General features: G+C 45.4%; 4 protein-coding genes across 6 annotated transcripts in view; all 4 read right to left on the bottom strand.

Moving 5' to 3' along the window:
• Positions 1 to 2642, bottom strand: part of LOC112958308 (sodium- and chloride-dependent GABA transporter 1-like) — a 25134-nt gene extending 22492 nt beyond the window's left edge. Inside the window, exon 1 of the mRNA XM_026052127.1 lies at positions 2405 to 2642. Within this exon, the coding sequence (XP_025907912.1) occupies positions 2405 to 2642 (238 nt within the window). The remainder of the gene's footprint in view (positions 1 to 2404) is intronic.
• Positions 2643 to 27543: 24901 nt separating this feature from the next.
• Positions 27544 to 67285, bottom strand: SLC6A12 (solute carrier family 6 member 12). 2 transcript variants are annotated; one of them, XM_026052125.1, is made up of 15 exons: positions 67232 to 67285; positions 58110 to 58294; positions 54670 to 54804; positions 51359 to 51499; positions 49494 to 49581; positions 48104 to 48236; positions 45523 to 45657; positions 43191 to 43294; positions 41725 to 41849; positions 41238 to 41350; positions 40495 to 40632; positions 39136 to 39238; positions 33355 to 33455; positions 32067 to 32237; positions 27544 to 27945 (listed from the first exon to the last, which is right to left on the bottom strand). In XM_026052125.1, the coding sequence occupies exons 2-15, from the start codon at positions 58288 to 58290 to the stop codon at positions 27781 to 27783; spliced, it is 1833 nt and encodes a 610-aa protein (XP_025907910.1). In that variant the 5' UTR covers positions 58291 to 58294; positions 67232 to 67285; the 3' UTR covers positions 27544 to 27780. The 2 variants fall into 2 exon arrangements, with proteins under 2 accessions (XP_025907910.1, XP_025907911.1); XM_026052126.1 differs by lacking the exon at positions 67232 to 67285 and adding an exon at positions 58889 to 58917.
• Positions 67286 to 76129: 8844 nt separating this feature from the next.
• Positions 76130 to 107144, bottom strand: LOC112958349 (sodium- and chloride-dependent GABA transporter 2). The gene is made up of 14 exons (XM_026052174.1): positions 106909 to 107144; positions 102396 to 102530; positions 100757 to 100897; positions 100049 to 100133; positions 96624 to 96756; positions 92019 to 92153; positions 85030 to 85133; positions 81912 to 82036; positions 81249 to 81361; positions 80469 to 80606; positions 78995 to 79097; positions 78416 to 78516; positions 77801 to 77971; positions 76130 to 76597 (listed from the first exon to the last, which is right to left on the bottom strand). Exons 1-14 carry the CDS (start codon positions 107138 to 107140, stop codon positions 76478 to 76480), a joined length of 1836 nt encoding a protein of 611 aa, XP_025907959.1. The 5' UTR covers positions 107141 to 107144; the 3' UTR covers positions 76130 to 76477.
• A 15981-nt stretch (positions 107145 to 123125) lies between these two features.
• KDM5A (lysine demethylase 5A) overlaps positions 123126 to 138046 on the bottom strand; it is a 46217-nt gene continuing 31296 nt past the window's right edge. The window contains exons 18-27 of one of the 2 annotated variants that reach the window (XM_026052135.1): positions 136800 to 137155; positions 136153 to 136291; positions 135044 to 135223; positions 133283 to 133444; positions 131487 to 132038; positions 130520 to 130663; positions 127593 to 127752; positions 127049 to 127269; positions 124710 to 125120; positions 123126 to 123771 (exon numbers count right to left, since the gene is read on the bottom strand). In XM_026052135.1, the coding sequence (XP_025907920.1) occupies positions 123559 to 123771; positions 124710 to 125120; positions 127049 to 127269; positions 127593 to 127752; positions 130520 to 130663; positions 131487 to 132038; positions 133283 to 133444; positions 135044 to 135223; positions 136153 to 136291; positions 136800 to 137155 (2538 nt within the window). In that variant the 3' untranslated portion in view covers positions 123126 to 123558. The remainder of the gene's footprint in view (positions 123772 to 124709; positions 125121 to 127048; positions 127270 to 127592; positions 127753 to 130519; positions 130664 to 131486; positions 132039 to 133282; positions 133445 to 135043; positions 135224 to 136152; positions 136292 to 136799; positions 137156 to 138046) is intronic. The other variant, XM_026052136.1, reaches the window with a different exon arrangement.

The following is a 138046-nucleotide window of genomic DNA, read 5'->3' as shown; positions in this document are numbered from 1 at the left end:
GCCGCAGTGCCGGGGTGCGCGGGGGCGAGGGCCGCACGCGATGCGGCCCGCTGCGCCACGCGCACGGCCGGGCCAAAGCGCCTCGCTCCAGCCGCCCCGCGTGCTCGCCGAGAGCCGCCAGCCCCCGCGGCGCCCGCTGTGCTGCGCGGCTAGTGCTAATAATAGCCCGGCGCTCTGCTGTGGCGCATCCATCTTAGGATCGCGGCTGGCTTTGCAAATGGGGTTTATTTTAGCCTCAAAACAGCCTTCATGTAATTATAGGTATTGTCGCCCCCCACCTCGGGGTGTGAAGAGACTGAGCTGTCTCTTCCAGCTCTAGCTGTCAAGGTTTGCTTGAGATCGCACAGAAATCACTATGCAAAGTCTACGCCCAAAAAAACAAGCCTCTTGCACCCGTGCTGTGAGATAGCCGTGGGGCTAGTTTCATATGGAGTGCCACAGAGAGGGGCTACAGTGAGGCATGATTAAACTGGCAAACCAGCATTGGCCGCAGCCAACCCAGCATTGCCCCGGGTCCCCTGCAAGACTTGGGCTGATTGCTCCAAACCTCGCCTGGCTTAGCTGCACGCTCACACCTCTGTGCGAAGTGACCCACCAAAATAGTAACTGCCTTGTCAAAACGCATAAGTCGTTAGCCTACATACTGTCCTGCCTCCAGCTGGAACTAGCTCTGAGTGCTTTGGAGAAAGGGGCAAAATCTCCTTAAATGCCATGGAGTTACATGGACAGATGGTTGTATAGGAACTAGACCTGTGTCCTCCTTTCCAAGGGGGAACAAGAAGAGTGAACCTACTCAGTCTACAACAGGGACTGCAAACAGTGGGCTGTGCATAGGGGAAGTTATGAGAGCAAGCAATGAAGGGGATCTGAGGGAGAATTGAAAGAAAGAGAGAGAGAAAAAGTGTCGAGTAGATGAGTGAACAGAAACCCTGTGAGCAGCATGAATGAATGTGACATGGGACATGAACTCTGAGACCTATTAACAAGAGCTAAGAGGGAAGCAAAGAGCAACATGCTACTAAGTTTATATATGCAGCCTTAAAGGTGAGGAGGACAAGTCTGGACTAAGAATGAAAATTTTGAGAAATGGTTCAAGGAGGTAATCAGATTTCATGCAGAGAGAGAAGATCGTGTTAGCAACAGAGGCAAAAATCAATGGAAAAGGTGGGAATGGAGGATAAGAGCGGGCTCTTTAGCTTACTGACATCAAAGCAGGCACATGCTCCCCTTCACGAAAGCACCTCCCTGCTGGGGAAGAAGAAATAGCCTATTTTACAGAGAGTAGCTGAACTACCAAGGGTATATTTTTTGACCCGATCCAAGTCAGGCAGACAGTCTGTAGTTGAGCAGGGAACTGATCTCCCAAATCTCTTGATTTCTAGCTCAACACTGTTGAGATGCATTTCAAACTGCCTTTCTTTATCCCTGCAAGAAACTGGCAAGGTGTTAGCTGGGGACTGGCAAGGAAGAGATGTCGCAGGGCAAAAAAAGGGTCAGAGATGCCGCTACTAATAATCCACAAGCAAGGGCACTGTTACCAACTGCATCATACAGAGACCAAAATCCCTCATAAAGGGCCTCCTTTTCTTATAGCCTCAGTTTTCCAGTCTTTGCAAAAGAGATTATTACTGGGATCCTTTTCTCAGCACTGTAATAAGGCAAAGTTAATTTCCATCCATGTGACTCCCTGAAAACCCTCCTACTGTGAAACTGCTGCTTCCCGGAAACACAGAACATTGCAACTATTTCTTCCTAACCTCATCTGGGAACCACCTCACACTAGCTGTGTATCTGATAACAGAATATAGATACACAGGAAGCAGAGGCCAACCTCTATTACAACAGTGGCAAAAGTTAGCCACAGCTCTGCACAAAGACTGTAAATACAGATGATGTGTGTGTGCACTCTTGATGCATTTATTTCTACATGGCCCTGCTATGATCAATGTGAATCTTCTGATTTGATATCCTCAGAAATACAAACCAAATTCAAAGGTAAAAATAGTTATCCTTTAAAAATATCCTAGACTGAAGAGAAACCTACCTTCAGCAGACAGAACTGGTTTTCCTTGGGAACTTACAAACATGCACCTATTTGCATATGTACCTATGTATACTCTCCTTGAAAATGTGAGGACCATAGATACAGTTTGTTGTAGCCCTGCAAATTTGGATGACAAAAGCTTTATAAAATTCAAATTTCTTTTTACATGTCTTTGTGCTGTTCTTTTCCAACCTGCACTTTTCAGTAAAGYCACAGAGAATGGGAACTACTGTCCGCATAACTCACGTTATGAGAGACCTCTCAGCCAGAAAACTGGCTACTTAGACTCACAGCAAACCAAAACCCATTCAAGCGATAAGGCTGCTCAGGGAAGCATGAGCACAGTCGTGGCACTCTCACCTCCTCCATTCTTGCCACAGAGATACGGGAAGCGCCAAACATTGCCCAAACCAATGGCATAGCCTACACAGGACAGCAAGAAGTCAAATTTCCCCTTCCAGGAACCTCTGTCTGGGATYTCCTTCTTCTTCTTGGTGCTCACAGCCTCTGGGGTGATGGGCTCCGGCTCCTCCAGGGCTGCTTGCTTCACCTCAGAGGGAGAGTTCATCTCCACAGACGTGTTGTCCATCTTGCCCATGATGGCTCTTGTGCACAGTTGCTCTTGCTTAGAGACTGAAGGAGCAGAGGGGGCAGCGTCAGCTCCAGCCAAGCTCAGACAAAATGGAGAGGCGTGGGCAAAGCTCCTGACAAAAAAAGTAAAGAGAGAAATTATCCTCCATTAGTGTACAGGGCTTAGGGAAAGAGCCACACTGGAGCTGACAGCTAGTCTTGTGCACATCAGGACAGCCTCTCTGATCCCCACTGCTTTGTCCAGGGATGAAAAGAGGRTGATTTTGCTCCCTTTGAGCAGAGTCTTGTTCACACTAAGTGCTTACAATAGCTTCAAGCCGCATTATCACCTCTGTATATCAAACCCTTCACCTCTTATCTGCCCTTATCCCAACGCTTACTCCGTAAGAAAAGTTTGTAGGTCAAGTACGCATGCAAGGAAGTCATGGTAGTGACTTAGAGTGTCACTTCCCTTAGTTCCAGGAYACAAAACACATATCAGAGATCTGCCAGAGAACATGCATGGCACAAAGAGGTCTATGCTGGCCCAGGGTAGTGTAACTTTGCGATGTCACCTCTGAGGACAGCAGAGCTCAGTCCACTGGGGCCACGATGTGCTCTCCAAGAGGTGGGCATAGCACAGTGTAGGGACTGCCCCTTTGTCATGAAGAAGCCTCTCATGTACTCCATGCCTTCTTGCACACCAGGCCATATATGATACTATAATCAACAGATGATGTTCATGTAGTAATCGTAATTGCATAGAGACAGCCTGTGGACCACCAAAATCCCACTAAATCAGGATCAAAGTCTTGAGGATTAAGCAGAAAAAAATCTGATCAAAAATGCAAGGATTTTTCCATTGGCTTGAGGACCTAAGAAGTATGTAACCAGTGCAGCAAAACAATTCAGAAAGAAAGAGATAACAGACGGCATTCCCATATCGGTGCATTAAACCATATTGCACTCACATCTCAAAAACCTGGTCAAGGTGTTGATCATCTGTATGATGAATGACTAAAACTCAGATTCATTGTCTTGTAGAAGAGATGACTGACAGAGGTCTATAAATGTATCAGTGTCATAGAGAATGTGTTCACTGTTTCTAACATGAGAACTACAGGGAATTCAATCAAGGTAGCAGATGGCAGATACAAAAAGAGAAAAAGGTGATGTTCCACATAATGCACAGCTATATAGCCAAGCTCCACATTCTTGAGCTCTGTGKATTCTGAGAGTTTATATGGCTTTAAAAGGAATCTAATCAGAATAAAAATAATTAAAAGAATCCTTCAGAGGCTACCATTAGGAGGTATCCTTACCTAAGGAAATCTCTTGGAGGTAGAGAGTATAATCTAGAGAAGTCTYCATCCATGTATTTGCTGGTTTTATTCTGTTACCTCATTTCCTGCCTTTCACCAGTGCTGAAGACAGGATTTGGAAGTAGAATGGCCTTTGATCTCACCTAGTTCTTAGCTTACTTTACACAAGGATGAAATGAAGTCCCCTTCAAAAGCTATAATGCTGACCAGAATACAATTTTCTGGAAAAGTCTGTTGATGAAAGCATTTCCATATGGATGCATATCAAGTAGATATCAGGCAAGAAAACAACGCCATGAGGAGGTAATATACCCAAGCAGTTAAAGATGAATTTACTCCAGTTATTTATTCTTGTCAGTCTCCTCTCATAAGCAACAGGTACCTATTTGTCCCATGAGAAGCTTCAGCTATTCATTACCTAGCTTTCCTGAAGTGCTCTGAACAGAGCTGGATCTCCTAAGTTAAGCCTGAATAAGTTGATTCTTACTACAACCRACACTCCATAATTTACAACAGATGGGTTTTCATTTTCAGCAGAATTGTCGCTGAGATTAAAGAAATTGTATCAATTGTAAAGAGAATGGCTGAACCAGAAAATAGCTATAATTTATTCTGATATGCAATTGGAGAAGCCACAAAACTTCTTGTGGCAGGATAAAAGCCGTAACCAAAGCCTCTACATCTACAAAGGCAGCCCTGAGATAAACTACTCCATTATAGCTGAAGGATGGTTACAGGTAAACCCAGAAAYGACAGCACACAAAAGCCTTCTGGCGAGAAGAGCCTGTTCCAAATGGCTCACCACACATCTGCCAGGAAGAGAGCATTTCTGGACACTCAAAACAGGCATTTACTAATGGATACTCTTTCTGACCTGCACTCTCTGACAGCGCTGTCTCACCAATTCCTGCCTCTTCGGTAAGGCACATAGCAAAGAGATTGTACTGAACATGTAGGAGGAAAGTAAAATAAAGACAATTTATAAATCAAAACAGAAGAAATAGCACTAAAACCCCTGGGAAGAATTCAGAGCTGGGCTAAGTCAGGATAATTAGCTATGCCTGGAGACATATTATGCTCAGCAGAAACCATTTTGACTCATTTTTTTTTTTCTTCTGAGACAAAAAACAGTAGGTAAGTTGCTATCTTCAAAAGAAAAAAAAAAATCCTGCTCATCTTCTGTTCTTTCTTTCTTGCCTTCACAGTACTCAAGAAATGTTGTAATGAAGGGATCCTAGTCCATATTTTAGGCACTTGGGGTTCAGAGGACACAGGCAAACCATGCCAGCAGTTTCATCTAACTGAAGAAGCAGGTCTTTCCTTCATCTCCAGCTATTGAAAAATATACTCTATTCTAGTGCCAAACACTAATGAGGTTTACAGAAATTTCTCTACAGCCAAGAGATATAATTTAAAAACAGTGAAATGGATCCACTGGAGATCCATCCTGCCTAGTCCTGTCCATAACAGTGTCAGAGTTAGGCAATGAATACAGTAATGCAACAAGTACTGGGTCGAGTTTCTCTTAGCATACTCTTAGCTAGAGAGTGCACCTGCTTTTTTGGGTTTAGTACCATTAGGTGGACTTTTTCTCTATGACCAAGGACTGAGAGACAGTCTCACATTCTGTGAAAATTCCACARAGCAGGGTGATGCTCAATAAGGGGCAGGAAATGTGACCCACTTTGAAAAAGAGCTGGAAAGCAGCCAGGCTGTGGAAGACCACCAGCTCGCCATTTCTTAGGTATCTTCTTCCAGGTGTCTCAATTGCTCAAGCACCCAAAAGCAGACAACTTGAAATCTGGCCACAAATACCAATYGGACGGGGATTTTCACAGGGAACGGCCTTCCAGGGTGTCCTACAGGGCTTGGCATCCCCGAGAGCTGCCAAACAGCTACAGCAGCAGAGCTCACATGTATCTGCAGCCAGGCTGGGGCCCTGCCCATCCCCTGGATACAAAGCAAAAAAACGCCAGGAAAAATAACAGACTGACAGCCTAGAGAAAGCAGAGTTTAACAGCTGTCTGTTATGTCACATTATTTGTTTTGAAAAGCACGCAACACTTAGGGCACAGCAAAAGCCCAAAGCATTGAAAATGATAACAAGAGCAGAGTTACAAGCTGGAGGTGGGCTGTGCTTTGCAAGGTCCTCAAAACAAGGCCAAAGACCTTAAACATGACACTGCAAGAGGTTTCTGATTGCACCTTCTCTAAATACATCATAAACTGAGGCTAAGACTTTGAAAGTAATTGCCGAAAGCTAGGAACATAAATCCATGTCACTACAACAGTGACTCGAGTTTCAAGGACTCATGTAGAAGGCCTGATCTTCTTCCATTTAGCTCCATAAAAACAATTGCATGGTCTCCAGTGGATGCTGAACTGAGCTGAAACAACTGGGGAAAAAAAATTTCCTTTGCCTCCTTTCTTGAGGAACTTCACTTAAAATAAGAAAATAGCCATTAAAATGTATTGCCTCCACTTGAGATGCTGCAGACTGAAACTGCTAACAACAGTGACCTTTTAGCTTTCCCCTGCTTTAGTGTGAAATATTAACAGTCTCCTCAAATTTGACACAACCTGAAACTTCAAGGGTGTAAAATTGCCTGAAACGAAACAGCAAAATTATATGTGGAAATGTGTGTAAAATTACTTTCATACCTTCGCACCTTTTATTTCTCAGTGCTCTAACAACCACACAAATCACTTCTGACCCATGCAGGTAGAGCCACAATTAGTTTAATTACATGGCGCAGGCTGTTGTTCAGTCAATTAGACTTTTCCTTYCATCCACACCATTTTAATGACAGCCGAGTAGCCTCCAGGCTCGTGCTGCTTGTTTAGAGCTGTGACCAGCTGATGCGGCCACAACAGACTCGATGCTGATTTTCTGCTCGTGGCACAAGCAGCATATGTTTGAGYTTCCTGCCTCTGTGAAACCCTTGACATTGTGGAGCCTTTCTCGGGACAAGCAAAGCCTTCGAAAGGCAGCACTGTGCATCGTAGATCAGATATGGGTCACCTGAGTGTTTGGCTGTGTCACATGTGAGGGAAAGAAGATGAAGCCCAACACTGGCCTGTGGCTGAATAATTTCAAAGCACAGCGAAGATGCAGCTAGCTGTGGGCAAATACTTTCACCAGGATGCTGATGTTTTTGAACAAATGTCYTTTGTAATGAAAATATTTGCTTTCTTTAGAACAGGAAAAAAAAAAAAAAGAAAAAAAAAGTACTGAATTTGAGGGGAATGAGAGGGGCAGGGTAGTGTAAAACTGAAAAGCCTTGATCATCCATTTTTAGTTAATTCTTTTGAACCTGTTGGTTCCTCCACCATCCATCACTCAGCAGGAAAGAGAAGGGGGAACTCTGGGATCACGATTCAGGGGACACTCRGAAACTTCTCCAAAATGCTTGGGAAAAAGACCCTTTTCAGACCCTGATATGTCCCTGACTATGCCTTGGATAGGCAATCTGACTGTGATCCTCAAAATATCCCCCTCTGCCCAAGTATCCCATCTCCTCGCTTGGGCAATGCCTGACACTTCTGAGGAAGAATAAAAACACACCTGGAAGCCAGACTAAGTTACAGGGAAAACACTCCCCTCGTCTCACAAGTTGCTGGCCAAAGATTTTCTGCAAGAGGAAGCACTTTCAGCATACCTGGATGCCTCTTGTAGAAGGTCCCCAAAAAGGACCACAACAGCTCCTCAACCCATGCATGCTCCTCACCTTCCTCCCAATGACAGCAGTGGCAGCAAGGGAGTCTCCTTCAGCTGGAGAGCCCTCCAAGAGCACCATGGGCTGCCATCCTCAGCAGGGTCTCCATGCCCTGCTGAGTCAGACAGACATATCTTGCATTTTGCAAAGCATTTTACACACTGAGGGAGAGGTTGAGACCCACAGCTGCCTTATTTTTAATCTGTCCTCCTCATGAAGTGTTTTGACTGCTTGCTTGCGGGAGAAATTAGTAGTAATAAAGCATGAGAAGAAAATAAGCAGCATYAGATGCAACTGGTAGGTTGCCTGCCTTCATCCTCCTTTTCCACCTTCCTTCATGGCACTTGTGTTGCTGAGGTCCATGTCTGACTCTTGCCTTTGCCCAGTGTCCCTCCTCTTCCAGCAGCCCTTGCAACTCAAATTTCCCCAGCTGATAGTGCTGCAGGTTAGCTCAGGCCAACATTGCACCAAAACACTCTCCATCTCAGGAGAGAGGGGCACAGTATGGAGAAGGACAGTGTTTTATACCTACTTAGCCAAGCAGGATGTTGAGGTGAGGCCACAATACATCTAGAGCCCCTGAAAACCCCCCAGCTGTGAGGCTTATTGGTGCTGCAGTCCTCAGTCAGGAACATCTCCTTGCAGCACCTGGGAGGGCTGCCCATGCTCCTCATGGGTCAGGGAAAACAGAGGAGAAAACCTCTAAGAAACCTTTTGTTTCTGGCTCCAGCCTACTATTGCCTGATGACTTTGTCAAGCAACACCTTAATTCTTGCCTTATGTAAACAGAAAGAACCGGGTCAGCTACTGTGGCCTCCTCAGCAGCTTTGAAGGCCCATTTAAATCTCCTCTAGCTCTTCCTCCTGCAGGGGAAAATCCTGCTCTCCCTCGCAGCAGGAGGAAGGTAGCTGTCTTTGAAACTTGGAAAATGCACCTGGGAGCAGCTACAATGCAGGTCAGGCCCTGCTCTTTCAGGCGCGAGCAGAACTAATGGCTCTCTGCAACTCAAGAGAGCAGTTTGGGAACTAAACTACCATGTCTGGAAGTGAGGTAAAACACTGAAGAAGACTTTGTCTCACCAGCCGCTGCTGCTCTCACCTCAGGTGGCTGGTTCCATCTCCAAGGAAAGCAGTGGTTTTGGTGTGTGCTTTTTTTTTTTTTTTTCCAATCTGCAGCTGAGTAACACAAATARTGTAGCTGCTGTGCTTTTCTATAGAAACTTTAAACTGTTTTAATGCCCTTTTTAAAGATCATCTTACATCTCTGAATGCCTAAGTTGACCAGCATGCATCTGCCAAAGACCTTGGTCTTGCTGAAGCTCTAATCTCCAACAGTCTTGTACAGAAAAGGCCTGGAGCAGCTCTGGGTGGGCACAGGAAGGATTTTCCAGAGGGCAGAGAGTGGGCAGAGCCCTTCCTTGGCTCTTGCAGAGCACCCAACCCTGCCCAGGCAGCCACACCAGTGCATAGCCCAGCACCAGGCCACAGCTCCCACCAGYCTCCAAGAAAACCGTAAGCAGCTGCTTGATCCCCTCCTGGCTTCAAGATTGGGAAAGACAGACAAGTGGAACTCCCCAGTGGAACTACCACATTAAAAAGATTAAAGGCTTGTTTCTGCCCACTTACAATGTGCTGATTAAATTAAGAAGCATTTCCCTTTTCATGTATAGAGCAGGCTGGCACACTGGGGTGCCAGCTTCAGCGTAGCACAGTTTTATACATTTAAACTACGTTATTCTCTTGCCTCACCTGAAGCAATGYAGCCATTCTTAGTCCACTTTGCTTATCTAAAATCTCTATCCATCTGCCTATTCCCGGCCTCAGAAACTCCTTGAGCTCATTGGCTCACTCCAACCCTATTTGGGAAACAAACACAGGACTTAAAGATATGACACATCTTGAGAATGACAGGCTGGAAAGAGAGATTCAGGTGAGGGCTGCTACCCAGAAAAGGCCGTGAGATGAGCCCAGCAACCCCCTTTGTGCACTGTATTCCAGCCAGCAAGTTGGCACCAAGCTAGCTAGAAAGGCAGCTCCCGAGAAGAAAACTTAAGAGACAGGAGGGACAGGAGGGAAGGGTGAGGTGGTTGAAGGGGTTTAAGGTGAATGAGAGAAGAAGAAAATACTGTCCTAAGGGATAGGTAATCAGAGATGGAGTGACAAATGAAATTATGAAGAGAAAAAAAAAAAGATAGTGTTAGTTCTCCGACTTGCTRTTCCTCCTCTAGGACAGAAACTATTTTGCTAATATTTCTTCCATGTTTCTTCTGCACAACTGAGGAATAATGTTTATTGGCCTYCTCTGCCTTTCTTATTTCTTGGTAAGGGACAATCTTTCTCCAAGGAGGGTAATGGGGAAAAAAAAAAAAAAAAAAGCCTGTGTCTTCAGTGAAAACAGCACCAGGACAAGAGTGTCTAAAAATGAACACCAAGTGCAATCTCAGCTGAGCTGTGACACTCTGTTTTTGTCCTTGCCTTATATCTCCTGTTCTGTGCTTATTGCAGCCAAGCATCCCATTCACTTCCATCACCATCTGGGCCAACAGCCTCTCTGATCCCCAGTGATTCCTCAGCTCTCTGCAGAGAAGCTTCAGGGTGGCAACTCAGCCATATATGCTGCAGTGTGATTTACAGCTCTCGTGGCCTTTACCTTAGCCAATACAGGTCCCTGTGAGATTTTTATCTCAAACACCGGGCTTCAGCAGTAGCCCTGGCGAATGCTGGCATTTGCACAGGTAAGCTTCCCTGTTTTTTGGGGAGTCAGAAGCACGATGGATAAGGCATGTCTGTGCTATGATAGTGGATATATATGTGGAGCTGGATTTGATGCATCTCCACAGACATTTCTGGTTGTTTGTTGGCTTTTTTTTTTTTTTTTTTTTGAATCAGGTCACAGAAAAAAGATCTAGACAAAGTTGGTCTTGCAAAGGAAATCAATGTCCTTTGCCTGAGAAGATCACTTTAGGCTTTTTGCCATGAGTTAATAATGAAAAAGTGAATAAAGGTAAAAAAATGCAAGGAACAAAAACTGAAACAACTACAAAAAACAGTGTGAGAATGATCCAGAAACTGCAATTTCCCACATGCCAGGGGAGTGACCTCTCCTCACCTCTCTTAGCAGGGCCCTGGGCACAGTGTATGATGTGTCAGGAGCGTAGATGCCTTTGCCCACACCACGTAGAGGAAGACGCTGAGCACCTGCCAGGGCAGGGTCTGTCTGCAAAGCACTGGAGAGTCGGGACTGCTCTGGTGAGAGGAGCAGGTGAAATTCCTGCTCTGACTCAATGATCTCTGTTCCTGTGGTCAGCTGAAATCACAGAAGGAGCAAACAGGTGAGAGAGGCAAAAAAACATCCTCATGGTAGCCTCATGGTCATGGTAGCAACCAAACGCATTAAGAGCCGGAGAGTCTTCCGCCATGCCAGTCTAGACCAGGAGCTCATCCAAAACTTGGCACCTCCAAAGCTGGCTGTCGTCACTCAAGCACTCATATCCAGCTCTGAGGAAGACTGGAGACTTGTGGTGAAGAGGACAGCAGTGTTTTCCTGCTGCTGCAGCACAGGCAAGGCAGCAAGGAATGTGTCCCACTTTTAGTTGCCAAATTCTTTGTTCTCCTTCTCCATGAAAATGGAGACATAATGACACCCCGGGGCCCTGATGGTGCCATGAAGCTCTGCTTATTCACGTGGCTTTTTTGGGGGGTGGAAAATGCAATATGCCTGAGGCAGCTCCTCTGCAGGAACCATGCACACGCATTGCTAGCTGGCAGCCCCTTGGCTGAGATGTCTGGAAATGCTCCAGGAAGTGTGCTTATTACTTAGTAAGGACAACTTCCCCTGCTGTCTAGGATCAGCCTGCAGCTAACTGGGTATTATCTTTTCTACTGCTTTAGCACCTTGAGCTTTCTCCTCCTCCCCGTCCCGACACTGCAGTAAGTGCTATACAGCAGTAGTGAAGAACTAGCAGTTCCCCCAGGGCTTATGATATCAGTAGGCAAGGCAGGAGACAGAAACGCTGCTGTCTGCATGTCTCAGGTGCATAACTGAGCCAAAGAGAGCTGATATGGAGCTGCCCGAGCTCACATAGAGGGGCTGTAACAGGGGTTACCAAAGCCTGTCACCTTTCCTCCTAAGAGAGCATCACTGGGCTCCACAGAGGAAGACCACAGTGTCCTATTTGTGGGCCCTATGGCTGTCACCTGCAGCATGGGATGCCATTTACCCATCGAGCAGGACCCAGCACCATGTAGAGGTCTGCCCTAAGTACAAGAATATCAACCATTTGTTGTCCTTTTGAAGTCTGATGCTTGATGCAGCTAAACATCCTTGGTCTGATCTTGTTCCCCCTGATGCCCACTATCCCCTGGTACACCATGCATAGCGTTCCTGGAGTATGTCCTTTGGACTTGAAGCAACCCAGAGCCCCTCTGACACAGCAAACACAGCGATGGGTGCTGAGCACATTAGGGGCCTTCTGACAGACCAGGAGGTGACAAAGACCTTACTAGGACTACTGCTGCTAAAAACCGAGTTGAGGAAAGGCCTGCACCACTCAAAAAGAAATTCAGGCTTCTCTGTAACTCCCTGTATGCTTTTGCCTGTTGGTCCATGCCCATTCCTGCTGTCCAAGCTCTTCCCTTACATCTTCACCACATGTTTAGCAGTGGTGTAGATTCCTCACCAACCTAGGATCCTGCTCAGTATGAGAGGCACTTTGAAGCCGGGGTAGATGGTTGCAGCATCCCATTTTACACCCAGGGACATGAAGCTTACTCTGCATGGCAGTATCAGCCAGGATAGATGCTCCCTTCCCAGGTGACTCGCATCTTTATTGTTGGCAGATAGAAGAAGAAATTTAGATATAGTGGTGCAGTTGAGGGTAAACACAGGCAGAACTTGCTCCTACACAGGGCAGCATGCCTACTTCATGTCGCCCAAACTGAGCATGGGGCCAATGAGTCTGCCTATTTGGTTGTTCCCTTCTACTGTGAAGTACTCAGCACCCACTGAGAAGCAAAAATTCCGTCCTCCTTTCTTCCTTGTCCTCTGAGGCACCGAGCTCAAAGATGGAGGAGGGCACAGTTAGCAGTGGTCCCCTCCTTGGTCTACCCAAGACCTCCTCATGGGGTCAGGCAGCTCTCCCCACTCCCCTGTTAAAGTGCCCCCTTTTCCAGCCACTATCCCAGCACTCAGGTCTCCATGGCAGACCACCACTGCCGCCAGGACCCATTCACTCCCGCCGGATGCACCTACCTACAGTGCTCGTCGAGGTCCTCCTGGTGCGTGGAGCTGCTCAAGAAGTCGCCAGCCCAAGGAGGCATAAACTGAAAGGCTCCTGCGCCCAGGGGAGGTATGAGCCCCTCCTGCCTTGCTCCCTGTTCCTCACCCCATGCAGCTCCTCATTGCCCATATCGATGAGGACTTAATGAGCTTTGAGCTCATGTCCAGTCAAATTAACCCTCTGCATGTTGAGGGGGATGCATGTGTGTTGGGAGGGGGCAGGTTTCCACAGCCACTGGAAAAAACATGCTGCCCATACAGGTCACTGGAAGGGAAAAAAAAAAAAAGAAAAAGGCTTCAAGGGCATGAAGGGAGCTCTCCATACCCAGAGCTGGCTGTAGGCCCACAGAGAACGCAGATACCCCAGATACTGTGGGGCAGGACAGGGCTCTGTCCATACATCTTTGCAGCTCTCAGATGTCAGCACTTTTGCATGTAACAATTGCACAGGCCCAGGCTTGAGAAAGCTCAGCCCTGCTAAGGGCAAACAGGCTCCAGAGGACTCATCCTGAAGGACGCTGTGGCACCCCAGTTGGATGCATTATTGGCTGTGGTTCAGGTTTTTGAGGTGAGAGGGTGAAGGCAGAGGCAGAGCTATATATATTGTTGGAAGTGACAGGTTTTGGCCGCTAGCCAAAGGAAGGAGGCAATTGTGAGGGGAAAAAAAAAAAAGACATCTAATGTGTAAATCCTATTTTTRACTCTGAAAGGGATTGCCTAGAATTTTTATTTTCCTTTTCCTTTCTTTGCAGGGCTAAAGATAATCTGCATCCACTGGGAGCACTGAGAAGTCTCTCTCAAAGCAAGTGCAAGGGAACTGAATGCTCTGTGAACACCTCCTCATTAGTGGCAGTATTTTCAGAGGCACGGGGGAAGGAGCACAAGTGAATTAAAGTGTAATTCTGCTGAGAGATCACCTGCTAAAATGACACCTTCTCACTTAACAGCTCCTCTCTTCGTGTGAATGCAGAGCTAGGTATGCCTGTATTAGTGACAGAAATACATTTAGCAGCTTTCAACACTGCAGAAACAACACAACCAGCGACCTGGATTTTGTCCATCCCCTTGCCCCCATTAGAGAAGTGTTAGCTTCATCCCAAGAGCTGACACTTTCACCAGCTCTCTGGGTGCCCAGGAAGGCTGGAGGGCACTCCCACACGTGTTATTACATGTGATGGAAATGACCTGGGTGGCAGGGAACCCAGCTCCACAGCAAGCAACCTTGTCATGCTTGTTAGCCTGAGAAGGAGCACGTGTTGTGGGTGAGATACAGTACGTGCCACTAGGCCRTTGTGGGGAAAAGTGCAGAAGTGGTGTGTACAGGCACACAAATGAATGCAATCAAGCTCAGCAAGACAGAGTCCCTTGTAAGAGCGGTGCCAGCTATCTGTGTTGCTAGTCTTTCAGCTATGATTTGCACCTCAGAATCACAGAATGGTTGAGGTTGGAAGGGACGTCTAGAGTCCAACCCCCCTGCTCCATCAGGAACACCCAGAGCACGGGGCACAGGGCGGCATCCAGGTRGGTTTGGAAGATCTCCAGAGAAGGAGACTCCACAACCTCCCTAGCCAGCCTGTGCCAGGGCTCTGTCACCCTCACAGGAAAGTTCTTCCTTACATAGAGATGGAACTTTCTGTGTTTCAACTTATACCCATTGTCCCTTGTCCTATCACTGRCCACCACCAAGAAGAGTTTGGTCCCTTCCTCCCTCCTCTCACCCTTCTCTTCTCCAGGCTAAACAGGCCCAACTCACTCAGTCTTTCCTCATACAATAGATGCTCCAGTCCCTTAATCATCTTTGTTGCTTTCCGCTGGACCCTCTCTAGGAGCTCTACATACCTCTTGTCCTGGGGAACCCAGAAGTGCCCCCAATACTCCAGGTGCAGCTTCACCAGAGCTGAGGAGAGGGTCAGGATCCCATCCCTCGATCTGCTGGCAACACTCCTCCTGATGCAGCCAGGATCCCATTGGCCTTCTTGGCCACAAGGACACACTGCTGGCTCATAGTTAACTTGGTGTCAACCAGGACTCCAAGGTCCCTCTCTRTGGAGCTGCTCTCCAGCAGGTCAACCCCTAATCAGTACTGGTGCCTGGGGTTATCCTTCCCAGGTGCAGGACCCTGCACTTGTCCTTATTGAACCTCATGAGGTTCCTCTCTGCCCAGCTCTGMAGGCAAACTGCTAAGGCAGAGCCTAAAACCATGTCTGGCCTGTCCTCATTGCCATGGGTGGCCACCACTGAAGCTGTCACCCAGTGGGGTGGGCTGCATGTCCTTCAACCACAGCACACAGACCCAAGGGAATTAGGAAAATGCACCTTCCTTTAATGGATCCCGTGTACCCGCTCAGAGCAGAGAATCACACATCATAACTCATTGTAGCTAAACCTACCACAGCTCATCTGTAGAAGCCCTTAAACCATCTGAATGGGAAGGAAAATATGCTAGCATAAATCCTTGCGGAGTCCTATTTGGGCTGCTGTGCAAAGTCCCATTTATCCTTGTGCGAATAACTTCCCAGTGAACTATATTTAAGAATCATGTTCCAGGCTAAGCAGGCAATAGAGGAGTAGAGAAGAGTAAGAGGAGGTGGGAAGCAGTAAGACCCCCCCCCACTAAGATACTTTGGCCCTCAGAMAAAGGAAAAAGGATGTTGCTGCCAGAAGGACAAACAAGGCTGGAGAGAGGATGGAGAGAAAAAAACCTTTCTGCTGGTTAAACACAGGAGGGTTGCAGTGCTGAAAGGAAGGACCACAGACAGGCTGCAAGCATCCTGATTAAAAGGCATCGTTTCTGAGTGGAAGCAAATGCTATAGGCGAGAATTCCATTTGAGAATGAGCTGTGGAGACTGACGGAGACTCCTGGTCCTCTACCAGAGAACCCCAAATCCCTTTTACTTGGCATTTAATAAAGTTAAAAGAGAGTTAAACTGCATTTTTCTCATAAATCTTTCCTTTAGATCCATCTCGGATAGCAAACAGCAAGTAGTAAATAGCCAGTGAAGATGCTGTGCTGCCCCTGCTCCCTGTAAAAATCCATCGTGCGTTTAAGTGAGTGCAGCCAGCRCTGGACAGGCCCGCGAGCACATGGAGGAGGTGGTGCAGAACAGGAAAACAATTACCGCCCACCACGGCGATAGATCTCTGCTGGAATTGCTCCCAGTTGAGTCTCGCAGACATGAGATGAAGTCTTTGCTCTGTGATTCAAGACTTGCAGCATTTCAAAGAGCTTCTAGACAAATCTTGAGGAAAGCAAGGCTCGCAGTGGTGTGGTTGTCTCATTTCCTGGGGTACACAAGGGCACGGCACTGAAATGTGCTAGACTGTTTAAGAGGCTTAGCTTTCTCTGTGCTGGCAGGCTTGCTTAGCAGCAGCCATGTAGGCCCCAGGCTGGAAWAGGCTGCCTTGAATTTAGCACAGTGTTACCGGGTCAGATTTATTTCATCTGGCCGAACTAAATTAGAATAGCTATTTGCAAATGTTAGTTTTGGTAGGGAGATATAGCAAAGCATCTGGCTTCCATTTGTCAAAAGGAACGAAAATCCAGCTATGGATGTTTCACAACTTAYAGCTTCATGACCACTCCACACCTGGTTCTTGTTCATCAGTGTCCCTGTTGGTCTTGAGGTTTCTCTTCAAGTACCACCACTGATGTAACACCAACTTAAAAAAAAACAAATAGGTAAGAGACTGCAGCAGTTTGCTTGCAGAGCTGGTGAAGAGATGCCAGGTACAGCTCTTAGTCGTTCAGGCCTCATTGGTGCAGATGTGCTCATGTGTACATGAACCAAGTGCAGCTGCTGGGATGTGTCAGTCTTTCTCATTCTGGGTTAGCCAGAAACCAGTCTTTAGGACCATGACTACTTGCAGTAGTTCAAATGAAAACACCCAGGCTTAGTAGGCAAAGTCATTTGGTCTTTCTTTGGAAAAACCTTTTCTTTGGAAAAATTTGGTTCTTTTTTTTTTTTTTTTCCTTTGGAAAAAAAAAATCAGGTTTAACAAGGGCAAGTGCATGGTCCTGTACCTGGGAAGGAAAAACCCCAGACACTAGTACAGATTAGAGGCTGAYCTGATCCGTGGAGAGGGATTTGGGAGTTGACAATTAACTATGAGCCAGTAATGTGTCCTCATGGCCAAGAAGGCCGATGGGAGCCTAGCCTGCGTCAGGAGGAGTGTGGCCAGCAGGTCAAGAGAAGGGATCCTGCCCCTCTGCTCAGCTTTGGGGAGGCCGCACCTGGAGTATTGGGGCAGTTCTGGGTTCCCCAGCGCAAGAGGGATGTGGAGCTTCTAGAGAGGGTCCAGCTAAGGGCAACAAAGATGATCAAGGGACTGGAACATCTCTCGTATGAGGAGAGACTAAGTGAGCTGGGCCTGTTTAGCCTAGAGAAGAGAAGGCTGAGAGGGTATCTGATCGATATGTATAAGTACCTGAGGGAAGAATGTAGGGAGGATGGGGCCAAATTCTTCTTGGTGGTGGCCTAGGCACAATCATCACAAGTTGAAACACAGGAAGTTACATCTGCATGTGAGGAAGAGCTTCTTCACTGTGAGGGTGACAGAGCCCTGGCACAGGCTGCCCAGGCAGATTGTGGAGCCTTTTTCTCTGGAGATCTTCCAAACCCGCCTGGATGCTGCCCTGTGCCCCGTGCTCTGGGTGTCCCTGATGGAGCAGGGAGGTTGGACTAGATGATCTCTAGAGGTCCCTTCCAACCTTAACCATTCTGTGATTCTGTGAAATCAGTTTTTCCTCATCTGATACATTACTGATCTATACAGAGAACAGGCCTCAAGGCAGCAATTTCCACTGAAGGAGTGTAAACATGAATTGGAAAGCTACAGATATTTTTTGTAAGACATTAGTTGTATGAGGGAGAAACACAGCTATACAGTGGGTATTTAAGGCACAGCGAAGAAAGAATTTCTCTCAGCATCACTCTGACACAAGCAACCCCTCTCTTCTCCAAAAGCGGGAACCAAGAAAAGAATCAAAAAAATAAGAGAGGATAAGGATGTTTCATTGTTGGCTAGAACTAGACATGGACCAGTAAACCCAAATGTATTTGGGAATGTGCCTTAGAAGAGAAGCAGAATTTGAAAGGTTTAGATTTGGAACTGTTCTGTTGGTTGTTGTCCATAAACATTCATGAGACTGAATTTTGATTCACTAGAGTGTTCACAGAAAATGGGAGCTTGGCAGATACACAGACAAATACACATTGGTTTGCRGATTTGCATTTGAAGCATTTATGCTGCCACCTCCAAAGCTTTTGGTGACTTGGGAAGTCTCCAGCAAAAGAGCCCAACCCCATCATATAATCTGGGTGAGTAAACACAAGTGCAAAGAGTGTTTTCTGAATAACAGATATTGGATGTGATGACAGCAGTAAAAGCAGCCAGATAATCAGGCTAGCCATCTCTTGGTTTAAAATTCATTTGCAAAAATCATTAGCACAATCATTGTAAAATAAGCAGAGGTATAATCACTTGAGGATAATTTGCAAAGARTAAGAGGGCTGCACTCGCTGAAAAGAGCTGCTGCCATCTCTTAGGCTGCATGGCTATGACTGAGATTGCCACCAGCTCCAAAGGGAAGATAAGCTGGCACTGTAGGTCTAGCAGGCATTGATTTCTTYAGGCCTCTCTAAAACATGTCCTTCCCCTAGGCAACTATAGCAATCCTGACAACGTGCACTGTGGGGCAAGCTCACTTACCTTCATGTTCCCTCATCAGCTGGTCCCAGGTTTTAKCCTGGTCTGAGAAGCAAAGTCAAGCTGCCCAAGACACCTTCACTCAAGCAGTGATCAGTAGGGTAAATTCAGAGAAAACCTGTAAGACSAGGGTAGGTAAAGCATGATCTTTGTTGTGCTAAATCCCCTAACTTCGACCAAAAGTCATGTACAGAATTGTCAAACTATAAGGCATGTTTTAACTCTCTTGGAGGACTTTGCTCTATGGTTGCTATGTCAGTAGCAGTCAGGCTGCTAATGTTCAGCAAGATAACCATCTCCCAGTCCCCTTCTCTCTGTGAAAGATGCCAAAGCCAAGACTCCTTCCAATCTTGACAATGGCCACTCTCTCAAATCCATCCCAGTCAAGCTGCCACCAATCTGGCATACAGAGAGCTCTCACCACACACATTTGTAATTCTTCATGGACAATCAGCCCCACTCCCAGGGCACTGAATTTCAAAATCCTTCTCCTGAAAATCTGTCCAGTAAGTTTCACCACCAGCACATTTATTTACAGTTGCTTTCACCCATTGCTTTTAAAACTACATTTATGCCACTTGCCCCTGCAGCTGCTAGGAGCCCTTGGGAACAATTTCATTTGGGCTTTACTTGTTTCAAAGACTGGGTGTTTTAAAATCAGTTCACTTCCAGTAACAAAAACAAAGCAGAACATGATGGAGGAGTTAAAAACACAAAGAAATATAGCAAGAACAAAACTGAAAATAAAAACAAGAAAAGAAATCTCTACCTGATAGAGATTAAAGGTGACCTGCAAAGGAAAAAYAAATCTGGTTGGAATACTTTTATTTAGGACTTGCCTATTCAACTTTTYGCATGGAATACCCTAGAGACCTGGAAAATGAATAAGATAATGTCACTGGAGATATGGCAAGTAKGGCTTTATCAGTTGAAAAAACATTTAAGAAGCTCACCCTTTTTTTCTTTTTTTTTTCTGTTTCTCCTGCATACATCAGCTTAACTCATGTTAAGCTTAAGAGAAAAGTTGTCTCTGCTTTTTGTTATCAGCATGCTCTTGGTTAGCAAGTAGGACCTTATACAATTCACACTGGAAGGACCAAACATTACAGCACAAAATAAAGATTAATCTGACAAGTCTTGAGATACAATATAGGAAAATGGGGGATATAAGGGACTAGGGAAAAAAAAAAGTCTACTAAATGAAAATGTATTTATTCAAATGAGATCACAGTAGCATTTTTCCTCTCCTTTCTGAAATGAAGAGCCTTCACCTCTGGTTTGTTTCAAAGGGGCAATTATAGATATGTGATCAACTTTTGCATTCATTAGAAATAAATGGGAAATAAATGGGTTTCTGAGAGGAGAAAAACATACTGCTTTGCCCAGAGTAGCATGCCTATGGCTTTTGTTTTGAAATCTCAGACTGCTATACAGAATCACACAGAATCACAGAATGGTTGAGGTTGGAAGGACACTCTAGAAATCATCTAGTCCAACCCCCCTGCTCCAACAGGGTCACCTAGAGCACGGGGCACAGGATCACAGCCTGAAATGTTTGGAATTTGGGATATTTCGAATATTTGGAATATCTCCAAAAAAGGACACTCCACAACCTCTCTGGGCAGCCTGTTCCATCCTCACAGTAATTTCTTCCTCATATAGAAATGGAACTTCCTATATTTTAATTTATACCCATTGCCCCTTGTTCTGTCAGTGGACACTACCAAGAAGAGTCCATCATAAAGTTTCTTCCCCAACTGCAGTAAAGCTGGCAGTGACATACAAGGATAATCTGCACATGGGTCACCCAGCCTATTAGTTTGATCATGGTGATAGCTAAGAAGGGAGGAACCAGAAGCGAGAGGTATCACAGACAGCAGCCTCAGGCTTTTGCAGGGTGAAAGGTCTTCTAAGAGGTGCTGATAGAACCCACTGATAGAAAGTGCAGAGAGCTCTCTTAGGGCTGTCTCGTCCTCACCTAAGCAATCCATGTTGTCCACCTATATAAAAACTAGTTTAGAGTAAATCAGAACAATCCACTTTGTAAGCGTGTTTGTTGCAGKATCAAGTCCACTTAAAGTAATAGGTGGCCACAATCATTGATAAAAGTACACTTGTGGTTACAGGTTATGTCACTAAGTATAGTTTAAAAACTAGAAAATCTTTCTATCAGTGAAATTGCTTCCACAAGGGACTGATGATTAAGCTGTTTTTCTTCTAATCCATCCAAAAGCAGTGTGAAAAGCAACACTGTGTTCAACATAGCTTAAGCTTGATCATGATAGAYGTAATATAAATTGAAATGAGTGTAAAAGGAACATAAATAGAAGTGTCCACACATACTTTGGAAGCTATAAGAAATCACATTCTAAGTAAACCATCCAGACTTCAAATGTAAATGTGCCCTTCGGTCTAACTGCATCATTAGCAAAACTCTGCCAGGAAAGAATATGACATTTTTCCCTCTTTACTAAGAGGATTATGCTATTGAAAGCATGACAGTAGAGCTTTAAATCAGCTGAAGTTCAGTTATAGTGGTATAGCTTAAGTCATTTCCCAGTATAACCGTATGCCAACACCTTCCCACAGGGAGAAGAAGCCTGTGGCTTCCTTCCTTCATGTGGCCTTGAACCATGTCAAGGAGTGGAGGATGAATGTGGGCATCATGGGAGCCTGTAGATCATCACTGCTACGCTCCCATGCTAACAGTTACAAATTAGTTAGTCATCCAGCAAAAAACAGCACTTGAAAAGAAGGATGAAGGAAAGGGGAAATTCTTGTTTCAGGACTACAGGGTGGGACCTTCCAGGATGTGTTCTTTGAGCAAATTGTGAGTGAATGAGCAAGGAAGAAAAGGTCAGAAGTATCCCAAACCAAAGCAAAGACTTGAACCCTCTGCAAAGCCCCATGTGGTCAGAATTTAATTTATATCAGTGGAGTACCTAGAAAGAGACTGACCATGYGCCTCTGTGCATGGGTATGGCTGCATGTGCACCAATGGAAGAGGAAGAGGCCCAATGGGACATGGGTGAGAGAAAACGTCTCCAGCCTGGAGCCTTGCTCCTATGTGCTCATGTGATGCATAGGCACAAAATGAGCTCTTGTTTTCAGTAATCAGATTTCATCCCCCAGGGAAGACATGTTTCCATCAATAGAATTGAACAGTTGGAAATTGCTTTGCCATCGCTCAATGGGCTCTACGTCAGCCTTGGTGGGACTTGGGCCAGAACAACGCAAAGGAGCTGCTGATGCCCCAGCCCAGGGAAAATAAGATGCCTGTCCATTTCTTCCAGGGWAGGAAGACATTTCAGAAAGGTTTACCAAGATTATGAACTAACTCTGTTTATAGTTGGGATCTACGGGTACATACCATGGCAAGCTAGCTTACACTTGGGTCCTGAATTTAAAAGAGTTTGGGTGACTTGGTAGGTGAATGGGAGAATGGAGGGGTTTGGAGTAKTCGCTCTCATTATTAGTAAAGCACAGCTCTAACTGCCTGGAGGCCAGGGAAGCTGGAAAGTGGTCCTGAGCTCTCCCACCCCAAACACAAGGGAAATGACACCCCTGTRTTGCACTACAGAAGAGGACAGGATTTCATACAGAAAATTATGTAAAACTTTAGAAAATGTAGACATCAAATAACTTTAAAAAGCTCTTTTTTTTTTTTTTCTAGCCATTGAGAAGACTGGTAGCTCATCAAAAAAATGGAACAAAGAAACAAACAAATTAATTTAATCAGCCATTTCTTTCTTGACAATACAAAATCAAAAATCAACATGCTCTTAAAGGCCTGAATATCTTCTGTTCACAGGCTCTGAAAGGAAATTAAGTAGGTCTGACCTGTACAGCTCTCCAAAGACAGAAACACACTCCCATTCTTAGGCTCCTGGAAGGGAAGGCTTATGAGATGAGACTACTAATACTGTCCATGAGCTCCAGTTTTACTTAGCCAGTAGTATACTCTTTAGTTAAGTATCAGGTTTAAAACTGAGCTCTACAATAGAGCCAGGAACTGGGAAGCCCAGTGCTGGCAATRGGACATATACCTGTGCCTGGTACTCATTGCTTAGATACAATTAGTGGTTCAGGATTGCACAAAGGGCTAGGAAGGGAGGGCACCATGCTTGYTCCCTATTTTGTGACCAATGTACTCTGGCAATGAGAGCTGTGGTTCCCTTGGACCCTGTGAAGGAGATCTCATACCCTAGAAAATAGAAATGCCTGGACACTTTTCCCTTAAGGTATGGTAGTAAATTCCATCACTGGGCCACTTCCAGTTGACAGTGCCTACTGCAGTCCTGAACTCACACCAGAGAGTTTAACCTGCAGTTCTCAATTTAAGGCACTTTACACTGCCACTGAGTGGGATTTGTGTCCAGCGTTTTTGGACGTTTGTGTCCAGTGCAAATGCACCACAAGTGTGTCCAGCAGCTTTGGGGGCTCACATGTGAGGAGTTGCTTGCAGTGTCCCAGCTCACAGCACTCCAGCTCTCTGGGAAACTTGCCAAGAAAAACAAGTGTCSTCAGTGTAATTAGCTAGTAATTAGCTAGTCCCCATTCAAACTATAGAGGAATCTGTGCACAGCAGTGTGATGCTCACTTAGGGAAACATGGTGCTGGTTGCTCTTCAGGATGTAGGAAAGTGAGAAATTGTGGGGTTTTTATTACTTTTTTTGTTTTTGAAGGATGAGGGTGAGTTTATTTTCCTGTGAGAAAAAGAACTACTGATGAAATACGAGCTTGCAAAGGCCACCAGATTGCCTCAGCAGTCAGCCCTTTCCAAGAGACCATTATCTATTACACAGCACAACACAAACCTCACACTTAATAAAGTGTATTTTGGAAAAATCTAGTGGCCACTGGAAGAGAAAGAACAAGAGTGATCACTCCTCTGATTCAGAACCATTCTAACCTACTAACGAGATGAAGTTCCCAGCCCTAGCTATAGACCAGAGTGAGCTGGATAATATTACACAGCCCGTAGAAATTAAAAATAAATAAATAAATAAAATAAAAGAGAGGGAGACTGCATTTCACAGCATTGTCTCAACACATCACCAAAAAAAAAAAAAAAAAGAAAGAAAGAAAGAAAACAAGACAGGACCAAGTTGCCCATGGTTGTCTTTCCATAGCCATTGAAAACAATTCCTCCTGGGAATCCCTGTCCTTCCTATGTGACTTTGCAAGCCCAGGCTTGACAAACCAGAATAGACAGCTCTGAAAATATATGTCCTCCATTGCAGAGATAGGTCATAGGTCAGAGATTCAAAACAGATCCAGAATCATGTTCCAAGAACATTCAGTGGGTCAACCTGTTTCAAGTTTTAAAAAAAAAATCACAAAGAAAACCAAAGAAAAAGAAAGAATTGTCACAAGTTTCTTCTGTTTCCTCTACCCCAGCAAGAGATTCTGTAATAAGATCCTTGATACTTCATCCCCTTTCTGCAGCCCATGGAGGGAACTGAAAGATGGTGTATGCACATCTCTCTAGTTTCTCAGCTCTCAAACCCTAATTTCCATATTCCTGTCTAGCTGTCTGCATTTAGCCTCCAGAACTCCCCTCTAACCTTTCCCTCCACTCTTGGTATTAATGTGGAGTGCAACCACCAGGTCGTCCCTCTTTCCCACAAGCAACCTACTGAGGTATCTTACAAGCCCAGCTGTCCAGTTCTGACTTGATGCCCAGCAGGCAGGTCATCACAGAGTCCCTTTAGACAACACAAACTATACACACAGTTATCTGTGTGAATCAAACACCGTCTTCCTGCTCTTGGAGCAGGAATCCTCCTTCCAGGCAGGACCCCTTGTCTAGGGGTCCTCAGTGGGACTTGGGCAGTCAGAATGGGGACTCTTGCCCCCCTCAGTCAAGGCAAAGCTTCAGCAGCAGCAGARGACAAGAGCATGCTGAGTAGAGCATGCCCATCCAGACCTGAGAATCCCCAACTCCTCCTCTGGTCCAGGCTCTGCTAAAACACTAGTGCTGCTAATAAGGACCAACAAATAACAAACCAGCCTCTAGTTTGGCTTGTTTGTCATYGGTTTAGTATTTCTTTCTTCAAAGTTGTTGGTTTTTTTCAGTAAAATTTTGCAGCTGTTAGTTTCTTCTCCTCATTTTTCCATTTACCACTGTAAAAGGAGGAAGGGAGAGCTGTGAGGAAGGGAGAAGTTAAAATGGTATGGAAAGAAACAAACAAAATGAGGGAAGGGCAAGGGTAAAGAACATTCAAGACTTTTTGGATTCTTTTATTTCTTAACAAAAGGTTTTGCTGTTTTCCTTTCTGGCCAGAGGGGGACAGGATCTTTTAGTTAAAAAATAAAACAATAACAAAAACAACAACAACAACAAAGCAAAAACAAAAGCATCTCCCTGATAATTAGGTGCTTGAAGGATGTGTGTACTTTCTACTGTAGACAGAAACTTTTGTCTCACTACTAGGAACAGCAGAGAACAGCTACCTCRATACTTCTACTTCAGCTTTAAATGCATTACTTTTTGGCTAGCATCAATAATTAGAGAGAAAAAAATCTCTCTTCTCTCAATACTACCCATTTTAACTGTGTTTGCAAGCTGGTGGTGTGTAGAAAGGGAGCACTTTTCCTTCAGATAGATTCAGAGGTCTCCAGCAATGCCTATGGAGATGTCTGTGCAAGTTTAAACTATGCCTACAAGCTGGGKTTTTTTTTCCCATCTTTTCAAAGATCTTCTTAAATAGCCCATAATTCTATCGATAYTAACCAAAGTGACTGGATAAATTTCTAGATCCTGGGAAATTTGTAATTGCTTTCAATGRGGACAACAGTGCCCCTTCTAACTGGGTAGGACACTACTATCAGGTTATACATGAGCAAAAGAGGAACCAGTTCATATAGCAGTAACTTTCAATAGCACCACTTCAAGTTTGAAATTGTTTACTTTTATCTATGATACTGGACGGCAAGTCTTAATCCCACTTCTTCTTCTCTTTATAGAATATAAACTATAGAATATAAACTATATAGAATATACACTATAGAATAGAACTTCTCTTTCTATTGCTTGAAGAATAGAAGAMTTTTTCCTTCTCAAAAACAATATCCTGCCTGGCCCTGGCTGTGGCAGCTGCTGGCTTTTCTTCTAGCTGTATGAGGAGTCACCAAATCATGAGCAACATCTGATGGGCTAAGGCCACTGGAGGGAGAGGGGAAACAAACAAAATACTTACCATGAGGCCTGACTGCAAGCACAAAGATTTTGAGCTCTTCTCTCAACTTTTGCTGAAAAATGACATTTAGTGCTTTAAAAAAATAAAATAAATAGTGTCTTATGTGATGCTGCAGTCCTTTGAAGGGAACCAAGAATGAGGTTTGCCAGCTATCTCTGTGTTCATTGTAAATCATCTCCAATCRATTTACAATATCCCAGAGAGGTATGAATACTTGCCTTTTAGTGCTCATTTCACCAGCAATTTTTAATTTTAATTTTTAAGGAAAGGAAATTAAAAGGGAAAAATTGCCCTATGCTAATTCACCAGTTAAATGCACAGAAAATTGCAAAAGATAAGGTTCCCATAGCAATTGGAAAGGTACTGCATCGCACAGATGAGGCCTGAATTTCCCGCTTACATTCAGTGCTGGTGGTTTATCTACGCGTAGCACAGAGACAAGTAATTACTTGGAACAAGGAACAAGGTGGAGGAGAAGTGGGACAGGAGCCTATGGCATCTGTGATTCTTTTTAATGGCAATTCCCCTGCATGTTTTCATAGGCCATTTCTGCAACATAGCCTTCCAGTGGCATGTGTTCCACAGACCACATTAAAGCTCCTGAAGAAATCCTATCATCATCTTTTCCTGTGATTTTAACCATGCAATTCCAATATGTGCTCAAGTAGGCTTTGGCACTGCATTTTACAGCAGCACTGTGTAAAGTCCCAGTCTCTGCAGGACGATGTTGTGTAAAACTGTATCAAATGCTCTATTCAAGTGAAAGACCTCCCAGGCATTGCGTCACAGTCGTGACTACCCTAGCAGCTAGAGACCTTTAATTTGACACCATCTGTTTCCAATGAACCCGTTTTACCTATTTATTATCCCTTTACCTTTCATGAGTTTATGATCATTGTGCCCAATTATCTGTCTTCCTTATCCCTTGAGCCATCCACTACAGCACAGCCGAGGGAGAAAAACCCTTCTCTCACCCTTGACTTAAAGCTACTCTAAGGTAGGAATCAGGCCCATGAACTCCTTTATTAATTCCTCTATAAAATGCCCCCGCAGTGCAGTTAAATTTGTGAGTGTGCAGTCCCTGGGGTTTCATTTCTCCCTTCTGTGCCGCAGTTCATTTTTAACCGACTGGTCTGGGACATTCCCTGCACTCCATGATTTTTCTGAAAGAACAGTCAAAGGTTCAGCTATTTCATTCTTGAATGCCTTTTCACTGGACCATATAGATTTGAATTAAGCAAGTCACCTAGACAGCTATTCCTCATCMTTTTCCATTCTGAGGCTACCTTGAGATCCTTCATCAATAACTATGATTACATTAAGCACCCTGTCACTCTCTTCCTTTTTACTGACAACCAAAGCTGTAACTACTAATGCTGCAGTCTCCTTTTATCATTGCTTATGATATGTTGCTGGCTCCCTCTCCCTTCTACACAGGTGACCTAGCAGTGCACTTTCCTTTGTCATCCTCCAGCTTCTTATGTACTTCTGAACTAACTCACTTATTTCCTGTGCTAATGCTCCATGGTTTTGTGCCACTGCATCTCTGACTTTTCTCCTGCACACCTTTATTTATCTGCTCTCTCTTACCACTACGGTTTCCTTTCCTCTCCCCCAGCATGACCACATCTCTTTTTCTTTTTGGTTGATACAAGGCTTTTTGGCTTTTCTTTTTTTTTTTCCCTGGTGTCAGCACTGGAGGACACCTCTGAAAAAATCATTTTGCTCTCTGTCCAGGTACTTGACAGGGAGATCCATTCCCAAGTGCCAAAAGAAATCCTGGCCCAGTCCACATCACCAGCCAGCCAGAAGGAAAGGGTGTCCTGRATACTTCTGTCTCAGATGTGAAGGAGAGAAGGGAAGAGCCCAAGAGAGAAATGAAACTGCTTCAGAAAGGAGAGAAGGGATCAATCCAGAATATGAAGGAGACATCCCCAGTGCTTTACAAGTGGGTTTCTCTCTCTACGAAGCCGAGCAGTTCCTTGGCAGGAGGGGACAGTCTTTTGTGCTCTGGTTGAGAGCCGTCCCAGGGCTCCAACACTCCAGCCACATGCTGCTTCTTTGGTTGGGGCAGGTCCTCCGCCGGGCAAACAAGCTGCTTTAGCCGCTGCAGAGAGGCAGGCAGACAGAAGAAATCTCTATTAATTAAGCTGATAAGCAAAGTAACACCCAATAGCAATCCACAACAATAGCTGAGGGCAAAGGCATCTGGAGGGCTAATGCTACCAAATTCCTGCTCCTTTCCCACTGTATAGCTGTACAAGAGAGCAGGCTCATTTTCCTATCTTGAAGGGGTCTCAGTGATAATTGTTCCACCTCTGGGCTCAAAGCCACACCACGGCATGATGATGTAAAAGGGCCGAGGGCTCCTCACAGACATATTTCTGGGAGGAAGGGTGCCAGTGGTTTAGCTAGCATGGCCTCTAGTCTCCTGCTTTCACCATAGACATTTTTTTTTTTGTGGTCATGGCAAAAACTGTGTAAACCTCTATTTGTTTTCTTATGCCAAGCAGCAGTACTTCCCATTGACTTTAGTGGAGCACACTTCTGTGTGGAAGCAACAGAAAAGCCAAGATCTTAAAGGACTGCCTCTTTCACTTCAGCTCCCATGAGGTAGATGGTATGGTGATACCCACCCCAGCAGTCCTCCCCTGGTGCAGCATCACCTTCCCAGCGTTGAGGAGCTCCTGCCCCACGGCACCAGCTCCACTCCCCTCTCGCAGCCCCATGAACCATGGCAGGCAGGCAGGACTTGAAGGCAAGGGACCAGCACAGCACTCATCCCATCACCATTTCTCCCCAGGAAGAACAAGGCTCACAGACATTACTCTGGTGCTCTACCTACCTGTCTGGCCCCACACCARCTGGCACTGTGCCTCCTGGGCACAGCTACATTGGTCAAGGTATGCAGGGTTGTCCTTGTCCTCTACTAGGCAGCTGTTGAGGCAGGGGCGGGTGCCCTGCAGATATCCTCAATGCTGCAATGCTGTCCCAATTTACTGGCTTTTGGGGCAGTTTATCATTAAAAAAAAAAAAAGAAAGAACTTGGAAACGTGGAGTTGTTTGGGTGAAATGTGCTACATTACCTTTCTCAGCCTGCAAAGATAGCACCTGTGACTTTCTGATCTTTGATCTTTCTCATTTTGTTTTGGTACCACAAACCTTCCTGAGACCCTGAGAGCCTTGTTGCAACCTGTTAACCTGCTGTGTCCAGCTTCGTGCAGCAGCATATCATTTCCCTGATGAATACAACTTCCATAGTTACTAACRTTTCCCTTCACAGACTGTTTAGGCCAATGTACATTGCTCATTACAGAGCATATCACAAGCTGGAGCAGGCAATTCATCCATGACTCATCTGATTAATTTCAAATACTCCCACTCATGGTGAAACACCTACTAGAATTCAGGATTCCTCTAATTTATTCAAAAGTATTTGCCCTATAATTTCTGATATCAGCCATGGCCTAAAGCTTCTATGTGAGCAGTTCCCTGCACATTTTCAGTGTTTGGAACTCAAGTTGTCTTAATCAGACACATTAAGAAACAACATCTGTGTTTCTTGGTCAGCCAAGTGTAACAAGAGGAATYGGTTTGTTGCAGTGACTGATTATAATTACCAATTACAAATTTGCTTTTGGTGAATGGTTTGCGATATTCAATTGAAATGGACTGTACCTCAAAGCATTTGTGTCAGCAAAATAAGTTATTACATTATTACATTATTTGTGGGGCATGACTGGAATAAAAGGAACAGGTAGAATTGGGAAAAAAAATCAAAACTGGAGAAAATATTCCAAAATATATTGCACTATCTGCTTTTATTCTCCCCTGTATCAGTGTAAGCTGCTTTCCTAAACCATGTCCTTGAAAGTTTCTTCATAATAATAGAGAATAAATGTAAAGTCCCTGGAAATTATATCTAATATCACCTAAGGCAGGGAAAATGGAAAAACCCTCAATCTGAAATTGGTAAATCAGTCCCTTGAATGTGCCATAAAATAAGCATTCATAGCAGTGTTTCAGTCCAAGGACTCAAAGGGGTTTGCTACAGGTGAAAAAATATTGCCAATTTAACAGGTGGGACATTTAGACCATCATTTCAATGACAGCTCTGAGTCCTCATATAGACATATGAAACATCTGAGTTGTGGAGAGTCCCATGTTATCAGTTGCATGGTCAAGCTCTTCAAACTGGCTGTGGGAATGGGAAGATGTATTACACTGAATGGCCTGGAGCGCAGGAGAAGGCTATAAGAGACAAGACTCAAGACCTAAGCTTGGAGCAAGTCATATTGCAGAAACTTGGCAAAAAAGTCACTTGGTCTTTCTCATATTAGGAGGTTACATTACCAAATGCGAGAGTAATGGAAGTGGGAGTGCTTGAGCGCCTTTCTTTAAAGCAGTGTTCAATTGCCAAGGGATTTTTTTTTCAGAGTACCACTACATTAGCCTTACACTAAGCCCTTTTCTAAAAGGATTCTATGGGCAACACCTCTGCATGCCCCTGACTAGAGACCCTTTTTGGCTAACACAGCTTTGTGCATGTTTATATACCAGTGCTACTCTTCCAGGGTCTTTTTAAACCCCGCTTGACTTGATTTGAGTTGAAATGAGTTGGTTCAAAAGGTACAGCAGGCTGTAGGGTCCTCTCTGGCAGCATTACACTAATCCAGGTACTAGGGTACACCCCCATCCACATCCCCATGGGTGACAAGCAAGTCCAAGCAGATAGCCAAGGAGGCCAGGAGTCACTGGGACAGAGGCCGGGGCAGAGCTCTGGCCCYTCCAAGGTGCTCCCAGCAGAGGTGGCTGCATCACTCCTGGAGTGCATGGCTCTGGGCTCCCCACAAACCCCTCATCTCATCTCAGCAGTAGCCAGGAGGCTGAATGGTCAAAGGAGCCTCTTTCTTTGTAAGACCATTCTCCTGCATGTCCCTGCCTGCAGTGCTCATKCCTCTGTATTTCTCTGAAGGCTTTTCCCCCTCCTCCGCCTCTGTCTATGCATTGCATCTTAACTGCTTCTGAACATGAAGTGGACACTAGCCTGCTCTTTCACAGAGCCTGTCACCCCTTGTTAAGTCACAGTTCGCAGACAGGAACCCAGAAAGAAGCCCTCGTGGGCACAGATTCACCTTCCCTGAGGAGGCAGAACCAAAGAGGACATCCCACATCCAGCCCAGTCACAGCTGCTTTAGCAGGTCGTCCTCTCCACACATCTCCCATGTCACTGGCATGCCTTTGCCATGTACACAGAGACATTCCTTATCCCTGCTCACCTACCAGCCCACACCAAGTCACAATCAAGTCTGCAATCAGTGCCTGGGTGGAAAGACATAGAGAGAAATTGTGCTGAAAATGAACTGTGCCTCATATAGCACTGGCCCTCCTCCATGGACCATGGGTTACTTCTCCACGACTGCATTTTCTCAGGCACAATATTTCCTAAGGTCTTTCCAGGCATATGAAAAGGCCGAGATTCCTTTCTTCAGTTAAAGGGAGGCATGAGCATGACCCAGAGTAGGCTTTTGTAGCTACATGAGCATTTTCTCCTTAATGGCCATGTGTAATTCATTGAGAGAAAGTAATACAGTCCTTGCCCAGGACTAAAAAGGGAGCAGGGATAAGATACAAAAGGTAAAGGCAAAACAGTACCTGTTTTTACATGTGGTTTGCCTTGGTACCAGTCAGTAGAGGAGGATGAGGAAGAAAAGTCTTGAGTATCGAGTGGGACCAAACAAACAGTAAATCAGGACAATTAGTCTGTGACCTCAAGCAGCCTTTTTGGGAGCTGCAGCTGACTGGAGCCTAGAAATTGCCTGCTCAGGCTCTTGATGCCTGGGACTTCCTCCACACTGGGATGAGATAAATGCATCCATGAGSTCTCAGCCACTCTGGCTTTGCACACACTGAGGGGATACCCTGCTATCCAGTGGAGCGAGCATTAGAGATATTCTGCATATATCAACATGTTGCACCAAATGAGGTGGTCTGACATCCCACAGAAGATGGTGATAATCTTTCTGGAAGCTGTGCTGAGACTCTCCAACCCCTCCCAGATTACCATCAGGAGCTACTGGGCATTCAGGGGCAGGGTCATCCCCATGCCTTGCCTTCTTGAAAGAGAAATGTAATATGTGTGTTTTCCTGGAGCCCTTCCCATGAGTTGTCTGGAAGAAGATGGGTGCACTGCGCCATCGGTTTGCCTGCTGACCATGATCTCAGTACCTGCTTCAGGGGTCCCTTGGTTTTCAGGAGAATGATGATGGCGTAGAGAGGAACACAGATCATGGAGGAGAGTGCCATCATCCATCCCAACACATAGCCCCAGGGCGGGTACACGTAGACGTTATTGTATTTCAAGGGCGTGTACTTGATCAGGGAAAACAGGAAGACCGCCTGAGGAGTAAAGAACACAGACACAGCCAGAGCAAAGGCGGCAAAAGGAGACAGGCACCCTGAGCAGGCTGGGAACCCAATGTAGGTAGCAATGACTGCATTGTCTAGCAAGAGCTATCATGTTCTTGGCTAGCTACAGCAGAGCATTGGTGCATACTGACTGCGCTAGGAGTTACCCAGAGCCAGGGCCAGGCTTCTCAGCATGTACAGCCTTCAGGTTTCCTTTGGGATCAAACTAAGCAAAATTGGCAGTAACTCTGAGGGTCCAACAACTCTGAGGCAACAGCTGAGACATTGATAAGCTGGGATTTTGTGCTGATGCTCTCAGAAGCTCGTGAGAAGTACTACCTGGGCACAGATATCCCATTCTTGGGCCCTCTAACCACAGATCTCTCAGACAATTTGGGGTGGATCAAGCACTAGCTTTGAAAATTCCCCAGGAATTCAGATGCTGCTGAAACCCATGGACAAAGGACTAGGCATCTTCTATAAACTATAAAAGATCCCATCTACATTTCCACTGAAGTAAAAAAAAAAAACCCACTGTCCACCTCAGATAGAGGAGCAGAATTTGACTTAGAGGTCATGAAAAAATCATAGGAACAAGACTGAACATAAATCCAAAATAAGAAAGAATTTACCTGATGCAGAGTGGATTTTCTTTAAATATAGTTGTCAGAAAAGTTTTTAAGGAGGCTTAATAATATATAAATCAAATGGCTATAGAAAGATATTTCTGAGTCACAGGGGGGCACAAAAACAGGTTGAAGCAAGTATTAGTAATAACAGGTTGAAGCAAGTATTTCAGAAAAGGATAATTCTCACTTGTCTTCTATTCAGAAGTAATTTAACCAAACCGCTTCACACTTTGAGGATATATTTTCCTTTGCCATCATAGTGAATGAGAGATTAATTGAGAAGCTCAATTAATTTTCTGGACAGAAGATAGGATTTTACAAAGGAAACAAACTGCAGCTTCAACTACGGATCAACTTATGCTTCTCCACAGTAATTCGATAACATTACAGCAGCACTTTGAAAACAAATTAACCTTTTCTACTGTGAATCTAGAAATCCAGTATAAATATGCCACACTGCTGTAATTGCAGGTACTTACCAGGCACATGCATGGGGTGAACACTGTCCAGCTTATCTTAACCAAGGGCCACGGCCGGTAGCCAATCATGTCCTCAATGTTGTCATAGAAGCGGTCTGCACCTTGGCCAGAAAAGAGACAGAGATAAGCTGGTGAGATTTTCTTTGTTGTATTTAACAGCTACTCATATCAGATCCCAAAGTTCATTATCCTTAATGTTTCTTCTCTTAAAAGAGTGGGCATCTTAATATTAGGACAGCAGGAGATTGTCTTTTCTGGTATTTAAAATGACCAGTTTTAATGCCTAGTTGAGATAACGGTGTTTGACTTTTCAAAAATCTTGATATAAGAGAAATATTCTATCCCTCACACAGCACCATCTTTTGCAGAAGGTTGATGCAGCTGTTGTACCACTAGCTGCTGGAACTAACCACTGGCACAAGCAAGCAGGTATGTCTTGGGTACAGGTCAGTAAGGGAAAGCTCTCATAGGCTGAGCGTGTGGGAATGCATGAGTCCAAAATGTAGAGAGGAAGAGAGAAASGAGAGGACATCAAGTAAATTCTTATTCTGTAACAAGATTGGCACACCAGGGAATTTCAAGTCAAGAATCCCCACTGGACTGGACATTTTTCTTGTTATCAAGAGCATGCTTTCCAAAGACTGATTCATTTTCTGCTTAGAAAATCTGGCAATTCAAACATTGCTGGTAACCAAATCTTCTGTCTGCAAGCATTGCTTTTGTCTTGCCCAAATGAGAATGGTCTGGTGAAAGTCTGATCTCTTTCTCTTCCATTAGCTTCACTCACTACATCACATATCACATATGCTTCATCAACCTGAATCACATAATGCATCTGGATGGGAAATACCTCTGAAAATGATCAAAGGTCCTGCCACTGACCAAACCCTATTTGTGCTAAGCACTGACAGTTCCCAACCCAAAACACAAATGGGAAATATGTGTAATGGTATACAGAGGAGACAATCTAATGCTGATGGACTTCAGCAGACCTTTCAGCAAGCTTTAGCATGTTGCCTACAAATAAAAGAATAAGGTTGTCCAAAAAGAGATGTAAGAAGAATAAAAGAATCCTTTGTAAGGTGGTATACCCWGTTCACCCCAACTACAGCTACCCAGAGGTACAAGATCAGACTGCCTCAGGTAAAACAGGATAACAATATTAGGCAAAAACCTGTCTAGAGAAAGAATCACCAGTTAAGTCCCTCTACTATCAAATAATGTCATGTTTTTCCTATTGCAGTTTTATCAGAGTGCTTAGGTGACAAAAGAGTCCTCTGCCCCTGTGAGGGTGTTCCTCTGGCATTGAACTCATGGTCATGCCAAGTTCCCATCTGAAAGTGCAATGAGATCTTTATCATCTGATAAGACCTTTAACATCTGATAACTGGGCCATAGATATATGCCCACCAGACTAGCCACACTTGCTAGTGTTGAGGGTTTAGTGGGTTCTTTTTCCTTCCTTTGCATTTCAGAATTAAGTCCAGATATTATCTTTGCTTTAAATGTGTGGATTCTATAAAGGCATCTTTGCCTTTATTTTGTGTACTTTTTTGTATTTTTCTCTGAATCTAACATAATGGTTTGGAAAGACAGATTTCTTGAACACCTCATGGTTTCCATCTTGAGTCTGTAAGTGAACAAGTAGCCTCCAGGAAAGTACAAGCTGTGACATATCAAGGGAAATACAATCTTGTGAGAGAACCTGTACCAGAGAACAAAACCCTAAAACTATAAACCTAAACCAAGCTGTAAATTCCATCAAGCCTCAGGTAGTATTTCTGCAAATATATTGGCTGCATATATATTTTTTTGCAAAAAAGCCAAAATCTTCCATAGACTAGAGGAAAAAAAAAAGACAGAGAGGTATAAATGATACTGCTATTTCCAGAGAAAGACACTGTAATCTTAAATAGATGATGGATAAAATCATTCACAATGCAATGCCGTTGAAGTCAAACATCACAAATTTTGGATTTAGGACCTAGTAGAAGAGATGTAGCAGTTAAAAAAATATAAAGAGACCAGACAAAAAAAGAGGACACAGCAGATATCCATCCTGCTCCAAAAAAAGACCCAAACAAACTGAATCATATATTATTAGTTATAGTGTGCAGTAGCCTCCATCTGTCCTTATCCCTGCTTGCTGCAGTATAACCACCGTGGCCTGCTGTTCCATTGCCAGGGTTGTAGGCAGCAGATGATGTAGTGAAGCACAATGGGACCTGACGTGAATGGACTCAAAGAGTATATGAACAGGAGGTTTTTACATGTTCTACATTTCACAGGCAGATGAAAAAGTAATCAAGCTTAAGATGTCATCAGTTCAATCAGTCAGCATTGGCCTTTTGAGCAAATTAGAAGCCAGAAGACTCATGTATTCCCTCTTCCTTTCCAGCACATTAGAAGGATTAGATAAAGCTACCGCAGGGAATGCCCTAAAGATTTTCCCCAAAAGATGTTTGTTGGAATGAATAAAGATGTTTACCCTAGATGTTTGCATCTAATTTCCCCAAATGCAAAAGTTGTTATCCATTAATATTAATATCACCTCTCTTGTGCTGATCAAGCCTATACACTCTCAAAGATGTCACCTCATTTTCTGGCAAATCATTGGATTTTGGAATATAAACTCACGGGAATAAATTTTGTACTCACCCAGCTAAAGATATACTTATGTTCTTATGTCTTGTCCTCACAGAACCCTTCTCATTCTAGGCAGCTTACAACAACTGCTAGTATTATCCAGGCTGAAAGATAACAAGATATTTCTTCTTCCTTTTTTTTTTTTTTTTTCTTTTTCCTCAAACATTATCCAGCAACAGGAAGTTTCACAGATCAAGTATATACTGCAAGAAATACTTCTCAATACAATCTGTTCGAACCGTAATTTTGGAACCTAAAACTCTCTGCCTTTCAAATCATTACTCCCAAGCTGCATTTATTTGCATTCATCTATATTGAATTTCATCCACAGGATTTCGATGGGTAATGACCTTGGCTCTTTGCCTTAGTGCTAAGCCTCTCTCTGCTCTCTCACTGTATCAAATGCGCAGCATCGACACCTGTGCCAAACCTGTGCAAAATGCTGCCAGCAGGATCACAGCACTGTAACAACCACGCACCCTTTGGGTACCAGGTGCACAGAGCGAGCCCCTTATGACCCATAAGTAAGAATGTGAGAGCACYTGTGGTAGCTGCACCAGAAAGCATCATGCACATACAGCTTGTGCAAGCTGGGCCCGGTGGATCCGGCTGGATATGGAGACCGCAGCTCCTAGGAGCCGCTCTGCACGTGACTATGAGAGRAAGATTTATAACATCTCAACATGGATTCACCCTGGGGGTGACCCACCAATATCCGCTGGCTTCAGTTTTCTCCAGATTTCTATACAGGGCTGATGGCTCCTGCCTCGGCCCTCCTGCAGTGGTGGGAAAACTACCTTTCTCCTGGAGCAGCTTATCCTAACGTGCGTGCTGCGGCTGCCTGGAAAACATCCTCCCTGCAGCACATTTTGGTGGCGTCATGCTGCAGATCCTAGTGGTCAGGAAGCATACGTGCTTATGYGAGGGCTCAGTCTGCCCAAGCAGAAGGGCCAGAGGAGAGGGGAAAAGCAAAGAAACCCCCAGCGCTTCACTCTGGCAAACGTGATCAGCGGGTTTTATGCTGCMTGATCCTTTTGCAGGAGAAGAGCAGTATGTGAGGAAATCCTCAGATCTCTGTAAGCAGCAGCTGCCTGACAGGCAGAAGGAAGCTGCCAAGCAGTGGGTGGTTGCCGTATGTGCTGGGAGAGGGGAAACTCATAGCGCATATTTGTGTTTGCAAAAACACTGTAATTCTTCACAGTGTAAGCAAGAGGCTCAGTCCTGCCAATTCTGAGGCTGAAGAAATCCCATTAAGTGGCACCAGGGATGTTTTTTTCCACTAAAATGCTCCTCCTTAGCCTGCTGACTATGTTTCAGACCAGCATCAGGCCAGTGAATGCAAAGCAGAACGTCAAGAGGGCAAAACCCCACTGTGCAGAGTGGGGCAAATGCACACGGAGTGCTGAGGTAATGAATGACTCATTTCTCATCCTCCTTTGCTCCATCTGCCTCCCAGGTTGCTGAAGTGGCATTATCCCTCTTGTTGTTCATTCTCTGCCGTTATTTATCTGTGCTGGTCAGTGGGGGAGAAATGAGGCCCGTGCAATCGTAGCAAGGGCAGGGCCTGTTGTGCACATTAAACTGTAATCAGTGTGGTGATGAAGAAGCCCTGTCACAGCAGGAAGGAGATCTCCATCTCCCTGGAAATTCTATGGGGACCGTGCAGAAGGAGGCTCTTAGTTTAAATATGGCCTGCATCTGGTATCACAAGCGCTCAGTGGAGCTTCTCTTTCAGGACCTCTCTTGGATGCATCTTTCTCGCAGAGATGCATCTGTTGAATTCCCTGGAGGTCACTCCCAAGCACTGCATCTGCTCTCATTTCAAGGAAGGTTGTCCACGCTAGCGATTGGTTCCTGATATACATGAAGTGTTTGGAGAACATGATACTTCCTTCATCAACAGCGGTGCTACAGCCATTCCCTCCTCTATAAAACTTTAAGTGGCAAAGAGTACATACAGGGATTCATTGCTCACTGTCTCTTCTAATGCAAGACATAGGCAACATGAAATTAAACTAGCAGGGAGTGGGTTCAAAATAAGAAACAGAAGAGTAACTATTCACACTGCCTATAAAAAAGAGCTGTGAAACTTGCTTCAGGATTCTGTGGATGGTAAATGTTTGTCTGAGTCAGCCTGACAAATGCACAGGAGAGAAATAAATACAAAGATCTTTCTTATGACTCTGGAAATCCCCAGGCCACAAGTTGCTAGCAGTTGGAAGCGTATCATTGCCCATTCCCTGGGCAGTTGGCTATTGCTGACCCTTGAAAGAGACCCAACATGGAGTTCTTGTTTGCRAGTTTTTTTAGGTTATAATAAATAAACTGCCTGGCACAGCTAGGAGCCAGCAAGGGCTGAACTATGTGGATTGACAGACTGAGCTAACTTGGCAACTACTAGAGCTTTATACAGTCCTTTCCGATAGAGAACTCCTGTGTCTTCATGAGGCCAAGGAGAGGGTAGCTACTCTTCAAAATTCAGGATGAGACCTGGGACCTAATAATCTCACTACATGTTTCAGTAAGATGAACTGCAGTCTGTTTGCTCACCACTGCTAGGCACACCAGAGATCTCCCACAGGATATCACGGGATATTCTTCTTCCTAAAGTCTGTAGTAAGCATTTGGTTTTCTGCTGATAGTTCACAGAGGTCAGTTTGAAACCTGCTCCTGAGCAGGCCAGTAGTTTAGTTACAGTCTTCACATAGAGCTAAATCAACTCCACCTGTTTCTCTAACAACTTCTCTCACAGCCTGTGCTAATGGGAAGTAACACATAGCAGAGCCTGCATCCCAGCTTTTTGTGTTGAATGAACTGACAGGACCAAACTGAGGGAGCAAAATAACGAGACTGTAAGAGATAGAGAGACTGAAAAGCAGCAGTCATTTCTCCATAGCTTATTCTCTATATCAAAGGTAAGGCAATAGGGGTAAGTTTCAGTGAAGAAAAAAAAATCATTTCTGCTCTAAATGTAGAAGAGTGAAGAAAAATCATGAGCAAACACACTGGAAGGCAAACAAGAGGAAAGGTAATTACTTTACCCTCAGGGAGATGATGGGTCTTTTCCATCTACCTCCTCCACCCCACAATGCTTCCCTTGAAAAAGAGCAACACAAATCATGGTGTCCCACTTACCATACACCCATCCAACACAGATAGCTTCAAAAATGGCCAGAAGAAGCAGGCAGGTRCCGCTGGCAGCATAATAATCAAATAGCTGGAAGATGTACATTCCCCCCTGTAGAAGAGTTAGAAAAGATGGAGTCATGGCAGCACTATTCCATGGGAGAAAATACTCAGACAAGCAGGGGCATAGCAACAGAAAGACTGTACCAAAAGCACACGGGAGAARGAGAACAGCTTTCTCTTGGAACTGACCACACTAGGAGCTATTCCATCTCAAAAGAATAGACCAGGTGCCAGGAAAGCCTTTCACAAACCCCTTTTGTGACACTGGTGATATTGGCTGCTTTCTATGCCCACAATAGCAGGATTTTTTTTTTTTTTTTAAGTCATGTAGCAAATTTCTACAACCACTTCAAAATGCTATGTGGCTATGCTGATCTTTGCAGCCGAAAAAAAATGGGATGACAATCGGGATGTTCAGATACTTCATCTTAGTCTGCATTCATTTTTATACGCAAAGGGTGCAAGTTCTGTAGTTGCAGAAACATGTGGCTCTCTTGCTGTTTTCACATTTGGTTCAACCCCTGCTTAATTCCAGTCGATTCCTGGTAGATCTCATTTGATTCCCATTTCATATTTTCATGTGTTTTCTCTAAGGGAAAGCCCTTCAGACATACCTTAAGCAGATGCTTCCCAGTGGTACTCAAGGACTCCAAACACTGGCAGAATAACAGAGTACTTACCCCTTCATCCCACCACATACTGATGTGATGTCCTACAGTGATGGGAATAGATGCCTCTATGTGAAGCACCATAAAAAAAGCCATGGAAACCTTTAATTTAGTTTCACATAGTCAAAGCTTTCTTCATCTCACTGGAAACTGAAACAAATTCTTGGTCAGGATCTTGTGGGAGTATTATTCAGAAGTGGCTAAGAGGTTTAGCAGGATTTAGTTGTCACTACTCAGTTCGTGGAGTCAATGCAGGGTGACGCTAGGACCCCAACCAAGGCACGTGGTACATGCATGATACACACAGCACAACATCATGCAGATGGAGGTATTTGGCCACCATTGGGTTCGCTCCATGTGCATAGTACCATATTGATGCACCTTGGCTACTTCTGGTCCTGCAGAGCTCGTGCTTTACCAAGCTATCTCCCTCTACTGCTTCGTGTGAAAGTGCCTGGAGACGTCSTTCTACCAGCTCAGGCAACGTTTAGGCACATTCAGCCTGGACTCTTGCGGAGAGTAACCAGTAAACCAGCAAATACATTAGAAATGAAGGATAATTAATGGCTTCAAAGAAGCACACTGTTTCTTCCAGGGTTTCTAGTGCTCATATGCATCGCAGCTGTTTGTTCCTTACCTCAGTGATCAGTAATAAGCCCAGAAGGTAGCATATAACTGCAATGACCAGGATCAGCAGCTCTCGACGCCCCTTCTTCCGAAATATTTCCGGAAACATGTCAATGATAGCTGTCACCATGCTTTCCACACAGACAAACTGCAGAAGAAATCATGTTAGAAAAGCCAGTGAAAACTCCTCAAAAACACATTCTCTCAATGATTTTTTTTTTCTTTTGCCAACTCGTTCCCTTTTTTCATGATGTGGCCCATTTTACAAGCAAGAAACAAGACTGAGAAAGGAGACACCAGCATAAGAGGATGGGCACAGCTCTACACACTCTACCCATGCTGTTTTCTCCTTTCATCTGCCTGATTTCCATCAAAGGGCAGCTGCAACCCATATGAGGGGCCTAAACGAACTTTAGTATCAATTATGTCACTTTGGAGCTGCAAGCTGAAGGGGTTAAAATACAGACRCTTCTGGAGGGGAGGAGATGTCAAATACATGAGGAATTGTTTCAAACCCAGTGTGGCACGTTATTGCACAGCAGGATCACACAGGGCATATGGAGACAAGTGGGACACTGCACCCAATGAGGGTCTGAGAAGGCACAAGAAACTGCTGTTGCAGAGAGGAGATCTCCTGCTACTATGAAATTAAATGGAGATAGGTGACTGGGAGCACAACTTAACCCTGAAATTCAGTCTTTAGGAGATGTTCAAAGAAGACCATGACTAGAAAGGGAAGGGTGTTTTATCTACCTGGCTGTCCAGTCCCAAGAAGATCAACATGAGGAAGAAGAGGCAGGACCAGAGCTGAGATACAGGCATCATTGTTACTGCAGTTGGGTATGCTATGAAAGCTAGGCCAGGACCTGCCAACAGATTGCAGCATGATCAAGAGCGTCCCACGCACCACTGACTGCCACCAACACCCAGCAATTCAGAGAGTGATTTAATGTCTTGCTTTAAAAACCATCTTGCCATGGCCCCGTGCCCTAAAATATGGTCATGACCTAAAAGACTTATGCAGGAGAGTTCATGACAGCAGGGAAGGTGGGAATGACTCTGGCTGAAAGCCATGTCTGGGAGGACAGATCCTGCAAACCTGGATGCAGGCACCAACAGCAAGAGATGATGTAGATCACATCATGGACTTCACTGCATAGACTAGTTCATAAAAATTTTCCTCTATTTCAAGTTTTTTCTTGTGCTTTGGCCCTGAAGTCTCCTGAAAAAAAATACCTACCTGATTCAGCCACTTCTGCAATGGGTACACCCTGCTTTTGAGCCATGAAGCCCAGCACAGAGAAAATGGCAAAACCAGCACCGAAGCTAGTGGCACTGTTCAGGAAACACAGCATGATGCAGTCCCTGGAAGGAGGTGAGATCAGAGAGAGAGCAGAATGAGCCCACTTTTGGTCACTTCTGTACACAGCTTCCAGAATCAGACAACATGAGTCAAGGAATGTCAATATTACTCTTGAAGTCTACTTCTAAAGTCAATAGCTCTAAACAGAACAGAGCCAGAAATGAGTCCACTACTTTGTACTTCTGTATTCAAGAGCTGTGGGACTATATGTGGCAAAAAGAAAGGGGACAGAGAACACCACGGATGGCTTGTAAGCAGGGTACCACAATGATGTTCACAGGGATATTGAAACAAAAGAACTGACGAAAGTCAAGGGAAATAGAAAAGCATCAGAGAAAAAGAGGAAAACAGCAAAACAGAAAATAAGAGTTTGCAAAAGTAAATATGGTCAAGAAAAAGGAGTATCTGAAAACATTAGCATGTTAACAAGGTCTATTAGGACAAGTACTAATGGGATAAGATAAAGTATCACCTGACAAGGGCTGTGTCTACGCTGTCTTCATTAGCTGTGCTCACATGGAGGCTTGAGAGAACTTGGACACTTGTCTTCACACATTTGTTCAAACATTTGTGCACTTATACAAAAAGAGGGCCCCAGTCAGCTAGAAACCCCCTTTCCTTGGGCTYCTGCCCAGCAGCCAGCTGGCCATGGCCGGCCCGCAGCATATGCTGCCACGGGCAGCACAGACACGTACTACATTTGGGCTGGAGCATCCGTTCAGAGCTTAGCTGGTGGTCGGAGCTACCTAAAGTGTTAGATTAAGGCTTCAGCACACCAGCCCCTTGACTCTGAAGCACCATTAATGCTTCTAGTCTTGTTGGAATAATCCWTGAAAGAATAACGAAGTCCCTGCTCTTTGGGACTCTGAAGAAGTTAGCAGTAGTGGTCCTGATGGCTTTTTTCACTGAGCTTCATGCAAGGCCATGGAAAAACTAGATCTGTAATCTAAGGTTGAGGAGGGAAAGGAGCAAGACAAGTCAGACAGATTTGATTAATCTCCTTCATATGATCAATATATCATTGAGGATGTGTTACTTTGATTTTAGGATCACTCCCCGCCTCACAGTCGCCAGTGGTGCCTCCTCAGTGCTGCTTTTCCATTTCCAAGCTGACTCATACAGGAGGACATTACTAATATCATTTTCAGGAGCTCCAGTGTTACCTTGGTGACCMTTCATTCTTATGCTGAGTCTTCTGCAACTTGGTAAACCTAAGCAGGTCATTACACAAAGCAGCGTGACTAAAGGCCTCCCTGGAGGCAGTGCCTGCCTCCSGTGTAACTCTGTGCTCTTCGCCCCAAGGAGATTTCTGTGAAGGTGTGAAGAGCCTTGGCTGCTCTTACCTGTAACAGTTGTTGGTGTATTTGTTGTAGCTGCCCAGRGCTGTCAGGCATCCCTGGCAAATGGCATAAGAGAAGAAGATCTGAGTGCCTGCATCCATCCAGACCTGGAACAGAGAAGGACAATGGCTTCCAGCCCAGGCAACCAAATAAACAAATGACTGGGCCTTGTCCAGTAACAAATGACTGGGCTTTGTCCAGTAACCACTCCTCCATCAAAGCAGAACAAACGGCATGAGACAGAGAGGCTCAGCTCCTACAGAAAGTGTGATACCTCTCTGGGAAAACCCGGGTAACTGGATGGAAGATGTTCCAGAGGAAAGCTTCCCAGAGTGCTGAATTTGCGCATCCCACTCAGAGTGATGCAGATGTGCTAGTCCATGCCTGACACTGCCCCTTCACCTCATGTCATTGCAGCCAGGGTGGAGGGAACATCCCTGATAACATGGCTCCAGCTGAAGTTGGCACTACAAGGGGGCTGTATGGCCTCTCCATGGCTCTGGGCTCAGCAAAAATGCTCAAAAGTCACCCCAAATGAGGACCCGGTGAGGTCTTTGCATGACAATTCCCTCCTCCGGTTTCCCAATGAAAGAAGCTCAGTCAAATGGCTCACCTGTGCTCCATCCTCCCTTTCCCCATGGAAGAGTCTGTTCTTCACTCTGTATGTTGGGGGCTTTCATGCTCTTCTAGGGAAGGCCCTTCCCTGTCAGTCAACAGGCAGGAAGGATAATAATCCACCTTTTGTTTGCTTTCCTCTCACTCCCTTTTTGTTTTTGTTTCTGTTTTTTGGGTTTTTTTTTTTTTTTTTTTTGGTTGGTTTTTGTTTTTTCCTGCAAGCAGCCCCCAGCTGCAGACATCCAGGCAGCTGCAGTTTGGCAGCCCTGAGAAAATCCCAGCCAGGTACTGTTGCTTCAGTTCACATGGCTCCCTCACAGTTACATGCATACCGGGAGCCCACCAAGCACGGGGACACATCCTGCTTCACACCAAAGCCCCAAGCTCTGCCTAGACTCGGTAGCAGGCTCTCTGCCCTGCTATGCTTTGCAGCAGMCCAGAAAGTCCATGTCAGCTTTTCCCAGGCTTTAAAAGATGGGGAGGTTTTCAGTAATTTAGCTGTGACCATGAATAAAGCGCACTTGGCCTTGGTAACTCCCCTGTTATTTATTTTGATATTAAAATGTCATTTATGTTCAGTTGGCTCCGAGTTTTCAGCACACCACAGATTTTGTATTGACAACACATAATTGCATCTGAAAGCCATTTGGGGGAAGACAGTGCGTTTGGCAGCTGGTTTGGGAGCAGTTGGGGCTTTGGCCATCTGGGAAGATGGGGGAGGTAAGCCCAGACTGCAGGCAGAGCATATTGCTGGCTGCCTCCTCGAGAAGATTCAGCGGTGCAATAATTAGCAGCAGAGCCGTTTAGATGCTCTTCCTCAGGTGAGGGTCAGGACCAGCACCCCCGTGGGTGGATGAGGCAGCCTGCCCAGCACTGAGCTCATGTGGGGAAGGGAGAGGACAGTGCCTGCAKCTCCCTGGGGGTCTGCTGCACACCCTGCCCAAACCCCTGCCGAGCCCCAACCCCACATCAAGTTGCACTAGGGGAGGTCCAGGTTAGATATTAGGAAAAAAATCTGCATAGAAAGAGGGGTGACGCACTGGAASAGGCTGCCCAGGGAAGCGGTGGAGTCACCCTCCCTGACAGTGTTCAACAAATGTGTAGATGAGACACTTAGGGACCTGGTTTAGCAGGTTTGGTGGTGATGGGTTTACAACTGGACTTGACCTTAAAAGTCTTTTCTAATCATAATGATMCCATGATCCCATGATCTCTCCCACCAGGGCTGGCTTGAAGGAGCAGGAGACACAGGCGAGCAGGTGACGGGGCTGACATGAACCCTCTGGCCAACCTTTGATCTGAAGAAGAGTGACCAGCACCCTGGGAGGGTAGGCAAAGCTGCTKCCTTGCTGCTAACGTGAGGGGCTTGCTCCCTGGGAGAGACCCACTGGAGCCAAACAAAGCCGCAACAGAGCCAAATAAAAATGAAAAGTGCTAGATTATTTTCTCCTCTCTTTTCCTTAATTATTAGCATTTAAGATGCAGCAAAACCATCTGTTACATGCTGAATATTTCATATACTCTTCTGTTTTTGCTGAGCCTGTGAGTGGAAATGACCTAAAATGCCCACATGCTGCAAAGACATCAGCGAAAAGGCTGTGCTGTGCAGGGAGACTAGACCTCCTCCTAGCTCTTTTTAGGAGGTCTCACTGCTGTGCTCATCCTTTCCAAGAAGACAGCTAGATCCCCAGCTCAAAGAGGACCTCCATCCCTCACCCACCTGCGGGTCCATGAGCCTGGTAATGTCTGGCTTCAGGTAGAAGAGGATGCCCTCAGCAGCACCTGGCAGCGTCACTCCCCGCACCAGCAGCACCAGCAGCATCACGTAAGGGAAGGTGGCAGTGAAGTAAACGACCTGGAGGTGCAGGAGAAACAAGAGGCAGGAGACTCAGCGGGGAAGGGGAGGTGGAGATGTCACCCACAGGCATCCAACCCAAGCAAAGTTCCCTTGACTGTCCTGGTAACCGTACTGGCTACTGTCAGCCTACAAGTGAGGTGGGAAAAAAAATAACCAGGGGTACATTTAGTTAATCTACTTTTTGCTCCTCACCCAGTCTGTGCCACTAGTTGTTCTGCTCTACTGCATGTTTCCAGTCTAGCCATTTCCATGATCTCAAGCTGTTCTCTTCATCTTCCTGGAGCTGCAAAAGGAATCCAAATCTCTTGCTGTCGCTGAGTTTTAATGAGGAGTTATTAAAATGGTCCTGCTCGCAGCAAGAGTTTTCCAAATTAAATATCAACTTTTGCTGCCCAATTTAAGACAGCTCTGAGGGGCCCTTGTTTCCAGAGGATGCTCATGCATCACATCTCTTCAGTGCCTCTGAAGCACACAGGTTAAAAAATGGGGGCCCTAAGAAACTCAAGACCTTTTAAAGAAAATGTAGAACATTGTTTTTGTAAAAGCTTCTTCTCATTTTTTCTTGTGTGTAATGTAAATTAATATTAGAGTAGAATTAATCATTTCTAATCCATTGCCTAATTTAGCATTTTTCTGTTCGCAAAATATCCGTGAGCAAGTTGCAATTTCCTTACATGTATTCATTATTAAAATTCATCAAGTAATATGAATGCTTGTTTACTCTATGGATTCATGGTGAAGAGTCTAAAATGAAGCTGTTGCTGCTTAGTGATAATTGGTTGAATAAGTCACAGCATGTGGCATTTTTGCTGTTCCCTGATTGAATGAAAATATGAGCACTTTTGGCACCAATGCTGAATTTTACCTTCAGAAATCACTTCTGGGGAACATTTCTAGAGATATGCTGAATGCATAAGGAAAGGAAACATGGAAAGAACACAAGAGTGGGCAAAATGAATAAAAGAAAGAGGCTTTTAAAGAAAACGAGTCTTCACGGAGTAATTTTAAGTTATTTTCCCAAGGCTGTTATTGTTTCTTTAAGTTTTGACTGCTTAAATCACAGAAACATAAACACAAGGATCAGGAAGGCCCTCTTAGGCTAGCTGATTACTTCAGCCCTTCAGTCAAACACAATGTCTCTGCAGCTGTTAAACACAATTTTTTGCCTATTTGGAATTTTTGTGACACTTCCTTACTGCTTATCCTGAAATCTAGTCAGTGAGATAAAAGAAGAAAGGACATGGATGTTTTAACAGTACCCCTGTAAATCTCAAAAAAAAAAAAAAAATAGATAAAAAAAATGCAGAGAGGACAACTACCCTATCTGGCATGTCTCAGGACAGAAATGCCCATCTTGTATGGCTGCACCATGCCTAATTAATTGCCTAAGTAATAAAAAGTAAGTCCTTTTTCCTAAAAGTTGTGAGGGAAAAATCTTCCATTGTCCTAGGAAAGCCGTTCCAGGAAAGCCATTCCAGCCACTGCTTCCCCTGCATTCGCTGCTTCTCCTCACTTTCTGTCTGACTTGCCTACCCAAATTGGCCTAGCCATCCTGACTGAACTTCTTCAGCCGTCTCCTATGCACAGCAAGCTCTCCACGCTGGGGAGCACCGAGTGACAGAGACGCTCAGTGTAAAGAAGACAAGGAGCTGGAGGGAAGCTGGAACAGCTCTATTACCTTTCCTTGCAGGGCAAACAGCCCTTCAGACCCTTTCAATAGCCGGTGAAAGCAGAATGATACCTCCTGTGGAGATGGCACAGGAGCCATCTGAGTATTTGAGCCATCTCACAGGCAGCATCAGAGACCTCAATTTAAAAAATAGAACATCCCCGCTCCATATGTGTTGAATCTGGCTCTCCCTCTTTTTTCTCTCTAGTGTTTTGTGAATATGCTGCTGGCACCATGGTGGCAGCTTCTCCCTCTCTCTGTAATGTTATGTTCCCTCCTGCTGTGTCCCAGTTCAAGACTCATTGCTGGAACTCTTGAATGAGAAGTGGGGGATGACAGCTCAGCACAAGCCAGAGCCAGAACCAGAGCCACCAGCAAAGACTGGAAAAGGCTCCTCAACAAGTCAAAACCACAGTAAGTCCCTAGGATGCACCCCAGGACTTGACACAACACTTGCTCCATCTAGAAAGATAACCAGTCCACCTGATTTATGGAATCGGCCACAGCCAGGGAGCACTGGCTCCAACCTCATGAACAAAAAGCACAAAGTAACCTGCTGAGCCCAAGACCACAGAGTCAGACCTTTCCCACCCCCAGACACAAATAATAGTACTAGAGAAGGACACAAGAAGGGTTCATGACCAAGGTGGCTACAGGCAGCAGCCTGTCTACCATACTCAAGAGTTTCATCATTGACAGGGATTGAAATTGGGAAGGAAGTACAAGAAGGCTAGAAGGAGATTTAGGGACTAGGAGGACGATCTCTGCTCCTACTTTGCCTGTGGACTTGACCCCTTTCCAGATGCAGAAGTAGCAGACGATCCATGCGAACAGAAGACACAGAGCCAGTTCCCAGCGCACGGTGCCCAGTCTGTGAATACCATCCGTGAGCCTCAGCACTCGTTTCCTGACGGTGTCCAGCGACAGGGAGAAAAACATTAGACTGCATTCATCCATACACTTCTGTTCCACATTAACCCACTCAAAGACCTAACAGACTATCCATAATACAACTGCCCAGGACTCCTACACATGTAAATTACCCCAGCTCTTTATATAATCTCCCCTTTCTGACACTCCTGCTGTTCCACCATGCACTGTAGCCAGCCTAAGCCTTCCTGTTCTCTAAAGCCCACAGCACCCTGTACTTCATACTTGTGCAGCACAAAATCATCACCAGCTCTACACTGCTCCCCTACCCTGGAAGATGGCCAATCCAAAGCAGGCCACCAAGGTAGTCCTCACCTCTCTTACTCTGGTCTCCTATACACTGTGGACATCCTATGTATAGGAATAAACATATTTTCTTTCTTTTTTTTTTATGCCTTTCCCATGCCTTTCCTTTAGCACCATTCACTGGATCTTCACCAATACTCAAGGTGAGCCACATGAGAGCTGAGCACTACAGCTCACACAGTTCCAGTAACCCAAGTCCTGCTCAAACCATTCCTGCGCACTCCTTCCTCCAAACTAAAGCCCTCTGGAACTCCTTTCCCTTGCAATCTGTGCTGAATCCCCATACAACTGTTTTAAAGGGCTCACAGCCCTTCACTCTACACTTTGTGCAGAGAATAGGGCTGCAGAGGGCATTTCTCATGATGCGGGCTCATTCTGCACAAATGGGCACATCTCATCTTCTGCACCCTGCAGTGGCTAAAAGGGACAAAGGACAGTCATCCCTCCCAAAGGCATTTTCAAGAAGCATAGATGAAAAAAAAAAAAAAAAAAAAGAAAAAAACTGTTGGTGAGGTTTTACATTACCCCCAGCACTATGGCCAAACCTTCCTGAGCCCCCTCAATGATATCATCTAGCTGTCTCAATGATGTCCACCAGGCCTGAGCCTGGACAACCTGAATGGCCACCTGAGTGTGGACACTGCCATACCAGAAAGGGAACATACCTGTGCACAGGTGTACAGGAGCACCCAAGTGTAGGCATGGTACAAGCAGCCTTTTGGGTGTATCTAGTACTCTTGCCCCTCAGCTGTGTTGCACAGACCTCCAGTTTTTTTTGCTGATCTCCCTGTCAGTTCAGTGCATGGTGCTCCCCACACATGGGTCTGATATTTTGCACCTCATCTAACCTTACAGAGACTCCCTGGGATATTCCTACAGCTGTGGTCTTTGATTGAACCAAGAGTATGAATGGAAAGTAATCACATACTCCCAAAACTCAACCACAGGGGAGGTGGCATTTGCAGGCATGGTCCTGTTGTCCAAGCTGGAGCTATTCAAGAAATCTACACAGAGATCTGCCAAAAGAAAAGGAAGCTGATGAGCCAGAGAAATTCTCTAAGGTCCCTCCATGAGGGATACTCCTTCTCCTCTGTACCCTAAATCTCCCTGTAGCTGCAAACAGACCCTTAACACCGTTCAATAGAGCTTCCCATTAAACTATTGCATCTCATTAAACATCTCATTAAGCTTTCRCTTTCTCCAGTCCCAAATGAATCCCCACTCAGGAGGAGCCAGAGGGCTTGTGGAAGCAGAAAGGAAAATGGGAAGGAGAGGTTGGGAGAGTGATTTTCTGCCAAATAGAAAACAGATGGCTGCAAAATGTAGATTACTGTGGGACAGCCAATGTGAGTAGCCAAGACACAAAATCCCATTCTCAGCAAAACACACCATTCCCTGTCTACACATCCATTCCTGTATGTGCTTGCAGATAGCACAGTTTTCTTTATGTTCTGCTTCCCCTTACCCATTCCTGTCACATAGTGTGAAATTCCTAAAAACAGAGGAGACTCCATGCATCCAAGAAATTCACCTCATTCTTCATCTAGAAAGCAAAAGATTATCCACAGGAAAACACAAGAAGCCTAGTTATGGCTGGAATGCTTCTGCATGGTGAGAGAGTCACCATGCAGAGAGTCAAAGATCTGTTGCTTTCCTTACAAACAAGTTCGTGCTTGGGGAGCTGAAGGAATCAGATCTGCTATTTAAAAAGACAGCTACCTCTGCTGGGATTAAGGAGCAAGGAAAGTGGTGAGTGGGCAAAATTAGCACATGATGGAATTGAATTACCTGACAAGAGGAAAAGGGAAAAACGAAAMAAGCTATTGTCAAAACCTTTTCCAGCCTGGCTTCTATTGAAAGCAAAAACGGTTTCAATAGAGTAAAATAGGCTTGTCAGGCCATCTGATCGATGAAGTTGCTCTCCCATCAACTCCGCCTTCCCAGACACTGCCTAAGTGCCCTTAATAAAACCAAAGTCAGGCTTTTGTTGTTTTGCGTGGTTAGGAGAACGGTGGCTGGAGGAGATGGGTCCCCTGACCAAAATATAAATATAGAGACTTGTACAGATGTGATTGGAGGGGGAAAASGTTACACAGGAATTAGAGTCCTGTGCTACTTTTTCTGCTGTGRGAGACCTGCATTACCTGATGTAAAATGCTCCTCTGTAGGCCTGGTCTACAGGCCTGGTCTTCTGAATTACCCAAAAGCTGAATGTACAAAGGAAAAYAGTTCTGTGGGTGACAACAGCCATCCCAGTAATTCTAAGGGAGTGGGATAGTGAACAGGAGTTGTGAGATAAATTACTGTACCAGATCTAACAGAAAGCTCCTGTCATGTGGAGAGGAGTATAGATTGCTTTGAAAATTATGTTGACACAACTTCCAAACATCACACAAAAATATGGAGTTTTCAGTAAAATCTCCATGCCCCAAATTTCTTTATTCAGAAGTAATCTTACCCTCCCCTGTGATTAGGCATAGGGTGAGACCATTATCCTTCCTGACACTCATCCATGGTAAGTGAAAAAAGCTGCATTCCTGGATTCCTGGCCACAGAGCATCTCATGAGATCTACCTTCCTTAGTATCACACTGTGACAACAATGGTAAACTGAAAAATGATGTTGGAAACCAAAGAAGTTCATCTATAACCAAAATATCTTTATAACAATGATACATTTTCTACAAAACTAAAATAATTTCTAGGAATTGGGAAAAGGGCAGCGTAGTTAGCTGTGATGGAAAATTCCCCTCTCCACTTGCACTTTGCAGGAGTGAGCCACATGAAGGTGTACCTGAGTTCCAGGGGTTACTGCAGCTGGCCCATGGCAGCACAGCAGTGAAGGAGCTAAAAAGGTAGAAGAGTGCCCAGCACAGGATGATGATGTAGTAGATATTCAGATAAGACTCGATGACTTGTGAGGCATAACCAATTCCTGTGAATAAAAGCAACAATGGTGAGGATAAGGCTGGCACCYGTCTCCCCATGTATCAAGTATAGGCTTAGATGAAGTTCTAGGCCATGTCTGGGTAGGAAGAGTGCAAAGCCCCTTGGCTTACAACTTGGCTTACTAGAGAAAGTGCAAGGCTCACCTCAGGGAAAGAGGAAGAATTTTATAACATAGCACATAYAGATGGGAACATATTAATGTTATCTCCAGGGAAGTCTTAAAGTGCAGTGTTGGAGCAGTACAGTGCTCATAGTCAAAAGCTCTGGCCTCCCATCCTAGTTGGACCCTTCATTCACTGAGATATCAGAAAGGTCCCTGAAGAGCAAATTCAGTTGTTTAGAAATAGTTGTCAATGTCCTTTGAGATTCCTTTCTTGTCCACCCTCCAGCCCTGACTCCTGAGGACGCAAGTCTCCCTTGGGTCTTGCTCATAAACTCCCCAGGGCATTTTAAATGGCACTGCATGCCTGTTGTTAGGTGAATAAACCAGGCCTTTAATCTRCATGAACACAGATTTCCTTGTCTGTGAAAAGAACAGGAAAATTGCAAATGTTAAATTCATTAATCATCTTAAAACCATTAAATGATCTTTCTCCAGGAGAAAATAACATCTACAGGAGACCTGATTCTGTTAGGTAAGGGTAAGGGAAAGGGTAAGGAACTGCTGGGYAAGGTGAACGAGAAAAAAAGACTGTACAGCTTGTGGAAGAAGGGACAGGCCACGTGGGAGGAATACAGGCGCATCATCAGAGAACRCAGATGCTAAATGAGGAAGGCCAAAGCCCGGGTGGAATTAGAGTTGGCGAGGCATGTCAGGGACAACAGGAAGGGTTTCCATAAGTATATCAATAGCAAGAGGAAGACAAGGGAAAATGTTAGTGCACTGCTGAATGGGGAAGGGGCCTTGGTGACGGAGGATGCTGAGAAGGCAGAGTTACTAAATGCCTTCTTTGCCTCTGTCTTTACTGCTAAGGCGACCCCCCATGAACTGCAGGGCTCCAATAGAAGAGATATAAATGGGCTAGAGGAAAACCTTCCGCGGGATCAGAAGGATTGGGTTAGGGATCACTTAGGCAAACTGGCCACTCAAAAATCTATGGGCCCAGATGGGATGCACCYRAGAGTGCTGAGSGAAYTGGCCGAGGTTATTGCTCAGCCTCTCTCCATCATCTTCGAGAGGTCCTGGAGAGCAGGGGAGGTKCCTGAGGACTRGAAGAGAGCCAATGTCACTCCAGTCTTCAAAAAGGGCAAGAGGGAGGAGCCGGGCAGTTACAGGCCGGTCAGCCTCACCTCCGTCCCTGGAAAGGTGATGGAGCAGTTCATCCTAGAAAGAATCTCCAGGCATATGAAGGAGAAGAAGCTGTTGAGGAGCAGTCAGCATGGATTCACCAAGGGGAAGTCATGTCTGACGAACTTCATAGYCTTCTATGATGGGATGACAGGCTGGCTGGACGAGGGGAGAGCCGTGGATGTTGTCYACCTTGACTTMAGCAAGGCTTTTGACACCGTCTCCCATAATATCCTCATACGGAAGCTCCAGGAGAGTGGACTAGATGAGTGCACGGTGCGGTGGATCGAGGGCTGGCTGGATGGCAGAGCTCAGAGTGTGGTGATAAATGGGGCCAAGTCCAGTTGGAGGCCTGTGGCCAGTGGTGTCCCCCAAGGGTCAGTACTGGGTCCAGTGCTGTTCAACTTGTTTATCAATGACCTGAACGAGGGCACGGAATGCACCCTTAGCAAGTTTGCAGATGACACCAAGCTGGGTGGAGTGGCCGACACTCCGGAGGGCTGTGCTGCCATCCAGAGGGACCTGAACAAGCTGGAGAGTTGGGCAGAGAGGAACCTCATGAGGTTCAACAAGGACAAGTGCAGGGTCCTGCACCTGGGAAGGAACAACCTCAGGCATCAGTACAGATTAGGGGTCGACCTGCTGGAAAGCAGCTCCGCGGAGAGGGACCTGGGAGTCTTGGTTGACACTAAGTTAACCATGAGTCAGCAGTGTGCCCTCGTGGCCAAGAAGGCCAATGGGATCCTGGCCTGCAGGAGTGTTGCCAGCAGGTCAAGGGAGGTGATTCTGCCCCTCTACTCAGCTCTGGTGAGGCCGCACCTGGAGTACTGTGTGTAGTTCTGGGCACCCCAGTATAGGAGGGACGTGGAGCTTCTCGAAAGGGTCCAGAGAAGAGCAACTAAGATGATTAAGGGACTGGAAAATCTCTCGTACGAGGAGAGGCTGAGTGAGCTGGGCCTGTTTTCTCTGGGGAAGAGAAGGCTGAGAGGGGATATGATATTACATGTATAAGTTCAGGAAGGGAGAATGCAAGGAGGAAGGGGACAACCTGTTTACATTGGTGGCCAGTGATAGGACGAGGGGTAATGGCCATAAGCTGGAGCACAGGAAGTTCRGTCTCCAGGTGAGGAGGAACTTCTTTACTGTGAGGGTGACAGAGCCCTGGCACAGGCTGCCCAGGGAGGTTGTGGAGTCTCCTTCTCCGGAGGTCTTCAAAACCCACCTGGATGCCACCCTGTGCCACATGCTCTAGGTGTGCCTGCTTGAGCGGGAAGGTTGGACTAGATGATCTCTAGAGGTCCCTTCCGACCTTGAATATTCTGTGATTCTGTGATTCGTATCCCTTTGCCTTAATCACAGTGCCAACTGCCTCTGGACTGTCAAACTAGTGCTTGCAGGGTGATTCCTGCTCAACAGAGGTGGATGCCAGCCAGCAAACACCATCAGGAAAGTGCGTGGTGGAGGAAGAGATGTATATGGTACTGCAAGCCAGCTAGCATTCCTCATCTGCTCCTCTCCTTGATGTTTGTCCTGGCCTATATACGTATGCCTGTATGGCATCGGTTTGCAGACACTTTGCTCTTCGCCCTCCTGTTTGTTTGCCACACTCCTCATCTCCCCTGGACTCTGGGCTCCGCAAGGCAGACACTGTGGTTTGCACACTGTGCCAGTGCAATCAGCCAGCACGGCAAGCCAGTGGTCACCTACGTGGTGTCAGGGTACTACCCCCTGCACACACAACAGAAACCAGAAGAAAACAGGGTTGGGAGAGGGAGGGAAAATAAAAGACAAAAACAAACAAAAAGCTCTCCCAAAGGCTCTTAGCCCCTAATTATTAAGGTACCACCAGATGTTCTCCTTTGACACACCTTCAAAGATGGGGCAGATCTTCCTCCAGGCCGTCACTCCTCCCTGGCTCGTGTACTGCCCCAGCGCTGTCTCCAGGAAGAACAGTGGGATCCCACAGGCAAAGAGGAAAATGAGGTAGGGGATGAGAAAGGCTCCTGCAGAGAGAGGTGAGATGGTACCTAAGAAACTTCCTTAAAGCCTTATCCCTGTGACCCCTTACCAGGCGCAGGGGTCAAAGCTGGAATCAGCTGCACAAACACAAACATTTCTCTGAACTAAATGTGCAGCCTCTGCTCTAGAGAGCAGAGTCTCTGACTCCTTCCTTTCTTGGAAAAAAGATTACAAGGGCAGTGCTATTGCAGCACTTCTGTGTTTGATCTTAGACGCAACCTAGAAGCTGTGGAAAACAAAAGGGGGGGAAAAAACCAAACCAAAACAAAAACAACAACAAAAAAACAGATGCCCCCACAGCCATAACCCTCTCATTCAAGCTTCTAGAAGAAGTGAGGCAAAGCAAAAGGTATTGTGGGTTCACGGTCATGCTTCCTTTCCCAGAAATTACAACAAAAGGCTCCCTTGCCCAGAAGATACAAATCTAGAGACTGCTGGCATTTCTTGGTAAATATTTGATGCAAAATACGTGCTTGAGACTTTATTAACATATTTGGCAAGTAGGTTTCACCAGAAGAATAGACATAGAGGTTGAAAGGAATGGTGACAGAGCATCTTTCCAGCATTCCCAAAACAAAAAAAGGTTTAATTTCTCTCTTCAAATTCCATTGATCTTTAAAATACAGGAGAAGTTTTAAGAGAAGTCAAATGAAATAAGGAATTAAAATAATCCAGCAATGGGACAAATGCTTGGTTAAGTTTAAAAATATTTCAGAGTAATTCTTGAAAAAGAAGAGAAGGAAGAAAACAGTTGTTTTCTCAGAAACAAATAAAGAAAAAGAAACAATAAAATGGTGTTGCAAAAGCAAAACAAACAAACAAGCAAAAAGGTTTATGCCCTGATCAGGCAGGTTTTAACTTATTTTCCACTTATTTTAGTTCTGTTACCAAAGCACCCAGCTCTTTTCTTGTTCTGCTCCAACCTGCTCCTAAAATCTCTTTTAGTGCTTGATTTCCTCCTATCATCTCATAATCTTTCTCCCCATCACGGATATACAAACATTATACTTTCTTTCCCCTCCAAGCATAGACAGCAAAAGCAAAGCAGGTCAAGGTAATTGCTTTCCTAGTTGGAACAATATCTGTCAAGGTTTTGTCATCATGCAGTGAACTTTGACAATGAGTATCTCCCACCACCAGTGCCTGTAGAGCCACTCAGCTGTTTGCACTAGAGATGTGGGCTCTTTTCCCTCAGCAGAAGCAGACCTTGTCCCCCAGGCCCATTCCTCCCATGCCAGCACAGTCATCCACAATGAAATTCCTTCCCATGACAGAAAGTTAACAATTAGGAACATTTCCTTCAGTTTTTAAGCCAACAATATTAAAACAAGCAGCAACATACACATTTCCCCTAAACACAGCTGTGCCATAGCTGCAGGGGACCTGAGTCCAGTGCAAGGGAGGGTGGATCACAGCGCCAGTCCAGGTTCGTGGAACTGGGGACACAAACTGTGCACAATAACCAGAGGCAGCTGCTGCGTTTGATGACACAAGGCTTTTTTAAGCTGTGTCTGCAGTAGAAATTTATTATTCCATACGTAGATAATTAATCTTTCAGAACATCTCCAACCCTGTTTTCTGATGCTATTTGTCCCAGAGATTGATCCATTTTTTGTCATTGAGTATCAAGAGAGCTCCTTGCACATTACTGTTTTGCTTCTCTCAACCTTTCCCAGATCTTTAATGCCTGTTGTGATCTTTTCCCCAAATTACTGGGGACCCCCTTTCCTTACAAGTCAATAATGCCAAATAACTAGATCAAATTTGGAATTGCAGCCATTGATAAGTTTACACCGAGTTGCTTTGTAGAAAGTCAGCTGTCTTTATTACATCTACTTTCACAGCTTTTGCAGCTGTCTTACTACATCTGGAGCTGCAGAAAAGCAACAGGATAGCATTCTACAGTATGGGAGCTGGGGAGCTTACACTGATGGTAAATATCTTTTTTTACAGCAACCCCAAGGACTTTTATCTTTTAGTGTCATGGGAAAGACAGTGTCTTGTTGACCCTTTGGTTCCCTACTGATTTGGGCAGGGGAGGATTATGTGTCTTCTACAATAGCTGCATATTTTCTGCAGTGGTAATGTGCAAGTTGGGAGAGGAAGACTCTCCCATGATAATCTATTCCAAGCCTGCTGCTGACCTCTGAATACACCTAAGATATTCCAGGGTAACTTAGCTAAAAGAAAAGGAAAATAATTCAATAGACATTTAAAATAAAAAAAAAAAGTAGCCTTTTCACTTAAACTAATTAGCATATAAATTGCAAAGACTGCTGAACTGGATGCCATAGCATAAACTATTTAGAGATATCATCTGAGCTCAGGAAGGAATTTTCTGTGCAAAATCCATGACATTTCTACCCCTGCTTTCAAAGCACCAGTGCAGAATAGCCTATTAAATTAGATGCATGGTCAGTGTTTTCCATCCCAGGCAGTTCTGACTTGTATTTATTGCCTCATTGGCCATCATGGGCCTCAGAGGAAAACAAAAGGTGAGAACCATCCCAAGGTTCATCAAAATCTCCTTCCATTTTTTTAAAACTGTTCTTTCAACCGATCCAAAGCTCGTTTGTTTCAGTGGAGATATTTTATCCACTCCAGCTTGATTCAGATAAACTCCAGTAGCAACCTGGGCAAGAACACAGGGGACAGGAATTTGGTAGTTCTGTGACAAACAGCATTGAATCATTAATCCATTGTGTGCACTGCTCAGGGGAAGGGAGGGACTTTGCAACATGGTCTACAGAAAAAGGAATTTTAAAAGCAGAGGAACATACACAGCTCAGAGTGTTATATCAAGATGATTATATTAAATAAAAGCATGAGAAGTTATTGCTTTATTTGACATGTAATCCATTATTCCTCCTTATTCCTTATAAGAAGATTGATAAAAGCTCTGATCTRCTAAGAAAAGTTAGTGACAGTCAATTACTCTCCCATCTCTTCCACGGTTTCTTTTTATTGTCATGAGAAATTATAAATTTTTAACCATGTGATGATCTTTCTGCCATTCCATTGGGAAAAGGAATCCAGGAAGTCATGTTACAAACAAAAATGGGAGGGGAACAGACCCTTCCTGGGAGCAGATTTCCCTAGCAGTGGGTTGACCACTGGGAGACCTGTTCCTGAGGAAGAGGTAGGAATGTCCTCCTCCTTCCCATCCTCCAAGCAACTCCTTCACCCACATGCAATGAAGGATGGCCCTTCCATCTTACATCTTTCAATATAATGGGCACCTTGGCTCTTCAGATACCCACCTAGGGTGTCACACGTGCTGTGAACTTACCGCCTCCATTCTTGTAGCAGAGGTAGGGGAACCGCCACACGTTTCCCAGGCCAATGATCTCCCCGGCCACGGATAGGACAAACTCCACCTTGTTACTCCATTGGCCTCTTTCTTCCATTTCYTCCTCTTTTAGCTCATCAGCCCCTGCCACAGCCCCATTGGACTCTGCAGTTTTCCTCATGGCTCTGCGGGACAGAAGAAAAGCAGAGTTCAAGACATAAAAGTCTGCTGTAGGACACCCTAGTGGAAGGTGGAGAGAAGGGGCCCAGCCACCAAAATGAGTGCATTCATGATATTGCCATTAGGTCCCTCTTGTTCTTTGGAAAATAGCTTATTTAAAGTCAGCACAAAGCATTTCCTCTYGGATATTCCAAGGGGGAGTTTTCTCCCCACAGCCCCTACCTATACCTTCCCAGTCTATTTCCCTCTCTGCACCACCCAATATTCCGCCTCTTCCCATCTGCCAGTAGCTTGGCGGTGACTTTAGAAACAGCAATTCTGAGGAAGAGAAAAGGAATTAGAGATTAAAGAAGGGGCACAGGAGCAGAAGTAATTCCTCTTCACAGTATGTACATTGTCTTTTTTTGAAACGTCTTCAAAGAGCAGGTAGAGATGTTATGGTTTATTAGTCTGTATAAGAATGGAAAACCTGTCTTTTGTTTTCATGCACTAGCAGGGGGGCTGAATTACTATCTGTGACATAACAGTCACCACATTGTATTACAGTACAGCAGCATGGCTGAACAAAAAACACACATGCTGATTTGACCCAGGCTCACCTTAATAACAAACAGACATCAGCAACAGACCTCTGCCTTATTGCCCAACCCTGCAAAGAAAACAAAGCAAGGAAACAAAACCTGTGAGATTAGCAAAAGGTCTTCACACTTGTGAGGTGCTCAGGTGTTTCAAGGCCAGGCAATGATGTACTCAGAAGAGACAAGTTCAATCATTGCAGTGAAAACATAATAGGAAAAATTCACTGTCTGACATTGAGTATGAATGGGCCGGTAGATTGGTACAAGGAAGATATTCTCCCTGTCTATACTAAGTCCTGAGTTGTGTTTAACATCATCTTGCAACATCATCCGTTTGTTACAAGATAAAATTTTCCATCATACACAAGCTCCTTTTTAATTGTCTAGTCAATTTAAATCTAGCCAAAATTTGCACAGACCAGACTAAGTCTTCTTGTTGACATTTTCACATTGATTACAAGAATCTGAGAGTAAGAGGAAATTAAAGTATAKAGAGAAAGATCTCCCTTTGACTTAGCTAAAATATTCTCCTCAAAAGATTGCTCCAGCTGGTATACTGAGGTAAGGATGCATGCCGAACTCCAAATGGAGAAAACACAGATCCTGCGTGAGTCGCATTGCTGGTTAATCAAAGAAGACCTAGAGGTAGCTGCATCTCCCCAGTGGCAATTGAACAGAAGCTTTGATGGTGTGATCGGCATCAGCAAGGGATACACATTCCCTTTGGCTTTTAACCCARTCAAATAGTTGTGAGATACTATTGAAAGCTATGCCATGAAAATAACATATCTTAACTGTTGTCTAAAGACAGTTATTTAAATAATAGTTATTTCCAAGATAATTTGTTTTGCTTACACTGTTGTTTCAATGATCTTTTGCTCTGATTTTGCAAGAGGAACAGGAGACAGCTGTGCTTTTTCTGGTGTTGTGGGAAGCTGAAGATGCTGGGGAGGTTTAATGTTACCTGTATGTTGCTTTTGGGCTACTTTTAAGCTAGTAAGAATGATAACACAAACAAACACACAACAAAGTGAGAGTTTATCTGTTAGATCCCAGAAGTCAGGATTAGTTGTTGCAAAATGAGATGGAAGCAGGGACAGAGTCTTTCCTAGGCTGGCAAGGAGCCAGTGCGAGGAGTGATTTCTCTCTCTCTCTCTCATAGTAGGCAGCTGCCTGTCGGTCTTACTCTTGCAGAACAAGAGCCAGTAGGAGCCTTCTCTCCCTGACTTGAAGCCAAAGGAGAGGCTTAATTATTGGACTTCCAGGAGTATTTTCCAGGAAAAAGTTCAGGTTGGATATTAGGGGAAAAAATCTACATGGAAAGAGTAGTCAAGCATTGGAACAGGCTGCCCAGGGAAGTGGTGGGGTTACCATCCCTGGCAGTGCTCAAGAAACATGTAGGTGAGGCACCTAGGGGCATGGTTTAACAGGCATGGTGTTGAAAGGCTTATGGTTGGCCTGATGATCTTGAAGGTCTATTCCAGACACCATGGTTCTGTGATTCTGTGTGGAGACCCGGAAACTGAACCAGAAATGAACCTCTCCAGAGCAGCAGCATCTCTATTCAGGACTTCCATTCCCATCAGCTCTGAGTACTAAGAAATCAAGACTTGGTCCCTTAGCATTAACAGAGCTGCAATTTCCTAGTGGTTTGATAGCTTTTTTAGTATTTCCCTCTGTCTCTGTGAGAGAACCTCTCCACTTCCAAGGAGCAAGCAGGAACAGGGATCTGTGTCTGCCTCTGGATCTATTCTGGCCCCTTCTCTCAGGTAAAATCCAAGTACAAGTCTAGATGGGCTTCTGTCCAGGGATCACTCCCAATAAACAGGATGAACAAGTTCTCACCACACTTGATTCCCTCCACCCTGCAAGACCTCCAAACCTATCCAACAAACTTTGCATCTTCAAATAAGATGGTAAGCCATTCCCTCTCTCCTCGTGCATAGTTTTTCTCTAGTTCTCTCACTTCAGGTTAGCACTGTGAYAGGATTCAACACATGGACAGAAGGGACTATTGAGTGGCTGAATCAACTGGGAATAGCAGCAGGTATGGTCCCAACATTAAACTGATGTCTGTGAACACCACGGCATTTCTTTTGGTGAGGTTCAGCAGGGCAAGAAGCAGGAGCTGATTGCCTGTGCTTATACTTCTTAATAGACATAAGACAGTGTATCATGGTATCTTATTTGATTTTGTAAATTAAATGATTTTGTAAATTAAATGATTTAATAAATCCTGACCCTGTGGATATACCAGGCCAAGGGGCATGGAAAGGAACAGGCATATGAAAAGCTAACTTTTACTGAACGCTCATAATGAAGCAGACTGTGTGTGGCGTGAGACATATTTCCTCCCTCTGTCATTAAAATTAAGGAATCAAARCAGACCTCCTAGTATTATACATCAATTGCTCTGGAGATGCCCAAGGCTGCAACAGTCTTTATCTCTGCATTTGCTCTGGTGCTGAAGGGCCCATCATATTCCTTTTGAAACCAACAGCAGATTTCTAAGGATGCAGAGGACTGAATTCCATGCAAAGTATTACCACTGCCTTCAAAAAAGGAGAACATAAAACATGAAGGGCAGGCAGAGGACAATGACTGTAGAGCTACCTATTCAAAAATATTGCAGGAAAATTCTAGCCCCTATCTCAAATTTGAGCATTTTTTGAAGTTACTTCTCATAAGGACTTACATATGACCAATATTAGTGATGAATACAAACGAACTAGGGTGCTGAGGAAATAACCTCCCTCCTTCCCTGCCCAGCCTTTGCCCTTTATAGCCCATATGCTGCACACACCGATTTACAGGTGTTTTACAGGTACCCTTCACTCAAGCCCAAACTGACCATGCTCTATAGCATATTTGGATTTGCACTTGAGTGTCATGCTGCACTCCAACAGGGYCCCTAAGTCTGAGTTTAAAGAAGGTGGTGCAATCAAAGGTCATGTCATGCACCCCAAATGCTGGCTGGTGCAATCCTRCCAGAGAACTGATGGCTCACTGGTTTGGCAGTCCTCCTGGTCCCAGCTTTGTCCACCCTCCACTTAGCTCTCCTGCTGGGTTGATGGGGAGATGGAAAAGCTCCTCCAGYCAGCCTTTTCTCAGCTGCCAAAAGCCAAGCAAGGCCCTTTTCCTGCTCCCTATCTGCAGCACGGCCTGCCAGCTGGCTAATCAGTTCATTCAGATGCTGCAGCACAGCCTCCTCATCCTAGAGAGGAGCAGAGCTCCACGCACTGTCAAATGGGAGAGAAAAAAATAACACATACTTAATGAAATGTGTTTGATCTGTCACAGTCCTCGGCACGTTCCAGTTTGCTGCAGTCCAGGGCAYATTAGCATATACGATGGTGCTTAAGTCTGTGCTTATTGAGGATGTCATGAGAAGCTGACAAGGGAGGACTTAGCTAATTTCTTTACTTTTATTCTTTTCATGCAAGGTGGATCCAAGAGCCAGCGTATTTCTACCAACATTTGTGTTTAACGTGTTTTTGTGCTATACCTGTTTTACACAGGGGCAGTGGAGGACCACAACTGCAGAGTCACCTCCAATGCAGAGTCTCCAAATGAAGAGTCAGCCCATGGCCTCAACCCTGTAACCAGCCTTAACCTTAGAGATATCTGGGTCAGGATTTGGACTTAGCAATTACTCTGAATCTACTGTAGGTCAACAGAAAGCATTGAAGAATAACCCTGGGACAAACAGACTGTCAGGGAAGATGCTGCATTCCTAGGTATATTTACCCACTTAAAACAGGGAACAATACTCTGCCTGTGAAACCGAGCCATCCTGAGTAGATACAAGTGGCAGGGGTGAAACTAAGCTAGTTTAGCTACCCTAAACCTTAGTAATTTATGCCATGATCTCCTCCTTTCCCAAGCAAAGCAACCCTCAGCATTACACATCCCTGGTACTCCCCTCCCCTGTTTGCCCRCTGTTTCTAAGGACAAACCTATTCACATACCTCCTGGCTCTGTTCCTAAACATCTAATCCTACTGTGCCCCCGCCCTATATGTTCTGAGACCAGATGGGGACTCAAATAGCTTCTTGTTTCCAGCTAGGAACAATTTGACTCTCCCACAGCAGCCATAGCCACCCGCCGTGTTACATCACTCCTAACTCACAAAGATATTTGCTTCTCCCATTAGATTCTCCTGTTCTTTATATGTGAATTTGAAGAAAAGGCTGTGCCCCTTGCTGCCCATACTTTTCACTTAATCTTGGAGGAAAAGCTAGGCAGCAAATTTGCTCCCCTGACTCCTCTGGCCTGAGACATTTTTCCCACTGATAAGTCTGATACTGTCTCCAGCCCTACTCCCTCTCCAGGGCCCATTAGCCACCAACAGCATCTTTCTTCCTCAGTTCCCTCTCATCTTACTGCTGCTGTTTCAGAGATGACCTGTTGCACTTTCTTCCATCAATACTATGAAGAGGTGCCCAGAATATCCTTTGCAAGTATAACTACCAGCCTGGGGTCTTCCTGCAGAGAAGATGGGGGCTTCTTTTCTGCCCAGTGTCACAGGCAACCCAGTGTGAAAGTAACTGGCTTGGTATGGAATATGCTGTGTGGAGGCAGCCACAACTTTCAACTCATGAGATTTAACACTGAGAAAACAAGAATCTGCATGGATTTTCCCAGTCACTAATACATGAGCACACAGCTTGCAGTCAGCTAGAAGCACAGGCTACACCAACTAGTTCCCCCCTTCAACACTTGAAAAAACTAGCCCAATCTTCCCTTGCTCATGTGTTTTGTGCTGTGTTAGTTCAGCACCTGCCCCACGGGGTCCTTCAGGTAAGACCATGGAAAGCAAGGGAAAGCAAGGGTGCATCTGAAATGCTTTAGGCACTCATAGGTTCATCCTGGTGTGCAGAAAACACAGTGTAGAAATGCAGGAGAGTAGCATTCATGGGTTATATTTGGGAACAACTACCATTAAAGGGGGAAAGCAGGAACCAGAGAGAGAGGACTCCGAAGGAAACGGAAAGCATCCTTTGAAAGCACAAGGGCATCCTCAGCCCCTCCTCATACGGAAAGGGCTTATTCAGGGCTTACAGCTGGCTGCTCAGGTGAGACAAGGCACCAGAGAAAGAAGGAAGAAGCCACTAGAGATTCCCTGCTGCGTTCCTCCCTGCCAACCAGATGACTGTGCCTGCCGTCACGCCAGAGCTGCTGCTGGGAAGCCAACATTCTCCATTAGACCTCTTCTGCTATTTCATCTCAAGGTAAATGAGAGRGAGATAAATCTCCGAAGAGAACAGTGAGACAGCAATTGAGACATAGTTAAAAAGCACGAGATAATGCGAGATAATGCTTATCGGAGGAAACACAATTTAAAGCACCTTTGGACACTTGTGGGGTGCTGCCTAAGCTGCAGGAACCACAAGGCGGGACTGCAGGTGACACTGCAGACAGCTGAACTGCATTTATACTTTCTGTTTTATTTCACAACTAGCAGCAGCCAAGCATGTAAACTGCAATTTAAGGTGAGAAGGGAAGAATACGAAGGAAAACAGACTGTACCATGTTACAAAAGGAGTAGCAGGAGGACATGGAAAATTCTCCAGTTGCCTGATATGAACCAGCAGTCAGTCGGCAGCTGAAATCCTGCATTGCATTTTGATGGCAAGAAGAGAAGACAGCCGAGGGAGCACAAAGGAAAAATCAGGAGTATGTGAGAAATAGCAGTGCCTGAGTACAGCTTAAGGAACAAACTTAGYTGGATTAGTGCACGAGGGCTGCGGCTGGAATAGGTCGTATCTGCAGGATGGACAGGAAAATATTAGCAGTAGGAGTAAGTACTTTTCAGATGGTTTAAAAGCAGCTACGTGAATGGGGCTGGCTGCTTTAACCACAGCCATTTCCAAATCCAAACACTGCTAGCAGAACAGCTCACTCCGACTGTTAAAAGGAAAAGGGCAAGGAAACAGGTAGCAAGAGAAAAACCGATCAGCTCCTGGACAGCATTCAAAATTAAAATGCCTTTCATTCCAAGCTGATGAAAGCTAGATGGTTTCTTTACACCTTCTAATTAACTTGCAGCTTGTGTGGGGTATAGGGCATTTTCAAAGCATCTGTTCAGCAAGGTTCATGGGGCACAGGAGGCTATAAAAAGGATAAGATCCTGCTTATGTTTTCTCCAGGAAGAAATAAGAGCAACACTCCTGCAGTGGGTGAGTTTGCTGCTCACTGATGCCAGCAAAGAGTGAGATAAGGTGCAATTGTCAATATGCTAATGGCACGTGCACCTGTGATACAAGCTGCAAAGCAGGGCCTCATCCTTCAGAGCACACACACACAACCAGCCAAGAAGAGGAGCAAATGACTTCGGCCTGCCTTTTGCTCTGAGAGCAGGAGAGTCTTCCATGTCCCTAATGGAAGCTGGTCTTTCCTTATAGCCAGCGCCAAGCTCTCGCTCAATGCAGTGCAGCTTGTTCTCTGCTCTAGCTCAATCTCTGTCCATGTTGACATCACCAGCCCTGTTCTAGATTACAGACATAAAGAAGTGACCTCTTACTTCAGCCTAGGAAAAATATCAAGACTAGCTGATGAGTTCTGTACAGGGCAGGTAAGTATGAGCAGAATCCCACCTCTGCCTTTGCATCAAACCAAATAAACTCAGACATATCCTGCCCATGTCTACTGCCACATAGCACGACGCCCCATAGCACACAATTTTGGCGGGATCCATTTGTCTTTCAGGGCACCACTGTGATGGGTCCCCTAGGACACATCCTATGGATCCAGAGGACCATAGGCAGACCCTATTAACCTGGAGACTAAGATGCCTAGGGCATCTTGCTGAARTCCTGTGGTTATGCCAGGACACCCTGGCACTCAACAAAGCACAGAGGCCTGCACAGCCCCTTGCTGAAAGGGTAGAGCCTGRTGAACGACATGGAGGCTGAAAGCCACGTTGCTCCAGTGACCTGCTGAGCAAACAGGCACGCAAGTGGTCGATGCCTCCTCCAGTGACCCACATAGAAAAGCACAGGGGAGCAGCGACCCAACAGGTGGTCCAGAGGCACCTCACAGAAGGGCAGAGTCCAGAGGACRGGAAACCATGGCCAGTGGGGATACTACCCTGCGGAGGCAGCAAAGTCCCTGAATGACGGGAGGGAGGCTCCTGGTCCGCATCAACCCTACATCAGCCATCCACTACTGACACAGACCTGACGGAGCTTGGAAGCTGATGGATGAGGAGAGCACTGGGTGCAAAGTCACGACCCTCTGCAGGTGAGCATGAGCCCAGATGAAATCCCTAACTGCCACAAACCCATTCACTACAGGCAACAGAGGCACTGTGGCACCTTTGCCCTCTGAGAGCAGATGTATCTGCCCCCAGGCCTGCAACGTTGAAATTGCTTTACTTATAGCCCTGTCTGCAAGTGCTGGCAGGGAGAGGTAGGGCTCCTTATCTTGTCCTCATCAAGGACTGCATCTGCCCCAAACAGTTCATCAAAACTGGGCTGATGCAGGGCTGGGAAGGTCAGGTCCAAAGTTCTGCCCCTCATATCAGCGGCTGCCAAAAAGCAGAAGCCAGAATAATGGCATTTCCAACGAGATTGGACGAAAGCCCTGATTAGCAGTGATTGCTTTAAAAGCATTGTTGATTTAAGGAGACATGGATCAGGTGTTATGAAACTCCCACGTGGGTTTGTACACAAGTAACGCCCACAGATCACAGAGGTTAACACACATGCTGAACAGGCTGCCTCCCTCCTCTGGGACATTTCTCTCTCCCTAACCGGGCACAACTTCGATGAAGGCAAGATGATCAGGCCTCTAGACACATCTCGCATGGCTGCAGCCCCTAAGCTCGCAGCACACGGCTGTGACAGCCCCTCCACAGAGCAATCTGGGGTGGTCATTGCATATGGATCTCAGGGGCTGAGCTACTGGCAGCCTGCCTTACACCTTGTGCCTTTTCTGCTTCACATATTCTCACCTAGCAAACACTGCTCTTTGTTCCCATCTCTACTATCCCCTCTCATCTCACTTGCCAGTCTTTCTGCTGCCTGAGGCCTTCCCTCTCTCAGCTGCTGAGACCTCCAGTACCAATTACCTGCCCTTTGGGCATCCTTTTGCTCTGCAGCTTCTTGGCACTCCCCAGCAATGTTGCTGCCTGTCCATTCCAATAAGAACCATAAATGAAAAACAACCCCGGGCTGATCCAGACAGGCAGTTTGCTCCTCATACTCTGGCTTTTTCTTCCTTTGCTTAACTTTGGGAATTTTTCCCCTTGCAAATTTGGTGGCTGAGCACTGCAGGCCACAGTGAGCAGCAGCTGCCTGCGTTCGGACGAGAGACACCAGCACTCCCAGCATGACATGCTCAACAAACATGCACCCAACTCACCTGAACCCAGCACAGATCCCCCTCAGGCAACCCCGTTCCACTGGAGTCCAGGCAGGGAATCCACTGAATGCGTAAGAGGCACACTGAGATGCCTCTAACCTCAGGGAGATAACATGAGTTATCAAGAGTTAACACGAAGATTTCCCTCTCTCCTCCTCTATTCCCTCCCCTTCCATCATCCCTCCCCACAAAATTATCACCCAGCTCACATGTGGGTGGTGGGACGTCAGACGGGGAGGTGTACTGGGGAGGGAGAACTTTCTCCCCAGCTCTCTTACAACATACCCCTCGCCAGACCTTGAACTGTGGCCCTGAAAGGAAGGCAAGAAAAGAAAGTTGTCACAGRCAGGCAGGGCAGAATACAAAAGTTTGCGGAGAGGAATGATGGCACTTAGTAGAGTGAGTTCAGGTCTGCTCATAGTCTCTGATCATACAGATCCTGCCATGTAGGGTTCATGGCATTGCCCTGGCTGTCTACCACATACCCCACCAGTGCTTTAATGGGATTGTGACCTCTCTCAATAGGGTAGTGCAATCCCTTAAAAGAGACTTGGAAATCTACAGAACAAGCCATCTCCTGAGACAGTTACAGTAAACCTGCTTTAGTGATCAAGCTCAAGGCTCCCAGGTGCCAACCAGGAAGATTCAGCGACCAAGTGAGGAGGCCAAAGCTTGTTCCAGGCTCATGCAAACCCATCCACATCTATGCTATACACTGCAAATRCAAATGTGGCTCTGACAGCCCACAGAGACACTGTCTGGGTGTTTGCTTTGACAGGGTAGTCATATCTGCTAGGAGGAAGCATTCCTGTGTGACTTTACAGCTACACCAGAGGCTTTGCCTGTGTGCATGTTCCAGCCCCAGTGCCCTTTCCCGAGGCTCTTCACAACCAATATTGGCAGCAGACATTCCAGTTCTGCCACTTTTATCAAGGCAGTTCAGCACAGTAATTCAGCTTTAATGGCTGTTACTGTCTCCTCTTTGTGCTTTGTCTGCTAATGTGCCTGCCAAACTCTTGTTGACCTCTGCAAGCACCCATGTGGTCAAATCAAAGCGGTGCACAAGATCAGAGGCAGGATGTGYCCAGCACATGCTCTGATATGCTCACCTATGTTAGAGCTCACCGGATGAGCAGCCCCTGGTCCCCACAGTGCAAAACCTGCCAGCCACACTGGAGAGCTGACAAAAGCCCTGGTGAGGCTGCAGTAACAACTCGGATAGACTATGGCTTTTCCCTGGCAGCAAGACACACAGAAAATAAAAAAAAAAAAAAAAAAACACAGTGCAAAACCTGCCAGCCACACTGGAGAGCTGACAAAAGCCCTGGTGAGGCTGCAGTAACAACTCGGATAGACTATGGCTTTTCCCTGGCAGCAAGACACACAGAAAATTAAAAAAAAAAAAAAAAGGCCAAAAGAAAGAAAGAAAAAAGCACAGGAGCACTGGGGATGGCTTTGGTTGAAGAAGATGGACATCTTCTCCAAGGGAAGACATCTCCTGCTCCGAGGTGCATTTATCTACTACCCCAGGTAACATGTTAAAGAGAGTGTGGTCTCTGATTCAGTTCTGTTAGGCAACCCAAAGTGCAGGCAAATCAGCTCGGGGCAAGGGCTGGATGCTGTCTCCTGGGTCCGGAGAGCTCTGAGCTAGCCAACTCCATCTCTGTGGCCTCAGACAGGGAGCATAGCTGAAAGGGCAGCAGAGACGCAATTACAGCTCAAACAGACAACGCCTGTTCCCTGGTACCCAAGACAATAAATAAATAAATAAATAAATAAATAAATAAATAAATAAACAAATAAATAAAAATAAAAGAACGCATGCAGAAGCCTATTTCCAGACTTCAATTTCCCAAGCGCACCACTTGCTGTGGCACTGGCTTTCACCTACCCGTTAGGGCTGATGGAGTAGACCCAGACAAGGAAGTTAGGCCTGATCCTTCTCTTTCATGGGCCAGAACCAATGTCTGAAGGGCCAAGCTCCATCTCTTGGCTTGCGGCCTGTATCTCAAGTCCTGAAAGACTAAATCATGAATATCACATGCTGGCTCCATGCAAGCATTGTACTGCTGCAGTCCCTACAGATTAAGGACAGGACCACTGACCATCCTGCCAGGGACACGGCTATGACCCTTGGCAGCTGGTGAAAAGGTGCAGTAGAGGTCATCCAAGAGCGAAATAAGGATTGAGATAAGCCTGGGCATACAAAGCTGACCTAAATACTCAATTTATCTGCACTGAAGCATTTTGYGGGAACACCACATTTATTTTTCAAAACTGCAGATGGAAAATGACCTGTGACATTAAGGTAAGAAAAGACCTAAATGAAACCTTTATCACAACAAAACATGTGAGGATCATTCTCCATCAGGGTAAAAAAAGGCTGTGAATTCTACTTTTCTTCCCATAGACAGAAAATTCAACTCTGAAGTTTCTTAACAGCCAATAATTTGCTGTAGTTTTAATCCTCCTAGAGGCACGAGGCACCTTTATCCTGCTGCAGCAGCCTCTGCTTGTGGAGGTACTCACGTATCTGCCCTTTTTTTTTATATAATATAGACATCACTTTTTGAGCAGCTCAGCTGCAGGGATGTCAGGAAGGACAGAGGAAGGGCTGACACTCTCACTGGACATGAATTGCCACGTGKGCTCCAGCCCTGACTCCTCCATCACTGAAGAGCTGGCAGATGAGCACAGCTTAGGAGTAAGTCCTAAGACACAAGGTTGCCCCACTGAGCTGCAGGAACGTAGCTCCTCCTTCCCATACAAGCTGAGGGGTGATCATCACAACAGCATCAAAACCACTCCCTGGGCCTTCAGAGCCACCCAGGTCTCTGGAAGGGATCACTGTGGTAGCTTGGGAGCTGCTTGGATCACGAGCTCCATGGTGGGCAGATCACCCCCTTGCTTGCACAAGGTCTGCTTGGGCCAAACTCTCAGCCCATTCSCATCCTGGGCTGGAGACAGGTTAGGGTCGTGTTCCTGCTGTCCTTCTGGCCCTCTTCACTGTTCCTCCGCTTCTCAAATAATAAAAGGCAAGATCCAGAGGGAAGCTTTCCAGAGAATCACAACAGGATATGTTTGCTCTCTGAGCCTCTGCTGCAGAGAGCAAGGAGCACAGTCAGATGTACCACTGTCTCTCCCCTGGTCTACCCACACAAACTCATCACAGGTGGGAGCTGGAAGTCCCCTTGGATGCAGGGCTCTGATGCAGGTATAGCGTCAAGCTCTGGGAAACCTCCTCATGGTGCATCTCCAAGGGCTTCACAAGTGAAGGGATCTCAGTACCCCATTTTACAGGCAGGAAAACCAAGACAGGGTTGTGTCAGACCTGAGCACAGCTCAAGTGAAGAGGTCACACTATTAATCCAGCACACAGCCTCAAGGCATAGGGTATTTCCCTGCTTTGGGGTAAATGAACTCACCACRTGGCTGGTCCCAGACTGACCATGGCTGCATTTGCCATTTTTAGCCAAATTAAACCCACTGCCYTGAGGATCTAATCAATGGGGACAGACTTCCCTGTGCTCCCTGGAGACCATCCCAGGAGATCAAAACTGAGTGATCCACGTGGGACACGGCTAATCCAGAGCAAATACAAGGTGCACAAGAAGAGAGCAGCATGACAAGTGGGAAAACATTGCTGTCTCCACTGCACAGAGGGACCTGTTCTGCTGCTGCTGCCCACCTTGCACATTTTCTACAGATTTCCATCCTCCTCTATGAGCCAGAGGACTCCGCTCCCTGAAAACAAAACAAAATTAAAAATGATTCCCCTCAGCCCACCAGCCCACAGTGCTGCTGGCATCCCGCTGACATGAAACCCAGAACTGCTCAGGCAGTTCAGCCTGCCAGATCAGCCCTYACTGCTAAGCCTGACCACAGAAAAGTCTCACATATCACCAAAGACCTTCTCATCCCTGCTCTGCCTACAGAGCCCTCCTTTTTTCTTCCTTCCTCTTTCTTTCCTCATGGTGGGTGCTGGCTTTTTCTCCTGCAGTCCTGGTGGAGTAGCCACCCCAGCCCTCACCAGAGCCACGCTGTCAGCAGCCCCATAGATCAGGTCTTCCCTGGGACACTCGCATGTCCCCTATTTGCACGTCAGGGTGCATCCCTCCTCTTGGACGATCAGTTGGGTGACTTTTGGGACTCAGCTAGCAGAGCAGCACAACTCAGACTTGCAGTGTCACCCCTTGGCTCAAGGCTGCATTTGCCTCTAGCACCCCAGCCTCTACAACCAAGAGGCAGTTGTCGGAAAGTGTTTGCCCACATGCTCATAACATAGTCTCCATCACAGACTCAACATTTCCCAGCAGGCACACATGACTCCATTTCATATCCCTACAGGAGCCCTCCAGCAACCAAACAGACTATCCCAGCACCAGGAGCATCAAAGCACCTGTCCTGGCACCCTGATCATCACAGACGGCAGCTCCTGCTGCCCAAGCCAGGAAACAGCACCTATTTTTGGTGTTACCTCCCCTTGTAGCTGCTTTCTGACCAGGGAAGCTGCTGAAGARCTAACCGTGATGCTGGGAGAGCTCCCATGCAAATGAGGGTTTATAGGACTGGAAGGGCTGCCCTTACAACGCTGCCAGGGCATTTTGCTGTAAACATTTGTTATGTCTGCATCTCTACCCAGCTGTGTCCCTACTGCATCCCCGAGACACCCCCCTTGGCCACCATTCAGGAGAAACAGGGGAYGTTCTCCAGCAGCACAGCTCCTGGCTGTGGGAGAAGCCACCACTGTCCTCACTTACCCAGAATAATCCCACTTTTTGACACCTTTGTTAATGAAACTAGAGGAATGCTTGTTCCCCTGTGGACACAGCACAGCTGCTTGCTTAATCAGGAATTTGCCTAGCCAACTGAATGCTATATTTTTAGAGGAGCCAGAATAGTTTCCCTTAGGCATTTTTATAATTTATTTTTAATGTTTATAGCTAATTTCTGCTTAAGTAAGCCTGTGACTTTCTACAACAATTTTACCGTAACTAATCATAAGCGAACATAACCAAACTAACAAGTGCTAATTAGGCCCTCAAAACCTTAATCTGCTCTGACAGTCAGCACCAGCTGCCCACAACTGGGGCTCCACCATGTCTCTTCTCAGCACAGCCATCATCACCCACCTTTTACTTGAATGTAGGAGAGGAGGAGCCTGCTCCTTCGGAAGTTAGTGAAGATGGGACATCTCCTGCTCCATGGCATGCACAAGCAGAGGGAGAGGACAAGGCCCAGACAAATGGCCAGGGCTAGTAGTACCAGTGGTCTGCATGGAGGACTACAGATGTCAGGGGATGTCTGTTGTCTAACACCCTCCAAGTCTCACAGTAACACTCGCTGCGATCAGAGACCAGCTCAGTAAAGTGGCAGAGAGAGGACACATGGGTATGTGCTCACTTGATTCCTCCTTTCTGTTTTCCCCTGGGCTGCTGAGCCAGTTGCAGCAAGGTGTGTGCTGTGACAGCAAACCTCTATGATTCACAAGCCACAGGGATGTAAGGAACAAGGAGCTCCTGCTTCGTGGGGCTCCTAGAGAGGCATGGAGCTCCTAGAGAGGGTCCAGCAGAGCACTACAAAGATGATTAAGGGAATGGAACATCTCTCGTATGAGGAGAGACTGAGTGAGTTAGGCCTGTTCAGCTTGGAGATGAGAAGGCTGAGAGGGGACCTGATTAACATGTATAAATACATGAAGGGAGAATGTAGGGAGGAAGGTGCCGAGCTCTTCTCAGTGGTGGCCAGTGACAGGACAAGGGGAAATGGGTATAAGTTGAAACACAGGAAGTTCCATCTGCATGTGAGGAAGAACTTCTTTACAGTGAGGGTGACAGAGCCCTGGMACAGGCTGCCCAGGGAGGTTGTGGAGTCTCCTTCTCTGGAGATCTTCCAAACCCGCTTGGTTGCCGCCCTGTGCCCSGTGCTCTGGGTGTCCCTGCTGGAGCAGGAAGGTTGCACTAGATGATCTCTAGAGGTCCCTTCCAACCTTGAACATTCTGTGATTCCGTGAAGGATGATCTGTGAGGACTGACAAGGGCATGCTGATGGCCAAATGATGCAATGCTGGATGGGGTAGGTGGGCCAAGTGGTAGACCAAGTCACTGAAGTAATTACTTTTTGAACCTTTCCTTGTGCTTCCCCACATATGCTCCCCTTATTTGTACTATGCATATCCCCACAGTTCAAACTGTTATCCACATTAACTACAAATGCCCTTCCCTGGAAGTTGTGTTTATTTGCACTGTCCGGTAGGATGGATGGATCAGTTGGGAGTGGGTCTCTGATTCACAGGATTAAATATTCCATACATAAGATGTTCAGTGTTTTCTCCATTTATGCAACATTCCCTGCTTCTCCCCATGAATGTAACTATCTTGTCATCTCAAATTGCAGTAATATGAGCACTGCACAGTTCTCAAAAAACCCAGAAAAACTGTCTTCTATCCCTTGTGGCAAACAGAGGGCATCCATTCAAAACCTCTGGGAGTGCCAGYGTCCGGGCTGCTTCCCAGTGGAGCAGATGTACCCTGGTCCATAGAACCATAGGTCCATTCCCAACACGTAAAGCCTCTGCTTCTGCTAGCAGTGCTGCTGTTCCCCCATGAAAGGCAAAGGCAGCATCACCAGGGTCTCTTTGGCTGGTCAGAGCACTGAGGCTCTTCCCCAGGCACCACTGACGCAAACACTGCAGTGTGGGAAAAACGGAGCACAATTTTCACGAACAGATGGATGGAAAGGTCGGACATTCTTTCCAAGTACTAACGACCCAGGTCAGTATCTCAGGGGTTTTTAAATTTCTATGCAAACTTCTCCATTGGAACAAACAAAAAAAATCTACAAAGGAAAAAATCACCTCTATTTCTTTCAAATTAATGGATTCACTTCTCAAGCTGAGAAGCAGACTTTGAATTCTGAAGGTAGGATATTTCCAAGAACTGCATGTCTCCCAGCTAAAGTGATGTCAGAGCCTCCCCAGACAGAGAAGGGATGAGTAATGGTAAATTCCATAGACTGTAAAAAGAGCAGCATCACTGATGTTTAATACAATGAAAATTCCTTACTGTAAACTGGTGAATGCTACTGCTGTGATCTAACCATGGGGGTCTTAAAAATGCTTTAAAAAATGTAATTTCTGGAAGCTTCAGATTCATTTTGAATTCAGCTTCACTTCAAAATGCTCAGTGAATAAATAACACAGAATATATTTGACTCATATTTCAAGACGGGCATCAGAGGTCCCAATACTTTGTCCTAAGCTTTTTTTTTTTTTTTTTTTAACAAATAAGACCCAGTTCTTTCAAAATGTCCTACAAAACATTTGGTTTTCTTGCTTATCTGTCTCATTTAAACTTGACAGCAATTAGGTCATTCAGGAATATGGGCTTGGGAGTTTTCCCGTCTCATATATAACCAGATCAATAGAGCACGTGCCCAACTGACTGGACACAAGACTGTTATGAAATAGAGCAAGGCCAACTCCCACTTTGCCTGAATGCAGCCCAGAAGAGTTTCTAAACCACCCATATTTTGGAGCTAGCTGTGAAGAGTTGATGCTTTCTATTAGGTTTTAAATATCTATAGGATGTTCTCCCCATTGGGAGATGAAAATATGGTTTGTTTAGAATTCTAAAGGATAAAAATATCTGCTACTGGAGCTTCTAATACGATGCACACCCACACACACACAAAAGACAACAGAAAAACTTCTGTTAAATTCCATTTGTGAAAAGTAAGAGCCGACACCACACCAGAGAAAAGGAGCTTCACTAATTGTTCTTGAACCCTTTCCCACAGCAGCCCAGAGCATCTACCAGTCAGACTTAGGATCCCTATGGATCCCAGCCCTGGATACCCAGCAAGGCAGAAAGCAGGATCCTCCACAATTCCCCATGCTGAGATACAGCACGGCACATGGATGGCAGGAAGCCTGGGCCACCCTCAGTGCTCCTAAGTGTCCTTCATCTGCCCAGCTGCAAATCCAAGGGAGGACTTCATCTTGCACCTTGCTGCTGCGCTCCCAGCAGTAGGTGAAGTCCTGAGGCCACCTTGTGGCTAATTGCATGGATTGTTTTTAATTTCTGYTCTAATTTCACTGCACTGGATGCTCCCAGCAGTTCCCAGAAGACTGGGCCATGCGTCAGCACCCACCAGGGTCCATGTGTGCTCTGAAAGCCAAGGGCCTTTCTCTCAGTCAGCTCCTCCTAGACTTCGGCTTTCTAAAGGTTACCTGAGAGTTACCCAGCTCCCAGGGGTTACATGTCCTCTGGCTGCCCTCCTCGGATACTGAGGTTACACCACTGAAAACGTCAGCTCTTTGATTATTTTTACCTGGACAGCCTGTAAGTGAGGGACCATTTGTATGAGCTGACATGGCAAGCTGATCCCATTTCAACAGAGCAGCCCTCCCATATGCAGGAAGACCAAAATAACTGTCTCTAAAGCACCAGGAAGCCAGTCAGCACAAAAATGACATAGACCTGTGGGGATGAGGGAGAGTTTCCCATCATTCTCCACTTGCACGAAGAAAATGCAAACCCACACACTTCTCAGACCCCAGGAATAGCCCAGTGACTCATCAGCTGCATGACTGTTTCTGCTGGGAGCTGGCAATGGCTTCAGCAGAAGGTGGCATCACACTCTCCACCTAAGTATCCCAGGCCTACTGCTTACAGGGTGCCTCCTAGTCAGCGCTCCCTATTCTCCTTTCCACCCTAACCAGGCCTCCTACTCTTTGGCCACTTTCCCATACCTCTGCACGAGTGCAAAAGACCCCTCATACAACTCCATTGATACCCGGCCTACCCAGGCCGTCAGCAAGGGAAACAGAGAAGACAAAGCTGAGACAGAGCAATTCTAGAGGGAAAAAAACCCCAAGGATTTAATGGAATGAATAGAGAAGCTCCCCAAGTCCACATAGGAGCGACACGTCTGACACTCTCCAATTTAGGATCAGTCCTTCCTTTCTGCCCACTGGAAGGCCAGGGGCATTCAGGATCAGCAGTGCTTGATTTGCTTCTTTAGAGTGCTCTCCAAGGAGAGGATTAAGGTGCATTGCTAACTCCACAGCCCATGAAGGCATCTCCATGGCAGCCTTTTCCTCATCTCTTCAAATCTTCCAAGGAAGGGAGCTCAGCTCAGAAGTCCCTCTCTCCTTGGTGAGTGAAGAATCTTTGTGTTATCCAACAGGTGGTAAAAGCTGTACAAAAACCATCCTGGAGCGGGGGAAGGAGAGCCACACTGGTCCTAGCAGTGAGATTCGAGCTCTGTCAGCATTAGGAGACCAGCTCTGGTGGAAGGAAGAGGTTGTCCCGTGCCCAGCCTGGAAGGCAAGTCCTCTAGCGGGCAGGTGAGTTGACGGAGCCTCTGGAAGACAAACGCAGGCACTGAACATCTTGCAAGCACAAAAGGCAGTTTGGRTCCTCCCTTCCCAGTCACTGCTATCACACACTCAGGTATAAGGGCTGCAAGTCCTGTCCCTAAAAGCCAGGGCATCCTGCAATGGAGGCAGCCATCACTTCAGCAATTGAGAACGCACAGATCTTTGAAGTAATTACCACACTACCATGAGCACTGAGCACGTGGGAGGTGTGAGACACTGGGAAAGCTTGTTCACCCATCTATTCCTGGCCACAACTAGAAAGCAGCTCAAGTGAAGGTCAGTGCCAAGCCTCTCAGGGTCATCCCCTGCTTCAGTACACACTGCAAAGGGAAAGCCTGTGCATTCAAGTTTGGCTTAAGCTGGGCCAACATGTGCGCAAGGAGCACTTGCCCTATATCACACAGCATGGTCCTTGCAGGCTCCAGTAGCCAGAAACAGAAGGATCAGGGTCCCATTGGATCAGCCCCAGGGATCATGGTCCCATTGCTGTCACAACCCATGGCTAAGAACTTGCAGGAGGCAGAGAAAGGATGAGACCTAGGGGATTAAGGCCTTCTGCAAAACCTTCTTTTCCCCTGCAGTAAACTGCAGCAGAGACAGGATCCATGTCTAGAGCAAGACCTATTTTGCTGGGTGACTGCTCTCACAGGGCAAACCCACAGCAGCCAGCACACAGGCTGAAGCAACTCTGTGTGTAAAGCAGGTACCAGACCACTGATGCTGCAACAGCAACTCCAGACACGCAGTAATTCCCTCCACTTCCTCCCTTCAGACTCAGAAGAGCTGGAGAGAGAGGAGGAGAGTCTCAGTGCCAGGACCCTGCCTGCAGCGCTTATGAGATCTGGAGTTTCCTTGGAGTAAGCCTTCAAATTTGAGTCAAGGGCAACCTCCAAACTGAGTTGGAGCACTGGATATCATCTCTGTGCTCACCATTTAAGGAGCTGATTCCTGATGATGCATGCAAACATGCAGAAGCAATAACCAAGTAGCACCAAGAGGCAACAGGCAGCTCTGAGCAGCCCGCCAGTCAGAACTCAGTAAAGCCAAGAGTTTGTTATAGCAATGGATTCTCAATTAATTGAGTCAATTAAATCTAGTCTCCCTAATAATTAACCTGCAGCACACAAACAACCTCCTTTCAGGACTGGATTTCTGCACATACCTTCAGTCCAGAGCATTAGCCTTACCTCTTTGAGGGAGCCTTTGATGGTGGAGAGTTTGTAGATGATCCAAAGTGGGATGCACACCATGGAGGACAGGGCCAGCAGCCACCCCAAGGTGTCTCCCCACCATGGGTACACATACTTCTTGTTGTAGGTCAGCGGGGTGTATTTGATCAGAGAAAACAGGAAAGTTGCCTGGCAGTGGCGGATGAAGCCAAGGGAAAAAGAGCAAGAAAATAAGCACCGTTAATCAGAACAGGCTCTTCCTGGCAACTCTGCACCTCCACAGGGAGTTTCATTGCACTGAAGAGCACCCAGAACAACTGAGGAGACATAGACCAGTTTTGCTTCTATGAACCTTAGCGCTGGGCTTAGCACTGGGCATGGAAGCAAGTTGCTCGGCCAAGCACAAGCACTAGACTGAGTCGGTCCCCATTGCTCTGCCCTATGCCATGGTCTGCAGGCCATAGACATTTGCAGAGCAACAGGCACCCAAAGGGCAGACCATATCAGCCTCTCTACATACAGAGGCATCTCTMTTCTATGTGTGTATTTATGTATGAATGTATGTCCACATCTCAGAGGCACCCACCTCTACCCATCTCCCAGATGTCCAGCCCCATACCCGCAGGTTCTCACCAGGCAAACAGCAGGTGTGATGAAAAGCCAGCAGTATTTGATGACTGGCCACGGCCGGTACCCAATCATGTCTTCAATGTTACTGTAGAAACGCTCAGCACCTGCAGAAGAGGGCAGGTTATGCCTCACCACTCCCAAGCAAAAAGGACAATGTGGTCTGTGCCTCCTGGGGAGGACCTCTGTGTAAGCAGGGYTCCCATTTGACCACTGGTCAGGAGCTCCTCTAAAGACATGCAGTTACATTAGGACAGCTGGCAGCCATGCTGGGGGCCTCACTGGGGATGTGGCAAGCTTCAGTCTGCATCCTGGAATAACATTCAATCACCTAGAATAGCACGTAGGTCACCACRGCCAGCCCCTTAGCAAGTATCACCAAACTAGGACCTGAAGCCAAGCAGATTCCCCAGRGAGGGAAGATCCCCAACAGATGAGTCCACAGGTACCAAAACAAGGTTCAACAGGCTGCCTTACACTGAGAAGCAACTGCCAAGAGCAGCTGTGGGCTAGCATTTTGACGCTGAACCAAGCAAGAACATGAGAGACCAGAGCTGGGTACCCCCTGCACCGGTTCCTACTCACCATAGACCCAGGCAATACAGAGGGTCTCGAAGATGGCCACAAAGAGCAGGCACATGCCACTGGCAGCGTAGTAATCGAAGAGCTGGAAGACGTACATCCCACCCTGGGAAAGGCCAAACAGGGAGCAAGGCAGGATTGGTAGGAAGAGAAAAGAAAGAAATGAGGGACAAGCAAAGAGCTCCATCCAGAGCAGGAATCAAACTCAACATTTTCCCCTGAGCTAGAGGCCCTTTATCTCTCTCTGGGAAACAGCAAAAGTTACATCCCTTGTGCTCACACCATAACAGAGACCTGCAGCAGCCCCAGAAACCTCCCTGCTCTCCGGGGTCTCTCTCTCTTCTTTCCAGGGCAGAGAAGGAGAGGGAAAGTCACCATCAGAGGCTATTTCAGGACAGGATATAAAGAAAATCCTTGGGGAGGAGGAGATGCCCATAAGAGACACAATGCACCTCATCAAATTCAGCCTTCTAATTTGCACAGGAAAATAGATGTGCGTGCAATTTCGCAAGCACCTATTGCTATGAGCTCACAGGCTAGCGAGTGGATGTTTCACTGCTCAATTCTGCAACCCAGTCTACAAAAGAGGTTCATAATTAAGCCAGACACAAAGTTCCAGATGCAACATCAAAGGCTACTTTTACATTATCAGGCCCAAATGGAAATCATTTTTTTTCTTATTTCCATCATAGTAGCATCAATCCCTCCCACTTTCAGGAGAAGTCAAAGATTTTCAATGAAAAYAGTTTTAACTCCAGGTAATTAATCACACTTCATAAAGAGGGTATTGCACAGGAAATCACTGTAATGGATACTCGAATCCATCAAGTTTCCTAATCCCAGCTTTCATGCAGCTCCAYCCAGTAGGAAAGAGAAGGAGCAAGGGTTTCTCTCAATCATGCAACAGGCTACAGCTGCAAAGCTTTAGCCAGCTGAAAAGATAAATCTCAACCTCAATATCACCTGCCCAGAGCTCTAATTATCATTCGAGGCAGAAGAGGTGCAGGGATGTTTTAGCACATGTAAATAGCATAGGCAGTCAGGAATGGAAGGGAAAATTCCAAATGCCAGCTGGAAAGGGAAGGATTTGTGTTGGCACAGCTCATAGTTACAATGCAATATGCCCTTTCCAAAATACACTTTGGGCTCTTTAATGCCATATAGTGGTGAGATGCTTGAGTGGCCCAAACCTCACTGAGGAGCCAAGAGCCACCAGCATGATGGGTTGCATCATGATCTTGGGGCAATGGGAGAGGACTGCCACCCCYTGGGAAGCCCAGGTCCACTGCTCACAGCCCTCTCCCATCAGACACCATGCAGTTGGACAAGCCAGCTGGACCACCAGCTAGCCCACCACCCCAGGACCCCAATCCACCCAGCCACTGCTCACTGGTGGAGGGATTCACACCCACCGAGGGACCCACAGATGCTTGGAGGAGGGTGCAGACTCCTCACTTCTTCCCCCATCCCAAAATACCTCTGTGAGCATCACCAGGCCAACCAGATAGGAGAGGACGGACACCAGCAAGATGAGGGTTTCTCGGCGGTTCTTCTTGCGGAAGATGGTGGGGTACATGTCGACCAGAGCAGTGACAAGACTCTCCACGCAGACAAACTGCAACGAGCAGGGTCACCACCTCCATCAGCTCATCCCTCTGGGCTAATGCAACCCTGCCTGTCACCCCTGGGACAGGCTCCCCTCAGCCAGGAGGAACCAACAAAACTGATCTCAGACAGAACCACTGGTGCTCTCTGYGTCTCAGGTCGTGCTCAAAGAGCATGAGCAGACCTGGAAACTGCAACATGGCAACTATCTTAAGCCCTGCAATTCTCACTGTTACCTGACTGAGCACTGCAGCCATGGSGCTAACTACCTGTGTGGGGATGAGTCCTCATAACTGGCTCAGTGCAGGGCCACATTGAGATAGTTACACTGATTCCAGAACCTCAGTTATTGCCTCTGCACATCCCTGTAGAAAGGCCTTTTGCAGAAAGGCCTGTGCCCAGCCTACGAGTGGCCTCAACCCTTACCAAACRGCTGAAACTCTCCAAGCCTCATGCCTCCCCCTTGTCTCTGGCCATGGATCCTCCATAGCTGCTTGGGCACATCACTGTGCTCTCAGCAGGGAAAGCTGCTGCCCAGGATCTGCCTCCCCACACTCCCATGTGTCTTCTCCRTCAGCCCAGCTGCATCTGTTTGCATCCAGCTTGAAGGGGAGATGCTTGCTATCCTGCAGAAAATCCCCTATGCCTTTACCTGGCTGTCCAGTCCCAGCAAAACAACCATCAGGAAGAAGAAGCAGGCCCAGAGCGGGGAGAAGGGCAGCATGACGACAGCCCGAGGGTAGGCGATGAATGCCAGGCCAGGCCCTGAGAGGAGAAGGGCATTTAAAGCAGGCAGCAGACAGCAGATCTGGCATCTCCTAGATGCCTTGCACCCCAGCCTGGGGATGGGGAAGCAGCATCACTGCCAGCACCAGCACAGCAGGGCTGGCACGCAGCATGAGACCCATGTGCCCAGAGCCACGTGGGGCAGTGCCCTAGTGCAAGGCACAGCCCGTGCAGCCTTTTGCTCCAGTTACACCCAGCCACTTCCAGGACTGGAAGAAGAGCAGTGGGAAGGGAAGGGAAAGGAAGCACAGCAAGCAATGGCTGCACCACTACCAGGAGGGCTGGGAGCAGGAGCAAACCTCTGAATCCCTGGAAGCACAGAGCAAGCCAGCACACACGTTTTGCAGACCCATTACCCCCTCATCCAGGAGAGAAGTAGGTGCCGTGCTTGTATACATCTCACAGCTGGCAAGAGCTCTCCGAGGCAAGGAGGGGAGCTGCCCRTGGAAGGGAGCCTGCAGCTACCATGGCCATTGCACATGGCCGGGTACCCTGCAGCCGTGCCCGCCCCTCCGTGGCCCTCGCTCACCYGACTCGGCCACCTCGGCGATGGGCACTCCCTGCTCCCCCGCCATGAAGCCCAGGATGGAGAAGATGGCAAAGCCGGCCACGAAGCTGGTGCCGCTGTTGAGGAAGCAGAGCGCCACGCAGTCCCTGCGGAGCAGAAGGTGCAACATCAACCAGGAGCAAGGTGAGAGCCCAAGCTGCAGGCGCCCTGTCCCCCTGGCCCAGGCACCTGCTCCGCACTGGGTGCTGCAGAAAGATGGGCACACAGGAATCCCCAGGGAAAGCCCCCACTAACAGCAGTGTAAGGGTTTGGTTTGGTTTTTTTTTTTTTTTTCAATTGAAATTGTTGGCTTGTGAGATAGATTTGTGACCCATTTAAATGTTTGATCGTTTTTGCCCTCCCTCTCTCTTTCTCCTGGTTCCTCTGATATCCTGTGGCAACAAGTCCTAGAGATTATTTTTGGCCAAGAGTGTTTTTTTCCCTTAATAGATTTTCCAAACGTTATTAATTTTTGGTTGCCAGCACTACTAGATATCTCCTGGTTCTCATATTATGAGAAAAAGATAAATGGAGACATCCCATTTACTTTCTGTGATCTATTCTTTTTTTTTTTTTTTTTTTTTTTTTCAACTGTTTGACTTCATTCTTAACCATCTACTGTATAAAGTACAAATGTGTTATCCATCGATCTCATTTTCACACTCCAATCTCTCTAAGCCTCTCATGACTACCAGCCTAGGGACAACAACAAAATTTGCAGCTTCCTTCCAAGAGATTCTGAACCANTTTTTTTTTTTTTTTTTTTTTTGTCACTGTTTCACTTCATTCTTATCCATCTACTCTATAAACTAAAAATCTCTTATCCATCTGATTCATTTTCACACTCCAATCTCTCTAAGCCTCTCATGACTACCAGCCTAGGGACAACAACAAAATTTGCAGCTTCCTTCCAAGAGATTCTGAACCAAACTGAACACATACTTCCAGTAGTTAAAATAAAGGCCTATTCTGACTTCATTTAATGCTGCTGTGTAAATCCAGTGTGCTTTTCTGCATCAAGGTATCTAGCATTTTCTTTGGTTTTATGCTCCTCCCCATACATTAACTGGATTTGTTACTGTCTGCAAGCATTTCTGGAGAGACTACAGATCATGCAAAGCCCACAAACTGTGCAAATTGTTCAGGTTATTCCTTCCAAAACACAGCACTTTGCTTTGCCAGAGATGCACCTAACATCTTTGCACCTAACAGAAAGCACCTAACATCTTTGCTCTACCTTTTCATTTAGTTGCTAAGGCAGGAGAGGCTGAAAGCGATCTCCAGAGTGGATTGCCCTGCCGATGCAGAGGATCACGCTCTGCCTAGGTCAACAAATCCAGCTGGAAACTCACACCAGAAATTAATTCCTCCAACTGCTAGAAACTACCTACTCTTTATCCAAATTATTCCCTCAACCAGTTTATTCAAGCACCCATTTACCTCACACAGTTCCTCTTCCTTCCTGGTGGTTCTTTCCCCCAGGTGAATTTATGAAAGTTTAAACCCTTCTGGGAGAGGCATGGGCAGGGAGGTGGTCTCAAGTCACCTGGGAGGTAGGAAGGGGTTGTCATGGTGGACAGTAACATGGGAAAAAATCAGAGTGATGCTCAGATTTCCACCAGAAAGGGAATGCTCCAAGCCCAAATGATTGTCCTTACTGTCCTGAAGGAGGGGAAACAGTCTACGTCATTTGGTGCTATCTCAGAGAACTGCCTCATGGACAAGGGTCCTTCCTCCCCACATCTCTTTCTTTTTCCAGGTCACCAGTGGCTACATCTAGCCTGCAGCAGCTCAGTGCAGCACCACACCGTTACCTCTCAAAAACTGGCCCTGTCTTCCTGCACAGACCAAGGCTGCAAAATACAGGACAGACTCATTAGAGTTGGGTCCATACCTACAGAACAAGGATGGACAGAGGTGTGACACTGTAACAAGAAACAAATTCACTAGCATAACTGAATGGTAGAACAGAATTTCSTGCAGATAGACATCGCCTTCCTTTCTATAAAATCTCTCAGTTGGAGTTACAGAAACTTTTTATAACATTGGTGCTAGGCAGTCCTTKTTGTCATCTCCATGTTGCACATCCAGACTGGAGAAACAGAAGGTTAGTGCCCAAAGCCATGCAGCAGGTCAGAGCCAGATCTGTTATTACCTCCAATGCCACAGTTCTTTTTCTCAAAAAGAGTTTGGGAGAAAGGATATGAAAAGGAAGAGTGGGCTCTGCCCAATTACTGTTGGAGAAGTAGGAGTAAATTTCTAAGGCAAAGAGAAAGATGCAAGGACCATGTAGCCTGGTCCACTCAGACCTTCCACAGTAATGATAACAAATTAGAATTTAAACGCAGGGGAATTCAGGGCCAAGAGCAGGAACTCCATCAAAAGATGATGAGAAGAGACGTAGAGAGTTTTATTGGGCTTTTCACTTCCACTGGCCTTTTGCCTCTGGAGATAGAGCTCCAGATACTGGCCATATCTGCAGTGAAATGAGTATGCCTTCCCCGGACAACTTCAACTAAACCATTCAACCATTCCAATTTGGTAGTATGGTCAATCTTTGTTCAAAGGGCAGCCCTACATGTGAAGAGTGCACAGCAGGCTATATTTGCAGGTTTACATGTGCCAGAGACAGCCCACGGGAATAAAAAACACTGACGACTGTGCAAGACATGAGGTTTGAACTAACAGGAAGACTGATAAATTACAAGGTGAAAAGATTCCAGTCCAGGACCATTAGCTCTTACAGCTCTGTTTTTTCAACAGTTACTCATACTCATTTTTAATAAGAGGAGATCAAGATCACAAAACGAGTGAAGGATCTCTGCTTGATGGCTGCCACCTGGGGTGGAAGAGGGAATTTATGACCCATGCTATGGCCAGAAAGTTGCTTGCGTTCCCCCTGGGTATAGAGAGCTGTATTTGGGCAATATAGCATCAGGAAAAAAAGAACAGAGAAAACATCTGGAAAGAGTTTCCTTATGCCTTGAGTAGAAAGGGAAAACAAGGCACCTCAAATGGCCAGCTGTCACCAGCAATTGATCAGTCAATTTGCACTAATGTCTGGGAAAGGCTCTAGATTGTAGAGTTGTGTTCCAGTTACCTGTAGCAATTGTTGTGGTATTTGTTGTAGCTGCCCAGAGCTGTCAGGCATCCCAGACATATTGCATATGAGAAGAAGATCTGAGTGCCTGCATCCATCCAGACCTGGAAAGGAGATGAAAATACAGATAAGAAAAAGGGAAGGCCAGCACAAAATGCAGGCAGTACACCAATGTGAACAGGCAGAGACCTGGGGTCTGATTTAACCAGCAGAAAGGTCAGTGCTTAGGAAGTCAGCAAATCCCAATATTTACATAAGTCTTTGCTAGGACTAGATTCGACTACRTGGTGCCAGTCAACAAAGCATCATATGCTGGTGAGAGCAACAAGCAAAGAAATGCACCAAGAGCTTGTGAAACCCACAAAATATCTAACTTTTCATCATCTTATTCTTCCTTGATCAAATTTACAGTATACTGTGATTCTCCAGAACCTCCTAGTAGCAACAGAGACACCAAATGAAATTGCTCCAGGAGAGCTGAAGGAGTCCTCTGCTAGCAGATGGGAGGCGGGTTATTTGTGTAGACTTTTTCTCCCATCAGGTGGCTCCTGATAGAGGCCCATGACGCCAAGACCTGATTTTAAAGGTTCCAAAATGTGAAAACAGGTTCACTGTGGAGGAGGGAAATGTTAGAAATAAACTGAGTTTCCTGCAAAGGTAGGACAGCTCMTGAAAGAAAACACAAGAATGATGTTAGTCCCACGAGGCCCCTCTGAACTTCACTCTTGCTGTCAAAATCACAAGGTAGTGATTAGAGGTTGACATTTGTCAATGCCAAATTTGATCTGAAASTCTAGCTGTGTGTAGTCACTGATGCAACCACGGCCACCGTCTGCAGAAGCAGAGAACAGCAAAAGGAGGAATTACCAGTGAGGAAAGAAACAATGACAAAGATTATTAATTAAATCCTCTATTGTATAGCATCATTTTCTCTATGGCTACACAGGGGATTTAAAACTGTGGATAATGCAATCATTCAGCCAAAACTGACATGCAGCCACCTTTTAGAGATAAAAGGGAAGCTAGTCAAGAAAGAAAAGCAAAAGGAAAGTATTACYGGGAAGTTTTCAATGAGAAAAGAGTTTGCATCTGGCTAAGGCATCTCAGTTCATACCCTTCTTCCCACACGCAGTAGTAGAGGTGAGCACCATGATTCCACTTGAGGCGAATGGAAATCAGTGGGAAGCATATGCCAGCAGTGTCTTACAGACTATAGTGTCTCGCAGCATTTATGTGATTCAATCACCATCACTGTTTCTGTGTGTGTGTGTGTGTATGTGTGTTCTTCTTCCTAAGTTGATGGTCATTCTAAAGAGATGTTAAACCTCTTGTTTAGCTCAAAATTCTGTTTTATCTCAAGAACAGCTGCACAGAACAAATCCTCTCCCTACGCACAGCTGCAGAGGCAAGATCCAACAACACGATCTGTAAGGAAAGAAGGCAAAGTCCTAAACATTGTTAGGACTAACTTTGATGAAGTCGCTTTCATTGACTGTTCTGCAAGCAACTCAGCTGATGTTCAGGCCCACCTTCTTTTCAGTCAATGAAAAGACTGATCACTACTACACATGGAATGAGTTCAGACCTTTCATATGTGAAATGGGAAGAAACAGATGACAAGGTTGAACTGGAACAGTTAATTCTGGGCACTGAGAAATTCTAAAAAGTAGTTGGCCTCACTACGTTTTACAGTTTTGGAGGACAGGACAGGGAAGGGAGGTTTAGAGAGCAAGATGTTAATCATTTTTTTCCATTTTAAGAATATTGGAAGGGTCAAAGTCCTTTTGGAAGTGATTTTTAAAGAAATACTGTGCTTGTAGAAAGGCAGGTTATAGTCTTCACTTTTTAGCTGCTTTTAGGGCGAAGCAAGCCTTTCAGGTCAGAAGGACCAGCTGACACCTTTGCATTAACAATTTTTTGCATCATATCATTGTTGCATTTGCAACATTTTTTGATAGATCAAAGCGGAAAGTTTTAGTAGGTTTGTGTTTTCTTTTGGTATTCATTATTGGAGCTCTTTTTTTTTTCCACCAAATTATATCTTGAATCCCACCAACCCATGGTTTTTGGAGTCTTTTTAGTTCAATTTGTTGAGATATCAAGATTGATGAAGTTAAACTCCCTGCCCACCTTTGTCATAACACTGGACCCTGTTGAACAGTTTTAATCAGATTTAACAGTGAGTAGAAACCCCGGTGATATCAGTTGCCTATGGACTTCATGATATTGCCAGGAAACAGGCAAAAGACAGAAAATCAGCATTCCAGCTGAGACAAAAGCTACMGGGAGGAACAGTCAGCCATCATTAAATATCAGATAAATCACAGAAGTAAGAGACATGAGAAATATCCTAAGGGCAGAAAAAAATAACTGCTGCTTTGCTAGACATGGTAGAAGCCAAATATCAAGGCTTCATTAGCTCGATGGCTCATAAAGCGASTCGTTCCTATAGCCCAGCAATAATACCCTTGACAGCACAGCAGAGGCCAGCATGTGTTCTGCATCCTCCTCAGTCCAGATGCCTGCTTCTGCTCAACATACCACCTATGGAGCAACTTCAGGCTGAGTGGGCAGCTCATCCCGAAGGGATCTGTTATGGGAATGGAAGACTTGTTTAAGCGCATTTTCCCATTTGGCTGAACCAGTACAAATAGAAGTACAGAGCTTACAGAGCTTATGGTCCCACTCCGTGAGCATGACTCAGGACACCAGCTCAGGCTGCAGGCATTTTTGTTTCCCATTTTAAAAAGCTACTGAAGATCTGCGGTCAAAGATCATGCCACCCTACTGTCTTTCCCAAAAAATCATTCTCTCTCCAAAATGTTCTTTTCTCTCTGTAACCACTCAGRAGATTTTTTTTTCAAACCAAGCCCCCATACCTTTTCCTCCTGTGCTGTTGATCAACAGCTTCTGATATTCATTTTAATATTTTCACCCTGTTTAAAGGGACCCGACAMCAGTAATAAGGGGCTTGGTTTTGCTTGCAGATCAGAGTGAGTGGCTGTGCTCCAGCCACTGTTCCCCAACAGACTGGTGTAGTTTATCCTGTTGTTCAGACTTCACCATCATCGCTGGTAGCCTGGGCATTTTGATTTGATAGTTGCCTGCAGTTTTCTAGGCCATCTAGTTTATTTAATTCATCATTCAATTTCCGTGAATGTGTTGTTTGCTCTGGTTCGTAATAACCTCCCACTCTCTGTTTTTAACCAAAGCTTTCAGACCTGAGCTGCAGTTACCCAAGATGGTTATGACCTATAGAAGGATATTTTCCTCCCTGCACCCTGCTTAATTTTCTCAGCAATATTTGCTTTATTACATRCACTTTATAACCCCCTGTACCAAAACAGATCTTTTCCTCTGGAAGATCTCAAAGCATTCACAAACAACGCACAAAGCCTTCTGAGAACAAAATGTTATTGAACCCGAAGGTATGTCACATATCACATGAGGGTGTCGTGCTGGGAAGTGTCCCCATGGGCCAGCGGGAGTGATGTGGGTAGACGGTCAGCACAAGGTGCAAGGGTGCGCGCTCGGCACACGGCAGAGCACCCGGCCACAGATGCCCGAGTTGTCTCTCCAAGGACCAATGCTGGGGAAGGGCACCAGGCTGAATTTAGCCCAGGGCACCTCAGCTGACGCCCCAGCACCCAATATTTACGCACATGAGGAGAGTGCTCCCACTTTCACATGCCGGCGCCGTATGAACACAGATGCTGGTGCAGAGGAGGAGGAGGGGGGGGGAAGGCCAACAAGGTAAACACAGCTGTGCTTGCCCCAGCGCAGAGGAGCCGCGCCAGCCCAGGGCCGCCCAGCAGGAGCCACCATGTCCCTCCGTGCCGGTCGCCCCCCAGGGACCCCGTGTTCCCCCTCGGCCTCAGCAGTCTGCGGCCCAAGAAACAAACACGCAGGTGCCCTCAGAGGCCGCCAAGGCAGAGAAAGCGCGGGCRTCATGCTGTGAAAAAACAAAGATGAGGAACAAAATAATATTTAGCCGGCCCCCAGGCAGCCCCGCCGCTTGCTGGGAAGCCTTAGCACACGCTGGCCGGGGCAGCAGCAGCCTGGARGGGGCCTGGGGACCCTGACCCGACTCCCTCACGGACACAGGGCCACGTGTAACGGAGTCGGTCACGGCCCAGGAAGACGCAAGCGCCGCCCCGGCCTCCTGGGGCTGCTCACACAACATGGCCGCCACAGCCAGGGCTGCTCCGGCACAAGCCACGCGTCGAAAGGTTCATCACACCACCATGAAAAGGGGCTTTTATATTTCTTCTCTTTAGCACAAGCCCAAAGCCCCAGTCGGCACTTTCTGCACCGAGCCCATCGATTCTCTCTCAGACCTGTCCATTAAGAAAGTGTCTCATCTTGGTATAAAAGCATCAGGTGATTGAGAGCCTGCCAGTGCCTGAAAAGTTGCTCTAATGACACATTTCCCACCCTAAAGTCTTATCTCTGATCTGAATTCCCCTCATTTCAGCTTCCCGCTACTGGATCACACTGCACCTCTCCCTTTAATCACATCAGCAAATCCCCAGCATTATCTGCTGAAGTAAGCAGTTGATAAAATTGCCACAGAGTTATTGCAAAGGGTGGGATGATCAAAAGAAGAAATGGAAGAACATCCTTATGATCCACTTGCTATTAAAACATGAGCTACAATATGAAGAATGTTGTAACCTTCAGGTGTACAGAAAATTCAACTGAGGAGGGAGGAAATATAGTTCAAAATAAATTCAGTATTTTTTATCTTTACCTGTTTGAGTAAAATGAGACTTTTTAATTTTTTTTGTTGTTTTGTGGKTTTTTTTGGTTTATTTTTGTTCAGTAGCTGCCCTGTATAGTGTGGTCTACTTATATATCAAATGCACTGTATTTAACATTTTATTTCTTAGCATTTTGTAGAGTGGAGAAACAAAAGAGTAGGAATATTTAGGGAATCTATAGACTTTATGGCCTGAAGGTACTATCATCAATCAGCTGGTCTGAGCTCTTTTATAAGGCAAACCACAGAGTTTCAAGGTTCTGTCCAAGGTCATTCAGCAGGTGAAAAGTAATGACTTCCACATCCTAGTCTGATCCTCTGATACTCAATCACAGCTCAGATGCACCTCCTTTGGTAGTATCTACTAAATAATTCATCTCCTCTTTTCAAGTTTGTTTTCATATACTTGTAGGCAGTTATCTTTTTGTCACCTTGTATATCGTTTGCCCTTCACTTAAACCTCCCTTTAAATCTCCTTATCATAAGACTTAAATTGGAGATGATTCCTTTTATTTCTAGGATCCTTTCCCAGGCACTAAAGAGTCTTGCATTTTTTCAAGTACCACTAGATTGTGGATAAACAAATACCACTCTCCAATTACTGTAGACGCAAACCAATTATAAGCGACTTGGCCTCTGGTTGATTAGCAGGAGTCATGCTGTCCTTGCACAGAGAGAGGGGGGCACAGTCGTGTACACACATCAGACCTGGGGCACTAACACTTCCCTTCGCTCTTGTGGGACAACCTTAAAGAAGTCAAGAGAAACCTCCAGCCCTACTTAGTTGGATGGTTAAATCACACTGTAGGAAAGTGATGACTTCTACTGATCCCTGCTTTTCTCCTGTCAAAGAGGATCATCCATCAGAGAATGATGGATTTCTCGGCCTGTCAGGTAGAGGAAAACAGTTTTTCCTCCCCAACTCAATGATAAGAGATCATCTTGCTCTGAAGGGTTATCTTGCACTTCCACCGACACATTAACGTTTTTCAGACTGGAAATAAGTTGTGCTTCTAAAATTCGGGCTTTATTTAGGAAATTTTGCCAGTACAGATCTATCAAGGACAGAACTAGCACCATCAAAACCATGCTATGCCTGAAATAATTTAATTTATGTCCTTTAAGAAACATGGCCACCTAGGAGTGGCTATAGTAGTAGCAATAGGACTTTTTAAAATAACCATATCAGTGCCATTCCAAAATGGCATTTAATTTCAGAAGTCACCATTAATCATCATGAACAGAGCAACAAACATTGCAAACATAGACCTGTCCTCACTATTTTAGATGTTTTTGAAAAATCCTTCTAAACCTCATGGCATCTTCACAACACAAAGTAGAAGCCCTACATACCTCCATTTACAGCCAAATAAAGAGAGCAATAGAGAAGCTAAYACTGTAAAACTATTTTTTTTCAGTCATTACTCGGGCACATGGTTGACCAAAGACTGATTTCCAAAACGCTGAGAAGGAACCCCGGGTACCTCACATGACAAAAAAAGAAAAAAAAAAAAAAAAGACTTTGAAAGCAGAAACTCATGTGTAGGTCCTCAGATTGGAAGTTGTAAGTCAAAACAATTTGCACAAAACCATACCAAAACAGTGGCACAAGCAAGAATTGGGAATCCCATATGACTCATCAGCTGCTTGTACCTCACATCTGCAAGGATCCAACTCTCAGCATTAGAGAGGGCAAGTTCAGCTGGAGCCGTTCTTTCCTCAGCATTCATGCTCCCATTTGCAAAGCTAACCACCAAGGTGAGTCTGGAGATGCATCAGAAAGGGTTAATGGGGTTATGAAGGGTTTTGCTGGCCTATTTTCCAGGCAGGCACCCTTTAATCTCCTTTGGAAGTGCCTTCACACAAAGGCTGGTACAGCAGCTCAGCTGGAGCCAGGATTTAACGTGGAATAACTTGTCCTGAAGAGATTAAAAGTGGCAGTTGGGCACCAAACCTCCAGTCAAATGGGCAGGAATTTCTAACAAGGGGAAGAGACGTGAGGAGGGCAGCAGGGTATTGGAGAAGGGAGCTGGCAGCATACAGTGTCACCTTCCTTCTGGAAAGAGGTCCATTTCTGGGACCTTATGTCCACAGAGTGGAGAGAAGAGGAGGAGAGAGAAGGAAGAAATCATAAGAAAGGCAATGAGAAGAAAAATTAAGAGGAAAGCTACCTGCATCCCTCCAAGCACAGCTCAAGCAGCTCAGCCATTCAATCCCTCCTCCACCTTACCTGGGGGTCTCTGAGGCGACTGAGGTCTGGATAAAGGTAAAACAGGATTCCTTGGGACGCCCCTGGCAGAGAGACTCCCCTGATGAGCAGAACTATCAGCATGAGGTACGGGAACGTGGCCGTGAAATACACCACCTGAGAGAAGGAAAAAGGGAGCACATGTGAGCTAACAGCAAGGTGAGACACCAGGSTGCCAGTGGGGAGCAGAGTACTATTCCCAGGAGGAAATGGGAAGAGAGCTCAAAGGAGATTGGAAGTAGGGCAGTGTCAAGGAACTGACCCGGATGCCTTGCTCATCTTCCTTTAGTCTCTTGTAGAAAGAAATTCCCTTTTGCATGCACAGAGGAAAATCATAACASATCTGGGGCAAGAAAAACCTTTCTTAGTTCCAGTAGCAATTTCAGACCACAAGCCAGGTTCAAGACAGAGAACTGATCAGGGTAACATCTATTTGCACCAGCTAACAACCTGCCATCTGTATCCACCTGCAAATCCTTACCCCAAGTAGAGGCCTGAGTCATCAAAAGTCTTTTCTTAGAATTTACTGGAAAGTGTGAAGGAACATACAGATAAGTGATAGACCCTGAAACATTATTGCTGTTAAAGGACCACTAAAGACAATACTCATGTGCCCCCATTCAGGACTGACAACTGGCTTGTGCCTACAGCTCTCCACTTGAATGACTCACAGATATTGCCTGACTGACCCACACTCAAAGAAATACTCAACAAAGGAGTTTCATGGAGAGTAGGGCAGCCCATCTCAGACTTGTTACCAAGGACTCAGACTCAAAAACACATTTTAACCTGTGTCCTCTTGCTTTTTACTCCATTGGCCCCATGGATAACACAGATTTACTTCAGATATGTTTGAAATCCCTTGCTCTAGCAAAGTAGTTGCATTCCTTTGAGGAATGTTGTGGGCTGGTATCAGCTAATCCTTGCAAGGATTCCACGTCTGGTAAATATAACCTTCAATTTGGGGATTACTGGGGTTCTTTCAGGACTGTTCTGACTGATTGCCATACCCTTCCACAACAACAGCACACTGTTGTTGATGTTTCCTGTAAAAAGAAACCAATGCCCAAGGGCGGATGCAGTCTCCTCAGCAATTCRTTAGTGTCATTAATCCTTTCGTGTTGCTCCTGTACCTTCAAGACTTATTGACCACCTTGAAAAAAGTTGTTCAGTTTGTTGTATCGTGCAAAGAAAAAAAAAATGTCAACGTGCCTTCAGGTTTTTCCTGTATCAATGTGCTTAGTGAGGATTTGTATCAGAACTCCTCACCTTAACGCTACCTTACAGTTCTTTTCTCAGCTTTAGAAGCTAAAGAGCTAAATCTCATCTCTGGAGCAACTACAATACATAATAATGTGAAATGATCTATTTCTAATCTTTGTCTAATCATCCAGAATGACTCATTTCAAAATTCACCTAAAATCCACAGCAGTGGTCACAGATTCTGTTACATCTACAGTAACTTCCCCATTACAAAAGGTACTATCAAGAAAGTGCATAATCTCTTTGGACAATATGGTCACCTCTCTACCTCCTGAGAATTCTTGTGATTTAAATAATGATTCAAAAGGAGGTTCCTTCTGGATTGATTCTTGTCTGCTCCGCATGAAAAAAGCAACATCCAAAGCACCTCACATTGGAATGCAGTTCTTGACCCACAATGTCTCCGGGCAAGCTGTCCTAGTGCTCTGCAATCCTCGCAGTAAAGTTCTTCAAAAAATTCCTCACAGGTAGAACTTCCTGTGCTTCAGTTTGTGTCTATTTCCTTTTCATTGCCATTGCCTTTTTTCCTATTGCTGGCCACCTCTGAAAAGAGTCCAGCCCCATCCTCTTGATAGTATTTATACAAATTGATAAGATCTCCTCTCAGTCTTCTCTTCTTTAAGCCAAATAGGTCCAGCTCTCTCGGCCTCTCTTCATATGAAAAACTCTCCAGTCATCTTCATATCCCTACACTGGACTCCAGTAGGACATTTTTTCTCCAGTAGTTCCACATCTCTCTTGCACTGGGGACACAGCACTGCAGAAATGGCCTCACCGGGGCTAAGTAGGGGGAAAGGATCACCTCCCTCGAACTGTTGTCACTGCTTTTCCTAATGCATTCCAGGATACCATTGCCCTTCCTGGCCACAAGGGCCTAGTGCTGGCTCACGTTCAGTCTGTAGTCCACCAGGATACTGAGAYCCTTCTCTGCAGAACTGCTCTCTAGCAGGTCAATCCCTAACTCGTACTGGTACATGAGGCTATTCCTCCTTAGAGAAATATGCTTTTTGGTGATTCAATTTTATCATACAGAAGAAGAGAAAGATATGCAAGATGTTCTATCTTTGAAAATGAAAACACTATATTATCATCAATGTCTGCAGCTCCAAGTTCTTTATGCACTTCATGTGTCCAGACTTACTTATATCACAGCTCTCTCAGGTAATGCTATGGAAGCAGGTGAAAAATGTCTACTTGCTGACAATCATGATCACCTGAGATGTGGTGAAGCTCTATCCCTGTGAACCAGTATCCTGGACATGGGAGGAATCCAAGCATGGTGTTCTTCTACACTGGCAAGCATCACCATTCATTTCACTTCTAAAAGTTTCAAGAAGGCTTCAATTTAGAGCTTTTCTGTGCTGGCTTCTACTAGTTTAAAAACTATCTATGTACTTACCACACAAACAAATTCTTCCTTCAGAAAATTACATAATGCAAGTCTTATCTTTCTCAATTCATGAAAGAATATAAGATTAAAACAAAAAATCTCTTTTTAAAAAAACCTATTACCTTTGAAACTAAGCACATGTTCTTTCAGCATGACARGTTTCAATTTCTCAACTGGATCCCTAGATAAAAACAGTCTTAGAAATTCACAACACAGACTAGTATTTCTGGGGCATACAATTTGGATTCAGATCTTGGTAATTCTCAGGTGTTCTTTACATCTTGCAAGAACTAGTGTGCTAAGCTTTTTAGTCAACAGTCACTCACATCTGACACCCAAGGCTTGAATTTGGAGAATGTTTTCTTGGGTTAAGAGTGCCAAGCTCCTATCTAACAATATGAACATCTGGATCCAATAAGATATTACTCAATGACTGGCTTAGACCCAACCTTTTTATTTTGAGGGCATTGTTAGCACTAACTACATCACTAGGAACCTTGCCAGGATCAGTATGGTCATTCCATCACACGCTGGTCAATAACATCCAAGGTTTTATTTGAAGCTGATCCACATGCCTCAGCAAAGTGATTCCATCTGTGACAACCTTCTGCATCTGTGTGTACTCCTTGGAGATGGGCAGTCCCTGTGTCAGGGGATGCAAACTGCTGCTGCTGCTCTGAGTAGGGTGACTTCAACTTGTTCTTATCGCCAACCCATAAGTAAATSCCCAGGACTGAGTTACCCCTTGCCAAATGAGTTGTAACCTCCAGAGCCATCATTTTAGCTGGTATCCCTGCAGCCATAATTTTTAGCAAATATATAKAGAGATGATAAATTTATGGACTTCCCTTAGATGCAATTCCTTTACTGAAACAATATCTCTCTTTTCATGGAAAAAAGATTTCAGCCTCACCAGTCATTTTTGTTAAAAGCACTTGCATTCAATATAGACTTTATGTCTAAAATACACTGGGTTTGTTCTCTGCATTTCCCACACTTTACTGTGTCTTAGCTTTGTATTTGCTGCTRTTATACTGCCTCTGTTTTCTTTTACTAGGCCACCACAGCAAGTASTTGTTATTTTCTTCTAATTTTACTCCATGGAAACCAAAAAACATGAGCTTTGCAAGCTGCTTGATTTCCCCTTTGTATTTCATAGTCCCAGGCCATTCTGGGAGCAGGAGAAACTGCTAACATCCACAYCATCACTCATTAGATATAGATGCAGCTACACCCAACACCCCAACAAATATAGTGTCTTGTTCAAAGCGTGCTGAGAAGACAACATTTCAGTAACATACTAAACCTTTTCATTTCCATCTGTTCTTGCTGACTCCAGACACAGCTGGTTAGGAATGGGTCAAGAAATGGTAGAAGAACTGATTAGTTTCTTCTAACACTAAAAAGTGTTCAGTACAAATGACAATGGCATACTGTAACAGAGGAAGGAGACAGGGATGGGACAGGACAGGATGGCACACAGTCACACAGATCCCTCCCAGAAGCATTTATAGAAAAGCCTCTGTTGTGACAAGTGTGGGAAAAAAAAAATAAAAATAAAAAGGAAAGGGAAAAGAGGAAAGGGAGTTCTTTACTACTGGAGAATATAAGCAACCGTAGGAAGAGACTTCATTAGGAGCTGGCCTCATTAGGACCAGCTGCAAGAAACAGGAAAATCTCCATCCTCACTTTGGAAGACTGTGATCTGAAAAGCCTGTCACCTCTATTCCAGTTCCTCCAACATTTCCCACTCAGAACACGGGCCCTGGTTTGCATTCCCTCTGACAGCCAAGTCCTACAGGGGCCTGAGCCTGCCAGCTCAGAAAGGCATTTCCAGGGGACCGTCAGGGTCTCTCTGAATATACAAAAGTTTAGTGGATTGAGTGCTCCATCTGTGATTGAGGGAAGATGCCTGAATAGAGCCAAGCACTCACCTTCCCTGTGGACTTGACCCCTTTCCAGATGCAGAAGTAGCAGATGATCCATGCGAGCAGGAGACACAGAGCCAGCTCCCAGCGCAGGCTGCCCAGGTGCTGGATACCATCGGAAATCTTTAGCACTCTCCTCCTGCATTGGGAGGACACAAAACAGTATCTGAGTGACACTGACGTTGGCCACTAGTGTTCTCAACTCTGCACCTACTCTCACCACATCTCCACAGTGCCTGACAAGTTTGGAGAGAGGTAATATCCTAAAGACACAGGTAGCTCTGGGCTGCAAGCCTTAGAGCAATAGTCCTCAGTTGCTCTTATCTTAGACAAATGCACTACTAGCCTGGGGGATCATGCATGGAACACCTGCTTCTACACTTGCTCCCTGTTTGGCCAAGACATTTCACAGAATCACAGAATATTCAAGGTTGGAAGGGACCTCTAGAGATCATCGAGTCCAACCTTCCTGCCCAAGCAGGCACACCTAAAGCATGTGGCASAGGGTGGCATCCAGGTGGGTTTTGAAGACCTCCAGAGAAGGAGACTCCACAACCTCCCTGGGCAGCCTGTTCCACTGCTCTATCACTTTCTTCTCCCCCTCGTTGTCTGCCTTGCCCTGTTTGGGGTAAGAGCTCCTCAAGAGCGTGCATTACCTTGTGCAAACAGACTCTGTATGAGCCTTCTCTTGTACACATAACAAAGTCCACCTACACCTTTCTTACACGCTTCAAACAAGTGGAGGATTCACTTCATTTAGGAGACATAATAGATCAGGATGAAAAAGAAGCCAGGCTCACCAATCCCATTCTCCATAGCCACCTTCTGTTGTCTTTAGGAGTGGATACGTATGTCACTTCTGGCCCCAGAGCAGCAGAGCCACCCATACCATGACAAAGGGACTGTGGGACAGGCCCACAGTAATCAGCATGGCACAGACAGAAGAAATGGCTCTGGGCATCCACTTTCAGACACTGTGGAGATAAGATCCTAAACTAGATGGAGCTTGGTTCAGTCCAGTTTTCATGGTCTCACCCTGAGCTTTCAGCAGCTTTCTATGCTTTGGTTCTGTCAAATCTTCCTCACAACTTAGAGAAAAACAGACTCACTCCTCTTCTCCTGTGTCTCCTACATCACACAGATAGACAYGAGTGTGAAACACCACGGTGCAATCCCAAAACCCCATGACAGGCCAAGAGGGAAACAGGCCAAGAGGGCCAGGCACTGTCTGCAGCTCCAGCAGCAATGCACGGAGCATGCTCACAAGCCCATCCTGCTGCACTACACAGCAATTTTTCCAAACCAAAAGTAACACTTGCTGGAGTTTGAGATATACAGYCTCCTTTCCCACCTCACAGCCTAGTGACAAATTGAGAGCACGAGAGTTTAGAGAAAAGCACCCTGCCCTTGCAGATATCCTTTGTAATACTCCAGTTTCCCTGTTTCTATGGACATGGACCCTGAAACAAGCGGGAAGCAGGTGCTAACAGAGCATAACTAACTGAGCACTGTATGGCAGCCAGAAGAGGCCTCAGGAAAAATCATCACCCTGCCGGCAGGTCAGCACCTCCCCAGGAAGCTACTGCCTCCCTGTGCCGCTGCCCACAGAGACCAGAAACAGATGTTGCATAGAGAGCTGTGGACGGTGGAAATTTCCAGTCTGATTCCCCAATAATACCAGAGGGCTGCTCAAAGTACTGAAAGAAACATCCACTTTTCTATCAGTCAGTCTCAGGGTGGTCAGCCTAAGAGAGCTCAACATCTCCTCACATGTGAGCAGCTTCCTGAGGGAGAACACAAGCTCAGGAGCACAATGAAGACAAAAAAAGCTCAAAAAAAAAAAAAAAAAAAAAAAGGGAAAAAAAAAAGAGAGAGGGAAGGGGGGAATGGTAGAAGAGGAAAAATAACGCTATAAACTTATTAGCAAGCAGAAACATGTTCGGACCTTCTGCTCTAATGATCTCTCTCTATTCATACATAGACATTAAAAAATAAATAAATAAAAACTTAAAAAAAAACCGCTTTTCTCCTTGCTGAAGCTGGGCTACCTCAAAAGTATTAGGTGTTCTGACAGCGCACAGCAGTGCTGTTGAGGACAGAAAGGGCAGGGCACTCCRTCAGCCTAAGTGCACAAGGGAATTTGTGGTGACAGCAGGGAGTTTACTTGCACAGTCTGTCACTTGGGACTGGGTGTTTAGCTGTGCCCGTTCTCCTAGGGAATACTTAGGGTCATCAGGGATCACAAGTCATTATGCCCATCCCTTCATGCCAGAAACAAAGCGACTTTGTACCTCAGTGTCACTAGGACACATGCACTACCACAAATGAGGGAACAAATTTCACTGAGGTAACCTGAGCCAACACTGTCAGGATAGCTTGCATATTAATCGCTAACGTAAAAACATCACCTCTGTTTCCATTTTTAAGGTAAAGGCCATCCTACATACAAACATCACCATCCGCCAGGATATAACCTCCTGGGAACGTGCTGGCAGCGCAGAGTAGCACAGATTCAAAAGGAAAGAGATCACCTACTGCATCATCAGCAGGGGTCCCTGCAGAACATAACATCATTTTAAAGGTCCCCACTCCAACAGATGAACATGTTAAAATTTGTGAAAATTTGAGAACAAAAACCCACTGAAGAGCTGCTGCTTTGTGGATCATCACAGATCTCACCCTCTCCCAACTGTAACGTTGGCCGTGCCCTGAGCACATCTGCACTGGATGCAGCCACCAGGCAGATCAAGGCCTGGAACAAAAGTAATCAATAATCATGCAGATATACAATACACAGTCCAATCCAACCCATAAACCTTATACAATCCACAGTCCAATACAATCCATAAACCTGACCCACAGTTTCAAGAGGATTTAAATGCATGACATACAGCCTAATCACCTATGTTGCAAGAGGAAACAATTGCATAAGGAAGGTTATGGGTCGCAATGGAGAACATGGGAAGAGGCAGAAAGAGAAACAAATGGGGAAGGAGATGTGCAGTGGCAGAAAAGGAAGTCAGAAGTAACAGAGAGACATACAGAAAACAATACCAAAAACGAGACAAGTCAGAGCAACAATAAGGTTTCGTCCAYGAACATGGCGTGACCTGGCCACCACTGGCAGTGGTGAGGCTGAGGAGCCAGAAATACAGCATAAGAGAAAGACAAAGTCATACTGCTCTCTCAGGCAGAGCAGTGTGCCTGACAGTCCCAGACAAGCATCACCAGGCCCTGCAATACTACCCTTGTGTGATGATGCTGCACCTGAGGCCAGCACTCTGCCTTAACGCTGGCCTGCCCAGCTTGAAATGTTATGGCTTATTCTAACAAGGACAAGTTATTAGGAAGCAATGCTGTAAGGTTCAATCATTTCCCAAGGAATGTATTTCTCAGAGGATGAGGGGAATATAGGCCTTTCTTTTACTTACTCCCAGAACTCAATGACAGGGGAGGTGGCATTTTCATTCGTCACATTTAGCGTGGAGTTYGCCTTCTGGAATTCCATGCAGGTCCCTGCGGAGGAGGCCCAAGAAGAGAGCGAAGTTAAATACCAAAATACTGGAATACCAGACCTGAAAAAAATGCTGCCTTTCCATCCTTAATGTCAATATTCAGCAAGATTTTCTATGATCACATGGATGTGTGAAAGGAGTGCCCTCCAGGGTGAGGCTGGCAAGACACTTAGGACAGCTAAGCAGACTGTGTTTCATTTTCTAGTGGGCATGGTGAGCCAGCCTGACCAGGACTGCACGGTGCAGGAAGACTGGATTTTTCATCCCTGTCACCACTGCCAAAAAAGAAGATGCCCTCCATGTTTGGAGCCCAGAGTCAGAGAAGCTTGGAAGGTTGTCTAGCACATTACATTGGACATATACAGCAAACAGGCATGAGTAGCAACCTCATACACTGGGCACTTTCTGGCAAAGACCTGTGTTATCAAACAAAACCGAGACTCGAAACAGAATTGCTGCTGCAGCCACTTTGTCTAAAAATAACCAGGGCTTGCTCCCCCTATAAACCATGATCTGGCCCACATTGCAGAAATTTGCTTTCATGAGCTGGTTGGTATTTGCAAGCAGCAGGTTTTCTTGTGCAGGAGCTGGAGGATGAGGAGCGCAAGGGAACTCCACACCTACCTGTGTTCCACTCATGGTCACAGCTGCCCCAGGGAAGGTCTATGGTGAACGAACTGAAGAGATAAAACAAGGCCCAGGCCAGGACAACAATGTAGTAGAAGTTCAGAAGCACGACAATGACTTGTGAGGCATAGCCAATTCCTGCAGAATTGAATAAATTGGATAAATACGTTATGGGAGAGGCACAGGCCTCATYTTAAGATTAGTGCCTGCCCTCCAACTGGCCTACAACACAAGTTTCTCACTGTGCTCATGTGATTCTTCACATCTCTGTTCTTTACTTCTCAGTTTCTCCATGCTGATGGCTAAATGTGAGCAGGACAACTACCCAAGCTATCATCCTCCTGGTACCTAAACTACACCGTCTTGCATCAGTGGAGGTTTGTGGTGGTTTTCTTGAAAAACTGACCTCTGTATAGGAAGATTAGAGGGGCTTTGATACCCTAGCATACTCTTCCCTTCTCCTGCTGTTGGGTGGCAAGGTCCACGTAAACCCTGACAGATGGAGAACCCACAGGCTGCTCCATATTACATCCCTCCTAGTCTGGGAGAAGAGATTACCATGTGGGATGTTAAATGTGCTCACCAGTTTCGGGCCTCAGAYAGTCTGTAGGAAATGCTTGTCCATAGGAGCCAGCCCTAACAAGGAGTTAAGTGCATTCGCCAGGTGACTCCATCTGAACAGTTCGCTCTTGGATGAGGAAGATGCCAAGAAAGCAGCCCTACGAGATGAGCCCGAAAGCCAGCCATTCCCTAGTAAACCCATCCTCTTGTTATCTTTATTGCAGCATTTTCTAGTAAAAGGATAGGAAGAAGAAAGAGTCTGGACACGGGAGATATAGATTATGGTTAGAAAGCAGGTTAGAAGGACACTCAAGGAGACAGAAATATAAGACAACACTCCATCTGCGGACTAGCATCTCTTTTACCAAAATTCAGTTTTTATTTTGCTCATTCTTTTCACATTTCACTATTTCAGAATTTTTTAATATTAAAAATACACATCCTCTCTGGAAAGTGACAGAGGAGTACCTAAAAGTTTTGGCAAGTGGGGAGGAGACAACTGAGACTTTTCAGACCTGAGAAACCATAGAAAGTGTCTYGAGATTGGATGATTGTGCTCAGGTAGTACAAGGAGTAGATGTGGCAGTTCATGATTTATTAAGACAGCTGACACTTTCCACCACTAAGGTTTTAAGATCTCTGCAAATTCAGAAAAAAAATGACATAGGATTGATTTTATAACATAGCAGTATATTTTAGATTCCTCAAAGCTTTCAGGAGCACTTTCATCATTTAGATCCTGGAGGACAATTTTATTGGGCAAAGCTCATGGCCAGAGTGCTGGGCATGATGTGGATGGAGGCCGGGATGGGGTGCTGTCTGGTGGGAAAAGCGAACAGTTTTCTCAGCATTGTTTTGGGACAGGGATGGCCAGTGACCCTAGCAGGCTTGGCATACACAAGGCTTGTCAGAGCATGTGGTGAGGTACATAAGGAACTGAGCTCAAGGACACACAGCACCTCCTTTCCCTCATGCCCCATGGGGTTGGTATCACGGGAGCCTCCCTCCAGTCAGGCTGGAGCTCCAGGTCCCAGCGCTCCTTCCCACCTTGCCCTGCCTTCCTGGGCTCACTCACCTTCAAAGAGAGGGCAGATCCTCCTCCAGGCCGTCACCCCTCCCTGGCTCGTGTACTGCCCCAGTGCCGTCTCCAGGAAGAACACCGGGATCCCACAGGTGAAGAGGAAGATGAGGTAGGGGATGAAGAAGGCACCTGGCAGATTCAAGCGGTGTACAGGAGAAATAAATTACTGCATTTGGATCATCCTAATGCTAGAGCCAAGCAACCACCTTCCAGGATGCACTTAAGGAGGACGGTAGGGGAGCAATGTGGGCTGCTGAGGGTGGGAAGGGTATGGATATGAGGTGCCAGGGAAAAGGGGTCTTCAAGGACTGACTTCCAGAGCAATGTGACAGCATGAGAAACTCAACATTTAAAAAAGGAGGAGAGATAGGAAAGTTTATAGGCCTAACTTTTACGCAGAAAACAAACACAAATTCTCATTAACTATGATTCTGTGATTAGCTATGTATAAGTAAAGGTGACCATCCTACTGTGAGAACATTGTGATTTTTCACAAAGTCGATGATTCCTTTTAATCTGATATTTCTGAATGCCTGTTGCCGACACTACCATAGATGACAACACCAAGGCACTGAACGACACATACAGAATAATAAATTCATCCTGCTGCAGGGCTTGTTCAGTTGCTCACTCACAGAAAAAGAAAAAAAAAGAAAAAAAAAAGGCAAAAAAAAAAAAAGCATGCAACTAAGAGGAAAACAGTGCAGAAAAGGATTTCCCTCACACAAGCAGACAGGGCTCCCTTCCTGATTAAATCCTGTCACGGAACCAGACAGGGATGAAGTGGATCATGTTTAGGTCACACTAGCTGGAAGTGCACTAATGGCTGCATTAGAGAGAGCCTCACGAATGCTCCCTGCTTTGCAAACGCACCATCACAGCTGCTGGTGCAGGGAGAGCCACACAGTCCTTCTCAAAGCGAGTGAGATGCTACCTGGTCACGCTGGTGGGACTGTATGAGGAATAGCAACCCTGGTGTGGAGCTCAATGGAGCGTCTTGTTTCCCCAGTTCCAGAGCTTAGCCAGCCTGCACGGGCCAGGGAGAGGGACGGGGTGCTTTGGGCCAGCAGGACCATCCTCACACTCGCCCCAGCGGGGTGCCCAGCCACCACCCTGCCCTCGCCACAAAGAAAAGCACCAATAAAGTATATGGGAGAGCATCCCTGTGGGAAGCGCCAGCCTAAGGGTAGGATGCGGAGCCTTGGCAAGCGCAAGGAAGGATGTGTGTGTGGCCACGCATTGTTCCTGTGCTAGTAAATATAAATGTCTTAGGGGAGAGGGTGAGGGGGAATAGTTACCCTCAAGTCCCATCTTGCGTGCAGTTGTATCACCATAAAAGTGGTGCGTATTTGCAAGAGAGACCACTGCTGTACAAAAGTTGGTGCTGAACCAAAGCAGGCCTAAGGAAACAGGGATCTGATTGGGATCTGATTGGGGATCTGATTAACATGTATAAGTTCATGAAGGGGGAATCTCTTCCAAGTGGTGGCCAGGCTCTTCCAAGGCTCTTCCAAGTGGTGGCCAGTGACAGGACAAGGGGTAATGGGTGTAAGTTGAAACAGAGGCAGTTCAATCTCCAGGTGAGGAGGAACTTCTTCACTGTGAGGGTGMCAGAGCCCTGGCACAGGCTGCCCAGGGAGGCTGTGGAGTCTCCTTCTCTGCAGGTCTTCCAAACCCACCTGGATGCCGCCCTGTGCCCCRTGCTCTGGGTGTCCCTGCTGGAGCAGGAAGGTTGCACTAGATGATCTCTAGAGGTCCCTTCCAACCTCAACCATTCTGTGATTCTGTGAAACATGTTTAAGCTGGCAGGGATGGGTCCTGCAAGRACTGCCCTGCCATCCTGTAGCCATCCCAGGGCAGAGGACTGGCCCTTCCCAGCGCGTGTGGGCAGCAGGACAAGTGAGGCTGCCGTCAGCCGGGGCCCACAGCGAGCAAGGTGGGGAGGAAAGGGAGAGRGGCCGCTAGAAGGGCCGCCTTTCACAGCCCCGTAGGGCGCTGGGCCCCCGTGTGCAGCCGCAGACGGGGCAGCCCCTCGCAGCGCGTTGCGGCACGGCTCCTTCCTGCAGCGCGAGCAGGACGTTGGGAGCGCGTGCGCGCGGCCCCSCAGCGCGGCCTGGCTTTTCTGCCCTGCGCCTGCCCCTGCAGCCTCGCGGCGAGGCCCCCACGGGGGTTTTCCTGGCTGAAGCCAGGAAATGTGCCGCGTGTCTGCACTGGGCGCATCCCTCGCGCTCACGGGGAGGCTGCGCACACAGGACGGGTCAGCGCCGGGGCCAGGGTGCGGCACTCGGAGCCACTCGGACAGACTGGCTTCCCCGGTATTTCCCAACGCACAGGGCCTGACCCCAGCACAGGGGCAAAAGCCAGAGTGAAGAGCAGTGAAAGAAGAATTTCCCCTTTTCCTTTTCTCTCTCTCTCTTTTTTTTTTCTTTTTGCTACCTCAGTACTATCATGAAACACGAAGCTCAAAAGCACAAAGTAGGTAGGAGACCATTGTTGATTTGGTAAGTAGAAAGTAGAAAGTAGAAGTGACAAGCTGCCTTATTTGCGTGACTAAGATTTTGGGGATATTCTTTCTTGCTGTGAAGAAGAGTCCTGGCTTAGTTAGCCAAGAAAAGCAAAAGCTGAGAAGAGTTACCTTCACTRTCGTCAGTGTGAGGGCACTTGGTGAGAGGACCACAGAGCTATTTAAGACCAAAGGTAACGTTGATTAGCCCGGTCTTGATTAACCTTAAGCAGCTCTTAAAATTAATCTCAATACATTACAAACAGTTATTTGATGTAGACCCTGCCAGGGTATGGCTGAACTCCATCATGCAGGAGAACACTTCTAGTGCTGTGTAGCCTTAACTTATTCCCTACTTCAAGAAAAGCCATCTGGGAAATGCCTTTCTGTACAAGCATCTTAAGCACGATCCTTTCTTCCAGCCTCATGGGAAGGTGACAGATTTTGCCTGAGATTTCAAGTTTCTCCCAGCCTCTCTCACTTGGCAGCTCTGGGTCAGGCCCATTTCTTGGGAAGGAAAAAGAGTTTGAGAGGGGCTGTGAAGATGCAGCTCCCAGGTCCCCTCCCAGCCAGCAGTGCTCGTCCTGAACTGGTGCCCTGTGCAGGAACAACACAGGGATGGTGCAGCCACTGGAACGGGCACCACGCAGCAAGCAGCCAAGAAACATTCCCCATTAAAAAAAGGAAAACAAGAAAAATTCTCCCTTTCACAAATAAAATTCCCAGCCACCAGGTAAAAACAAAGCAAACAAAACTCTGCAAAATCCAGTGTGAAAATAGCTAAATAGCAGCTAATCCTCTTCTATGCCATTGGTATGAAAGCAGTTTAGCGAGGCCCATGAGACTACCCCAGGCTAAAGCCAGGGGATTTCAGCCCAGAGTCCCCAGCACTCGCTCCATGCCAGCTCCACGCCRAGTGCCATTTCTCCTCTCCCCATCCCTTCCGGGGAGCCCAATTAGCAATTAATCACCAAACAGGGAGCGTAATTCCTTCTCTGTGTGCCACAGAGAAAGCAGACACGTGGCCAAACTGAACACAGCCCTGGGCTTTCATCTCTTAAATAATTTCTTTTTCCTCTTGAAAGAAAGTCACAGACTAAACAAAGCAGGAACACAGAACTACAGGAGCCCACGGGCACCTCTGCGCCCAGGAGCCAACCCGCACACCCCAGGACCTGCTGCCCTGACAGCACCRATGTGCTGCATCCTTCATGGATGAGAACAGTGCCCTGCTCCTCTCTGTCCCTGGAGCACACAGATCCTCACGCCCCGTCAGCCTGCTCAGAGGCACCTTTCCCCTTGCCACGCGTGCCAGCTCCATTCGATGCCATGAGGCACCATTGGGAAGCAGAAGAGGCRATGGAAGTGAGCAGACCCTTCAGATCTGCGTGCCACGAGCCAGCGCCCAGAGGTGCACCTTGCTGCAGGCACCCAGACACTTCAAGGTGTCACGCCATGGAGCTGATGCTGAGACCTAGCTACGGGCCCCTGATTCAGTGGCCAARCTGGCTTCTCCCTTGGCATTTTGCTTAATGGATTTTCACTCCCATGACAGGCTGGGCCTTGCTTCACAGAGATTTAAAAACGTGCAAAACAGGAGCCAGATAGAAACCACATGTCCCTGGGCCCTTGGCAAACTCCGGGACACTCTCACTTCTAAGATGGGCAAACTCCCAGTAAGGCAAGAMCATACAGAATCATGCAGACTAGACAAGTTTGGGGGCAAAAGGGTGAAAAAACATACCATCTCACCAACATCAGGCCACTAGGGTACAAGAAGAAGGACCTGCACTCACCAGCGCCTTGCAGTGCACAAAAGCTCCCAAAGCCCCTAGAAAATGCTCTAGCCTCTTGCTGCAGCATTAAGGACATCCTTTGCTCCCTGTGGCCTCTGGCAGAGCTCCCCTAAACCCAGCCTGCTGTGGCTCTGGGCCACAGGGGAGATGCAGATGTGCRCACAGGGAGGTCACACCTGGGCTTGGCCAGGGCCGGGGCTGTACTTACCTCCACCGTTCTTGTAGCAGAGGTAGGGGAACCGCCATACGTTTCCCAGGCCGATGATCTCCCCAGCCACGGACAGCACATACTCCAGCTTGTTATTCCACTGGCCTCGTTCCAGGGTTTCATCCTCTTCCGTCTCCTTCTCCGCGCCTAGATGTGCAGGTATCGTTTCGCCATTGCTGACTGCACCAGGGACTCTGCAATCCATCCCGCCTTCGGAAGGAGTTTCCTTCATTGCGGTTAGAACATGTCATGCAACAAGGACCTGCGGCTGCAGGAGGCAGGAAAGGCACGAATGCACGTGCACAAACACATACAAACACACATACACACCAAACCGTTACTGTCTCGTTCCTTACAGCAATTCCTGCTGGAGGCCCTAGGAGCACGTGTGTGCTGTCRGGGGTCAGCCCAAAATCAATCATTAAAAGCCACTGTTGTTTTCATTATTTATAATTGGCTCATCTGAAGACAGTCCYGTGTCTGAAAGCCTGTCCTTCAAGTGCGTTTTTTACTGAGCGGTTTTACTGCACACAGCAGGCCCAAAGGCTCAGCCAGAGCTGAGTTCCTGCAGCAGCAGGCGCCGTGCGAGAGACGTGGGGAGAAGGAGGTTTAAATCCTTAACAGTTCATTTCGTCAGGGTTTCTCTTCTCCCTAGTTGCTGCTTACAAAAGGTCTGGTTTTACAGAGCGTGTAATGAATRCCACTAAAGCACAGAGAAGTGTTAGATGTGGAAAGAGGACAAGCTAAAACAGGAGRGGAAAGTTTTGGCTTTTTGTGGTGGTAACAGTTACTGTTGGCCATCTGTGGGGACTTGCATTTCCATAATGATGTGAGAACATCTTCACACAAAAAGAGGGCTTTTAGGGATGATGCTGTCCTCCTAACTGATGGAAAAGGCTCCATCCAGGAGACATAGCCATGGAGCATCTCTCCACCGCAAGGCTCTGCCCCTCAAAACAGCTACCTGTTTCTGCAGATACTCCCTATAAATACCACGTCTTGGGGAACTTCGGCAGAGCCAGAAACTCTGGGAAACAGCTGGCTGCTTCCCGTGCTTTCTCACCACCCCTAAAAGCTTCTAAGAGGATGCATTTCTGGCCCGAAAGCCTGGGCTTCGTCTAAGTGGCTATTTCTGCACCCTCGGTACTTCAGAGCGGTGGCCTCCAGGCGCCCTGCGCCCGGTGGGCATCGCTGAGGGCGCCTGCAGGAAAGCACCTCGGCAGCTCATTCCCCCATGGCGAAAGAGAGAAGGAAAACAAGCAGGAGCGCAAGCAGCACCTCGMCGTGCTCGCCGTGCTCTGCCCACCTCCCCGCCACGCGCACCTACCCGGGGAGGCGAGGAGAGGGCCATGGAGGCACCAGCAGCGCTGCGGGGCTTTGACAGGGGCCGTTCGGCATTGGGAGCAACCTCCCRCCCTGGGAAATGATTAAGCGAGCGCGGCGCGCACCATGACCCCTCTCGCGCGCGGCGGGAGCACCGAGGACGGGGCAAGGGGCGCAGGGAGCAGCGGCCGCAGCGCCCGGCGGAGCGGAGCGGTTACCTTGCGGGAGGCAGCGGGGCTGTCAGCGCGCGCCACGGAGGGCAGCGGGGAGGCACCACCRAAAGGTGCTGCCTATTTAAAGTGTGCAAAGAAAACTCGTGCCGCGGTGTAATCCTAGACTTCGCCCAACCCACATTCCTTCCCCCACCCCCCAGGGCTGGACAAAATCCTACACATGACTGATTTCATGGCCACGGCGAAGGGGCTCCTTCCCCTCCGCCTGCAAGAAGGTCTCGCTCGGCCTCCGCCAGCCTCCGCTGAGGCCACGCGTCCCCATCCTGCGGAGAGCCCCGTCCCAGCCTCCCGCACCCCTTCCCGCAGCACCCGGGGCAGATCTCTGCTGTGCAAATATATCCATCCAAATTGCACTCCTGGCCACAGGTTTGAGACGCAGGCACCACCTCTGTCCCCTCACACGTCCCTCCTAATCACTGGAAATTTTTGCTGCATTTCCGCAGTGCTGGGAAATGCCACAGTGTTGGTGCTACCAAATAAAAACCAACACAAATGCAAGCAAAACAACGCAAGAAAGGGAGAAAACAGCCCCCAAAGTTCTTCACACTCACTGCAAGGCTGTCAAATTACCTGTTGCTGCTTGAGAAGATCCTGGTCTTCTCGCAGTTGGTTATCTAAAGGTGTTAGCTCAGAGGCCATAAAACAGGCAAAGAGTGCTGCATGCTGTTCGTAGTAGGCTTGAACTAGAGCTGTGATGGTCCACGGACATAACTGAGTCAAAGGCTTTAAAATATTTTTATTATACCAACTGAGGAGTATCTGGGGTAAGAGAGAACAAAACTTGTGGCTTCAGAGCCCTTTTACCAGGCTTGCAAAGCAGCAGCAGCAGCAAAACCCAGGCTGCATACGGGTCAAGTTATGACGAARAGGACAGGGACAAAACTGCAAACATTGCTGTGTCACCGTGCTAGCCTATGGTGTCCCCACATCCTCACAGCGCTGGGCTCTGTAGAAAGTAAAATTACGAAAGAAGCAGAAGAGGCACAAGGTCGGGCAGAGGCAAGAGGTGGATTCCAACCAAGGAGTGATCACACACACTGTGACTCCTCATCTTGGGAAGAGACAACTAGAACAAAAACAGAGAGATAACAGAGGTCTAAAAAGCAAGGAAACGACAAAGATGATGATATACCATGTACATCTCATAATACAACTAGCAATAGCATCCAATGAAACATTCAGATTTAAGATAAAAGGAAATATGTTTTTYCCCTCCTACTGCACATAATTAATTAAGCACGGTGCTCATTGCCATTGCCACCTAATATTGGTCAGAAAGGAGCTAGACGCATTTCCAGAGGACTGCTCCACAACAGCTATTAAATGGGATGGTCCAAATAAAACACCCAGGCCCAGTCCTTAAACTGAAGATTGTCACGAAAGAGGAAACTCTCCAAGCAGCAGAGTTACGCTGGAGGATGAGCATGAGGGAACATCCCAGCAGGATTACAATCTGACTRTGACTAGTATTGCTGTTAAATAGTTAGAACATAGATACGTGGATTAAAGAAGCAAGAGAGAGAAGCCAAATAACAGTTTGCCTTGTGCAACAGACCTAAGAAGAAAGCATATCAAGTGTGGGACCGTTTTTGGAAGTTCTCAAAACTACTGTATACATCGCTGTTGCTACATGAATATCCCTGGATAACAATAGCTGTTCTGTGCCAATAACAATAATTCTTATCAGCGGTTTAAGCAGAGGAYGACAAGCAAATTGACAGGTGCTAACAGAATATGATAGGAACGAGTGTAATCAATGACAAACTATTTGACTCCTGCCCAGTCAGATAAGACTGCACCGAACGCAACAATAAGTTAAAACTGAAAACAAAAGTTCAGTGTAAACATAACAAGCAGCAAGGAGAAATATTGCATGTACCAGTGTGAAARAAAATCCTGAGCGAAGCATTTCTAAAGGAAAACAAGGCTTTTCATGTCTTCTGGGGAGAAACAGGAAAAAGCCCATATGGTTCTGGGAGATGTTACTTGAGAGATCAGAGAGCCTAAAAATACTTCATTCTATTGAAGAGAAAAGTAAACTCGCTTTACTTCTCTCTTAAAGAAGAAAGAGAAACCATAAATATCACAAAGGATCAGTTAAGACTGCTCAGGGAAAAGATGAGTTCAAGACACATTTTTGAAACTGCAGGAGGCAAGAAAGGGGCTTTAATCAGCTCATCAGAGACAATGAAAATCTATAGGGAAAAATGAAGAGGAAGAAATTGAATGTCTAAGATTTTGAGCTKGTGATCATATCTAAGACAAATGGAAGAGCTGGGACAACCAGAAGCAAAATTCTAGGAATTYGATTTGCAAGAAACAAGTAAATAGATACAGAAGAAAGTGAATCCAAAAAATTAAAAAAGACCAAACTAATTAATGTGCCTCCTGTAGCAACACAAGAATAATTTAATCCTCAGACTCACCAAAATGATGCTGTTTAAATATATATACATATACATGCACGCACACACACACACTCATACATTTAATTTACATGGGTAAGGAGAAGGAGAACAGCAAGGTAGGAATTTTGTACCATGGCAGCAGTGGTCACACAGCTGCAGCTCTGCCAGGCACCTCCAGAACATTTTCCCTCGGCGTCCCAAGGGTTGGAGAAGGTTGGCTGTTGTGCTGTGCCTGCCCCAAATGCATGGCTACGGTGCCACCCCCTGCGATGTTACTGGTAGGTCTACCAGTAGTCTCGCCTATCACAGGTAGCAAACGGGTGCCTGCCCATTTAATCATCTCCCCAGCGTTACCACCGCGAGATTCAAGACAGGGCCGTCTTGTGTAGTCCCGCTGCTCCGAGCGGGCGCCGGCGGGGAGCACTCACCTCCTGTCACCTCCTTGTGCCCCCGGGGTGCCCTGAGCAGCCGAAGCGAGATCCGAGGAGACCCGAGGAGATCCTGCGGCTGCTGCATCTCCGCAAGCCGGCGYGGCAGGGCCCTGCCGGTGCTTTGGGTAAATGTGGGGCAGATCCGGCTTCGCTTGCTCCTCTGCTCTCCCCGCAAGCCACTATTTTGGAGAAGCTAACACCGATTCCTCTCCTCAAACTCAGGTTCCACTTTGCCCATCTTTCTGTCTGCAACACTTAYCGAGATTTTTCTCTTCAGTTTTGTCCCATTCTTCCATTAGTGGTGGAGGTCATGCTGCAGGAGAAGCACTCCCTGTAAGAACACGCRAGCCTGGGACAAGCTTTGCCTGGAGATAAGTAGGTACCTTGACTTTTTATGGGTCAGATGCACACAGGAGCTGGCCCCAGCCACATCCTGCACGACCGACACACGCAAGCGCTGGCCCCCGACTTGCTCATTCTGGTAGGAAGCCACAGAAATTACTCCCGCTCTGCCCTTGCGTCACACCTCCATCAGGCTGAGCAGCAAAAGAGCCCACGTGGGTTTCTTTGCTCCAAAGCACTCATCCACCTCYAGCCGCCCAGAGAGGTGGCTCAAACCAGYAGGAGGAAAGGTCCAGAGCCARTCACTTAAAGGAACAGTAAAAAAAAMMARRAAAAAAAAAAAAMCCCACAAGAGGAAAGGTAGTGGCTGGGAGAGGTGCACAGTCTTTCACCAAAGTGCAAGTAGCAGTGACTTTCTCTCAAGGAAGCCACTGGCTGTGTTGGCGTTTGCTGCACGTGGGAGTCGCAGGCTGGAAGCAGGTAGGTGCCTGCACCCCACATCCATCACCCCCTCCGTCCCAGGTGGCGAGCACTCCAGAGCCRCGCTATCTTGCGAGACACCTCCCAGCTTCCAAGAAGCCCGTTTGCCAGGGTATTATCTGCGAAGCAAAGGCCAGAGCAAATACAGTGCGCTTCCTCTGTCTGATAACCACCGTGCTACTGGCCTTTGCAGCCTGAAAATATCATTAAGTTTAAGGGAGTGTGGCTGTAGAAAGGAGAATTGTTGAAAAGAGGCACAGAAAGCAATAAATAGAGGCTGATCGTAGTTGGCACGTGGTGGGAACCTGGTGGGCATGCGGAGGAGAAAGAAGCCACAGCAGGCACGAAGGGGTGATCCCTGCTCCAACCAGGAAGCTCACAGAAAGATGCCTATATTTTCAAACACAGAAACCTAAAGCGTGGCAGGAAGGGTGAAGGACATAGGGAGAGTTTCCTCCGACAGCAAATGCTCTTACAAGCATTTTAACAGCTTCATTCAACTGGACGGTTGGGCTTCACAAGTGAATATCTGCTTTCAAATAACGCTGTGGCTGACCAGAACCCCGCACCAAGAAAAATCATTTCCATGCCAGAGAGCTGCCGAGCCGGGGGGCCCTCCTGTGTGTGTCCAGGTTGCTCTGGGTGAGATATGTGGGCCTGCAGACAGCACACTCTGTGTACAGAAGATAAAGAGACGAGGTAGCTGCGGGAGCCAGGGCTCCCTTCCCTAATCAAACACAGAGCGCGAGCTCACAGTGAGTATGGAGGCAGGGAACCCCCTCCTGGAGGCTCCTCTTGGTGATGCTTGTGCTTTATTTGGTGCACAGTCTGACAGCTTGTTGCTGTAAACCTCCCTGTACCTCTGATTGCAGATCAAAAGTTACGAGGGGTGTATAAGTTGAAGACAAAAGGATTGTGGACCCAAGCTCTCTTCGGCTGCACTACAAATTCCTAGTCTTGTTACAGAGGGGCAACAACAAAGCTGGAAATTCCCATAATCACCATCTCAGCCATGCACAGTCCTAGTAGTTTCCCCCATAGGATAAGGATGGAAAGAACAGGGCAGTTCAGGAGTCCGCTTGCATGTCTGGAACGAACAAACCCAAGATTAAGTCAGGAATGTGCAGGCATTTGTATTGCATGTGTGAGTGCAAGCGGAGGAGGAGCACATAGGCACGCAGAGCTACAGGGCTCTGCATCTTAGCTCTGCTTGGCATTCTGCTTAGCAGCTTCTGAATGCTCTTGCCCATAGCATATGTGAGCAGGGAACACTTTTTTTTCCTGTTCAGATTTGAAAACCATCCCCATTTTATTTATGGACAAAAAAATAAAACTGCTTTAAAATTTCTGCAGGATTATGCTGTTATAAGCATATATACATATATGTATATATATGCATGTTTCTGACATATAATAATCCCACTAATATAGTATAATTTAAGCAATGACCAACTAGTAAGTAGTGACCGATTTACTGCAAGCTCTAGAGTCTGGAGTCTTGCATTCTTCCAGCCTCTCCTGCTCTCCTCCCACCTCCAGCAGCTCTTCTCCCCAAGGCTCTTTTCTAGTTCCCTGAACAAGCACTTGCTGGGAACTGCGGGAATACTGCTGCTCTCAGCAAGTTTTTGGAAGAAGAAAGGGTTCACAACCCTTTGGAAGGCTAGTTTCTACTTCATGATGAGAAAATAGATAGTTTGCATCAAGAAAATCAAACTCATCAATCAGCTCTTGCAGCCAAGGAGTGAATTAGAGTGGCATTTTTTTATATCAAGAAAAACATGACATAAAAATCATTTCAGACTGGCAATGATAGCTCAAGTGGCCCAGAAGGGAGACATAAGACCATAAGATTGATTATGTCCAGTGCAAATGAGAGGGTAAAGAACCACAGAGTGGCCTGAAGATGATAATTTTTCCTTATGCTTAGTGAAGGTTGCTCCTCTTGGGTGAAGATTATAAAGCTAAAATAGACTGTACAGCAAGAAAGAAACCAAAACTAGTTACAGGGTTGGGGCTGGTGTCTTAGATGTCACTGGACCCTGTCTGTCTGGAAGAGGAGGAGAAAGGAAAAGCTTTTCTCAGAGATGGAAGAGGCTTGCACCTGCTCTACTCCCTCCTCCACAAGAAGGAGAAGAAAAAATCTGCTCTTAAATAGGGTGTTAGGCAACATTCTCAGAGCATCTGTTCATGTTTATTTACATGCTTGAAAGGGGAAAAAAAAAAAAAAAAAAGGACACTTTAATTCAATAGACTTAATGGGCTAGCAATGACTCAGAATATAAAGTTTGCGCTCCATGAAGAAATCCAGTAGCTAGGTATCTATTTATTGACAAAATGGGACAAAGTTTAAAAAAGCTTTCTCTGAAATAAATGATGCTCTAATTAGAGATGGCAAAGTGAAAGACGGTGGCATTTCAAAAGGTCACTAGGAAGTAAAACACGGGCTCAAGCTTTCCAGCCTTCCCGAATCAGACTTCACTAAACTGTTGAAAGGCTCGTCTTGCCAGGAGGCCTGTGTCCCGTGGCATTCCAAGCAGCCCTAATCTTGGCGTCAGGAATGCCGCGGCTCAGCTAGGCCGAGACCACAGAGACGAGGCCCTGGTGGCRGCCGGGCCCCCCGGGTGGCCGGCTCCCCTTCAAGGCAGGGTAAAAGGAGATCAAGGGGGCTCTGCTGCCCCTCTTCCTGCCCCCTTTGCCTCCCTGGATCACCRAGACCTCGGCTTTTTATTATACAGAGAAATCCAGGGTGCAGAGGGCCCGTACAGACAGATAAAAGATGCCCTCTCACATATTGAACTAAGTCAGCGTGGTCAATGAGGCTTTGAAACGTAGTGCGAGCTAAAGAGCCTTCAGACGTCTCCAAAGACGGATGGATTGTGCCTGAAGCAAGGACTTCACGCTGAGTATCATCTCCCAGCTACAAGTCATTCCTGTTCTGGTGGCCAGTTGCATCACTGCAGCGAGTCTCTCTCAGGTTTAAATGTTTTCCCTCTCAGCCTCAAAAATTTAGGTAAAGAGTCATTTATGAGTTTTGACAATTTAAAGTAACCATTTTCTTCTTTATCATTTTTTCTTGGAGAGCACCAGACATTAGTATAACTGAGCTTCCAATGAGGTGGTGCCTGGCACAAAGCCCCGCGTTGCTCCTCAAGAGGAGGAAGGGCCACAGAGGAGCACATTGGTGCCCAGGCACCTGAGCTATTAGAAAGCCACGAGCTGCGGAGCGGGCAGCTCTGCGGCACAGCTTGGGATCAGCCTCTTCCAGCAGGAGCAAAAAGGGTGGCACAGCTCATAGCATCACTTCCAAATACCAAATTCCAGGCCACGTCACCCTTTTACCGCTGTGAATTCATATACTAATGTCCATCTGCAATAAAACATACAGAGGTCAGTTGGAAAAATTGCATTCATTCACACCATAGTGTTTCCATGACAGGGTAACTTTCTATCAGCCTCACAGCCTCGCTGCACCTTTTGAGGATAGACTTAATTTCTGGCCACTCTGAGCTTCTGCAAGCTTAGGTACTGTTTGTCAGTCCTGTGGTGAGTATTGGAAGTGTTTCATTAAGTCAGTCACCAACCACAACCCATATGTGCTGTTTGCATGGTGAGAAAAAGATGCAAGCATCTCTGGTGAGGTGTCCAGACAGGGGGAATAGCTAAAATCAAAGAACGAGCCAAACTTTCAGTCCTGGCATTCACCATAATTGGGATACAGGGGTAAGGATTGGTCTTTGATATTCCTGTTTGCCCTGCAACTTTCCTACTGAAAATTTCAAACCACACACCAGTATTAGCACACTCCCTCTAGCTACAACAGAAACTGCAGATTTATGCCAGAGCAAATCAAGACACAGACATTTTTGCTGTCCAAATTTGATCCTAGGCAGGGACATAGCACRCAGCACACTGAGGAGGAACTACAGAAACTAAAGGGACTTCAGAAGGAAGGAACTTCAGATGGAGAGAGAAAACAAGCTCTGCCTATGCAACCTAAGGAACATAAGTGATGTACCACATGGCTTGTTGACCAAGACATGACTAGGAGAAAAYGCAGAAAACGCACATATCCTTACCTGTGTTTCCTACTCCTGCCTGGAAGACCTGTCTACGGAGCCTCTCCGTTTCCAGTAGTTGGCTTACTAGGAGAAGCTGGAGACCAGCCACGGCTGACACCATAGCAAAAATATGCTATCTTGGAGGTTGCTTCCTGCTCGTGGGTAAGGAATGGCAGCTCCGCATTTCCCCACAGTAGAGCAAGGAAATACTGAGCTGAAAGGCAGCAACAGCTTTACAGAGGCAGTCTGTGGTGTTACAGGTTCACGCAGGCAGCCCTMGTAACATCCAAAGTTGGACTTCCCYTGCAGGGAAGGGAAAATAATTGAGTAGCAACAACATATGGAAACCACCATATTCCTTTTGGTTTCATTTCCTTCGGAGCAAGAATTTCCTGAGGTGTAAAGGAAAGGCTTGGTAGAAGAAAGATTACAAAGGATATRAAGCTATCATCTTTATATGATTGAGAGCTTTATACATCTCCATTTCTTTGAGATAAAGGAAGTTTGGAGAGAAACAAGGACTTCGATAAGGTCTTAGGACACACCAGGGCAAGGGTTTTAGGTCTTTCTGTAGAATTGCAGGTGTCCAGTGTGCAGTTTGTCACCACCAGCCTCTACACGCTCTTTATAAACAGACATTACATGAAGAGCCCACTTTCAACCTCAAACAGGAACATGCCCTGCTGGCTTCCTACAGTTGTCTTCTACTCAGCAAGGGAAAGAGTTGCACCTCTTTCTAAATGGTGAACAACCTTGCTGCTGCTCTGAAGTCATCCATTCTTTATTACTTGTTCAATTTTGACTACTCTGTAATTTCATAATACACTTAAATTCTCGGATATATCCRAGAATTCGATCYGATATCCAAGATCCGATATATCCCCTCTCAAGCAAATTTCTGCCAGGGAAATTAGTGTTTAAATCTTGAATGCCCTGCACATAACTGCGCATTCAGAAATAGCAGAGAATCCTTTCAGGGCTCTGTGCTGTGTGTTTGCTATCTAATTCACAAGCCACAGTTCTAAAGTGCTCAAATTCGAGTATTCAAAGCTACTTGATACACACTTGATCAGCTGGCACATCACCAATCCACTAAAAGCAGCTGCTGGGATGTCTAATAAGATTATGATCATCTCAAGACCTGTGCATTCAGAGATAACTGCTCCTCCGAGATAACACCCAAGCAGTTAGCTCAGGCACTTGACCTTTAAGGATTCTCTTTTTTTGGACACAGTTAATGCTAGAAAATGGCTCCTGAAAAGCTTTCAATTTAGACACAATGCCCCATCTAGGATTAAAACTGCTCATCACAGGAAGGCTTTTGTTTCAAAGGCATTCAGAGCATGTCTCCTTAGAARTATCTTCATCTTCTAATATATCCTTACTACCTTCGCTGCCTTTAGTATGTGACATAACATTCATTTATACCACATCTCATTACATAAGGCTCAACGCTCTACAKCTCATGCTGTGTAGTTTTCATCTGYCCTACTCACTTCCCWCCCTTTCTAAACCAGTGTGGCTAAAAATGTGCCAAGGGCTGCATTTATTGCTGCTCATGACACCTCYTGGTGCTCCAAGCCGAGCTCCCCTCCAGCTCGCGCAGGCTGACCAAGCACATTCTTTGGGGCTGTAGCTGCACAGAGCATTTGGTAGAGCTTCCTGCTTCTCGTTTTCAGCTAACCAGAGGAAGCTTCACATCTTGCTTTTAGCAGAAAAAAATTCTCGACTTCTTGCAGAGGAATCACCATTGACTTATGGCAAAGATGATTTTTGGTAAAATCTTCCTTCTATGTTAAATACTTCATTGTTGATGTGCATGACTGTTGGATGTATAGCCGTTCTTTTAATCACTTGGAACCACTACAGTTAGAGACGTGCCTATGACAGCAAGGCATCTCCTATAGGCAGCTGATGAATCTTCAGACAGCTTTTGTTGTACTTCTTTACAGGCTCGTGTTATGCTCTATTSTAAACTAGCACTTGCTAGAGCATCATTTTCAGTTGCCCTATAGATGACCAAGAGGATAGTCATCCTTGGGCAAGTGTCTAGTAAACASTCTACAGTGGCATAAACAAGGCTGTACAATTTCTCAGTTCTCTCAAAACAAAGATCAGATGACTCTTCATCCCCATATATACGAGTATTGATGATTTCTTTCAGTGCAAGTAAMCATGTACAAAAGGACTATCCATCATTAAAGCTGAATTCAACTAGAGCAATTCGGACCCGTACTAGATATGTGGGTCTGACCCAACTGCCTCCTTGCTCACATTAAGTTAGAGAAGAGTGGCAAAGAAGCTCGGCTTTATCCTTTACAGTTTTATAGGCATCTTGCAGCAATTTTATTTTTTAAGCTCTTACATGCCCTAATTACAAAGCCTAGGAAAACCTCTGTACAGAAGATCCTTCTCCTGATGGATTGTGCTGAAGCCTTCTGCACATCATATGCATCTTCAGCACAAGTGAAAGGGAGTGGAGAAGCAGCAGTCCTCACCTTGAACCCTGAGAAAATGACTCAACAAATCCTTCTCCTAGGAACAGCCAGGCACATGAAGGGAAAGTAGCCAGCACCATCCAGCACTGCATGGTCACAACAACCTGGTGTCTTCTCTGCAGAGATGGTGAACCTTGCAGGCAGAGAGAGAGCAGGAGATGTTTACCTTGACTTTACCAAGATATTAGATGCAGCCTCCTGTGGCCAAAAYGGACAGTTATGGAAAGCATAGACCAGGTGGGTGAAAAAAAATAGGGTGGACTGCTGTGCTCAAACTTCAGCTCARTCATTGGAAATATCCAGTCACAAGCAGAGTACCTTGGACTGACCGGAGCCAATACTGCTTTGCACCTTACCCAGCTGGTCGTTGGAATAAGCAACCCAGCAACTSTGCAGGTAACACCAAACTTGAACTATAGGTACACTGGCTTCGCATTCAGAGGGCTGGAGTGACAGGAGGAGAGAAAATACATAAAGTTCAGTCCTGCCCTTGGGAAATTAACCCATGCAACAGCACATACTGGGATCAACTGGGATCACTTCGGCTAAAAAGCATCTTTACAGAAAAAGACTTGCAGCATTAACAGTGTAATGGTAAACACACTGACAGSAGTTCATCCTTGGAGTGATGAAGTTCAAACATGTATCTGGCTGCATAGTAAGAAAAAGGCCATCAGGTTAAAGGAGTGACCATTCCCCTCTACTCAACACTCCTAAGGCCACATCTGGAGTTTCATATCCARTTCTCAGCTGCTCAGCACAGAAATAGGTGTTCACAAACCTGAAGTCCAGTGGAGGGCCTGTTCAGTCTGCAAGCWAAGGCTGCAGGACGTGAGTCTTCAACAATGTAAAGGATGAAGACAGAGAAAATTCTTCTTGAAGAAAACAAGACAGGCAACAGAAAAGTTGCTGCAAGGAAAACAACTGGGTATCACACAAAATATTTGCATGGAGCACGGTGCAGAACTGGAGCAAATGCCCAGAAAAGCTGTGGAGTCTCCACCCTTGGAGATGCTCAAACCTTGACTGGACAACACAGCCCCCAAAATCTTGACCTACTTTCAAAGTCAACCCTTCTTTGATTAGGAACCTAGATGACACCCCTCCAGAGGTTCTTCCTCTGTATTATTCTGTGATTCTAAATACTGAAAGTATCTATGCAAGCTTTGCAATGTGTCTGATGAAGCACAAGTCTACTTCTTTTAGCTTATGCTGTATCCTCAAGCTCTCCAGATCAAACAGGCGAGGCTGCATAAGCATTCAGGTATGTCTGCTCTGCAAAAAATCATAAACCCTACAGGCAACAGYACTGAAGTTCAAGAGTGGAGAGTTATCTCCATGCAAATAAAGTTGCCTTATTTCAGCAACTGGTTCTTAAAAATCACTATAAATCACATGATTTGTATAAAACATATAAGCCAAGCTTTAGCCATTTTTTGCTCCTCAAAGCGGCTCGGGTCATTTCACTGATCCTTTATGTCAGAAACATGAAGATGAGTAAGACAGTTGTTAGCATCCTTTGTAGCATATGTCAYTAAGACGCATCTTCCTGGACACATAAATGAAAAGATTTTTGTATATACTGAAATGTTGCATCCCAAATATATGAGAAAATATATGAGAATCTTTTCTACAGCTCTGTCAGTAGTATAAAAAATTATTCCTTAGCTTAACTTAGTTTGCTTCTTTTCATTTGTTTTCTGAAAATTTCTAAAATTGAACATCTAGAGACAATACTGCAGCTATAATCTTCGCTTTTTAAACCACTAACTACATCTCTACAGATTTTTCCAAAAGTTAACATTTATTCAGGTGTTTATACTAGCAGTCATCTTTTCAAAGAAATTATGCTTTTTAAAAGGAAATGTTTAAACACAACAAAGTAAAGCTAATAATGGTTTTGGTTTTCAGTTTATAAACACCTTACCTGAAAGCAGATGGGACATCCATAACTACAAAAGATGGGGTAACCTATTTCCCAATAATCATGTAAGATTATTACATTATATGTGTAATCATGAAGAGCCTTTTCAATGTGAAAACATGAAACTACTAAAGCTGTGTCAAAATTCCATTATTTGCACATTTCTTTCTGTTTGTTACCATTCTCTATGGCTGCCACAAGCAAAATGATGGAACGCTGCATCCTCTCGCTGTTTGTTTCCGTCTCATTGTGACTAGTGCTACTGGTAACATCCTGCACATCTTCTACTCAAAGAAACAGGAACATTCATGCAGATTTACTAAAAGATCTCTTTCCAGTTGATGGTGCAATTACATATAACAATGACTTTATCAAGACAAAGTATGTAAGAATGGTTAAGAGAAAAAGTGGTTAACAGGGCATGCTAACCATGTTTTCTCTATTATGTCATGGATTCTAGGAGTCAGGAAAATACAGAACACTGGGATTCTTTAAGAACTCTTAAACTAGTCTACTTCTGGAACGATTAAACATCTGTGACAGAAAATCTATCCACTCCATACAGAGAAACATTTCTGCAGTACCATCAATTTGAAGGAAAATAACATCTGTTAAAACCAGTTTACGAAAACTAAAAGTACATTGAGAAAAAAAAAAGTAACTGCAGGCAAAAAGAAGGCATGTCTAACTATAGGATAGACTCCTTCATAAATAAATCAACAAATAATATTCTTAAGTTTGCTAGGGTGCCCATTCAGCCACATGTCTAACCACAGTTTGCTTTTAATACCGTATGAGTCTAAGATGAGTCTTTTAATACCAAGGAGCAGAAATCAAGGGTCTGTGCCCGATTTGTTACTAAAAAAATTTCCAAGACCCTGTATCTTCTCCCCTCCATTTTAGCTCTTTTCCACATTTTCCTCTTCCCAGGTAGCAGGCACAAATAAAACATCTGGGTAAAAGTTGAACTACCTGAGTGGTTTTTTTTCTTTTTTTTTTTTTTTTGGATAATTCCGCCAGATATATAAAAGAAACCCCAAAACTAGAGAACAACAGAAGGGACACAGAACAGTCACGACAGAACACTTTTGTTTTTGTCAATATTTCTTTTAAATCCAAGCCCAGCTCCTAGCAAGTCTGGACGCTACTTACAACACTCCTAGAACGGCAGAAGAATGGAAACACAACGGGGAGCGAGTGGAGAGGGGGACGAGGCGGCCCAGCCGCTGGCTTCAGACACCCACACGCAGGAAGCCAGCGTGGGCTGGAGTCGTTAAGGCCCAGATGCCCCACTAACAGGAACGAACCCAAACACGAAGGTCGCACATGAAATGTATTTACCTATTTAAACACAGGCAGCTGGTCAGGCTAGAATGGGGAAGGTAACTGCTAATTCCTTGTACTACAAGGAAGGAATGGAGTAAAAAAAACCCAAGCCCACGGGCAGGTTTTTGCTTTGTGAACCTCGGTCTGTGCTGCTGGTTAACAGTGGTAAGTATAAAAAACTCAAAGAAAAATAATCTATTTATAGAACAAGTCAGTAGTCTGAGACATTTAGAAAAAAGTAAAAACAAGTCCTCCTTTAAAAATGGATTTACTAAAACAACGGTCACCCAGGACGACCCCAAGCCCTCTGGTCCTCTGGCAAAGCCAGGGGCATTTTCGACCCCGACCTGCTGCTGCTGGTACACTGGTACACATCCAGCAAAGCCAGCAGGAGGGCATGTGCGCTGCCACCAGTATCTGCAGACTGCTTGCTGGTATCGCTCGAGGCCATGCCTGTAGCCTGGTCGGACTGGAAAGAGTTGAGTGAAACTTTTTCACAGAAGCACATGTCAGTGTAACCTCTGAGGTAAGTGGGCTGTCTTCTTTCCTTCCCATCCCTGGGTACAGATGAGAGGAGCTGGTGCCCCGGGTGCTCTACCTCCTCGCCAGCTCCATCCTGCGTGAGACAACTTTAACGTGCAGGAGTGCAGAACCCTAAGCAAAGCCCAGAGGAGGAGAGGGCGTCCCTTGGAGAAAGGGAAGCACTCTGCTCTTCCCAAGCTCGGGCTAGCTAGACATCTTCATCAGTATTTTCTTGCCTTCCTCTGGACAGGAAGATCAGATGTCTCCCACTAAGAATGAATTTTTGCCTAGTGGAGTAGGGTTGGGTTTTCTTTTTTTTTTTTTTTTTTTTTTTTTTTCCAGAACCTTTGCTGATTTCTGAGATCATGAGCTCCTCTGCCCATTTTTAATTAGTTACTTTTTCAGTGATGGTTCTTGTGATTGACAACCATGTGATGGCCAAGAGGGAAAAACAATCAGGATTTGCATTACTTTTTTTTTTTTTTTTTTTTTTTCTTTTTGTAACCAGAACCTTTGCTGATTTCTGAGATCATGAGCTCCTCTGCCCTTTAACTACAAAAGAGAAATTAAAAGAAATTCATCCACTTGCTCCCATCCTTATCATGTAGTGTTAGCTGCCTTGATATGGAGGCAACTTAAGTCTCCCAAGACACTGCCCTGCTTGCTGGGTTGGCATGGAGGAGGCAAAAGGTAACTTCCAAAGTCACCTCCTTCGGGTAACTGTGTAGGGCTAAAAGCTCCAATCTGCACCCACCAATTCCATGCCAACCTCACTGCCAACACGTGCTTGAACACCCTGAAGTGTCTAATCTAACAGCCTCGGSTTTGCTCAGTCTCTGAGAGCAACAGCCACACTCACAGATGGAAATAAGTCAGAACATTGGCTGTAGCTCCCAGCGAGGCGGTCTCTGCATAGGTGAGTCGGTGCCGCTGTGCCTTGACTTTCCCGTTGTACGAAGGAAGCCAGCTGTACGGAAGGGACCAACTCTGCTGCAGGTCTGTACATCCTTGGAAGTGAAGCTGAGTGGCTACATTAGCTTCAAACCCTCTTTCTAGGGGGTTTCAGCGGTCCGTTTCCCAATGAGTTCCAGACATCAGGTAGCTGCTAACTTGTCTCCTTAAGGTCTTCCATTGGTAGTTTGTAGCTCAGTAAGAAAGGGGGAGGTGGTGCATGGGCAGGGCTATTTGACCCCTGCATAGGTTTCTTTGCACAGTTTATACAGATGTAATCCTCGTTCTCAGCCATTTCTGGAGAGACACCGACACAAACCTGATGAAACCACTCATCGCAGCCACCGTCACACTGTACCCAGTCTACCTGCAAAAGATCAGCAACACACAGGATGTTGAGACAGGCAGRCAGGGTTTCTACAAAGAAAATATCTTCTACTAAATCCACCCGACATACCTAGAACACTTTTRTGTTTAGCTTTTAAGCACAAATTATGTATGTCTGTTTTAACCAGCTAAACTAAAACAATATTCCTCTTCCAATAAGAGTTCAAAACCTTGCTCTTCTCGCACCTTTAGATCATCACAGCTATAATGAACACTACTATAATAAGGAAGATGACGTTCAACTTTTCTCAAATAAAAGACAGGTACGTTACTTCACATTTAAAACAGAGTAAGAACCTGCTCCAGGGCAGCTGCCTCAGTGCAGTTAATATTCTGCAAATTCACACCTTAATTTCTATACCCCCTCAGCCTGCACAGAGGTGCTGGCTTTTGCAACGTACGGGTCTGATTCCTGCCTCTGGCTACAAAACAGCCACGTGACCTCAGTGTCTTTGCTACCTGTTGACTAGCTAGATATTGATGAATAGATAGCACCATATCCATCACTAGAGAGCTAGCCACTGGACTGACAAAAATACACACAAATTATTACTTCAAAGTGTCAGAATATACAGGCAAAAAGTTTASAGTCAAATTTGCTATAGAAGAAGCAGAGAACGTCACAAGTAAATTAAAAAATAAAAAGTAAAAAAAAAAAAGGAAGACCACAGCTTGAAGTGGCTAAAATTCCCTACCAAGATAGATGAGAATCCAGAAAAAGTTATTAGTATCTAAAACAGCTAAGAATATGCACATTTCATACTCCACTCTATTATTTACTACATTTGCACACCTATACAACTACTACTTATTCTTCTCAAATCACACCACTTTTTTGTTGCTCGTGCTGTTTAACCTACTGAGTAAACTGCATTTTTCTCATGGCACTGCTTGTGACAGAATTAAGCCAAATCTCACCTTGTCCTTGCAGGGCCTTTGACAGTTCTGCGCAGCACACACRGCATTTTCGTCATCAGACTCCTCAGCTCCTGACCAGTCATACTTGGAAGGAATATCTAGCACCTTCTTCTCCCGTTTTTTCTCGGTGCTTTCCTTCACGAGTTCCACCTTTGCCACAACTGCCTTTTCTCGCTTCTTTTTCCGCTCCTCCTCTTTAGCCAATTTCTTTGCCAGTTTGTTCAGTTCCTTTGTCTTATCCATGGTCAGTTTGAGCTTCTTCTTCTTGGGTTTTTCCAGTTTCTTCAGCTCTTTAGATTTTTGCTTCATGTCGCCAAAGAACTGCTCTGCTCTCTCCAGCTTTCGTTTCCGTTTCCTCTCAGAAGAGTCTCTTCCTCTCATTTTCAGGGGCTTTTCATCCATGCTGTCATCCTTCATAGAAAGGGTGAAAAAGAAGGCTGTGTTTTTTTCCCCAAATACAAATGTTCATATTTTGTAAGCCTGAGGTTTTGAGGGATATAAATACCTCTGCCATTCCCCCAGCATGGTATGAAGAAACTCATCCAACCACACACTTATGAATTCTAAACTAAAAAGTGCTGACTTTATCACCACTACGCTAGAAAAAAACATCATAACTGATATCCACTATGTAAGGGATTGCTGAACCAAAAATGCCTAGAGGAAAAAGTAAGGAAGCATGATAAGCTGTTATTACAAATCCCTTCTCACATTCCTTTTTACTGGAAGTTAAGATTAATCATCTGTTAGATGTCCTTGTTTCTTTCTCATCCTAGATCAGTCTTATTTGCAATGATTTTTCAGAAAAAGCAATTGCTATTCTGGAGATGGAGAGAGAGTAACCAGTGAATTCTCAAAAATGAACTCAGTCAAAAAAAAAAAAAAAAAGAAATAATATATCCATTACTTGAATAGCTCCCAAACTAACAAACCTTCCAAATATCCTAGTGTCACTAACAGCTCTTAAATAGTAAATTCAAACCAGAAGTGGGCCTTAAAACTGTGAAACTCCATCACTGCAAGCAACATTCACAACGAGAAGTCMTATTTGTATCTGAAGGGTACATAAGTACTGATCCTTTGCACGAGACTGTTTCAATTTCAGTCAATCCAGCTACATTAACCTTTTATCATATATTACCCTTAATAATACTAATAGGACATACTGCAATCTAGTAAGGAAGAATTAATTTTATTTATTATACATTACTTTAAAAAGCCACTCTGCCTGAAAACAAGTCCACTAAAGGCTATTTTACAAAGTTTATGTATTTTGCACGCGTATAGAAGGGTAGTCAATTCAAAACGAGTATTTCTGGCCAAGTAAGCACTCACAAGGGTTGACCAAGAAATGAGTTTTTTCCCCCTCCAAAGTTGTACTTAACTATTAATAAAACAGTGTGGCACGCTATTTTTGAAGTACTATTTGCTGGCATTCAAGCTATTTTTCAAGTATTTCCAATCCTAAATTATTACATTAAGAGTGTTAAGCTTATGAAGTGTCATGTGAGGTACTTGATCCAAAACATGTTAATGCAGTAATTTTCTGGGACTATCGTCCACCTTCTACTACCATCCTGACATTTTGGTGACTCCCCTAATAAAATCAGATAGAGCTGGTGCCCTGAGAATGAGACTGCTGATCAAATGGCTTGTCTTACTGTGCTGCTCAGCGTGTAATGTCTGTCAGAGGTTGCTGCACACTACCAAAAAGTCAAGAAGGAATCACCTTGGATATAGCTGCAGTGCTGTTCATCAGCTCTATAGCTATGCAAGGACAAAAGTAACTCCCCATCGTCAGCTGAGAGATGAAGGATACAGCTCCAGTGCAGCTCTTCATCACAACAAGTTTACTTACTATTCCAGCACACATCTTACTCACACACATCACTTAGCCACTGCATCACTGAGGCTCAAGTGATTTGGACTGAATCTCAGAAATATAAGCTCTCTTTGTTCTTACTCATTTTCAACTCAGTGAGAAAATCAGCACTTCTTCACTGTACATTAAAAAAGAAATTGTAATGTCTATGCTGCACTGAGGAGGAMCAGGAATCTTACAATGCCTAGTCCCAAGCCTTTTTAAATTATTATTAAAAGACAAAACATGTTCCTTCCCCRGCAACAGCAAAAGTCTGGGTAAATATTTTTTTTTGCAATTTCTTTTCAGAACAGGACTGATTTCTTGGATCTGTTCATCTCTGTAATCTGCTGTTCTTTGGCTGAAACTCCAACGTGAGCTAAGTATTCAACTGTCTAAGAGTACACCAAAAGCCTCAACACATTAAAGTGTGAAAATTTGGGTTTTTTTCCTGTATCAGAATATTTCAAGTCCATACCTCCATGACATGAAGGAACCTGTCCTCAGAAGGTGGGTGAGTAGCCTGTAAAATGCGCCAGATATGCTGTGTTTCATCCAGTGACACCTCTAGCAGGTCTCCTACCATCATTAGATCTTCCAGCTGAGCCTTTGCTCCAGGTGACAGCTCCAATACAGGGGGCTCTAAACTGCGAGGTACCAGCGGGCTCTTCCGAGGCTGCTTCCTTGGGGTGCTGGAACCTTTCAAACAGGAGCCAATTCATATAAGCATTGAAGAGAACAAAACCAAAGAAAAATGACATACAAGTTTTCTAACAAGAATCTAAAAAGGAAGATAATCCCAAAGAGAAAACATTAACACGAGTGAGTGAGTGAGTGTGTGTGTGTGTACATCTGCCACCAAAAATTGCAATGTGGCTCTACTGCAGATTCTCAAACTGATTGCTGCCATTCCCACCTACAGAGAATACATTTCCCTGCAACTAGAAGTAGCAAAACACTGCCCTTTACTGATTGCCCTTACATCTGTTCAACCATATTTCAAGATGGAAAAGAGCAAGTACCTTGAGAGCAGCTTTTAGAAGCAGAAGAATATGCATGTTCAGCACAAAATGAGGGAGCAGTCCACATGTGTGTCACCACTTCCTCCGATTTTATGGGAATTTCCTCATCACAAAATAAGTTTGGCTCTAAGCTGCTAGAAGACTTCACACTGGCATTGTCCTGGAAAAGAAAAATTAACATCTGGATGCAAAAAATACCAATTTCAAATCTACTTAAAATGACAAATTACTGTTTCTAAAATCCTCCTCTGAACCATAGATACCAAGACTATCTGCATAAGATGGAAGTTATATCCCCACATAAATAACAGAAGAATGTAGCAACTATGGAGAGAGGTTAATAGATTTATAGCCAGTGTTTGAGAAACATTTGACAARTCTCCTCACTGCTAAGTCCCTTGAGTAGGGTTTTCATTAATCCACATAATGACTGAGGTTCTCCTTGAGAAAACTGACCGCAAAATCATGAAAATTGACATCTTTAGTACAGCAGAGGTATGGAAAGCCTGGATACCACAGAGCAAAATGATTAAAGATCTTATAGGGGAAGAAAAAGTAGTTTCTGTTCAAGCCCAGCTAGGCAGTATGAGACAGATGACTACAAAACAGTAAAACAAACAGATGTTGCTCTGAGATCAAGATTTTTACAACAGAGATCAGGAATTTTTTTTTCTGAATAATTTTGAGGTTTAAATTTAAGATGGAAAGGACTTTTCCGTTTGGCTGAAATACTTAATACTGTTGTGAACATTCCTGTGAATGTAAATAATGAAGGCATTGGCTTGTGTTCAATTCATTGCATATGCTGGCTTGACTTTTTAAATAGATTCAATAAAAATGGAAATACAATGCATGCCTTGGTGTGGGTGGATCCACAAGGAGAAGAGAGATTAGGAATTCCCTGCCAGTGGAAGAAGTTTTGTTTTGACCCTGCATTATACTACACAGAGAATCCAGGAAGGCACAAGAATTGATTCCCTGATACATACTATACTAACACACATTCCTCCTCCTCCTTCCTCACCCCAGAGCAGGGCTCATCGGTAAGGATCATTTCCTCAACAAGTTATGTCTTCACAGCACTTTCCAAAGCTTATATACCATGCCAAATTTTGATGGAATTGGTCAACAGGCTAAATATACTTGGCATGTAATGCAAGACTTGAGTCTTTCAGAACATAGGATGTAAAGCAGCGACTGACAAGATTCACTTGAAGCTACATGCTAGGTTCATGGGGCCACGTTGTAAAAAAACAGCACTCCAMTAATGCTGCTACCCTTTATACTGACATACAAATGGGATTTAGGAATGGTAATTTCCTTCAGGTTTCCAGTTAAATGTTAAAACAGAACTGAAGTGCTTACTAACAATGCTAGCGAGCATTGCTATRAGCAACTTTGCCATTTCATTTAAGGCTGATGCTTCCATTTTATACCTGAAGGACTTGGTTGCCTGAAAATTTATCTTTTTTTCCTCCAATTATATTAGCGGAGCTAACAAAAGAAGTTTTCCGGACTCTGTTAGCTTTGCTTGAACAGATTTTTATTTTAGAAGTTTTTGCAGCTACCTGTGGTGATGGACATCCACATCAAAAGAGTGGGTGTCAAAAGTGATGGACATCCACATCAAAAATCTACTTAGTAGATCCTGAAATCCTGGCAACGGAATGCACTGAACAGAACCCAAGCCACACTCCTGCAAAGCCCTCAGATCCTGACAAGCACGTACCATCATTCCTGGCATAGGCTTTCTTTTATCTCTGCCTCAGAAAATGTCACGTCTTTCAGAAATGTCTCTCAGTAAGACCACTGATGCTGAGAAGAGTTTGGAAATATATGACTTTTTCCCTTGTTAACACTAATTTAATTAAAGACTGTAACGTCTAATTATAATGTACCTCTGGTGGCATTTCATATGGGACTGTAAAATAACTGCATGTAATTTCATAAAGCCACTTTAAAATAAAATACTAAAAATAGGAGACTGAGGCAGACTATAGCTGAAGATTTGCAGTTCCTTTAGGAAACATAAAATCTGCCATAAGACAGTTTATATGATCTCACTGCCTTGCAGGATAGCTTCTGTAATATCTTCATTAATCCAGTATTAATTTAGCTCATGAGAGAGATATGACACTATCACTTACAAAAAACTACATAGAGGAAAAACAGGGCTTTGTTTTTCTCTCTGAAGGGATGTTTTTAGAAGTTTTATAATTAAATACACCACACCAAACAAACAAACAAACACTTTGCTATCTTTACAATTGCCTCTTCTCATGGCGTATCTTCTCTAGATAAAATATTTTAAAGATTTTTCCAACAGTAATTAATTTCTGAATTTAATCCACACATCAACATGATCCAGAGATTTAGTCCTGAGTATTTCTACACATCTGAAACTGAACAGTTGCACCTCCCCTATGTGAGGGCTGAAAGAACAGAAAGGGAGGAAGGCTTCCTCATTCCTAAGCTTTTACATTTCTTACACAGAGTGATTCTTTGTTGTAGTAAAATCTGATGAAGGTTTCCCCATACAGGCTATTATTTATATTTTTGAYATGTAAGATGTTTAACTATGGCACAAAGATAATGCAGTCTGTAACACTGTAGAAGATGGATAATTGCCTGTGGCTACAAAAACCCTGACAGAGGTGTAGCTTTTCACTCAGCACAAAAAGGCAACTTCTAAAATTCAGTTACAGAACTTGGGGATTCTAAATAAAAATGCTACAGAACTTTACAATATTCCAGATCTAAGATGTTCAGATAAAATCAAAAATACTCTTTCACAACAGGAATCAAGTCAGAATGTATGCAGATAAGCCTTAAAATACAAAAAAACATACTGTGGATGAAAGTGAATTAATAAGAAAGCAGGTGTCATGGATTAACTCCACGCAGAGAAGCCCTATTGTTTCGCTTACCTTTATTTCATAGCCATATGTCTCCCTGATGTCTTCATCAGAATCTGTCTCTTCATCATCATAATCCAAGGTCTGTCGCGGGGATGAGGACACACTCCCTATCACCCTGTTAAAGGCTGATTGCTGGAAACTAGTCAAGTGTCCCTGAAAGACAAATTGAATACAAGAATGAAACAATAAAGCCTCCAGGCAAACCTACGTAACAGTTTAAGAGTAAGCATCAAAGAAAACAATGCTCTTTGGACCACAGGAGAACTGCCTAGATAGTCACAAAAAAGCCCAACAGCAGCAAGGTACAAAGAAAGATAAGGAAAAACACTTTTTTTTTTCCTCTACTGTTTTTTGAATGGTAAAGCTAAAAAAACACAGACACTGCTCTTCTGCTATATCGGATATTACTATCCGATATATATTCTGTTGTTGTACACATTTCTTCTTCAACCCAGCATAATCTGATTCCTGATCTCCACCTCAAGATGAACAGGCACCCTGTAAAAGTCCTAGTGCTCATCTTTAGTCTTCACTAAAATTAATTAACAAGGCACTGATTAACTAATTAACAAGGCACTGATTAACTAATTAACAAGGCCTACAGAATGACCATGAGAAGTTACAGGCAACTCTTCTTCTATCACAGGGAAATGGAATGTGGATGCCAAAGCAGCTATTGCTTTGTCATGGTCAGGATATTAGCTCACTGCTATATTTGAACCAATGTTTCTTAACATTTGCTGTTATTTGACAGTGAGGACAAAGTAGCAAGCCTCTGCCTGGAGAAGTCTGGAAAAGCATGAAGCAAACCATGGATGAAGGTGACTGACAAGTACTGATCCAGGTAACTTGAACGTGCCTTATTCTCRGCCTCTAATTGCACTCCCTTTCCTTCAGGCTTCTCGCACAAAGATAAGGCATTTCCGTGCTCTCTGAAGGGCTACCACAGCAGAGGGCAAGAYAGTAACACGCCTACCTGCAGGTCTGGGTTAGCTGCTGCTTTCTGCAGCTCCGCACTGATGATTTTCTCCGTTTTCTCCCGGGCTGCCTGCTCCACCATTCGCTGGCTGAGCACAGAGAGCTTAGCCAAAGCAGAGGATAACTCATCAGTGGCCAAAGCCTGTCGTGCTCGGTCCTGCCAGCTCATGGCACGTTCTGTCAAGCACTGCAGCGCCTCCCCCTCGGGCAGCCGCACGGGCAGCTTCTGCAGGGACACTAGGAGGGACAGAATCGTCTCCAGCCGGGGCCTTCGGGAACGCATGCAGAGCGGACACAGAAACTTCACTTCTTTGGCCTGCCAACTCGAGCCCTTCTTTTGAGAACTTGTTTTGGGGAGAGGCACACAGCCACTATGAAACCAGTCCTTGCACAGCTCRCACTGCAGCATGAACCCGCTAGCTGTTTTGCGGCAGATGCAGAACTTGACTTCTTCAATGCGATCCACCATGGTCATCTTGGCCAGGTTAGCTGCCCGCAGGGCATGCATGGCTTCAATCTCCTTCTGTTCTCGCTCCTTGAATATAGCCACCTGGCCAGCAAAAGACAAAAACAGGCCATGATCTTCACAGCTAACAGATCACACATTAGCAGGAATGTAGGAAAAAAAAAAAAAAAAAAAAAAAGACACACATACCACAAGGTCTACCTAGTAAAACTAGCCCCAAATTTAGAAATTGTGCAATCTAATTAAAACTTCAGTTAAAAAAATTCTCAACGCTCTTCTAAGTCCTTCTGAAATAGATATTACATAAATGGAAACTTTCTCGAGTGTTATCTAAGTTTGTAATTAARCCTATTTTAAGGTCACCGGAAGAAGAGATTTTTATTCCAGGAAGAAAAGTCAGAATCACCTTCCACCATCCATCTGCTAAGACTATACAACAGCTGATAGTTTCAAAACAGACTTTGCAGCAGGAGCTTCATATATTGTTCTTGAAAAAACTCACATTTCCTCAGGGACTCAATAATACTAACTATAACAAAGCATATTACAAGTGACACATACAAACCAGATGACTGAGCCTGCATACATTTTTCTCTGTTACCACTGAAAAGGCACCCAAACATCAGCAAATTCTCCCAAAAAGCTATGTGAACATCCCTCCAACAGAGAAGTCTTCCCTCACCACGTAGCTTCCCTCACTCTGCCCCTCGCCAACTTTCTGTGACCAAATCCTTCAATACTTTTTGTGTTTTGGGAATCCTGCTCATTTTTTATGAAGAAATAAAGAATGCCATCACCTTAGCAAAAAGACTTCCCACATTATGACAAGCATTGTCTGTAGTCAGAGAATTCAGAATAAAATTAAGTTTGCTAAATTAGATCAATAAATTAACAATTTCAAATCTTAAGTAGCCATGAGTGGAACAACTGTCAAGCCAAATGGAAATGTAATTTAATTTAGTTTGGCAACTGCAACCGCCTAGCTAAATATGCTTTTGATATGAAGACAGATCAATACCATGTTCCAGATACTTTAATGTTCTTTCTAAGCATATTGATAATATTGAATGAATGGTTGCATGTATTAACCTGAAAGCATTCAAGTCTTTTACATAGTCAGACACATATTAAATACCAACACTTTTTGCTCTGAGCTGTGCTTCCCTCTGCTTTCACTGCAATTAAAGTGGAACTGTGTGCCTGCACCCGAGACACCATGGAGAGCTATTTGCTTCAGTGAGACTCACTTGTCAAGTTTTCCACAAAAAATAGCAGACAAATTTATTAAACCTCCATATCAGGAGACACTACCTTTCACTGCTCCTTACCACAGCTGCAGTGTCTCTGGCCTCCTCCAGCCCATCCTCCAGTTCACTTAGGGATTCTAAGTCCAGATCTTTCTCCTTCTCCTTCTCCATCAACTCCTTTGCTCTCTTCCGTCTGTTCTTACTGCTCCCATAAACACCAATATCAGTCCGAGGGCTCAGAACCTGGAACCACAAAGAAAACTCACACAGTCAGAGCCAAGGATGCYGGTCAATGGAAAAATATGGAAGTTCTAACCTAGGCTGGGATTTCAGGCACATACCTAAGAACACATAATGCCTGCACTGAAACAGTCACACAAGAGCAAAGAAAACATTCTCAGTAATCTAGTGTCCTTGATACTTACCAATCAGTGGTAGAAGAGAAGGAATAATCAGAAAGGGATAAAAGTGTTTCATACATCAGAATTAAATAAAAATTAGCACAAAAGCTATTTGGCAGGTGAAGACCACTGCATCTTCACTGTGCTACAAAATCAATTTAGATTATGTTATTATACACACAGCTGATTGCAAAACTGTACACAGTAAGATATAAATAYATTTTCTTTCACTTTAGATGGTTTTAATCAATTGCAGGTCTGAAAGATCTGCAATGATTTGATATTTACATCTGCAATTCGATGACTTAAAATATCCCCCCCAAAAGTCCTATAAACCTTATAAAATCAAACCGTGACAAACTGCACGTGCATAAAAGGACAAAGATCATATCTTAAATAATCTTGATTAGTTGGAAGGTATGCTGAGATAYGAAATCTAGCAAATGAAATTCAATAAAAGTGAAAACTGATACTCTTAGGAAAACAAAGTGAAATGCAAAACCAGGGCATAGTGAAACAACTATTTAGAAAAATGTAACTGAAAAATTTAGAAAAATTGCATCAGAAACTGAAAACTGATGTGATATAACTACAAAAGCAGCAAATTCATTTAGAAATATTAAAAAGTGTTATCCCCTCTGAAATACAGAAGTTTATGATTGCATTTTACTCAGCACTACAGAATCCATTGTGGGAGGATTCTATCTGGTCTTGGACATCACACTAGAAGTGAATACAAACTGCAGAGAGGAGCAACAAGGCAAGTATTTGAAAAACATTGTGTATGAGAATGAGTTAAAAGCTGGATTTGTTTTCCCAAAAAAGGAAAGTCTGTCAAGTAGACATGATTGATGTTCAAAATATATGAAAGATTTTTATAACAACAAAGCATGTAGTTAATCTCACTGAAGTGAAATAAATAGAAACCGACAAATTCTAAGAAAATAATTAGATATTTCATAAGTTTCTTAAATATAAAGTGGAGCAAATTTAGCATCCATCAGTAAGACAGCTCCCTTTCAGCCCTGTACTTCTGGGCTCACACAACAAAGAATCACAGAATCATAGAAYGCTTAAGGTTGGAAGGGACCTCAGAGGTCATCTAGTCCAACCCCCCTGCTCACGCAGGGTCACCCAGAGCACAGATCTAGAGCACGTATCGCTTCTCAGCCTATGGCTAASATGAAGTGTAGCGTAGTTAACATTTCCTCACACATTTCCCTCCTCCTCAAAAATCATAGTTTTAAGCTGTTAACAAACAGCGGGSGCTGTCCAGACATCAGGTGAACATCACGAACATCAGGTGAAACACAGGTTTTGCCTGATTCATCTTCTTGAGACTGAACTTGAGAACGGTTGAAATTTTTATTACAAACCAATATTCGCTTTAACCGAAACGGCAGTCCCCTCTAGTCTGCAGGGGACCCTGTGTGCTGCTCACCTGTAACAGGCTGTAGCTTGAGTTCTTCTTGAGGAAGGTCCTCCCCGTGCGCTCCCTCCAGGCTCGCGCCGCGGCCACCTGCGACTCCAGCTGCGGCAGGGCGTCCAGCCGCACGGGGATGGGGCGGCCTTTTGCAGACAAGCTCTCCAGCTGCTCCAGGTAGGCATAGTTGCTGCCATTCTGGGGTAAAAGATAATCTGCTAAGCTATAGCTTCCACCACTGTAATTAATGGCCTGTTCAATTAACAGGATTCCAAAGGCATGAAAAGAAGGGCAGGGTTTCAATTTTACTGGTCCTTCAAAAACTAGTCCTCTACCTTATACAGTTTGTATTTTAACAGCCCTAGACCTGGTCAGCTGACTTGGGGAATAAGACAACATTTCATCTCCAAATGGTTGGTTTATATCTATTTGGTTAACAGCAAGCTGATGTGAAAACAGCTTAGAATCTCACTTCAATTCCCAAAGCACATGTGATAATAAGAATAATAGCTGCAGTTCAAAGGTCGAGACCTACAAATATCACAAAACCCAAGTCCCTTTCAGACCACGTTTGAATCATTCAGGTAGGGCAACAGAAGAGGTACTGCATAAATACATACATCTATTTCAAACTGAAATTTGCATCCACCAGTGCTGTTACATCTTATATCTTAATTATTTAACATGTTGGAGATGATAAAAGAAGAGAGTTTTGGCAGAAGGGACCCCACACACAATTCCATAGCAAGCTGCACAACTAATAATCTGTGAGCAAAACAGCTCCCATCACAACTAAKGATGTTCCACACAGTGTCACTGAAAAATAGCTTTAAATAAATTAAATAAGGGCCTTCTACAGTTTGTATCATAATAAAATTGTCAACCTTTATATCCCTCATGAAATGCACTATAATAAGTGAAACATAGAAATTGGATAGCCAATGGGGAAACAGCAGCACAGAAACAAGGAAAGGGAATTCAAGGACAGCAACTAAAGTAAGCAGACTCAAAAGTTATAGCAAGTTTTCCCTCCTGGTCACCTTTGTGGTCAGAGCGGCTAGGAAGAGAGGGCAAGTCTAATTAAAAGGAAGCAAGCAGTAAATTCCAGTCCCTGCTGTAACCCCTACCTGAATGGCCTCCACTTTGGCTGTCCAGTCTCTAGCCCGCTGCAGGGCTTCTTTCAGTGCCAGCACATTGGGCAGGTAAGCTGGGATGTTCCTTGCTTCATTCACGATGCCCTCCAGAGCCATCATGCTTTGGCGTGGTCTAGAGTAAGAAAAACCTGATTCCAGCCTTCTCTCAAAATGCCAGTCAACCACAGCCRTGAGCCTGACAGGCTGGTGGTGCAACTTGAGCACTACCCTGCAGTGTATGGTACCGTGGCTCTATTTGTGGAGGACACTACTGCTACCAGACAAGAGCAAAGGCGAGAGCGCTGATGGGCTCTGTGCTACCAAAGGGCACAGTGTCAGACCCCTTAASATAAAAGGAGGTGGCTTTTGTAGCATACTCAGTATCTGGAGCTTGTGCTTTTTGTTTTAAAGAATAGCAAAGACAGTGGCAAGTCTCACGCCCCTCCTGCCACTGCCCAACCCAAGAGGTTCCTAACTCTTCAGCAACTCATCACCAACCTCAAATCAACTCTTGGGCAATCAAACAGCATCGAATTGCTGGGAGGTAAAGAAACACATTAACGTTTCCAAGCCCCTCCTCAAAAAAGGCCGATATTCCCAAGAGCGTGACACGTAGGAAGGGTTTGCCAAGGAACACTCACCGTGCCTGCAGGCAGACCTTGGCCTTCTCCTCCCACCTCTCGGACACCGTAAGCAGCTCCTGCAGCTCAGCCATGGCCTTCTCTACAGCATGATGTGGTGCCAAGCCAACACCCGAGTCAATCAGCTTCTTCATCATATCTAAGGTGACCCTCTGAGGATCCAAGAGGGTGGATCTCACCTCATCCAACCAACGTGCTTGCTGCAGTTCTTGCTTCAGCCTTGGCAGTTCAGGAAGCTCTACGTAGAGGCCAGAGCCCATGTCTATCAATTCCTGCAGCTTGGAGGAGTCTGGGATTTCATCCATCATAGCCTCTTGAGCACGTTCATGAAATTCTTCTACATCATCAAGCAGATTCTGAAGGAATATACAATAAAAAAACAATTAGGAGAAAAGCACACAGTATCAAATGGGAAGCAGGATGCACTACCAGTGAAGTGGTCAGCCAATAACGAGTCAGAGCTGCTACAACACCAGCTGGGTTGTCACAGGCCGTGAAGTCAGATGCATTAAGTAACGTACTAAACTGAGTTGCTCTAATATCTCAGAAACTGCATCTTAGTTGCATCAAAGTCTGTAACTAAAATTGTGCAGCTTCAGCTCATTACAGATCCCCAAAAAACAAGGCCCAGGCAACACTATTTTAAAAAAACAAAACAAAAAAAAAAGGGTGGAGAAACTTGTACAAATCATCCTTTCAGACTAGAGTCAAAGACACTAATGATGATAATACACACCAGAACTCAACTCTTTGAGGAGAAAGAACAGGTCAGACTTGTCTAGGAACATGAGTATCAAAAGATCACTGAAAGAATGATGGTCAAGTTTAAAGYGACTAATGCCCCAAGGCATGCTCAACACTTAGTAGTTTTAGCTTATGCAGGAAAGAAGTGTAAATGAAAAAAAACATTCGACAAAGGAAGATAATTTTTACAGAAACCCAACTGTACTACTGCAATTCTCCTTGTCCTTATGTGCCTTTTGGCATCACAATGAAAAAAAAACAATAACACAAACAAAAGGGAAAGAATCCCTGCAGGAGATTCATTCAAGGACATTCAGCCAGCACACTCAATTAATTCATGCCTGAGTCTCTTACAAAAAGACATATTATTGATAGCAAGTCAGCAGCACAATGAGAAGCAAAGYCTGGGTCTCCTAACCCTTAGTTTACTGCTCTTCATGTCTGATGCTGTTTTTCATAACTGTCTGAAGGAGAAGGCATTTACCAACAAGGAGAAGGAGACC

The sequence above is a fragment of the Nothoprocta perdicaria genome, unplaced genomic scaffold (genome assembly GCF_003342845.1).
Source record: "Nothoprocta perdicaria isolate Ctin4 unplaced genomic scaffold, notPer1 scaffold_84, whole genome shotgun sequence".
In the NCBI taxonomy this organism is placed as follows: Eukaryota; Metazoa; Chordata; class Aves; order Tinamiformes; family Tinamidae; genus Nothoprocta; species Nothoprocta perdicaria.
The sequence above is the reverse complement of the archived record's forward strand: the minus strand, read 5'-3'. Positions and strand labels throughout refer to the sequence as shown.